The 108,565-nt window shown below is 44.2% G+C and overlaps 1 protein-coding gene and 1 long non-coding RNA gene across 4 annotated transcripts; both read left to right on the top strand.

The window, feature by feature from the left end:
* The first annotated feature begins 42,367 nt into the window (after positions 1-42,367).
* SETD7 (SET domain containing 7, histone lysine methyltransferase) lies at positions 42,368-89,310 on the top strand. 2 transcript variants are annotated; one of them, XM_036078962.2, is made up of 8 exons: positions 42,368-43,325; positions 51,013-51,142; positions 62,744-62,945; positions 67,216-67,405; positions 72,264-72,345; positions 75,111-75,228; positions 78,900-79,057; positions 81,488-83,427. In XM_036078962.2, exons 1-8 carry the CDS (start codon positions 43,286-43,288, stop codon positions 81,588-81,590), a joined length of 1,023 nt encoding a protein of 340 aa, XP_035934855.2. In that variant the 5' UTR covers positions 42,368-43,285; the 3' UTR covers positions 81,591-83,427. The 2 variants fall into 2 exon arrangements, with proteins under 2 accessions (XP_035934855.2, XP_035934854.1); XM_036078961.2 differs by lacking the exon at positions 81,488-83,427 and adding an exon at positions 83,516-89,310 and having other exon boundaries at positions 42,371-43,325.
* A 7,760-nt stretch (positions 89,311-97,070) lies between these two features.
* On the top strand, positions 97,071-106,286 carry LOC144381271 (uncharacterized). Of its 2 annotated transcripts, XR_013446174.1 has the most exons (3): positions 97,071-97,391; positions 98,750-98,930; positions 105,938-106,286. It is a non-coding gene; the product is annotated as an uncharacterized LOC144381271 (long non-coding RNA). The 2 variants fall into 2 exon arrangements; XR_013446175.1 differs by lacking the exon at positions 98,750-98,930.
* Positions 106,287-108,565: the final 2,279 nt, after the last annotated feature.

The raw sequence follows: 108,565 nt of genomic DNA, 5'->3' as shown, positions 1-108,565 counted from the left end.
GACCACAGAGGCAGATGATGCAACCACACACCGAGGAATGCTTGGAGTCACCAGATGAGGGAGAGACGAGGAACAGATTCTTCCGGAGTCCCTTGGCAGGGAGAGTGGCCCGGCCAACACCTTGTTTCAACTTCCGGCTTCCAGAACCGTGAGAGAATAATGTTGTGTTGTTTTAAGCCACCCAGTTGTGATCATTTGTTACAGAAGCCGCAGAAAACCAATACATGACCATGACTTCACGGATGAGGTTAGGCCCCTGCTCTCTGCTCCCATGGCCCCTGGCTGCCCATGTCACACTCTGTTGTGGGGGTTTGTTTGAAGCCAGTCTTCCCCTGTAGACCACAGATTCATGAGGGCAGGGACTTTGCCTTTCTTGTCTGCCTCTGAGTTCCCAGAGCCTGGTGCATAATAAGTGCTCAATAAATATCTATGAGCTGGATGAACAAATGGTACTGAGAATTTCTTGGCCAGGAGAGTGTTAAATAGGAGACTGAGGTAAAAAAAACAAAAAAAAACAAGCTAGAGAAGTTATTCCTTATAGGAGACATTCTCAGTCCTCTGAAATAATTAGGGAAGGCCACGTCTGAAGGCCACAGAATGACCTTGCACGGGCTTTCTCACCCCTAACGCCGGGACCCTGGGGCTTGCAGTCTTCTTAGCAACTTGAGCTTTGGCGCCCTCTGGTGCCAGAAATGAGTTGTTTCTTGTTCTAAATCTGTCCGGATTGACACACATCTAGTCACCTGCTGCTGTATGGGATTTTTCTCATTATGGAGAAATTGAATTTCATCTTTACAGTTAAAAGAAATCTACTGGAATTATGTGTTTGAGCATAAAATTAAAAAAAAGTTACAAAAAGCATATAACCTCCAAAGGCTTTGCAGATGTCCTATTGAGTGTTTTGAATACTAAGATTTTCTTGTGAAATAACAAAATTTCAGGTTATGTTGGCCACAGCATTTTCTCCTCCAATAGCCATGGTTTTTATGGTCACATTTAATTAGCATTTGGAAAGCCAACGTTTTGTAAGCAACTGCTTACAATCACTAAGACATAGTGCTCTCCAAAGCCCTTAAACCTTCCTTGTGAGAGAAAATAAGTTGTTATTCTTTAACAAACCACACACATAAAAAAGACTGGGATGTGTGCTGTCTGTAAATAAGTTATGGTCTGGCCGCCTGTCAACGGAGCTTATGAAAATGCTGACAACGACACTGTCTCCCAGTTTTCATTCCGTGTGAGTTGCAATGCCAGACTGTTCCACACGGCAACGGCGTGTACGAGTCTGCTTAGTTTCATGTCAAAGATGTGTCTTCCAAAGTGTATTTTAAGACGATCTGAGAGGAGAGAGTAAGTAAATTCTCTTTTCTCACCAATTACATAATCATTTTAGCGATAATTCACCATCATTTCTGATTAATCTTCAAAAGATCACATTGACCTAAAAACATCTCAGTTTGAAGCTTTTCTGACCCTAAGCATTTAGTCAAACAAACAAGCCCTCATTTGCACTAGGGAGTTGCTGTTTATGGGCACTCAATACTGGTTTCTTTTCTAAATTAAAGAATCCTTTTGTAATGTAAACAACCACCCTCTGACTTTGTTTTCTATATTCATAGTTTCACTCTCCTATTTGTTCAAAGCACTATACATCGGTATATACCCAGGAGACACTGACATTCTTAATTGCTTCTTACAAAGGGCCAGAATTAAGCCTCATGATGCAACTGCTTTCTGGAAGATGCAACTGTTTGCAAGATGATTCTTCAGCTGGTGAGATTTTACAGTTTGTTTTTTCTAGAGACAAATAAGTTGAGAAACATATACATATGAATGGGGCAGAGAGGTGAGGTGATGGTTTTAAAGACTTGAGAGACAATAGAGTATAATAGTTGAGTATAAATTTCAATATCAGACTCCCTGGGTTTGAAACTAGGTGTTGCCATTTACTAGTTCTACACCCTTGGGAAAGTCACTTTATTGCCTATGCTTCCTATTCCTTATTTGTAAAAAGGTGGTAAAGAACCCCGTGAACTCCATATAGCCCAAACAATCTTGAAAAAGAACAAAGCAAGAAGCATCACATTTCCTGATTTCAAAAGATATCACAAAGCTACAGCACTTAAAACAGTATGGTACTGGCAAAAAGACAAATGTATAGATCAATAGAACACAGTAGATAACATTGAAATAAATCCACACATGTACGGGTCAACTGATCTTGGACAAGGGTGCCAAGAATACACATTGGGGAGAGGGTAGTCCCTTCAGCAAATGGTTTTGGAAAAACTAAATATCCACATGCAAAATAATGAAACTGGACCTGTATCTTAAACCACACGCAAAGATCAACTGAAAATGAAACTTAAACATAAGACCTGAAATTGCAAACTCCTAGAAGAACACATAGGGGAAAAGCTTCATGACATTGGTCTTGGCAATGATTTCATGGATATGACACCAAAAGCACAGGCAACAAAAGCAAAATTAGAAAGTGAGACTATATCAGACTGAAAAGGTTCTGCACAGCCAATGAAACCACAAACAAAATGAAAGGGCAACCTATGGAATAGGAGAAATATTTGCCAACCATATATCTGAGAAGAGGTTAATTTCCAAAATACATAATGAACTCCTACAGCTCAACAGCAAAGCAACTAATAACTTGATTTATTTTTTTAAGATTTTTAAAATTTATTTGAGAGAGAGAGGGAGAGCGGGGGGCGGGGAGATGGAGGGAGGAGCAGACAGAGAGGGAGAGAGAATCCCAAGAAGACTCTGCTGCTGAGCACGGAGTCTGATGCGGGGCTTGATCTCACAACCTGAGATCAGGACCTGAGCTGAAACCAAGAGTCAGACGCTCAACTGACTGAGCCACCCAGGCATCCCTAGTAACTTGATTTAAAGATGAGCTAAAGATTTCAATACACACTTCCCCAAAGAAGACATACAGATGGTCAACAGGTACATAAATGATGTTCAACATCACAAATCATCAAGGAAATACACACCAAAACCAAATGAGATATCACCTCACACCTATTAGGATGGCTATCATCAAAAAACAAAAGACAAGTGTTGGCAAGGATGTAGAGAAGTTGGAACCCTTGTGTACTGTTGGTGAGAATGCCAAATGGGGCAGCTGCTATGGAAAACAGTATGGAGGTGCCTCAACATTTTTTAATAGATTTCATATGATCCAGCAATTCCAATTCTGGCTATTTATCCAAAAGAATGAAAATCAAAATGAAGAAATATTAGCACTTTCATGTTATTGCAGCATTGTTCACAATAGCCAAGATGTGGAAACAACCTAAACGTCCATCCACAGTTGAATGGATAAAGAATATACGGAATATTATTCAGCCTTTATTTTTTTTTAAGATTTTATTTATTTATTTGACAGAGACAGGGATAGCGAGAGAGGGAACACAAGCAGCAGGAGTGGGAGAGGGAGAAGCAGGCTTCCTGCCGAGCAGGGTACCCGATGCAGGGCTCAATCCCAGGACCATGGGATCATGACCTGAGCTGAAGGCAGATGCTTAATGACTGAGCCACCCAGGCGCCCATTACTCAGCCTTTAAAAAGAAGGAAATCCTACAATGTGCAACAACATAAATGAACCTTGGGAGTATATGCTAAGTGAAATAAGTCAATCACAGAAGGACAACTACTGCATAATTCCACTTATATGAGGTATCTAAAAAAGTCAAACTCATAGAGGCAGAGAATAGAATGGTGGTTCCCAGGGCTGGCATAAGGGAAAAATGGGGAGTTACTAATCAATGTACATAAAATTTCAGTTCTGCAAGATGTACGATATTGTTCCTATAGATAACAATACTGCATTGTACACTTAAAATTCTGTTAAAAGGATCACATATAAATGTTCTTACATGCATACATAAAATAAAGTTAAGAGAACTGAATGAGTCAATGTTGAAAAGCACTTATAATAGTCTCTGGCACATAGAAAATATATACATGTATTGTTTTCTAATTATTATTTGATAGCCTCACAGCACTTCACTGCCAGCAATAAGGATTGTTCCTCTTTGCCCAGTTTCACCCCCTCTGCCTAAGCCAGAGGGTCACTTCTTCCAGGGAGAGAAGTTCCCTATGACAGTCCTTTAATTCTGGTTGCACAGACTGCTTGCCATCTGAGTTAATTCTCAGGGTTTATAGAGATTATTTCATGAAATGATGAGTTGACTTGTACCCATTAAAATGGGAGCAAAGCCCCTTAAACAGATCATGTAGGGATGAGTGGGTGAGTTCTAGAAAGGATGCTGTGGCAGGAGAGGGCTTTTTCCAGCCTATAATCCTGCCCAGTTCCCTCTGCCATCCCAGCAGTGGGCCCAGCAAAGCTGGTTGACATCTTGGGAAACAGCTTGTGGGAAACCCTGTGACATGTGGTTTTCAACATCATGGCTTCCCTCTGGAGTCAAGTTCGGTGACTTGTCCTAAGCTGGACAGGCAGTGAATGTGGTGAGAGGGGTTGGATCACTCCTGGGAAGCCCAATTGGAATAGGCGCTACTGGAAAACACAACTTTTCAACTTAAAAAGGAATAAAATTCTGACACATGCCACAATATAGATGAAACTTGAGGAAGTAATGCTAAGTGAAATAAGCCAGCCACAAATAAGCAAATACTATACAATTCCACTCATGTGAGGTCCATAGAGTAATCAAGGTCTTAAAGACAGAAAGTAGGATGGTGGTTGTCAGGAGTTGGGGGGGGAAGAATGGGGAGTTATTGTTTAATGGGTATAGAATTTCAGTTTTGCAAGATGTAAAGAGTTCTGTGGATGGACGGTGGTGATGGTTATACAAAGATATGAATGTACTTAACACCACTGGACTGTATACTTAAATATGGTTAGGATAGGGGCACCTGGGTGGCTCAGTCAGTTAAGTGGCTGCCTTTGGCTCAGGTCATGATCTCAAGGTCCTGAGATCAAGCCCTGCATCTCCCTCTCACTCCCCTTGCTCATGCTTAATCTCTCTCTCTCTCTCTGTCAAATAAATAGATAAAATTTTTTAAAAAAATGGTTAGGATGGGGGCACAGTCGGGTAAGCATCCGACTCTTGGTTTTGGCTCAAGTTGTGATCTCAGGGTCGTGAGATCGAGCCCCACACGGAGCCCCATGTCTGTCTCTGTGCTCAGTGCAGAGTCTGCTTGAGATTCTCTCTCCCTCTGCCCCTTCTGCTCATGCTCTCTCTCTCTCTCTCAAATAAATAAGTAAATCTTTAAAAAAAAAAAAATTGGTTAGGATGGTAATTTGTGTATTTTACTACAATTAAACATTTAAAATAAATAAATATATAAATATGTCTTGTGTGGTATGGAATTCTCTCCCTTTTCTTGGTCTCCAGAAGATGAATGGGAACACAAGATAGCAAGGATGTGCCATTTTGTTGCATTTATTCCTATAGACCACTGCATTGAGGTTTTCTGATTTTCAATTATTCATTAAAAAATATTTACTGACTATGTACTCAGCCTTGTTCTAGAGGATGGAGTTACTGCAGTGAACAAAAAAGTTCCCCCAAATTCCCTCTCCATAGGGATCTCACCTTCCAGCAGGTGAAGAGAAGTGGTAAATAAAATGAACAAGTAAGATATGTGGTATTTAGATGGCAATAAGAGCTACGGAGAAAGAGGACAGAGCATGGATAAGGGTTGTAATTGTAAATAAGGTTGTCAGAGTATGAGAAGATGATATGTAAGACTTGCGTGAGATAACGGAATTAGTTATGTAAGTGTCGGGAGGAAGAACATTTCAGACAAAAGAATAAGTGAGTGCAAAGGTCCTGCGGTAGGAGTATGACTGAGATGGACAGGGAAGAGCAGAGGAGCCATAGTGGCTGGATCAGAGGCAGTAAGGGGGAAGTAGTCTAAGACAAGGTTACAGACATAAGAGGCCAGCCCAGATCATGAAGGCCATGGCAGCCCATTCTTAGGAAGACTTTGGCTCTTACCCTGAGATGGTAGCTGGAGGAATAACATGTTCTGACTTCTGTGTTGAAAGGATCACTGCTGGGGCTCAAAGGCAGAGCCAGGGAGACTAGTGGGATTGCAATACTCTAGGTAAGACATGCTGAGAGCTCAAGCCAGGTAATAGCAATGGAGGTGGTAAGAAGTCGTCAGATTCTGGGTCTATTTTGAAAATAGGATGTTTTGTGTGCCAGTCTCAGTCTACCAATAACCAATGGTGTGGTTGGACCAGCCATTGTGGTTCTTGTTATGATTGTAAGACATCTGTTAGCAATAACCATCAGGAAACTTTGAAAAAAACAAAGGTTTATTACTTACGGGACCTGGAAATTGCCTAGCACACCTGGCGCCACACAGCAAGATCGCTGGCAGAGAGGGGGCACAGGCCTGAGGTTGGGGGGGGTTACCTAGGGTCTCACCAGGCTCATTCTTCATGGTTGAATTAAAAACTCAAGAGCAGGGATTTAAAATGTGAGAAGAGCAAAAAACAAGTGGTCCAAATGGTCAGTTACTGAAATCAACCAAGACCTCTAAAACAAAGGAGCCTCCATGTGGGAAGGTGGCCTGGCTCTTTACCTGGTCCTGTGGCTGGCAGTGTGTTTTTCATGTTTTTCGAGGTGGCCATCTTTGAAGTGATGCCTCTTTGAAGTGGATGCCTCAGTCATCAAAGCTTAAGTCAGCACTTGCATTAAAGAAAGAAAGAAAAGGAAGGAAGGAAGGAAGGAAGGAAGGAAGGAAGGAAGGAAGGAAGGAAGAAAGGAAGAAAGGAAGGAAGGAAGAAAGGAAGGAAGGAAGGAAGGGAGAGAGAGAAAGGAAGGAGGGAAGAGGGGAGGGGAGGGAGGGAAGAAAGGGAGGGAGGGAGGAAGGGAGGGAGGGAAGGAAGAAAGAAAAAAGGGAAGGAGGGAGGGAGGGAAGGAGGGAAAGAAAGAGAGAGAGGGAGGGAGGGAGAAAGAGAGAGGGAAGGGGAGGAAGGGGGAGGGGAAAAGAAAAGAAAAGGAAAGAAAAGAAATAGAAAAAGAAAAAGGAAATCCATTGTCATGGTTCAGAGGATTTGCTGTGAGATGGAACATGAGTCTCAAGAGAAAGAGAGAGAAAGGCTGAAGATGACCGTGTTAGTTTCCTGAGGCCGCTATAACACAGCCCCACAAACTTGGAGGCTTAAAACAACAGAAATTTCTTCTCTCACAGTTCTGGAAGCCAGAAGCCTGAAACAAAGGAGTTGGCAGGGCTGCTTTGTCTCCAGAAGCTCCATGGGATATTCTATTCCTCGCCTCTTCCAGCATCTGGGGGGCCCAGGCACTCCTTGGCTCGTGGCTGCAGGACTCGGGTCTCTTCCTTCGTCCTCACATGGCCTTCACCTCTGCGTCTGTGTCATCTCTTCTTTTGTCTCTTATAAGGACACTTGTCACTGGATTGAGGATTGACTATCACCCAGATATTCAATGTGATCTCATCTGAAGATCCTCAACTTAATTACATCTGCAAAGATCTTTTTCCTAAATAAGGTCACATTCACAGGTACTGGGGGTTAGGATGTGAACTTCTCTTTCTGGGAGCCACCATTCAACTCACTGCAGCGTCTCTAAGTTATTTCAGCCTGAGCAACTGCAAGGACGAACTCGCCACCAACTGAGATGGGGAAGAATGTGGATTGAACAGATTTGGGAAAAGAGTCCAGGACCTCAGGGTCAGATGCGTCAGTCTTGAGATGCCTATTTAACATTCAGGGGAGATGTCAAGCAAGCCCGCAGCTCAGGGCAATGTACGGGTTGAGATATAAAGACAGAGGCACCAGGATGTGGATAGCATTGAAAGCCATGAGACCCCTGATGTCCACCAGGGGAGGGGTGCCGATAGGAGAGGGAAGCATGCCAGCACCCAGAAGGCCCAGCTGAGGGACTGAGAGAAGCAACCAAGGAGGTGGGAGGAGAAGCAGGAAAGGGTGAGGTCCTAGATGCCAAATGAAGAACTTACTCCAAGGAGGAAAGATTGATCAGATCCTTACTCCAACTGTGGCATCACGCTTGCAAATTCTCAGATCTGGCTTTCCAGGCACAAGTTGAAATTTCCTCTGTGGTTTCCTGTAATAAGATTTTCCATTTTCACATAACTCCTCTTGTATGATGTGGGAAAGTCAAGTGCCATCTACGTGAAATCATCTCAAATACCCTAAAGTTATCTTACAATGAAGCGTATTTTCAAAGTGTTCTGTTTTTGTGTTCATCAGCAAACACTTTTTGTTGGGTCAGTGTTTCGAGCCCTTGACTCTGAAAGAAAGGCACGTGTCTTCTCCCCACACAGGGTCAGAAGAGACGCCAAGACTGAGTCCTAAGCTTTTAAGTTTTCTAGGTTCCTGAGGTAAAGGGCTTGTTATCCCTAATAGCACTGGAGGTTGTGTGAGGAAAACCCCTCAAGATAGACTGCTTTACGAGAGAATAGTGCAGCCACTTTAGGAACAATGCAACCATCAGTGAGAAACTCCCTTAATTCCACTGGTTTAACTGAAATCTGTCCCACATGGCCAAACAGCTGGCCAAATCCATCAAGGGAGCTAAACATCTGAAACACGTTGTTTGCCATCCAGTGGGGGAGAAAGCCGCGTGAGGTGATTGACTGGATTTTCCACCAAATGGGCATCTGAAAGATGCATCTTAAATCTTGAGCAGTTTTTGGTTTTTTAGTGAATGATCATGAATGGTTAAATTAGAGAATTGAGTGCTACACCCTAAAGAATACATCTTCTGGAAATTGTTTTTGTGTATCTGTGGCCAAAATGCCTCAAGTTTCACTAGCCAGTGACCACAGATCGGATTTCATATATAGTAACACCTAAATCTCCATGACTCACAGCCTCCACCAGTGTGACATCAAGATTCCCCTCACTGGAGTATATTTGGGGATCTCCGAGGTATGTATTTATAGTGTCCTCAAAGTTGCAAGCTTGGCTGAGAGGGGACCTCAACCCTGATCCCAGAGAAGCTCCTCCAAGCTGGTGGTTACTCTGCTCGCCCAGAGCTGCTGCTCCACCCGGGTGCCTGTGGGGCCGGGGCGGCTCTGAAACTCCAAGTGAGAGAAAAGCCTCATGTCTCTGGTGAAGTAAGAACATTCCCTGGGGCGCCTGGGTGGCTCAGGTGGCTCAGTCAGTTCAGCATCCAACTCTTGATTTCAGCTCAGGTCATGATTTCACGGTTGTGAGATGGAGCCCTGCATCAGGCTCCAAGCTCAGCAGGGAGTCTACTCTCTCTCTCTCTCTCTCTTTCTCTGCCTCCCTCTCAAATAAATAAATAAATCTTTAATAAGAATAATAAAAAGAACATTCCCTGCTTATACTCAGAGGGTTGACAACACAAGGGCTCTTGAGCCTCAGAGTGCCACAAGCCTTAGTCACAAGCCCTTTCAATTCAGGCACAAAGCCCTCTGCTCCCTGGGGCATGAAGTCAGTGTTGCCTGTGTGGGAGGCAGCTCTGAAAACAGCCCTTTGAGTGGAGTTTGCCTCGCTGGCAGCATGTTCCCATTCTCCCCAGGGGGCTCCTCACCCCTGGGGACATCAGCACAGTGGTCTCCCTTATCCGCGGTTTCAGTCACCCAGGGGCAGTCCAGAAGCACATGATCCTCCTTCTGAAGGCTCCTCAGAGGGTCGGGAGTGGCCCAAGGCCGCGTCACAGTGCCTCCGTAGTCCACCTCACTTCACCTCCTCATGCAGGCATCTGTCACCTCATATCACCACAGAAAGAAGGGTGAATGCAGTACAATAAGATATTTGGGGAGAAAAACAACATTCACATAACTTTTATTTCAGCATATTGTTACAACTGTTCCATTTTATTATTGTTGCTGTTAATTTCTTACTGTGCCTAATTTATAAACTAAGCTTTATCATGGGTATGTATGTGTCAGGAGCAAGAAATCTTATCCCCCAGGACGTCTGGGTGGCTCAGTCGGTTAAGCGTCTGCCTTCAGCTCAGGTCATGGTCCCAGGGTGCTGGGATCGAGCCCTGCATCTGGCTCCCTGCTCAGTGGGGATTCTGTTTCTCCCGCTCCCTCTGCCCACCCCCCACCCTCGTGCTCTCTCTCTCTGACTCTCTCTCTCTCTCAAATACATAAATAAAATCTTGAAAGAAGAAAGAAAAAGAAAGAAAGAAAGAGAAAGAAAGAAAGAAAGAAAGAGAAAGAAAGAAATCCTATCCCCTCAAAGGTCCTTCTAGCTTGACTAAGAATCAAATTGCCATGAGACAGATTAACAGGAGAAAATAGTGTATGTACAGGGAATCCACACAGACATGGGAATTCCTAAGACAGTCAGGCAAAATGAGGTATCCATGTCGTTCTGAAGTAAGGAGAAGGGGGTGGGGGTCTGGGACTTCAGAGGAAAGGACTGCACTTCACAGGGTGATAAGAAGACAGATGTTTGGGGCGCCTGGGTGGCTCAGTTGGTTAAGCGACTGCCTTCGGCTCAGGTCATGATCCTGGAGTCCCTGGATCGAGTCCCACATCGGGCTCCCTGCTCGGCAGGGAGTCTGCTTCTCCCTCTGACCCTCCCCCCTCTCATGTGCTCGCTCTCTCTCATTCTCTCTCTCTCAAATAAATAAATAAAATCTTTAAAAAAAAAAAAAAAAAAAGAAGACAGATGTTTGGTAATTAGACGTTTGCTCTGCCATGCAGATGGGTCACTCAGGTAAAATTTGTCTCCAGTAATACCCCTTATTCTGGGAAAGACCCCCAGTTTAGATTTTTCTGTGTCGTTAAGGGAGGGACAAAAGTTTCTCTTGAGCCCACAGGGTCTCAAGTACCTTCAGTTCAAAATAACCCACATGCCAAAGTGGCACATTCTGGGGGGACTTGTCCCGAACCCCCTCATATGCATAGGAAAAACATAGCATATAAAGGGTTCAGTACCAGCCCCAGCATCTACTGGTGACCCTGGAATATTTCCCCTGCAGATAAGGGAGGAGGACTATAACTGTCACCTGATTTTACTTTCCAGAACCATCTGAATCTCCACTCTGTCTCCAACTGAGACATTTCTCTAGAAAGCTTTTTTTTTTTTTACGATTAGAAATGTTCTATCTTCTAAAACGATAGCCCAGTAGACTGTTTCCAATTCCAGCAAAAGACAGAAACCATAGAGAAAATAAGAGCTGTGGTTAGAACCCTTTAGAAGATCCATGCCTCAGCTCCTCCGCAGGCCTCCGTACCCTTCTACCTGACAGAAAACCCTCGGCCTGCCCACCAGTGGAATTATATTAGCCTTGACCCAGCTCCCAGCACCGGAGTAAAGGGAGGGACTCCCGAAGTGGAGACCACAATATATTTTTTCTCCACCCCAGTTCTCTCAGATTCACAGTGTTAGGTTATCTTGTAGAAAGAAAAGGAGTCATCCACCTGGAACTTTTCAACATGGATCAAATTTACAGTAGCGTTAATAAGAAGATTCTTAATTTCAGGGCACCTGGGTGGCTCTGTCGTTAAGTGTCTGCCTTCGGCTCAGGTCATGATCCCAGGGTCCTGGGATCGAGCCCTGCATCGGGCTCCCTGCTCAGCAGGGAGCCTGCTTCTCCCGCTCCCGCTCCCCCTGCTTGTGTTCCCTCTCTCGCTGTCTCTCTGTCTCAAATAAATAAATAAAATCTTTTAAAAAAAGAAGAAGATTCTTAATTTCTTTGAATATTTATTATTGTTAGCCACTGTGCTTATTTATATAAAAATATATATTTACATATTTAAGAATATATTCTTATTTCTTATGTATACATATATGTGTGTATATATATATATATACGTGTATACATATTCTTATTTAACCAATACACCAAGCTTATAACATGGATTTAGTATCCCAATTTTACAGAAAAGCAAATTGAGGTTCAGAAAGTTATTAACAAGGCCACACAGCTAATAAGAGCTGAATCCAGGAGCCCAAGCCACTGTAATCCCAAAGCTTCAGCTTTGAACCACAGTGCCATATTAGCTTTTAACATTCAGATGTAAAAATATCACCCCAAACCCTCTCTGAAAACATAAAAGCCCTTCACAAAACACAGTTTTATTGATGGGTTCCTTTGGACATCATTGCTGTAAATTTGGTCCGTGCCCCAGAAAGACTAGTATACTTGCGAGAAAGAAAACACACGCTGGGTCAGATCCTCCTGAGCGCTGTGCTGCTGAGAAACCTGGCCCCATGAAGCTGCTGGGAGTGGAGCTCTGGGAGAGTTGTATGTAGGAAGGCTCCTGCCAGGAGTCCCGGGGTCCAGTTTCACTTGATTCGGGGACTGTGTGTCCTCAGTAAATTTATGGTACCTCCCAGGACTTCCTCAACCCCACACCTGCAAGGTTCCAACAAAGGTGGCAGGTGTGGTCAGATGCCCTGCCACCAGCCTCCACCAGCGTCCACCAGCCTCCACCAGCCTTGAAGGAATGCTCAGGGAGATTGGGCCAGGCTACTTAGAAGAAGCAGCTCATCACCGGAGGATGCTACCTTTATTTCAGAAACCAAGGAGTTTTGTCTGCCAGGCCATCGCTCTGGTTTCGTTCACCACCAAGTAACTTCTCTAAAGATGAGCTCAGAAATGAAAAATAAAGTGGTCATTAAAAGTTTTATTACAGTACCTGCCCAGTGGCTACTTTCAAATAACATCCCTTTGAAATCTTATTCTTTACATTTTTTTTTTCATCATCCAATGATTGGAACCGCTTTTTGGGGTAAGTGAAATTTCACTTTAGAATTATGTTGCTTTATAAAATGAGGTGTTCATTTTAACTCTTCTCATCCAAAAGAAACATCAAATTCAAGTCTGGAGAAAAGAAATTGTGACAATTTTCTCCTTTTCTTCACCATAATTGTATGAGACTTAAAAAAAAAAAACAGTTAAATTATTAACCTTCAAGAAATGAGACAGATGATGCAAACCGAGATGGCACGTGAACGTCCCAAGCACGCGTACAGCAATCCTTGCAGGAACTGTAAATCGAAGCTTTGCGATGAAATGCACCAACAGAACCAATTCATTTGCATTCCATTTTATAGGACACTAAATAGAAGCATTAGTGTCACCGTTTCATTATCCTTGTCCCTCATGCATATTGCATGATGAATTAATGTAGTGATACAAAACCTGAAGCAACCTTAAAGGGGACAGCAGGAGGCTCAGAGCCACTTCCCCCAAGGTGCGCAGTTCTGTCCACTAAAATCTACCATCATGGTGTTAATCTCACTCTCTTGCTGTAACCTAATGATATCAGAGGCATTGAATCTGGAAAAGGAAGTGACAGGGCAGGCCTCTGTGCTGCAAATAATACTTAGAAGAACTAAGCAACTGGAAAGAGAACCCTCCCCTTGGGGAATGGGCAGCCAATGAGAGATTGCTCTGATGATGTCATGCCTGTCTCCCCGGAGAGTCCTTGGTTAAACAGAAACAAAGATAATGATAATGTGCTCCAGGAGTTTGTGAATTCCTTCTGCCTAAACAACTCCTGGCATTTTGCAGACATCTCATTGATCTCAGGAGGTGGGCATGATCTCTGCTTAGGGAATGGCAAGAATTTCAAACGTGGCACCAGGCTAGAGCCCAAAGCGACAGATGGACCTTAGCTGCCTCAGAGCTGCGACATGACTCTATTGTCCCTAGGGTTTGCGGGTCTCCCTGGGTTGGGTGGCGTGGAATGTTTTCCAACACCATCAAGCAATTCTCCACTTCTGAGGGGACACTGACGGGGTGTCCTACAAATTTCACTCAGTTATGATGCGACCTGTAGCCTCAGATCACACAGGTTAAGGGCTAAAATCCCACGGTCCCCCTTTCAGACACCAACTGAAAGTCCAACTTTTGTTCTGAGCAACTGGCTTTAAGTCGGAAGTCCCCACAACCCCTTCTCAGGTTTGATTAATTTGCTAGAGCAGTTCAGAGAACTCCGAGAAAGATTTGATTACCTTTGCCATGATATTATAAGGGACACAGAGGAGGAGCCCAGTGAAGAGGTGCATAGGGCAAGGTCCAGAAGTGTTTCCTGCACAGGGGCTTTTGCCACCATGCAACTGGGATGTACTACCTTCCCAGCGTGTGGATGCTTTCATCAACCCAGAAGCTCATCAAATCTCCTTGCCCAGAGTTTTGGTAGAACTTAATTGACAGCCCCCCATCCCCCTTTCCCAGAGGTGGGCTTGTGGGGCTGAATGTTCCAACCTTCTAATCACTTGGTCTTTCTGAGGACCAGATGCATCCCGAGGCTATCTAGAGGCCCCACCTTAAGTCACCTCATTAGCATAAACTCAGCGGTGCTCTAAAGGGGCCCCTTATGAATACCAACAGACCCTTCCATCACTCAGGGAATTCCGAGGGTTTAAGGAGCTCTGTGTCAGACCCCAGGGACAAAGACCAAATGTATTTCCTATCATACCCCTGATGGGCATCACCCACGCTTTTCAGTGATGGTGGGCAGAGACCACTCCAGCTAAGAAAGGATGGTAAACCCCCGGGGTGAGGACTCCAGGACGCAGCCCTACATCTAGTCCCACTGCCTCCAACGTCACCTCCCACCGGTCTCCCATCTGATCTATGCCAGACTCATTGCACCCAAGCGTATCTCTGACCACATCTTCTCCTGCTCAAAATAAAGTCCTGGCACCACCACGATCTTGTCTTTCCAGATTTACCTCCAACTGCTCTCTGCCCACACTCCCGGCTGCGGCCCAGCTCTCTCCTCACTCACACCTGTGCGGCCCCACCTCTGAGCTTTTTTCATACTGTCCTCTCTGCCCGCCACGCTCATCAATCTGTGCATGTCCCAGTCCTTCCTCGTTTCCACGTGAAACCGTCCCCAATGCTTGTCCCAATCTGCTACCCCCTCCTCAGGAGAAAACCCTTCTTTAGTTTAAAGATAGAAAGAGGTGCAGGGTCTGGTTGTGGCGGTCCTCAAACATCTTTGCCTGAGGACCTCCATAATTTTTTGTGAGACCCTGTGTCCCCTCACATATTTTTAATGGACATAAAAAGATATTCATTCTAAGTGTAAGTAACTGCAAAGACGGTCATTTCTGATGCAGCGATTCTCAAACGTGGGCGTGCGTCAGAGTCACCTGGAGCACAGGTTAAAACACGGATGGCTGCGCCCGCTCGCAGAGTCTCCGGTTCTGTGGGGCTGGGGTTGGGGCCAGGCCGAGAATCTGTCAAGTTCCCAGGTGATCCGGATGCTGCTGGCTCAGGAACCACACTTTGAGAACCGCTGCCCTGGCGTGTTGTAAATATTGACATTTCAAAATAAACTGTCATATCACTCTTTTAAGTGCATCCAGTGAGATCTAAATATCACAGCAATTTGAGAGCCACCATCATCCACTTTAAAAAAATACAAGAATAAGCTCTTCTTGACAATTGGAAATATTATACTGTTCCTTTTTCTCCTTGAGCTTTCATTCCATTCTATTTCCTCCATTGAATTTTGTGCTAATGCACTATATTTATTCTTAAAAATATTTTATTGATCATTCTTTCATACATCTCTGCCATAAATGTGTGTATGGAAATTGGAATGGAAATTCATTTCAATTTCCTATAATTATTAGGCTCTGAGTGTTTGAAATGTTTAGTTTGGATTGAGTTATAACCACAGTTATTAGGAGTATACAATTGAACAAAACAACATATATGTATTTATTAAAGATGAAATGTAAAATTGTGTTGGAAATGTATCTCTTAATTAGATGGGGCTGCTTTTTTTTATAATTAGTTCTTGTATTTTTTCATTAATATTCCTTATTGGTAGAATGATACAAGCTTCTACATGAATTCTATTTCTATTTCTTTTGGGGGTGGTGGCATGGGGCAAAGGGAGAGGGAGAGAGAGAATCCCAAGTAGGCTCCATGCCCAGCACAGAGCCCAACCAGGGGCTCGATCCCACGACCCTTGAGATCATAACCTGAGCTGAAATCATGAGTCCGATGCTTAGCTGACTGAGCCACCCAGGTGCCCCATTTTTCTTTCTTTCTTTTTTTTTTTTTTTTTTCCTATTTTTTAAGGTTACATGCACCAGGGTATCTGGGTGGCTCAGTTGGTTAAGTGTCCGACTCTTGATTTCAGTTCAGGTCTAGATCTCAGGGTGGTGAGTTTAAGGCCCAGGTTGGGTTCCAAATAAAAATAAAAAAATAAAGACACACACATCAAAGAATACTGTTGACATAAGTAGGTGAAAATGGAATGAATTTCATAACTTCAATTTTACTTCATTCGCTGAATGCCTTCCAGGTTATAAACCAACAATCATATAGTGATCTAACATCTAAATTTATTCCTTATGATCTATCAGCTAAAATTTCAATTAGGCTCAACAATGAATCATGGAACACTATATCTAAAACTAATGATGTAATGTATGGGGATTAACATAACAGTAAAAAATTTTTAAAAAAAAATTTCAATTAGGCTCTTCTTCAGTACAGTTGAAAGCAATAAATTAGAAAACATGTAGTTTGCAAAAGGGTTTGCTAGCCAAATATTTTCAGTATTGACACCATTATTTCAAATTGTACCTTTCTTTACTGCACTGGAGGTTTTCTTTTATTTGTTTGCTGGGTTGGGGGTTTTTGATTTTGGGTAGTTGCTTTTTTAATTACTAGGACAGAGGTTAGCAAACTAAGGTTGGCTGGTGGTGGCCAAATCCTGTCCAGCCTGCTTTTGAACAGCCCTCGAGCCAATAATGGTTTCTACATTTTTAAAAAGATTGTAACAGGGCGCCTGGGTGGCTCAGGTGGTTAAGCGACTGCCTTCGGCTCAGGTCATGGTCCCAGAGTCCTGGGATCGAGTCCCACATCGGGCTCCCGGCTCAGCAGGGAGCCTGCTTCTCCCTCTGACCCTCTCCCCTCTCATGCTCTTTCTCTCTCTCTCTCAAATAAATAAATAAATAAAATCTTCAAAAAATAAAATAAAATAAAATAAAAATAAAAAGATTGTAACATACACACACACACAAGAACATACAAACAGACAGACTGTAGCCCACAAATTCTGAAATATTTACTATCTAGCTCTTATCAGGTAAAGATTTCCAACTCCTGATCTAGGACAAAGCAACCTGGTAAGAATCAGGAAGGTGCATATACAACTTTGTTTACAAACAAGAATGAAAGAATGGCCTTTGGGAAGGATCTGTCTTGATCCTTGGTTCTCAGGATGATCCATTTTAGAAGAGATACATATGAAAGTTTACAATCTGGAAAATGATTCCGTATCTATTGCTGCCTAACAAACCACCCAAAATTTTGTGGGTTAAACAATAACAATAGTGTACTTTGCTCACAAATCTGTAACTTGGGCAGGACTACTCAGAAGGGAGCATCCTGAGAGAACAGGTAAACCTACCTCGGGAGTCTTGCAGCTTCACTTCTGCCAACTCTATTAGTTGAGATATTCACAAAGGCCTATCCCAGTTCAAGGGGAGAAGAGACATAGACTCCTTCTTGCTGGGGTATGCAAGATTCCAGAAAAGCATATGGGTGGGAAATATTGTTTAAGCTATTTTTGGAAAACAAAATTGACCATACCCTTAAAACCATCTTCACCCACATACCCTTAGAAATATCTTGGAATACCTCTGGGTTAGGTTCCATAATTTGAGACTACTGGTAGAGCAAATAAAGCATTGGCTTTTGAGTCAGAAAGACTGGGTTTGAATCCTGGCTCTGTCACTTCCTGCCTATGTGATCTGGGGAGGGCTGTCACTTGCTGTATCTAAACTTCAATAATCCATGTTATAATATCCATCTCAAAGTTGTTTGGAGAAGTGCACAAGAAATTATTTCTGCAAAACTGCCAACCACTGAGCTAAAATCAGTGTAGAGAAATTTCCTTCTCCAATTGCCCTCCTCCTAACATCTTATCTATGCTTCTACTGAGCCACTTATAACTTTGAACTTTGTTCCGTAGTTATTTGCATACAAACTAACCTCCCCTACTACAGCATAACCTCCTATGGGCAACAGGTAGATCTTCCCTCTTCACTCCCCCCACCTGCTGTTCCCTCCCCCAACACACACACACACACACACACACACACACACGAACACCCACACGCACACGCACACAGCTCCTAACCCAGTACCTAAACATGGCAGTCATTTAGCAAATCTTTGAGGAGTGCTAATTTATGGACATTTTCCACCGAGCTTAATTCAGTGTGATCACAAAAATGACTCAATCCATGCTTATTGATTAGCTTGTTGCCACAAGTCCACATGCCAGTTACCACCTTGAGCTGCACCGAGGAGAATGCTAGAGAAGTGTGCTCCCCCTGAGCGCATGGTCATTTGCATGCATGCCACAGACACACTTCTTCGGGGGGTCATGGGACACGGGCCTTTTGGTCCACAGCTGTGCTCATGATTAAAAGAAAACGGAGTGAGTCGGTACCCCTTTGGCCTAGGGAAGAATGTATACATCATGGTAAAGCACTGGCTTTGGAGTCAGATGGTACTCCTCTCATCACCCTCCTTTTCTTTTTTTTAGTTGTGGTAAAATAGATCTAACAAAAAACTTACCATCTTAACCATTTCTAGATGGACAGATTAGTGGCATGAAGTACAACCATCGCTGCCATCCATCTCCAGAACCCTTTCTAGCTTGCAAAACTCCATGCCCCTTAAACAACTCCCCATTCCCACTTCCCCCAGGCAATCACCATTCTACTTTCTGTGTCTATGAATTTGACCACTCTAGGTCTCTCACACAAGTAGAATCATACAGTATTTCTTTTTGTGACTGGCTTATTTCACTTAACATAATATTCCCAAAGTTCATCCATGTTGTAGCATGTGTCAGAATTTCCTTCCTTTTTAAGGCTGAATGATACTGAATTATTCCAATATTCCAATATTTATATTGCAATATTCCATTATATACACACATATTTGTATGTATGTATATTTGGTTACTCCATTTATCCATTAATGGACACTAAGCTTTCATCCACCTTTTAGCTATTGAATAATGCTGCAAGGATATGGGTATACCAATCCTCTTATGCCTACCTCTTCATCTAAATAGTCTTTTCTCCCTAATTCTAGTCTATCTGTAATTCTATTAATTTCCAACATCAAATCCTTCAACTTCTCAAGCATAGCAAGGACACAAAGTTAGCTCCTACTTAAAATGAGATATACAGATAAAATGTACCTACTTTGTTTGTCTATAATTAGTTTGATCTTCCTTAGCCCTGAAACTGTGGATGTGTCAGACAAAAATTAACTTAGGTCCTACCATGTTTAAGTTTGCTTTGATCTGATCATTATGTGTTTTTAGGATTCAATCTTTTCAGATAAAAATACTCCTCAGGACTGAGTGAACGTCTGTGGTGATAAAAGTGTTCTACATCGTCATTGCCGCATTCGTTGGTTTCGTAAATACATTTGTCAAAATTCAAACTATGTACTTAAAACCTGTGGTTTCATTGCATGTAAATAATATCTCAGTAGGGGTGCCTGGGTGGCTCAGTCGGTTAAGCATCTTGCCTTAGGCTCAGGTCATGATTCCAGGGTCCTAGGATCAAGCCCCACATGGGCTCCCTGCTCATCGGGGAGCCTGGTTCTCCCTCTCTCTCTCTCTGCCCCACCCCCTACCCCCCTGCTCGCACTTGCGTGCTCTCTCTCTCTGTCTCTCTCAAATAAATAAATAAAATCTGTTTAAAAATAATATAAGAATATTATGAATAATATATATAATTTATATATATAATATAAAATAGCGTGAAAAAAATAAAGTTAATTATAAAAACTTTTAAAATCTCACTCTTTCAGATAGCCTTTCCCTCCCATTGCTTCTCTCCTATAATGGCCCCAGGGTATATGTGGGAAGAGAACTTTGTGTCCCTGGCTTGTCCTGGAACACAGAGTCTAGCCATTTCTCCAACAGAAGAGGAATATAGGATATGAGAAGACAAGGAAATGGGTGGGACCTGCATTTGCCTCCCCAAGAGGGGAGAGGTAGAGTTTTCTAGCTTGGTATAACCCAAGCAAAATCTGGTACTATCCCCCTAGATTGTCCCAGCGTAGCTATGGTCCAGAGTTCTTTCTTTGCTGCCATTCATTCCCTTACTGACAAACACTTGTACCCGCACCATCGCAGGATAACCAGCCAGCTTAGAGACTTGTTTGGCATCTTTCTGATAGGCTTGATTAGCACACGTGTTTGACTGTCCCCATGGTCCTGGGTGGAGGTTGTGACCCTGGCTTGGTGCGTGTGTCTGCGTACTTGCTGATCACAGTCTGCTGGTCTCTAGACGATCCGCCTCTTTCTCCTGGTGCTATGGGCCTCAAATGCTGAAACATGCTGGTTCAGCAACTCTAGGGCAGGCAATGCAGGAACGTGGCAGGGGTGGGGTAGGGGACTCCTCTCTTATCAACCCAGCCTCATGTCCGTTCTCACTGCAAAATCCTGGGCTTCCCGCCAGCCCATATGGCCAGCTGGTCCACCCCAAACCCTGCTGTGGGGCCACTCATCTAGTGCTTACAAAGGCCCCCACGGTAAGACCACCAACTCTCAGTTCAGCTTCTGCACCGTGTAAGAGCTGAGGACAGCTGAGGAAAGCTAAGCTCAGGGCCTCTCTTTTCCTGATCAGACTGCTTAACTTTTCTACGGCTGTGCCCAAGACTGGATGGCACAGAGATCGTGTACCAAGACTGCGATGCTCATTAATAACTTCCAGGTATGCATACTTGTTAAAGGATCTGAGGGTTTAGGATCAAGTTCCTTGAGACCCAGAGTCCAGTTATGCAGCTTTGAGAATTTACTGATTTACTCATCCCTTAAATATTTATTGAGTGCTTTCTACGACTTGGTACTGTGTTAATGCCAGATGTACAACACTTGGCGAAACTGACCCTGGCCTCATGGACCTCACACAAGAGGAAAAATCTGACAATCAAAGGATCACAAATGAGTGACCACACCCTATGTGACATTCCAGGAAAAGAGTCCACGGTGCTATCTCCCCTAGAATATAAGCTCCACAAGAGTTTTGTGGGTTTGGTTCCCTACCTAGAAGGTGGCCAGACACAGATTTGGTGCAAAATAAGTATTTGTTGAATGAATGAAAGCTATGGGATTACTTCTGAGGAGGTCGGGGGAATTGCTTGGGGAAGTGCTATTTTGGCTGATGTTAAAGATAAGAAACTCAATTTTCTGAGCTCAAATTCTACCGAATGAATTCATATTAACCAAACTCTCAAGAGACTCATTTACACACCAGGATACACTTATCACTTTTGCATTAGGAGATATACCTGACTTAATATTTCCCTAGGAAGCACCCCCAAAAATTTCAAGGGGCACTATCTTCGGGATTGCTAAAATTCTGTTGAGTTGAGCAGTATTTATGCTTTCGGGGAGCCAAATTAATTATCCACAGGCTAATACAGAACAACTTGCAATCAGTAAAATGGAAACTACCTGGATGTAAAGGATATTCACACACGCCATTCATACAACTTACATAAAACTACTTTCCTACCGGGGCGCCTGGGTGGCTCAGTCGGTTGGGCGTCTGCCTTCGGCTCAGGTCATGATCCCGGGGTCCTGGGGTCGAGCCCCGCATCGGGCTCCCTGCTCAGCGGGAAGCCTGCTTCTCCCTCTCCCACTCCCCCTGCTTGTGTTCCCTCTCTCGCTGTCTCTCTCTCTCTCAAATATATCAATAAAAAATCTTTAAAAAAAAAAAAACAAAAAACAAAAAAAAACTACTTTCCTACCAAGGACATTCCTGTGCAGATCAAAGATCCCCCCTGTCTTGGTAGAATGACAGCTAATCATGTTATTGGACTCCAAGCTAGGAACTACACTCACATGAAACTTCAGGGCCCTATTATCTTGCCTTTGGCTATCTGTGAAACTATTCTCACCAAGGCAGTTATCTTCTTGAACTTGTGCCAATTTTACTTTCTTCCTAATTCCCGGGATCCTTTTATTTTATTTTTTTAAGATTTTATTTATTTATTTGAGAGAGAAAGAGAATGAGAGAGAGCACAAGAGTGCGGTGAGGGGCAGAGGGAAAAGCAGACTCCCTGCTGGGCAGGGAGCCCGATGTGGGGCTCGATCCCAACACTCCAGGATCATGACCTGAGCCGAAGGCAGCCGTTTAACTAACTGAGACCCCCAGGCGCCACCCCCCCCCCGGGATTCTTTAAATCAGGAGTCTATGGAGGTATTTTGTATGCCTCTTACAGGAAGACCTCCATGCATCCATGTGCTCTCTCTGGATAATATACTTATTTCTGTATGGATATGTGCATGTTTCTGTGTGGCTCCCCATACGTCTGCGTTTACATGCGTGGATTTAGAGTGTGAAGCAAAGTCTTGTGCTTTACTTGACAAGCCCCATGTGAACCTTCACCTCACTGCTTAGGCACATCAGCCACCCGTGGATACATCCATGTACATACCTAGTGTTGAAAACATATACATATATTTACTACCACGAGTTCTTCGGGGGCACTTTGAGGACTGCTCAGGACTGCTGGCTGCCCAGAAGTGACAATCTGTTTAAACCAGATGAACGTTGAGTCGAGGGGGAATCTAGAAGGCTGGGCCCTTCTTGGACCCCAGAGAATCCGTCATTTGCTCAGCCATGGAGAAAAGCAGGGAATGAGTTAATGTGGATGCTGGCAGATCTCAGAAGAGTATGTTGCTCACAAAAACTGAAAATAGCATGTGGAAGTAGGACATTTGAGCCTTATGGAAAAGCATTAAAGGATACTTTGTAACAAAATGCCATTCAGGAGGTAGGGGATCTCTACAGTCCATGTGGGCCTGAAGCACAGTGAATCCAAAGGGTCATTTTTAAAAGCTCATGAAAGATAATAAAGTTAATTTCTTTACAACGAAGATTTCCCCCATCTGCCTCTATAAAACAGATGTTCCTAGTCAGAGCCTTCCATATCGACAGTAGGTATTTCCTTTGAGCAGCAATGCTGTGGAATAGACACACTAGTCCCCAATAATTGTCCTAGAAGATTCAAGAAATAAGGGCCAACAGAGCACAGTGAGGAAAGAGTGAGAAGCCAAGCTATCTTGAATGCACTGGCCTTAAGACCTCTGAGGTCAATGTATTGGGCTCGCTGAACCCACACCTCTGGCCCTGCCCCACCCCCACCCCGGACACCTAGCTTTGCCTTCTCATGAGTGCTGAATGTATCTTGAATTAAATGTGTCATTTGAAAAAAAAAAAAAACATTTTCATCACCACGTATTAATCGCCTCCTATCATACAGTCATATCATCAGAGCTGCTGCTCATCCATGTGGTGCTTTGGGACAAATTAGAAAAGGTGTCCCTTACACTTTACTTTTCTTCATTAAAAAATTGTAATATACTAATTTTGTTTGACTAAGACCCTTTAGCACCACCTGCAGGAAAGCATCTATGACATGTAGGATGTGAATAGAGCCCTCTTAGAGTTAAAAGCACAGGCCCTAAAACCCAACAATGTGGATTCAAACTGTAGCTCTGCCTCTCCCAGCCATGTGACCTTGGACAAATGGCTTCCCTTTTCTGAGCACTAGATTTTCTCCATTTGTGAAATAGGGATAATATACCTATCAAGCTTGTTGCAGGGATTAAATGAGACTATGTATGTAAAGCACTTAGTAGTATATTCATCAAATAGGATGTGTTGGAATGGGAACACGTGGGGTAAATTAAAAACAGGATTTATTGGGGAAAAGCGTACAGGCATAGAAGCAATGAGTGTGGACAAGACTCTGAGGTCCCATGATTCCCCAGAGAGGTGTGTAGGACTCAGCAGAGGGGGACAGACACACCCTGGAAAGATCCGAGGAGAGGGAATCTGTGCCTTTAGTGCTCCACACAACTTTGGGGAAAGAAGCACAGGAAATCCTAGATAATTCTGTAGCAATGGAGCTTCCTGAGCGGTGAAACAGCCTTGTTAGAAAGGAGAGGCTCCAGGGCTCAGCCTCTGACATCAGCCTCATCCTCCCATAGCTAACTGCCACCACTACAAAAGAGAAGGAAATGAGCCTCCAGGGCCATGTGATTTTCTCTCCTCTGAGAGTGTCACACAAGAAAACATGGCAAGGGCTGGACTCAGCTTTTCCAGTGTCTGCCTCAACTCACAAGTCAGCCCAGAAATCATCAAACCACTTTAATTGAAACTAAGTCCACATATCTTAGAGTCATGCACTGAAAAGGACATTAGAGATCATGTAATTCAATCCTACATTTGTGGACAAAAGTGAGACTCAAAGTGCGTGGTTTATTTGGTTACCAGTAAGAAGTGCCAGAGTCAGGACTCGAATCTTCATATTGCAAATTCCATTTCCTCTTAAATTGCAACGAAGTGCTTTTTAACCTTGTTAAGCATACCAGTCACCAAGATCCTATTAAATACAAGGGACTGAAGAAAAGACAGTAGCTTCCAGAGTGAACCAAAAGAGCAAGGAGACCCAGAGATGATTGATTAATTTTGTTCAAGGCCTTCGACTTCCACAAATAAGAAAAAAATGCTATATAATTTAGCAAATAATGATTGGGGGAATCTACTGAAAATACGACTTAATATCTACGAGATATAGTCAAAGACTTGTTCAGAAGAAAAGTTACAATCTTAAAACCTTTCTGGTTTGTTTTTTTTTTTAAGATTTTATTTATTTGTCAGAGAGAGAGAGAGAGCGAGAGCAGGAACACAAGCAGGGGAGCAGCAGACAGAGGGAGAGGCTGGCTCCCCGCTGAGCAGGGACCCTGACGTGGGACTCGATCCCAGGACCCCGGGATCATGACCCGAGCTGAATGCAGTCATTTAACCAACTGAGCTACCCAGGCACCCCAAAACCTTTCTGGTTTAAGAAGAATGCGTGTGAAGGAAGTGATTATTCAAAAAGATAAAATAAGATAAAGAATAATTTTAAGGGATGTCTGGGTGGCTCAATCGGTTAAGCGTCTACCTTTGCCTCAGTTCATGATTCCAGGTCCTGGGATCGAGTCCCACATCAGGGTCCCTGCTCAGTGGAGAGTCTGCTTCTCCCTCTCCCTTTGCCCTCCCCCCGACTCGTACTCTCTCTCTCAAGTAAATAAATAAAATCTTAAAAGAAAAAAAGGGAAAATACAAATAAACTTAGGAATTCGAAAGTGAATTAGCACATGTACAAAAGAAACCAAAATTCTTTTTTAAAAAAACTTGTATTTATCGGGGCATCTGGGTGGCTCAGTCATTAAGCGTCTGCCTTCGGCTCAGGTCATGATCCCAGGGTCCTGGGATCGAGCCCCACATCGGGCTCCCTGCTCCGCGGGAAGCCTGCTTCTCCCTCTGCCACTCCCCCTGCTTGTGTTTCTGCTCTCGCTGTCTCTCTGTGTCAAATAAATAAATAAAATCTTTAAAAAAAAAACAAAAAAATAAAACTTATATTTATCTATTTGAGATATAATTGACATTATATTGGTCTCAGGTGTACAACATAATGATTCAATATTTGTATAAAGGAAACTATTATTCTTATTAAAGAATCATTTGTACAAATATGTGCTAATATTTTGAAGGTCTGAGTGAAATGGATAATTTTTGAGGAAAACATAAAATATCAAAAATCATTCCAAAAGAAGCAGAAAACCTTAACAGGCCAATCTCATGGAAGAAATCAAAGGCCAAAGCCCAGGTCTTGATCTGCTCAGCAGATGAGCCACCTTCTTCCCGTGCCTGCCTGCTTGCTTTTCCCTGGCTCCTGACCAAGGTTGGATGGCCTCATCGGCCGACAGGGCCCAGGTTTGGCTCTGCTTGAACTTGACAGTGGAGGTCAAATCTGCCAGCCTTAACTCCAAACACTATGATGTGATAATATGACCAAGTAAATTGCACCTTTTCACTAGAAAAAGGAGACGAAAAATAACTTTTATTAAATAGTATGCATACAAATTTCTTATGAACCCTATCCTTTACATTTAATGCAGCTTTCTTTACTTATGAAATAACACTTTTGCTCCAGAAATTGACCTGACAAGGACAGTAAGATCACCAACAAGAGTCTTTTGGTGCCTGTCAGTGCATTGCTTTGGATCAATCTGCAGCCAAGCAGGATGGCCCTTCCCTGGACCCTCGCCCCCATTATAACAGAGAGGTGGCTCCCAAGCAGCTGCATCAGCCTCGCCTGAAAACTTGTCAGCAATGCACCTGCTAAAGCAGAAACTCTGGGGGCCGGGCCCAGCTATCCACGTTCTAACAAGCCCCTCCAGCGGTTCCTGATGCACAACCGAGTTTGAAAAGTATTGCAACTAACTTCATTCATGTCATAGAATTTAGCATCTATCACAGCCCACTTCCTGTTGGTTGCATCAAAACGACTCAGAAGGAAAAAATTCCATTGCTTTGCAGCCCCCCTCTCGCTATAAATAGTGAACACTTGCTCACCAGCAGCTGGAGTTCCGGCCCATCCTTGTTGGAGCTCTCCAGGCTCCTTAAGACACAGCTGCTGCAGAATACCAATAGCCAAAAGAACAAGGGTACGCATACGTGCTGAGGGCGAAATGCGACCATAAAGTCATAAAGCGGTTTTGCAGTAGAAGAAGAGGAAAGCAAGAGCTGCCTTGCTTTTTCTTTTTTTTTTTTTTAATGAGGAAGGTTAAGGTGGAAATAATTCACAGCTACAGCCCCGAATCCTAACTAAATGTGGGATTTAAAGCAACAGCGAGATCTAAGCCTGAGTCAACGAAACTGGGAGGACCAGAAACTGGAATCCTTTCCCTAGCCCTGTTCCTACTTCACCATCTGACCTTGGGGACATTACTTAAGCTTTTAATTGTTTAATATTCCCATGCGTGAAGTAGGAGAGATGATAACCCCTCCTTCCTTCATCACAAAATGGTGAGTGGATTCATTATATGATCCAGAAAAGAAGTTTTTAAGAGAGCCACGGGCAGAGCTGGCCCTAAGGTACCGCAGCCCTGTCTCTTCCCTACTCTCTCAAACTCAGGGAGATACTGGGGAAGGGCTAGTATCCTAAAGGCCCCTCCGGCTCAGCCACATGCATAACCTGAGCTGCCAACCCAGAACCCACCCCACGGTCAAAGCCCATTGGGCCACTTCAGGCCTTGGCTTGTCTCTCTGACTTTGAGCGTGATGAGGAGAAGTGGGCGGTGCTTTTTCATGATTCTTTCTTACCCCATGGCCACCGTGATCAAATGTTTCAAGCCCAACAGAGTGGCGCATGCCCAACAAATAAAAGGTGCCTATGGAGAAAGGAGGCAGGATGTTTAAAATCAAAGGGCATAGGTTGCATTCCCTGTCCCCTCCTGGATAATCTCTCTCACCCCCCCTTCCTTCATAAGCCCTTCCAAGAGGTCTGTAGTCTGCCCACATTTCCTTCCATTGGGAGCTCCTTAAGAACTGTGTCCTAGCTTTGTTATTCCTTTGCACATTCTAGGTATTTGATACATGTTTGTTGAAGGAAAGATAAAAGAAGAGTGAATGGATTCGTTCTTCCCCTTTGCGAGAGCACCTGACACACATTTTACCCTACTTTTACCTACTTCTTGCAGCTAACAATGGGTTGCCTGCATTATCCCCACTGTGGACTGCCCTGGGCCAGTGCTTCTTGAGATGTAGGATTTTATCATGATGGGGGGCCCTAGTTGTGGCTCAGGCAACCTTCTTTTACATAGGCGAGGGAAGCTCAGAGAGAAGAAATGATCTGGGTCTATGCTCTGTCTAGAAACACCATTGTCAATATGTCAAGTGATTGGATGCTAATCAGTGTATCAAAAGACTTAGCAAACTTCAGAAGTGAAGAATGGATGTGGGATATAAATAACATCTGGACATCGTCTTTAAGCAATGAAGGCACACTCACACAATGCAGCACTCACCCCCGTGTTGATACAACCCCAACTAATTCAGCCGCAATCACAGAGAGCAAAAGATAAAGCTTTTGAAAATAGGGATGATGTAGTTTGGCTGCCACGGGCCTGCCTGAGTCCTTTCCAGGGTTACAGACTGCCCCTCTCAAAGCTCCAGAAGAGAGGGAATGTGCCCTCAATGTCTCTTAATGTATACCGAATACAATCAAAACTTTTATAGCCATTCTTGATCTACTGCTTACTTTTTCTCATCAATTTATGAGGGAGGCCTTGGGTTTTGTCCATCTTGGAGATGAAAAAGCTGGGGCTTGGAGAGGAGCATCCTGCCAAGGTGGGCCAGTCACAATCAGGAGGAATTCAAAGTTTACGACTGAGTCCCCCCCCCCCCCCCCGGCAGGGTGGGCCTAGACAGAACTCTAATTCTAATCCCCTTCCTCTGCTCCTAATCGCCCAGCTTGCTTGCAGAGATCTCCTGAGCCTCATGCCTGCCCTAAAACCTGGGTCTGGGGTTACCCTCTCTGGCCTGGCACCAAGGCTTCTTCACAACCAGCTACCTTTTTCTGTCCTAGGCCTCCCACTTGACCTCCCCTCCCAAACACAATTTGCTTTACCTGCATTGATCTCATTTGAGCAAAGAAAAGGGTTTCTATTCCAGACCCACGAATGGCAGACCAGAAAGGGGGACGGATGGCCAGAAGGAGCGCCTCCTTCTCTGCTAGCAAAGTGAGGCCATATTCAATTCGTACCACTTACTCTGCTAAAGTGGGATGCAGATCCATTGTTCTCCCGTGGAAAGATAATGTGCAGAAGGCCTCAAGCAAGTGATAGAAAAAGGTCCCCCACAGGTCCTCAAAACATAATTCTTGCATGATAATAGCCTGACCATTTGTACACGGTCTGCCAGAGATCAGGAATTCCACATCTCACCACAAGCTATGAGGTGTTAGTACCCCCATGTGACAGATGAGAAAGCCAGAGCTTGGAGACATTAGCAACTGGCCCGCTGCTGAGAGAGCTTGAATCTGAACCCAGCTCTGCTTGACTTCAACGCCCACGTTCTTAACTCGCCCATTCTTGCACAGTCACCCTATCTCTGAGAAGGCTGACTCGTCCCAAGCTGCACTGGTACCAGACAGTATCTTACTGTAGGGAGCTGATAATGCCCCACGGTACGGTAGCCTCTCCCTCCTCTTCCTCGTCCCAAACTCTCGCCTCTGCGGGAAGCTGATTTCCTGCCACTTTTCTCTCTGGACTGCCCCTCCTTCCTTTAATCTCTCTACCTTTCATGGGTGGCTTCTGATGGAAGGGTGTTGATGGCTCTTTATAACTAACCTTTCAGTTCTTCGGGGGAAAAAAAACAAGTTTATATTTTAAAATGTGGAAGCATGATTCAGTGAAGTGGAAAATTATGTCAGAACAAAGAACAAAAAAGCCAGAACACTTAGAGGGAGACATACCAAACCTGGACAGCCCATGGCAAAGCTATTTTACAGTTGAAAGGCTCTCCGGAACCACTGCAGGCAGTGAGAGCATCTTTGTGCTCTCCTTGCAAAGACCACCAGTATTAAAGCCCTAGCACCATCCGGGGAAAAAAGTTGGAAGGGCGGAAGCAGCCCTTAACGGGGGCATCAGTCAACTACTTGACACCTGACCAACCCTGGTACTCAGTCAGCCTCTCTGGGCCTCAGCTCCCCATCTGCCAGGGACTTCCAGATGTGGGTGCCAGCTTGACTGTGACCAAATCACCTAGAGAGCCTTTCAAAAGTTCAACTCCACCCTGCAACTCTGATTGAAGATCTCACAGCTGAAGGCTAAGAATCAATATGTTTTAAAAGTTCCCTGGGTAACCCTTACCTGCAGCCAGTTTGGGAAACCATTGAACTAGGTGATATCTAAGATAGCTTCCAGCTAACTCTGGGGGCAGCCTGGTAGTGACAATTTGCAACATGCTCTGGACAGAGTCGTGCTGGAAAGAATGCCTCCCTCTTTAAACAGCAGATGCCTTGCTTTCAAGTGTATTGACAAACAGAACCAACTTAAGAGTTTCTGTTTTTATACCTCAACATTCTTGGGAGTGCCTGGGTGGCTCAGTCGTTAAGCGTCTGCCTTCAGCTCAGGTCATGATCCCAGGGTCCTGGGATGGAGCCCCGCATCGGGCTCCCTGCTCGGCGGGAAGCCTGCTTCTCCCTCTCCCACTCCCCCTGCTTGTGTTCCCTCTCTCCGTCTCTCTGTCAAAATAAATAAATAAATCTTTTAAAAAAAAGAAAACATTCTTGCTGAGCAAAGTCTCTGTGACGATAACATCTTGCAGGGAAGAGATTTTAGAGAGCAAAATGTAAGACACCAGTTATTTTGGAGAATGTTTGAGAGAGAGAACTATCGCTCTTCGGAGTTGCATTGTGTCCCCCACAGAAAAAATAAAAAGGATATGTTGAAGTCCGAGTTTCAGTACCTCAGAACGTGTCCTCATTTGGAAATAGGATCTGTGCAGAGGTAATCAAGTTAAAATGAGGTCACTAGTGTGGGGCCTAATCCAGTATGCCTGGGTTTTATTAAAAAGGGGAAATGTAGACACAGAGACAGACACACTTGAAGATGCCACGTGAAGGGAGTGATGCATCTACCAGCCAAGGAACACCAAAGATGGCGGACAAACCCCAGACACCGGGATGAGGTGAAAGGACTCCCTTGCATGCTGCAGGGGGACTACAGGCCCTGCTCACACGCTGGTTTTGGACTTCCAGCTTCTAGGATTGTGAGACAATACATTTCTGTTGTTTTATGCTACTGAGTTTTGGTGCTCTGGGGCAACGCTAGGACACAGAAACAATTACCAGCCTGGAATTTAAACTAACAAAAACAATGGCCACCATTGGTCCCAGGGTTTTACATGCGTGATCTCATCTAATCCTATCCATAACCCAATGAACTGGGTTTATCATCCTCGCTTTCATTTTACCGTCATCCCCATTTTAGAAAAGAGGCAGACCTGGCTAAGTCAAATTAAGAAATTTCCTAAAGATCAGACAGCTCAAAAGGGGTGGGACTTGGATTTGGTCTAGGGCTATCCGACCCCAAAGCCCTCGGTGTTATGTTGCTGTTGACACTACAGAGGAGGCTCCACCGGAAGAACCACATCTAGAAGAGAGAACTAAGCTATCCCTAGAAAACCGCTGAGGCCAGCACTTACGGCCTCGTCTCATCATTTTGCTTAAAGTAAAAATGCAGATCGGATAGAAAAGGTAAATACCAAAACACAATACTAAGTAAAATGTAAAATGGTTTTAAATTAAGTCATCTGAGATTGTCCAGACCCTGCTTCTAGCTCTTAGTATAAATTAATCAATAATTGAGTCTGCGTATTTTATAAATACGATTAAAAACAGTCATGTAAGAAGTACAACTGTTTCCATTTTACAGTCAATGAAACTGAGCATTTCAGAGCAAGAAGGGACTTGCCCGGAGGACGCGGCTGCACCGAATCCAGAACCAGAGCCTGGGCAGTGGAACCTCCTCACTCAGTCCAGAATGGTCTGCCTCTGTCAGAAGCAAACATGTGTGTGATGTGTTCCACATATATAATGTGATCCTTTTTTTTTCCAGTGAGATTTTTTTTTCCCCTTGAATTTGCCCAGTTGGGTATATAAACTATTTTAGGGCTATAGATGAAAGAGTCAAATGCCTCTAATATTTAAGAAATTAATTTGGGGGGCGCCAGAGTGGCTCAGTCAGTTAAGCGTCTGTGCTTTTGGTTCAGCTCATGATCTTGGGGTCCTGGGATGGAGCCCCATGTGGGGTGGGGAGGCTGCTTCTCCCTCCCCCTCTGCCCCTCTCCCCTGCTCATGCTCTCTCTCTCTCTCAAATGAATAAATAAAATCTTTTTTAAAAAAAGATATTAATTTGGTTGCCCATATATTTAAATTACACATTACATAAGAAATATTACTATTTTCAATCTCATATTTCATGGGACAATTTTATTCGAATCCTTCACAAACATCTTCAACATCAGTGGCTTCATCATCATGAGAGCCCTTTTTGGAATCACCTAACACAGTTTTCCAGAGCACATTCTTCTCCTGCCTAAGCACTTAAAATTCCATGTAGGACATGTAGTTGGAAATGTTACCTTCTTTTGTATTTGCCCTCTGTATTTAGATTCATCAGTGCTACAAGTTTAACTATTTACCACTATTACTTTTTTTTTTTTTTTTTTTAAAGATTTTATTTATTTATTTGAGAGAGAGAGAATGAGAGAGAGCACATGAGAGGGGGGAGGGTGAGAGGGAGAAGCAGACTCCCTGCCGAGCAGGGAGCCCGATGCGGGACTCGATCCAGGGACTCCAGGATCATGGCCTGAGCTGAAGGCAGTTGCTTAACCAACTGAGCCACCCAGGCGCCCTACCACTATTACTTTTTAAATGACCTTTAAGAATTCATTTACAATGATACACAGCACAGCAATCGTGAGGTCCTCTTTCAAGGAATAATAACTGACCAACCATGTGTTAAATTTCTTTGCCTCCTTCTTTATCAATTCTACCAGGAGATCCTCTCTACAAGCCTCCAAAATGAGGGTTGATTGGAGTTGTTTCAGGTTAATGGGTCTTTCCCAACCAGCATACTTTCTTATTCAAAATAACATGAGAAATTTTAGAACACCCTTATAAGGAGAACCTCCCCCTCCCCGCCCCCCGCCGCCCCCTCTTTGGGAGGCCTAAATTTTAGGTGTTAAAAGCTTTGGCCTCAAGGTAGTGGTGGAAAGATCAGCTACAAGGGGGAAAATGCCTGAAGTTCCTGAAGTTACCTAGTGGGAATTTCAATGATTTTCAAAGATGAAACCAAAACTGAACCAATGATTTTTTAAGTTGTATTATCATGTTTATACTTAGATAACTCAAGCCAAAAGTCCCGGAGAAAGCTTCTGAGTCACTGATTATTACATACTCAGATCTCGGTTTTATGGAAGAATTCTCACATGTTGAGTCTAGCCACTCAAATTCCATGGGTGGAAGCGTTGGCGTCGGCCCGCTCGTGCCCTCTGTTGCATGCGGACCTGCAGGAATGTTCCTTAGGACAGGCTCAGACCTGCCTATGCCCGAGCCGTCCTGACAGACGGCGCAGCTCTTGCGCAGTGCACAGCCTCGGCCCCTCAGCCGTGTGGGGCCGGGGCAGCCGGGCGTCTGCTCTGCTCTCCGAAACTTCCACACCCCTGGCCCTCGCCTCATCCTCCTTTGTGGGAAGCTGCTTTTCCTCAAGCACTTCTATTCAAGATAAACATTTAAATTGTACTTCGCATTCATTTTCCTCATTTTGTGTCCTAGAATTTCAACATGCTTTTTTCTACTGAGCATTGTGGGTTAAATAGGCTTTTGTGGGCTAGTCTGGGAACATTGTTTCCAGTGAAAAATGCATTCTGTGTTGGAAACAAACAACATACACAGAGAAATGTTGGGAACACGACCTCTTTGTAGAGTGGGGACTGCCTGTCCAGCCTTATGTATCAGAGTTAAAGCATACAAGCATTCTTTTTTCAAATCTGGGCAGCCTTTTTTTTTTTTTTTTTTAAGTCTCTATCTGGGATAGAAAGCTATGAATCTGGCCCCATGTGGGGGGACCCTGAGAAACAGACCGTTCTGATTCTATCATTCTTTTTTCTAACTGGGAGAGAGGTATGGAAACAAAGTGATTTGATTGCCTTCTTCTTCTTCAGGAAAATGTCAGCCTTTTTTAAGGGGAAGGTGGTGGGAGGTGGTGGTTAAATTGTTCATTCAGTTGACAACGATCATCTACTTAATTAATGAAAGCATCCAACAAGCATCTATGAAGCACCTATGATATGTCAGACATGGCTGCAGCTGTTCCAGTGAAACCTCTAACGAAATGAGCAAGGGTTACGGGGACACTGACTCCAGGTAACAGACTAAAACAAATAAACAAAAACATGTAAAGTAGTGACACATGCTTTGATGAAATTTAAGCGGGGCTGGGGGAAGTATTGAACAGGAGAAGTGTGCTTGGGGAGCTACTTTTGGTTGGAGGATCAGGGAAGGCCTCCCTGGGAAGGGACTTTTACACTGAGACCAAAACCCAGCTATGAACAGATACAGGGAAGAGAATTCCAGGCAAAAGGAACAGGGACTGCAAAGGCCCTGAGGTTGGCCAGAACTTGATTTTATTCCATGAACGAAAGGGTCAGTGTGGCTGGAGTGTAGAAACTGAGAAGGAGGGAGGGTAATGTGAGAACTGGTTGCAGAGGTGGTGAGAAATCAAATCCTGTAGGGCCTTGCAGCCAGGCTGAGCTGGTTAGATCAGGTCCTGAGTACAAGGGCAGCACCAGAAGGATTTAAGCAGGGCAACAGCTTATGTGATCTGACTTGAAAGGCCACGCTCCTACTCCATGAGAAGGTAAGAGTAGAACCAGAAGCTTTCACTAACACGAAGACAGTTGGGATGGTGGTGGCCATCAGCTACTGGGCACTTACCCTATGCCTGGAACTCTTTAAAGTGCTTTTACCTGCAATACATTGAGTAATCCTCACAACTGTTGTCTCCAATGGAAATTATTAGAATTTCCATATTACACACAGGAAAAATAAAACCTAGAAAAGTAAAGAAACTTGCCTCTGGCTAGTAGGATTTAAAAAAAAAAAAAACTCCTTTTCTAATTATATAAGTTAATAATAGTTATTATAAAAAAACTTTCTTAAATGACAAAAAGAAAAAATTAAATCACTTGAGATCACATCACTCTGACTTAACCACTGTTAACATTTTAGTTCATGTATTTAGAGATGCTGTGCTGTGAAATACATTATCTACTATTTTCAAAAGCATATGACTGCTTACTTGTATGTGACATAATTCTTAGATTACAGGGCTTTTACATTTTTATTATTAATTTTAGAAATACTGTCTACAAATCCATCTTGAATGAAAGTATGAAAAAAAAATGTCGAATCGTAATACATAGTAAATGATGGTTTAAAATTATAGAGTAAGACTGGATTTTTTTAATATGATGAAGTTCTCCGAAAAGCCTACTTCTGTCCTTTTCTGTGCCGAGAGTTCAAAAATCATCTGTCAGACACAAATTGCTCCCAAGATGGCCATACCCAGCCACCTGCCCCGGTGGGCTTGTTTGGGTCGGTCAATGGCAGAGGACGCCTCCGGCAATAGGCTTGCGCTCATCTCCCACACGGCCACACATCCAGCACTGGGCCTGGCACTTGAGGCCTGACGCAGCAGCAGCAGACCCAGTTTCTGCCCTCCCCTTCAGCCTCTATAGCCAGAAAAACTGAACTAATTGGGCCCGAGTAGTATGTCATCTTAAAAAAGTGAGAGTCCGGGCGCCTGGGTGGCTCAGTCGGTTAAGCGGCTGCCTTCGGATCAGGTCATGATCTCAGGGTCCTGAGACCAAGCCCCGCATTGGGCTCCCTGCTCACCGGGGAGTCTGCTTTCCCCTCTCCTTATGCCCCTTTCCCCACTCATGCACTCTCTCTCTCTCTCTCAAATAAATAAATAAAATCTTCGAAAAAATAGTGAGAGTCCTCTCAGATAAGAGAGGGTCACTTGAGACTGCTCCGTAAGAGCGTACTTCCAGAGATAAATTCCTCTGCCATCCGAGGTTAGACATGTATATGCCCACCATACATCCAGCTTGCTGATACCATGCAATCTGATGTGAAGCCTCTCCCTGAACTTTTCCTCTACTCCGCCTTCCTCTAGAATTGTTTCTCCCCCACTGTCCAGTTATTTTCCTTTCCCTTCTGTGCATTTTCATGGTGTGGACAGTCATGGTTCCAATCCCACTATCACTAGTTATGTGACCTCAGACACGTTATTTAGACTCTGACCCTCAGGTTTCCTAATCTTTATTCGGAGATAATCCTTGGCAAGATCATTTTCAGGATAAAATGAAATCATCAGGATCAAGCTCCTGGGACACAGGAGACTGTCTCTACATGCTGTTCCTTTCTCAATTCTCACCTGCCCTCTCACCCACCCTTCAAAGGATCTTACTCTGCACTGAGATGTGTGGCATGGTTGAAGGACCCATGGGCCTTGGTTTCAGCCCCAACTGGACATGTTTTTGTTGTGGGATCCTGGGCAAGTCTTTGAACCATCATGGTCTTGGAGATTACTCTTAGATACAAATGAGGTCATAGAAACCGAATTACTTTTTATTCAAGATAAAGCTCTCCAAAAATTAGGAGAGAATGGTAATAAGAGAAATGGCCCTTGGATGAAAATGAACCTATAAATAAGATAAATCCACTGTATAATCCAAAAACTTGCAATAAGCATTTTCAGACCATTTTGAAATAGGGAAGTTAATTGCAAAATACCCAAATCTTATACAGGATTGGCAGAAGGGAAAAGAAAAGAAAATTGACTTGCCCCTCTCTCTTACCTTATATACAACTGAGAATGAACCTAGCCTGCTTCAATTCACCAACTTTGGCCACGTGGAATGGGTAGAGAATCACAGGGGGAAGCCAGTCCAGAGACGGAGAGCCCAAGCTATGTGGAGGAGGTGCCCACCTTCCCAGCTGAACAATAACGAGGCTGCCTGTCCTGATGGAGAGCACCTGCTCAGCGCAGGCTTAAGGCACTGACCAGATGCCAGGTTGGGAAGGGATGCTCAGTGCTTACACAAGATGCGCCCCCACACCCAGGCCGCTCAGCTAGGATTGTTCTCTGTGGAGACAGAGCAAGGCCTGCCACAGGGCCCTTCTCCATCTTCCTCTATCTTGAGCATGGGGACTTTGGAGCTGAGCTCTTTAAATTTGGCTGAAAGACATTCCAAAATGTTGGCCACAGCCTCTTTTCATGGGAACTGAGCTATGGACTCAGCAAGGAGGAGCAATAGGACCTTAAATGACCTGAAAGGACACTCTACATTAAAAAAGACTGGTGCCCAGCAAAGTACATTCAGAAAAGGGATGGTTTAGCATGAATCTCCTCTGGGTATGGGCTGTTTATGGGTCAAAAGTGTCTTTTCGAGGCCAGGGATCCCAAAGATGTCATCAACTTGTCCTGGTTTATGACCTGAGTTAACAGGGCCATGTGAATATTTTCATTTCTAGATAATGAGTTCAAAGCCGGCGTCCTGTTTGGACAATGAGGAGCCCACTTTGCTCTCCATCTACGTTCTAGTGGCTGGCACCTGCACCCTCAAGGTGAAATTTCACAGTCTAAGTCATCATAGCAAAAGGCCAAACCTCTCAACCTCCCCAACAGAGGAGAGGAACTATCCTTTGGCTGGATACCCAAGAAAACATGGATGACTCTATCACAGCCCAGAATATATGATCTTAATAAGCCTGATCTCTTTATCCAAAGTGCACAGTAACCTAAGGAAGGTTAGGCTGCTGTTGGTGACCTATGTAGCAAAAATATGCTCCTTCTCTAAGACCTCAGAAAGTTAGATGGGCAAAATCGGCATACACAAGGGATTTGACTAGAATTCAGAGGGAGTAAACCAAGACAGTGACTAAATTTGTGACTGAGGAATTTGGCGATACCCCAAATCCCCATCAAAGTGACTTGACTGTGATATCGGGAAGGTAGAAATAGAATGTGATTATGACTTTAAAAGTGTAAATCTGCCTAGTTGGCTGTATAGGATGCTGTGTGGAGAAACCGGTTTGAAGAGGCTAAAGCATGCAGAAAAGAAGCCCAAAGTCTCAGAGGCTGGCAGGGCCATCTAAGCAGGGATGAGTGGGGCGGGTGGGCAGCTCATAATTTCAGGAGTATTTCTCTTGGGGACCACACAACTAATCTCATTTATTCTAACTTTAGGCTAACTAAGCAAACATTTGGATGGAATTTGTCTTCTCAAGTATATTTATCTACAAAGGAAGACTGTGCTTGCCATGACAACGTGAATTTTCTGGTCTGTTGGTCATCATTTGGGTATATACATCAGTCTCTGAGGTCTGATTAATGTGAATCCACTTAAGGAAGGGCAAGATCAGGGCCTCGATGAATGTGGTGTCATTTGTGGTAAATAAGTCAGCTGGAAATACCCTTTTATTCACTCAGTATACAGTACTGTCAATAGAGTACACAACATACCCACCCCTGGCCATGGTAGCATTTGCATATGAATGATGGCAGGACCTAAAAGTCTTAATTATAGCCAAGTAAAATAATTTTTAAAGCAATAAAATCAAATAATACCTAGGAAAATACATTTGGTTTTGATGGTAGTTGTGTTTTTCAAATTTCGGCATCCTACTGATTTTTCTGAAGTAATTTCTAAAGCAGGTGCCTCTTTGAAAATTGTTTCCCACTTTTCTTTCTTTCTTTTTTTTTTTTCAAATTACGTCACTCGGCAGCTTCACCAGACCCAAGCCCGACAAGGATTTTCATATCCCACCACGAAAGGACCAAAAGAACCAGGCACACTGGGGAGGAAGAATATTTGCCCAGAGTGCACCCAAATAGGGAGATCTGGGCTGCCTCTTCCCTTCCCCCATGTCTCAAAAGATCTAAATTTAGTTTACTGGATATACTGCAATGACATTAACATGTTGCAAGAACAAGAATCAAGCAAAAGAGAAAAAAAAGAAGCTTAATGTGATGCGAGGTATTTTAATACCATAGCAACTATGATGTCTTCTCTATTATTCAATTCACTTCCTCAGGTCAGGTTATTCTGCCCTCTCCTGCACTTCCTGTTGCCGTAATCAAATCAGGTCACCCGGAATTCGGGAGTCCTCTTCATGACTGCAGTCATGTCTATTTCCAGCAGGATGAATTTTTCGCCATCTCTTCCTTTGCTCCCCGGACCTTTATTTGGTGCCCTTGATGTTCCTGGTTGCTCTCTGCTGTGCACCACATGCTGTAAATGCTTCCCTTTCATGCACATCTCCTCCCCCACACCCTTCTCCTTGCTGCTCCTCTCCCTGCCCCTCCCTCCAGAGCTTCTGCAGTTGTCACTAACACAGCCACTTGATTAGTGACTCAGTAATTCAGGATCCAAGCACCTTGATTCTCCTGAAAGGCCCAGGTCTCTCTTCCTAGACTAAGATAAAGGTCTCTCTCTCACCCCCAGATCTCGGTGCCGTTAAGTTGAGATGACTTGGGTCTTGAATATTCAGTCTGTGAGAGTTGCCCTGGCTGCTTCCCCTCTCCCTTTTCTATGCATGTCCCTGGGTCTCTTCATGCTCTATTTAACTTTTCTCAGGAAAAGAATTTTTAGAGCCCACTTACAGATGGAAAAACTAAGGTCCAGAGAGCGTAACTGCCCAGTTGCATGGCTAGTTCTTGAAGGATATAAAGCAAATGGGGTGAAAATTCAATCAAATTGGCGAACTCGGTGCGAAAAAATCTTGTTAAGGGGTGAGCAGTGCCAAATTAAGACTTGATGGTTATTTAAGAGTTCCTTCACCCATTCTGCTCTTGTCTCCCTGTTGGCCGTATAAGCAAATAAAGCAGAGCCAGGATATCAGCCACAGTTCCTCCAGGACACCTGAGGCGTTCCTGCCTTCCAGGATCATGGAGGCTCAGAAGACCGCCAGGAGCCCCTCCAGACCTACCAGCAGGGCAGGATGAGGGATCAGTCATCCCAGAGTCCCTAGCTCGGGGTCATTAGCCAGCACCAGTGAATCCTGCATGAGCTCCCCAACCACTAGGTTTTTCACAATTCATTTAGTGCATAGAGATGAATTGACAGAATTGTCGCCCCTAAATGTAGGAAGCTGCATAAAATACAAGATGCCTCTAAAAGTATATTGATCGCAAGAGTTCCAGGAGTCTTGTAAGTAAGTATCATCCTTCTCTGGGGGAAAGACAGGGGCAGTAAAATGAAGAAGATAACTCAGTATTGTTACTGCTCACTGCAGTGCTGCACAGAGGGACTTACGTTTCCCAAGCTGAGTGTGAAGAGAAGTGTATATCCTGGGGTGCAAGGAAGCAAGACCGAGCAGCTCAGAAAAGTCACATCTTGGTGTGAGCATGGAGGCCATCGCCCCCCCGCCCTGGCTGTCCGAGGTCCTGTGCAGCCCCCTCCTCCTGGTGGGGCTCGCTGCGGCTGTGCTCTTGGATCTGCTGAGTTAGGAGCCAGGCCATGCTGCCACCGCTGCACATGCTGATTAAGAGCTTGATTGATTTTCTAGCCCGTGACCACATTGGTGGGGACAGAGTACGACAGAGGAGAATGGCGGGGAGCCAAGTGCAAAGAGGGTTTATGACATGAGCTCTCAATGAAGGCAACTGTGGGAAAGAATGCGATGGAAGCAGATTTGGGGCCAGTAGATGTGGGAAAGTAGAACAACTCAAAATCGCTCTTCAGACTTGAGCTAAAACAAAGTACTTTGCCAAAACACAGGAAGAGGATCCAGTCTGGGAGACTCAGCACTGTTTATATAAAACAAAATATTCCTGTCTGCAAAATCAGCACGGACAAGGCTTAACCTTCACTCTGTACCAGGCACCGTGTTGGGTTCTGGAGCTACAAATAAGAATCAGTCTAGAGAAGACGATCGAAAACGTACACGGAATGATTTGTAAAAATGTAAATATATCTTAAGGGAACCATAAAAACAATTTTGCCTAAACTTTGGGCCCAGAGCCAGCAAGGATGAATGGTAGGGGGAGGGGGCCTGCGGCTGTGTCCCCACCACTGCTGCCTGCCTCGTGTGCAAATCTGAGGAAGGTTCTCAGGGAACTTTCACTCCCTACAGCCCGTTCTGACAGGGAGGCCCTGGTGCTCCCCACCCCCCCCACACTTACAGTCCAGAGAAGGCCTGCTTCAGTGACAGGGGCCGTGGGCAGGGTTCCAGGTGCTTTCAAAGTAGCAGGTGCAAAGTGAGCACTTGACAGTGGGGGGGGGGGGGGGGTGGGACCTTACAGCACCAGGGGAGAGTTGGACATCCTCCTCTGAACCTAAAGTTAGGGGCAGCACACTTGGGACATGATTCCTCCCCACGCCCCCACATACTCGCTCACCATAAACTTATTACCCGCGGTTCCACCTGTGTGTTGTGAGAGGCGATTTCTTCCAAGCCACCTGTCCCCTGCTTTAGCTCCCTTTGAGTAAAGGAACAAATTATTTTTGCTTCCTGTAGCTTTCAGCATCTTTTTTTTTTTGCCGCCTGGTAAACTGGAAACTGGAGAAGATGAGTATCTGGTGTGTTTTTGTGCATCCATATAATACGTAAGGGAGGAAATGTTATGGTTTTTTTGCAAAGGGGGAAATAAGAACAAATATCATATAACTCAAAACCAGTGAGTGACCAAGTTCAGTACCTGATAGCTTTTTTAAAAAATCAGAAATAAACTCCTCTTACTACGGTTCATGTTTGAAAATGATGTAACCCGGAGTGGCTCTTTCATCTTCCACTGCAGCAACACCTCTGTGTAGCTTTAAAGCCCAGGTATCTGCACTGGAGGACTTTCAGGAGGTTAAACTTAAGCCAGAAGACTTCAGAGAGGTGTAGTCTAAGCCAGGAGACCTCAGAGTAATCTAGCTTCAGCCGGGGTGGGACCTCAGAGTGGTCAAGCCTAGGATGGCAGACCGCTGGGCGGCCTAGACTAAGCTGGAGGGACCTTATACCAGTATAGCCTCAGCAAGAGGAACTCAAAGTGATCTAGCCTAAGCCAGGAGATCTCTGAGTGGTCTACCCTAAGCCAAGGGACCTCTGAGTGCTTTAGCCTAAGCTGGGGATCTCAGAGTCGTCTAGCCTAAGTCTCTTATCTCCTGCAGGAGGAATTCAGGCTGGCAAGGGGAGGGGGGGCTCCCAGGGCCCCTCTGCAGGTCAGCAGCACCAGAACCCTAGTGTCCTAACTCCTGGTCCAGGGCCCTTCCCTCTGTTTCTAAAATAGTCAAAAGCAATTGAAATTCCTGGCAATGTATGGAACGAGTGTCCCTAACATTGTTCTTTTTTTCACAAAGGGAAAACTGAATTTAAGAAGAAACTCACAATACTCGATAAAAATATTTTGCACTTAAGCACAAAGCCAAAAACAAGGCGTGGTCGCCCGGGTGCTGGAAGTACTCTGAAATCCCCAAAGTCTCACTCGTTCAGAAAACAAAATGGAACAACTTTTCTTCGCTCGCTCCTGTCCCCTCCTCCCGTGCAGTAGCTGTTCTTGGCAGATGCCCAGAGCAGCACCCTGTAATTCCACGGTACATTGTGTACATTTGCATCCATTTAACCAGCTATTTACAGCCGCCCTTTACCGCCACCTGTAAGAGGCAATGCCATAATGACTCTAAGTGGCTGGGCCGGGAACTGGGTGCCCCGTGATTTTCTCCACTTGAAGAGCCCGAATCTATGGAGCGGTTGGCACTTGGAGGCACTGGGGTATCACACGTACAGGGCGGAAGGCGCGAGAAGGAGGCGCGCCAGACGGAGGGTCGTTCCTCGTTAGCTCCGCTCGGTGGCTCCTTTTCCATTACCGCAACCACGAGGAGGAACCTGCCGGGCCTTCCGTGCGGCTTGTTTCCTGCCTGATAACGAGCCCGCTGCCATTTGGATTTGCTGAATTTCTCAATCACCCGAGCCGCCTGACAGTCCGGAGGAGGGTGGGGACTCGGCGCGCTGGGGTGGGGGCCCCAGTCCGGCGGAATCAGGGCTGGATGTTACCCCCTTGAGTCCGGGAAACCTGCTCGCGGATGTGATGCGGCGACGCAGGGACACCTGCGCTCCCCTGCGTGCTGCACTCGTGCAGCTCCGGGTGGCAAACGGGGTGAAGTGGGGGCGAGGGCGAGAGGAAGTTGAGGTGCTGGAGCGTCAGAAACGCTGCCTTGGCTTCCCTTGCTCTTGGGAGGCTGTCCCGAGGCGGGGCTGGAGGGCTCTGCACGGCGGACTTCCAAGTTGCCCCGGCACAGCAGGAGGTCGGGAGTTTTGAGCCCCCTGAGGGCGGTACCCCGGAGGTCCCAAGTCCCCACGAGAAGCCGGGTGTACAGGACGGCGTGGCGCGCTCGGAGCGCACCGAGCCGAGCAGAAGCAAAAGATAAACCCTGATGGGCCCGGGGGCTGGCTGGCTGGGGCGCAGAGTCAGCGCGGACCGGGAGCGCCTTTCGTTTTAAGGAGCCTTACTTCTGGGAAGGGACAGGGAACTGTCAATCAGCGAGGGAGGGAGCGCACCGGCGCTGGGTGATGTCAGCGGATCATCTGCTCGATAACAAAGAGGGGGTATTACAGGAGAAAGTTGCAGCGGCGGCGGCGGCCACGGCGGCACCCCGGAGCCTCGGAGACGAGGGGCCAGCGGGCGAAGGGAGGAGCGGGGGGACGGCTGCTGCCGCAGCAGCTTAAGACCAAGGAATTGAAAGGGCTGTAGGGGGAGGCAGTGCGAACCAGCCCCGACTGCCCCTCCTCTTCCTCCTCCTCCTCCAAACTCGCAGGGTTCAGCCCCAGCGCTCGCTCAGCCACCGGGAGCACCCGGACGGACGGGAGGCAGCCGCGCGGCCCCGAGCTGGGCACGGTCCCCAGCCGCCATGGATAGCGACGACGAGATGGTGGAGGAGGCGGTGGAAGGTACAGCGTTTCTCTGGGGCTGGGGGAGGAGGCGCCGAGGGCTTGGAACGCGGAAGGAGTGGCGGGCTGCGACCCGCGCGGCGCCGGGCCCCGCGGCCGCCACTGTCCCCTACGCGGGTGGCCCGCTGCCCGGCTCGGGCACGGGCCGGGCGGCCACGGCCACGCCGCCGGGAGCGCGCACTGCGCGGCGGGGCGCAGGCCGGGAACGGGATTCTGCCGGGCCGGGGCCCCCGGGAGGGTCCGGCCGCTCCAGCCCGCCGGGCCACAGCCTGCATCCGCCCTCGGAGTTGCGAACCTGCCCCGCACTCTGGCCTCCCCGCTTTCGGGGATGGAAGGTGGGGGTGCGCAGGAGGACAGCCCCCCCGAGACCGGCAGTCTCGGCGGAGCGATCCCCCCGCCCGGTTTTGGCAACCCGAGCCCCTCTCCGGCCGCCAGCCCTTTCCTTCCGCTCGCCGCAGCGACCTGCGGTGACCGCGGCCGCGTCCGGGTCCGTCCCCCGGCGCAGCGCACGGGGCCGACCCAGGCACGTGGCAGCCGCGGCCGGGGCGGCCGCTCTTCCGAAAAGATGAAATCATTGCAGGGCAACGCACCACGCTCCCGACCCGGGGCTTGAACGCACGCCGCCCCGGAGGCGGTGGCCTTCCCCTCTGCTGCCCCCGAGCGAACTCAGGCAAACCGCCCCTCCCCCTTCCTGCTTCCGCGCTCGGGTGCCGCCGCCGCCACGCTGTGCAGGCGCGCCGCAAGCCCTGACCGAAATTGCTGGGTGACACTTAACTTTCTGAATTCCATGCCGTTGGCTGTGGGTGATATCACCGCCTCGGTGTCGTGTTTCTCCGCCCCTTCTCTTCTAGCGCCCCTCCCCCGACTTTTCTCGCCACTTTGTTTTGCTGAGTTTCTCCACCTCTTTTTTTGCTAGTTCTAAAGAGCGAGGTGGGGACGTTATACAATCTAGTTGTTTGTATCAGGGGACGTTATGATTTTGTAACAGTGAATACTGGAAAATACTCTTTAACGTGTTTACTTATTTGATTCCACCCCAGACAGTACGTCGTGATGTTTTGAAATGTTGTGTGGTATTATTCCAGAATATTTTAAACCAAGTGTCCAAGTAAATAATGTTAAGCTTTTGGTTGAAGCTGGTTTCTATCTAGTTTGTATAAACAAGCGGTTATAAAAGGTAAAGCAAAATAAAGTAGCAACACTGTGCAAATGCATAAGGATACATAGTTATTGCTACATTGGCAGAAGAAATCAATTTTTATAAAACATAATTAGTGATCTTGAGGTCTTACGGTGAGATTAAGTATAATAATAATTCTGAATTCTCTGGAAGATATCCATCCTGATGTAACTGTTAAAACTTATTTCTCTATCCAGCTTCAAGGAGTGTCGGTGGTGGTGGTGGTTTTAATTTCACAGTGTTGTGAATTCACAGCACTATTTATCTAATAAGCAAATTTGGGGGCTTCCGGGGACCCCAAAGACAGTGATTGAGAGGGTCCATTGGAAGCCTTCGTTTAATTTAAATTATTGACTTGTGCCTTCGTGTTATGAAAAATAAATGAAAAATGTGCTCTTTTCAAATTGTTAGGGCTTGTTCTCATTCTTCAAAGTTTACTTTTATTTGTAAAAATGTATTTGTAAAAATGTAATGCAAACCGTTGATCACAGGCAGTGCTCCTCAGGTTAAAACCACATTCCTTTTGGAAGCTGTTCAGAAGCCTAAGGCCCCGTTGTCTGTGATCCCTGGGTTCCTTGCAGAATGTGAACAAGCAGCTTTAGAAATATATCTGTTGTTTTTGAGGTTGTCCACTGGATAGTTCCTTATACAAACAAGGAAGAATCTGTTATATAGGGCAAACCATATACATTATCGTCCCAAATCAGAATATGCGTGAGAGTGAGAGGGGTCACTATTAATACTCATGCTGGCACAACTAGTTTAAGCCATCAGTGTCTGGGGGCAATCCAGGACACATGGTCACTCACTTGTACCTGACAGTAAACAAGAGTAGCACAGACTCTTTTAGAGTCTTTAAAAGCATCTAAGGCTCGAACTCCCAGTGTCTAGAGCTTGCGTGTGTACACGAAGTGAACTGTACCAGTGGGCTTTTCTCTAGCCATTGTTGGCCTTTTTAGTGCTGTCTGTAACAGTCTTTGCTTATCATCTAACATGTCCTTGGGAGACTGGTAAAAGGCTAGTTTGAATATCTTGGTGTTGAAGTATCACCTACCTCTCTCCATAAACAGAGCCTCTGGTCTCCGCAGTTTAGTTGTCTTCACTATTATGATCACTGCTATAATTGTTCAGTCCTTACTGTGTTCAGGCTCTGGGCTAAATGTTTCACACACACATTATCCAGTCAGTCTTATGAGGTGGGCCCTAATATTATCCTAATTTTACAGGGGAGGGAACTGAGGCACGGAAGAGTTAAGAACGAATCCAGGGACACTCAGCGAGGTAGGGGACAGGCTTAGACCTCCAGAACCTCATTCCACCATACCAGACTGTCTCCCTACATTTTTCCTATTTTTTTTTTTTAAATTTTTAGTGAGTCCGTCAAATATATGAAATACTTGGTAATTGAGTTTGGAAGCAACAGTTAAGTACTGTGTCAGTACCAGTCTTTATTGCTCTAGAGTTTGATTCTGACAGTTCAGTGACTGTCAGAAAAACGTATTTGGGGAAAGAGAATTTAGCTTACAGCCTCTCCAACAGACATCCTTTTTCCTCTTTTTCTTCCTCCTTAGCAATTTACCCTGGGGAAGAAATTGCTCTTTGCAGGACTAGAGTTGAAATGTTGGTTCTCTGTCAGGGTGGAACCGTAGCCTGGGTGAAGTTCTAGGCTCTGAGTGGATGAATCCCGAGGGGAGGTGGACAGTGGAGGGAGTAACTGTTTCCTCCTGCTGGCTGTGCTCCTTCGGGAAGGCAGCAAGCCCTGGGCCTCAGAGGGCCTGAGAAAGCCGCCTGAGATCCTGCTGTGGCTTTTTAAAAACTCTTCCAGGCTCATTGGTTCAGGAGGAGGTGGTGTTTATTACTAGATTTATTGCTTTGTCTACCCATAGATAACAAAAATGAATACAGTGGGGTCCCTACTATAATTTTAAATAGGTCTGTCATATCCAAACAGATGAATTATGGTGGTTGAGAGGAAGTAAAAATTACTTCCAGCTTGGGGAGGGAGATGGAGAAAGATTTCCCAGAAGAGGTGGTATGGAGTTGATTCTAGTTGAATCACCTCACCTCACCTCAGTGAGTGAACACAGAGGTGGGCACCTTGTCGTTATGGAGGCACGTTCAGAGACTAATCACTTGGCTCTGCCGGAACAGGGGGCCTAGGAGAAAAGTGGAGGGTAAGACAGGGGAAGAGGCCGTGTCACAGGCTGAAAATGTGGACTGTGTACTGAAAGCGATGGGAGGCCACGGGGGCTTTTTAGAGCTGGGAATGACAGGATCAGAGCTCTGTTCTGGGAAGATGAGCCAGCAATGGTGAGCAGGATAAGGGATCACCGAGAAGGTTCTTTGAAATAATCCAGATATGTGGTTAAGCAGGCAAGAAAAAATGGAAAGGCTTGGAAAAATATAGGAGACGCTGAGGAAAGCTACTCAAAAAAAAAAAAAAAAAGAAGGAAGTATCAGAATGTCTGGAAATAAGGAGCCAGAATGAAAACAAACAAATCAGTGTTCCACTACCCCAAGCTCCTCAAAATATTAAAAAATATTTTTAAGTCCCCCAAATATCTTATCCTACCTGTCTCTAACAAGGCTGGCTCGTGCTCTGTACTTAGGAAAAATGCATGCTAAGTGCACGGGCACCACCCCCTCCCTGTGGGCCACGCACTAAAATTATGACCCTCACAACTAATCATTGAGCTCTCACAAAGAATTACTCTCAAAAATGAAAGTATATTTTTAACAACCAGTGTAAATGCATCATCGTGAGGGCATGTTTTTTGCACTAGAGAGAATCAGTTTGCCTTTTATTAATATTACTTTTTTAAGCAGCTGTATTCCATAAAACCAACAATGCATGTAAGGGTCTCTTGTTCTGAAGGAAACACACTACACACACACACACACACACACACACACACAGAGGCCCTACTCTCAGATCTCCTGTGGGTAAGCCTGAGGCAGTCAGCAGCCGGGTGCCTGACCCACAGGGAATTTCCTTGGCAGAGATGGACCAGCACTGCGCAGAATACAGGCCTGGCTCTCATCAGGTTAAGAAAAAAAGCTCAGAGGTAACTTGAGGGGGAAATTTTAACTTGCTATCTGTTCAATAGATAATGATCTCTAGAACAAAGTGAAAAAGTAAAGGTATGAGACTGTTATATTTTTTTCCTTCTCTAACCTCTGTAAATATTTAAAATCACGCTGGGGACTGATCTACAACACATGAGCTGGGACAGCATTATCAACACCGAACAGTCATTCAAGTGAATTTTCCTGTTGTCTGAGTGGTGTTCAACCTCTGTTTAGTGGGAACTGGCCCAGAAGGCTGTTGGCTGACTTGGAGCATTTTACAAATTGACCTCAATCCAGGCAAGGAGGACTAGTGTTTCTCTTGGAGTTAGGTAACACTTGGAAGGGATAGGAATTTGCTATTGGAGATCCTGGTGGTTTTTTGAGAACTACCTTAACTCCAAAGGCTTCTTCCACTTCTCTTCCTGGGTCCCCAGGATACCTCTCTCTTTAGTGATACCTTCTTCCATCAGAAGCAGGGAAGAAAGGGCATGCTGCTAGTTTGCCCTTATCTGGAGAGAAAAAGATTGAAAGAATTGGGGAAGGGGCTTTCAGTATTCATTAGCACGTTCGGAGTGGCTAATGTGTTTCTTGGGTGCAAGGCGAGGGCTTCCTCAGATGAGCAAATAAGCTTGGAATGTGGGGGCTTGTTATGAGGTTTACTTGAGAGAACAGGAAAGGATGTTATCCATTGCCAGATGCCTAATAGGTATGCAGACTTTTGTCTTCTCTGTATCGCAGCAGTATTAAGTGACTAATACTGACCAGACAACTACTCCATGATGCTAGTATCCACGTGGTGTTTGAACAAGAGCTATACCAGAAGATCATCTATAGAAGCACTAATGTTGAAAGGAGGTGTGAGGGCATAACAACCTAATCTCTTCTCTTCCCTACCTTGCTTTCTTTGGGAAGTCTCTTTGTTGTTGTTGCTTTGGTTGTTGTAGATACAAGGTTCTACTGCTAGGAAAACCACTCCAGGCTATTAAATATTCAGGGTAGAATTCTCAAATGATCACAACCCTTAATTTCTTGCTCTTTTTAATTGATCCTGTTAATTGATAACATCGTCCTCCTTTTGGAAAGATGAGAGGAAAACAAAACAAACAAGCCAACAAGAGGGGGCCTGCTGTGGACTGATAGAGGGAGAGGGAAACAACGCACATCCGCATCTTTCCAAACACACAGTGTCACCCAAGAAATGGCTCGCATTCTCTGTGCCTCTCTCACTAGAGACTAAGTAGGTGATGGGACAACTCTTCACTGGCCTGTTGAAAGACCCATTGACACAAGCATCCTTCATGGAATGGGATTGACGTTTTTGCTTTCATCTCAGTTGGGATCAGTGCTGTCCTTCAAGTGCTTTTAGCATGTTCCATGCTAAGTGTCCACATGACACTTTAAATTTTCTCTAATTTTCTGCTGCTGGGGATGTACCTGCAATGTTTTATTCAGAAATAGGACAGGACTGCTGTGAATGAGGGAGGGTGGAATTGAAATTTCTACACTGGATTTTTTCTCCCTTAGTGCTCATGTTTACCATAATAGTTCTTTTGATCTAAAGTACAATAAAAAATTTCATCAAACTTGAACTTTTTCAAGTCTGAAATATGTGAACTGTTTTCTGTGGGGAAAACACTTTCAACTAATTAGTGAGCACTTCAATATAAGGCTAAAATGATTATTCTGATATTTATACCTAAATTCTAAGTAGAATGCTAAATTCATAGAAATGTTAATCCCAACATTTCATAAAAGCAAGCTTTTAGCTATACACGGGGTGGGTCTTTTTATGAAAGGAAAAAAGGTATATTTAATTTATTTCAATGAGAGAAATGTCACCGGTACCTACTTAGAAAATAATTGTCCAAATGATTTCATATGACTCAAGTATCATTGAATATGCCATGAATAGTTAGTTTTTGAGTTAGAAGAAAGCAATTATGGCCTAGTTGCTTTCTAACCATTAATTCCCTGGCCCTTTGTAGAAAAAAATTTGTGTTAAGAGGAAAGGAACCATATTGATTGTGATTTAAGTAGTCATGTTTTATTGTAATATTCTAGGTAATTCATTCTATACAGAGTTGGATGTAGCAATAAAATAGTGTATTTGTTTATTGTTATTTTATGTTTATGTAATCAATAACACAAAGAGCTTTTTTGTGCTTCATAATAACACTTAACCTCTCTTCTAAGGGATTTTTTTTTTTTTTAATCATGTTAGAAGAAACCGTTTTAGGAGACTAAAGCATTCATTGTGGTGATATGGTTTGTGTTTTCTTTTATGTCTGTGAGCCATCTGGAAGCCCCATTTAAGTGTTTAATGTTCCTGCATTGCACACCGTGTTTAATGCTTTCATACCTTTTACATCCATGACCCAGGTCGTTAACCCAGGAAAAAGCCAAGAGATTAACTACTGCCTTCATTTTCACCCACTTCCATAAAATTAGCTCACCAGAATAATTGGGGAGATACCAATGAGGTGACTTCTGGGTTTTGTGAAATATGTAGATAATAATAAAAACCTAAATATTGACTGTAAACATAAATATGGGAATATACCGGTCTGTGACCCAGGAAGAACCAGCAATTTAAAGATCACAGTATAATAAGAGCTGCTGATGTTCAAAATCACTGTTGAAATGGCCACGTGGATACTTGCAGCTGCGTTAAAGCACAAACCCTCTGAACGTAGTGGTAGAGGGTATATGACAAGGTTATTACTAAACATTCAAGGCTGAAAGACATTGTAAAGGAAAGCAGTAAGTTCAAGGTTAAGCTTAAGTTCAGGCTTAGAAGGACTATGAGTTCATGTGTTAGTACAGTGTGAGGTGTATAAATATTAGGGCAGTTTCAGAGACGTGGCTATGTCCCTTGTTGTGTGAGCATACAGAGCAAAGGTTTTCAGAAGTCACCCGGCTCGCAGTCCTCCACATCATACTATATAATGATTTATAAAATCATATTGTATACTGAGTTCTACAACTAGATAACTTACTGCAAAGACAAAGTACCTTACAATAGACTATAAAATGGTGCTATCTCAATCACATTTCAATTAAGCAAGAGAGTTGGGGGCATTGATTCCAAATATGAGCAGTGCCATGTAGGGAAGTACTTGGTAAACGGAAACATGCAGATGTTATTATTGGTAATAACTTGTAGTTCCCAGTAAAATGCAAGCTCGTTTTTGGTCCCTCGTCTGAAATGTGTTTAAGTCCCTCTACTGTGCCTCTTTGTCCGTTCACAAAGTGTACATAACAGACAAGTTGGTACTGCTGATGCGGGCACAGAACGCTTGGCAGGCGCTCTCCCCCGAGAGGGGGCGGGGGGGGGGGCTTTGGCTGCTCAGGGAACTTGCGGGCAGGATCTGAGCACAGACATGTCGGTGGGAACGCGTTGAAGATGTTAAAGTTTGCCTTGTGATTCCCTTTCTCCAGGGCACCTGGATGATGATGGATTACCACACGGCTTCTGCACGGTCACCTACTCCTCCACGGACAGATTTGAGGGGAACTTTGTTCACGGAGAAAAGAACGGACGGGGCAAGTTCTTCTTCTTTGATGGCAGGTAGCACTCACCGTTTTGTTTTTTGTTTTGTCTTGTCGGGGGGTGGGTACCAAATTACTTCACTTGAAGGAATGATACAAATGAAAGAATTCAAGTGGATGTTTTGGTCCCACTTATAGAAGAGGCAAAAGTCACCCCAACATGTATACACTGCTCTGGGGACCAAGGGAGTCACTCAGGCTGCTCTGGGGAGCCAGCCTGCGGCTTAGGTCCGTCATCACTGCCTCCTAGGCTGTGCTTACCACAGCTCTCCTGTCATGCCCGAGTCAGGGAGCTCCCATTATGCACACGACAGTTACGGGGCTCACCCAGTTCTTTGATGGATTTCACCTGCTTGTCCCCGTGTACTCAGTCTCCTTGAAGTCACACAAACGGGGCTTGTTTTTGTCAGGGGCCAGTTTGGGCAGCTCAGATTGTGACTGATTCTCACTGCTTTTCAAGGATAACACCCAGTCACTCCAGTACACGCAGCCCTCTCTCTCCCAGTTGTCACGGTCTGGTTCCTCCATACCCTGAAGGATAGTGCGGCCACCTCGTGGGTTCTGCAGCTTCATTTTCTCAGCATTTTCCCCGTCCTCACGAGATGGGTCAAGAAAATATTTAGCAAGGCTCTTCCAAGCTGCCTCAGCACGGTTCAAGCAGGGAGACCCGGGACAGGTGAACGTAGGAGGGGTTCAGCTCCAGATTCACGGTGCGTGGCAGGCTTACTCTTTGGGATGACTGTCACTATGTGTGGTACCTTCGTGCTGGTATCACAGCTCGTACTGTCGACGTTCTACCTCTAGCTAAAATATGTTCCCCAGCAGGGTTCTTGTTACTTTGCTTTCACCTCCCGTCTGAGAATGCCATGAGGCAGAAGCTCCTTACCCTCTTGAAATAGGCGGAGAAATGACTTTCTCTTTCAGGAAGAGATGGCATTGTACGGGTGCAGCTTTCCAACCGCGACTTTTAAACCATGTCGGTTTCAGAAACAGAGAACGACCGGGTGAATTTCTCAAGCATTTGGAGGAATTCAGAGGCATGGGGAGGCCGGCTCTCTTTCTGCCCACTTGACTGGGGAATAGGGAACTGGAGTTAGCTAAAGCAGGTTATAGGATTCTGTAGGGTAGAGCACTGCTTCTAAGCTCTGGACATTGGTAATAAGCCGAAGCTTCCTAAGCCACGGAATTCCTCTGGGAAAGGGAAATGTCCAAGCTGACAGTTCAATGGTGACAGAGGGACTGGCTTGTGACCCAGAAGGTCTTTTCTATGGAGGGAGTGGGTTGTTTTTAAAGTTTTTCACAGTTCCTCAGGCCCTCCACTATCTGATACAAGGAGAAGTGAGGAAAGTAATAAAAACCCATCATAGAACTTTTGTACAATTTCGTTTTCGTTATTAATCCCAATCTTCTCTTTCCCATGTTCCCTAACCCCACACCACATCTCTTTTTAGCAGAGCTTTGCTTACAAACTATATATGTATTTTTAAAGATTTTAAGTTATCTCTACACCCAGTGTGGGGCTCAAACTCAGAACCCCGAAATCAAGAGTCTCACGCTCCACCGACTGAGCCAGCCAGGCGCCCCACAAACTGTACCTTTTAAATGGCCAGATATTTTACTCCCTTTCCTTGGCCCCGCTGGGGATACCTGGTGGACATCTGAGTCCCACACAGGACTCTTGCAAGATTTGGTATCAGTGCTTTCTTCTCTCATGATTCCTTTAACCTGTCCAGAGGGAAACTTTTCCTGCCTCATTCTCATAGCAGTTTATTTATACCTCTTTTCTGGAAAGTGTTACTTCTTACCTCATGCTGCAGTCATTCTTTTATTCATTCAACAAATGTGTATTTGTGCAAATGTCTTATTTCCCCTATAGGACAGAGGTTTCCTTGAGGACAGAAGCTGATCTGCTATGCTTCATGGCACTTTCCCTTAATTTGATACTAAAAAAAAAAAGAGGTCTTGCTAAATGAGTATGGAAGCAGAAAGAGAAGGTAGAATTCACTCAGAACACCCACTCCACCCCCACCACACACACACACACACACACACACACACACACACACACACACTCATGCTTTAAAGCTGGTAGTTTGATGATCATACCCGGTGATTGACTTGAGGGCAACAGTGCAGCAGGGTTGGCTGGTTGTAATGTTGCTTTCTTGCTTCCCAGACCTGACATGCAGTGTTGAAGGGCTAGACTGCTCTTCCGCACCAGTGTGCTAGGAATGAGCTGTGTTAGCTCCAAGATACTGATCCTGTTGGCCCTGGGGGGAGCTGAGTGGGGCCTGACACTTCCCAAGCACCTCCCTCCCTCGGTCAAGCTAGTCACTTCTAGCTGCAGGTAGCTTTACCCACTTCCTCTTGCAGTCCTGCGCATGCGTGGCACCGCGGGGGGGGCGGGGGCAGGGGGGAAGCTGAAACACTGGTCAGGTTGAAACAGGAGGCCAGTAACTATCAATGGAATAGAAAGAAATTCATTGGCTTTTTTTTTTTTTCTTTTTGAGGCACTAATTCACTAGATTTTATATGTACCAGTCAAACATCTATAGAGACTTCGGTCAGATAGAATCAAAGAATGATGGTATTAGCACAGACCTCAGGAGGTTACCTTTGTACCCTTCTTCAGATAGATTGGGGCTTAGAGGGGAGAAAGTCAGTATCACTGCTTTTATCATATGTGATGTAGCGGTGTGGTGACAGGTTCTCAAAAGGTCACTGTCACCTTCTTTCTTCAGCCCAATACTGAGCATATTACGAGGCATCTGCTGAAAGAATTTGCTATAAACATTAGTGAGATAATCTTATGACTGAAAAAAAAAAAGGCCGTGGAATCTACTAGGTCTTTTTAAGGAGGGTGCAGGATGTGGTCATGGAGAAGTCAGCTGTTTCTCCATGGAACAGTACCTTAATTTACATTTGTCAATTATTAATTTTTCTCCCTACTAACTGCTCCCAATTTTTAGGGTCTGATGTATTGGGTAAAACAAAGTGGGGACCCCATGCTTTCAGTGCCAGTCAGGAGGCTTTAGCCTGAAAAAGAATCCCCCCAAAAAGGCTGAAATCAAGGTTTTAAAACAACAGGTGAGGAAACAAAAAGTTTCTTTGAGAGTTTTTAAAAGCTGTCCAAACCTGTAACACAGGCTTGTGCTCCCATCAGAGGGTTTGTTTGCAATTGCCAGAACCTGTCTGGAAAATTGCAGAGTGTAGTGACAAAAGATTTAGCCTGGTGCATTCTAATCTTATATGACACCTGAACCTGGGTGTGGGATTTCTGTAACCCACTTTACTGCGGTACGGTTCACGTACAGAAAGCTGTCCATATTTAACATATACAACTTGATGAATTTGGAGGTAAGTATATATTCATGAAACCATTACCACAGTCTATGCCATAAGCTATGTACGTGATTTATGAGAGGGTTACAAACAAATATAAATTTATATCAGGGAAACTCTAGAATCATTTTTCTACTTTACGTAGACTATGATAATCCTGAATAAGAATTTTAAATATTCAGATCACCAGGAAAAATGGCCCTGTTAAGTTTTTTAGCCAAGTTCCTAGATAGAAGCAGAATATTTTTAAATTGCACATAGAGCAGATACTTGGTAGAATAACAGACTTCAAGAAATACACCAGTGTGGGGCGCCTGGGTGGCTCAGTCAGTTAAGTGTCTGACTCTTGGTTTTGGCTCAGGTCATGATCTCAGGGTCCTGAGATTGAACCCCAAATGGAGCCCTGCATTGGGCTCTGCACTCAGCAGGGAGTCTGCTTGTCCCTCTCCCTGTTCCACCCCCCATGCACGTGCACTCTCTCATAAATAAATAAATAAATAAATAAATAAATAAATAAATAAAATCTTTAAACAAACAAAAGAAGAAAGAAATACACCAATGTAAAAAGTGAATATGCCTCCCCTTTTTCTATACCCTCACCCCCCACATCACAGAGGTGAGCACTGTTCGCAGAGAATTTAAGCATCTTAATTAAACATATTCACGGTAAAATAAGGAAATAGCTATTTATTTCTAAATCAATTTAAATAACCAAAATGTACATTGTACATTACTATTATCTTAGCCTCAGAATGTTTGCTAGTTTTGAGATCTTCATCAACAGTGGGTCTCTCTCCTTTATTCTATGGCAAAATGTAGAACAGAAAAACTTATTAAAACCAGCTTAAGGGGCGCCTGGGTGGCTCAGTTAAGCATCTGCCTTCGGCTCAGGTCATGATCCCAGGATCCTGGGATCGAGCCCCGCATCAGGCTCCCTGCTCAGCGGGAAGCCTGCTTCTCCCTCTCCCACTCCCCCTGCTTGTATTCCCTCTCTCCCTGTGTCTCTCTCTGTCAAATGAATAAATAGAATCCTTAAAAATAAGTAAATAAATAAATAAAACCAGCTTAAGTCAGAACCTTAAGTCAGATCAGTCATTCTTTACCAGATAATTTATCCCAGGAATTAGGAACGAATGGGAAAATTGACCTTATTTTTTAAATTGTCTTTTCAAGCCGTTACTGTTTTCCATTTTCTCCCCCTTTGTAAAGAATGAAGAAAATGCCCTAAGACTAAGATTAGGTCATTGGGACTTAGTATCTGCTCTGGTCCTGAGATGAAGGCATTGATGCAGTGAGGAGAAAGGGATCTAGAAGCTTCATTGCTGTGGCTCTGGAGTCTGTCTGGCACCACTGGACTGTGGTGGGTGCCTATTACGAAAGTATTTAGTATGCAGAGTACTTTGATGTACACATCTCTCATTTTTATATTAATCCCCAATTCTGGATGCTCATTTTAAGGCATTTTTTCCCTAATTGTTCTCATTTCAACCAAGATTTATAGATGCAAAGGTAATTTTGCAGAACTACTTGAAATTTTAGAATGGTAACAAGAAAGGTATTTCAATGCAGCTTGGCTTTGGGCTGGGTAATATTAGGGAATTGTGTGGTTTTTAGCCTGACTATCAGGTAAAGGTGAGTTAATTCATTTAGTTACATATTTTTTATATTATTGATGCTTCCCCTTGACATGCCAATAAGATTTCAAAGTATTATTTACTAGTCCTAGTGTTGATTGTGACACTGATGTGTCCAGCTAAGAGGTCTTTCTGTAGTTTATCATTGGCCAAATAATCTAAGCAAGGCTGTCCATTCGGTGAGCCACTGAGAAAGGCTGACATTTTCCAGGTGACGGGCCCATGCACCATTCCTTGGGTTTGGTTTTTAGAAAATACTTGGTCACATTTCAGGGAGATTGGAGTCGGAATGGACTTCTGAAGTCATGTATTCCCAGCCTCCCACACAAGGCAGAAGTCCTTTCTGTGTTCCTGATAGTCATCCAGCTTTTGCTGGAACCAGGCTCAACAAATACATTTGTCTGTATTCTAATGAACTGTTCTGATTAAGGCAAAAACTTTTGTGACATACAGAAGGAAAGGAAGTGGGGGGGGGGGGAAATGAATAACTTTGAATACCTATCATTTGTTCAACCCTGGACACGTTTCCTTCAGAACAACCTGTGAAGTAGGCTTTATAATCCTATTTTACATATGAAGAAACGAAGGCACAGAGTGGTTAAATAACTTGCCCAAGGTCACCTAATCAGCAGGGGTTGGAGTTGAGATTCAAGCCAAAGTGAGCTCAATTCCAGAGCCCTTCTCTTCTCACTACACCTAAAACTCTCCTCTAAAAAGAAGCAAGGAAATAGCTCTGACCCCGACTGCTTTCTTGCTTGAAGTTTACTTGAAGTCACTTGTTAGCTATAATTTGTGAAGAGTTCAAAAGAGTGCTGGGTTGAATTTATTTACTGTCTTGTAGGAGCTTGGCAAATTGTTGGAAAGTTTACTTGAAGAATCAGGTCTGAAGAACTCTGATCTGTGAACTTATTTCCTCATTTGTAAAGTGCAGATAATTATACCGACTCCTCCAAGTTATTGTGAAGATTGAATGAGAAAACCTGTAAAGACCTTGCAGAGTGGAGGATTCCTAGGAGGCACATATGGGAAAAAATGGATTTGTTTCCTTTTACTCTGTATCTGTATTTTTCCAGCTTTATTGAGATATTATCAACATATGATATATGTAAGTGTAAGGTATACAACATGATGATCTGATACATTTATATAGTGAAATGATTACACAATAAGGTCAGTTAACACCTCCATCCCCTGATATAATGACCTTTTTTTTAATGGTGATAATATTTGAGATCTACTCTCAAGAACTTTGAAGTACATAATACAGTATTGTTAATTATAGTCATCATGCTGTACATTAGATCCTCAGAATTTATTCATCTTATGGCTTGAAATTTGTCTCCTTTGACGAACAGCTCTCCATTTCTCCCATCCCCCAGCCCCTGGCCACCACCATTCTACTCTGTTCTATGAGTTAGGCTTTTTTAGATTCCACATGTAAGTGAGGACAGACAATATTTGTCTTTGTCTGACGTATTTCTCTTAACATAATGCCCTCAAGATCAAGGAGGATTATTATTATTATTTCTCACTATTGCTGTCGCTATTATTTGTTGATAATGATGGCTAGGATTATTTATTTATTTATTTTTAGACAGGGAGAGAGAGGCAGAGGGAGAGGGAGAGAGAGAATCCCAAGCAGATTCCCCACTAAGCACAGAGCCGAAGAGGGGCTCGATCTCACAACCCTGAGATCATGACCTGAGCTGAAATCAAGAGTCTAACGCTTAACCAGCTGAGCCACCCATAGGATTTATTTTTAGAGAGCAAAACTAAATTTCACTAATTGCTATTCAATACTGTCATCTTGAGCCTTTATAATAATCAGATCCTACAGACTCACAGATCTTCTACTAAAGGATAAAAAAAAACTTTAAAGATAGACAGCACACTCTATTACATGGAAGCATGGTAGTGCTCCATTCAGCTTGCTTATCACCCCTTGTAAGAAGTTGAAGTTTCTCTCAGAGCCCGAGCAGATGGTTTAGGTTTGTGGGAGATGTTCTTCTTTTTCTTTACTTAGTGTTCATCTTTACTTTGTGTTCAGTATTTTAAAGAGATAATGTATAATATATTACTATATGTCAGTTACATCTCAATTTTTAAAAAAAGAGATAATATATATTGTCACATAAAATAACTGTTTAAACGATGTTTCAATACCAAGAGTCACAATTTAATTCGGTTAGAAGTGGGAATTTAAAGTAGAATTATGATTCACTTAAAATTTCCCTCTTGGTTCTTGTATTACAACAGCTGACGAAAGGAAGGGAACACAATGGGGGAGGGAACAGAGTTTGTGCCTCACGAGGTGGAAAGCCTGAAACATTCTGGACCCCAGAATAACAAGGAGAAGCCCAAGCTGTCATATCTCCTAAGAGCACTTTTGTGTATTCAGATATTAAAGAGAATTTTAAAAAGAAAATATAATAATATTTGAGTAAAATGCAGATGTGTCTGTCTAGGTAAATAATTACAAAAATTCCCAGTTTCTTTTTAAGTTAGATTTCCTAATTTAATTTATCACTGGAAATTTAAGTACAAGAGCTTTGATAAAACAGGTAACAATGGTCTGTGTGTATATGTACAGAAAGAAATTTAATTAAAGTTGATGTTTTAATTTTCTCCACATTTTCTGGTTACTTGATTCAGATGCGGGTGCCAGAAAAATCTAAGTCGAAAGACCATTTTTGAAGTTTCTTAACATACTAAAGAATCTGCCAAGATGTTGAAAGAGACTTCAGGAAATACCAGTCAAGAACACTGTATATAGTATGATACCATTTTTATTAAAACAGAAACAACAAAGGTGGGAAAGTGCATGATATATAAATGGGGAAAAAGTCTTAAATGGTATATGCCAAATTGAGCGAGAGGACTGGGAATTTCTACGTTCTACATCTTTGTAGTACTTGGTTTGGTTTTTCTTTGTTTTACAATGAATACGTGTTACTTTTTTCACTTAAAGGAACATTTATTTCATCCTTTTGCCATGCAATGGGTTGCTCATAAATTATTCCAGACAGAGGAACCTTTCTTGCCTGTTTTTTTTTTTTTTTGTAGATTTAAAGCAGTTTTGGTAAATGTCTTTGACTATTCCATTATCTCATAACTATTTCCCTGATGATGTTTTAAGCCCAGTTTCTCAGTAGAAAGCTCACCATCATAACCATGAGTGTGCATGCTTAATCATAATAGCTATTACTTATTTGAGCAATCAGTATGTCCTAGATCATCTTCTAAGCACTTGATATATATGAACCCATTTAATCCTTATTATAACCCTGTTAGTAGCTACAGTTTACAAATGAAGAAATGAAGCAGGGAGAGTTTAAGAGACCTTCCTGACGAGCAGACTCTATGCACATATACTGCATAGAAAGAGTACTCCCTGCACTTGCATAACATTGTTATGTTCCCTCTTAATTATCTCTTCTCAAAGCAGAACTAGCCCAGTTTCCATTTCCATTCTTTCATTTAGGAAGTACCACTTGAAGATAGGCTGTGTTCCTGTGTTAGGGAGGGATACGTGGATGGATAACACCTAACTTGTTCCTACAAAGGGCTTAGAGTCTAGTTAGAGAAATGGGACACATAAGGTGACCATCAGTAAAGACACGAAAGCTCTGCGATGGTTCGTGATGAGGCTCCAGTGAGAAATATGGACTGGTTGCGGAGCTCAGGGTAGACTCTGGGGGAAGTAGGGTGGGTAGGCTCCGGTTAAGCCAGTATGAGCAGACTTCCTCCAAAATGCAACTCTCCATCCAGTTTCAGCAAGAAGGATGAGAAAGCTACTCGTATGTAGCTACCTCTCCAGTATTCTCTGATACTAACAATTTAGTGGCCACAAAACAGTGCCATTTTCTCAGCATATTTCTTTTTTGAATAGAAAAATGCCAGAGGCTTGAGGATAGTCGTTATTATCCCAAGGTTATTTTTGCTTTGAATGAAAAAAAAAAAAAGGAAAGAAAATGTGACCCACAGCTTTTTTCCTGAATGTGTCCTCAGGGATTTAAACCATTTGGTTACATATGTTTTAAAGGCAGAAGCAAGGGTGCCATAGTGTGGGAGCTAAGATACAGAGAGGTGCGTGTGCCTGGGGCCAGTGAATAGACTAATGTGAGCAGGGGACTCTAGAACAGGGGTCAGCGAACTTTTTCTGTATAGGGTGAGATGGTAAATACTGTAGGCTTTTTGGGCCTACAATACAGGGGTCAGTCTTCCCTCTGCAACTCCGCTGTGGTGACATGAAGGCAGCCACAGAGGACGCGGGGAAGGACTGTGCATACAGAAACAAGGAGCAGGCCGTGGTTTGCCACCCTCTTCTGGAAGAAAAGTTAGAAAGAATGGCAGGACCTTGGACCCCAGACTCAGAAGCTTTTATTTTATTTCCTCGGTGCCAGAGGATGTCAAAGCCTTACCATTTTTCTTGCCCTGGAGGCCCCCAGTTCATGCAATAATGTGCCCCTTTGGTCGTCAGATTTCCTCCAAGCTATCATACTGATTTGCTGAGAGCACTAACAGTCTTCCTCAAGCAGGTGCTGAAAAATAATGCAGTCAGTTTTGCTCTTCAGCGCCGTAAGAGTTTGCATTTGTGCACCTTTGTCATTTGGGCAAAGAGGGAAATAGCTATTGGTTCTTAGTGTTATGAGACTAATAGGGATGGGCTCCATTGTAAGGGACAATGGGACAAGCTACTTAGGGGGAAATATGTGCAAGTCCATATTACTGTTAAGCGATTTGCAAGACCCAGGCCTTGTAGATTTTATCATAACCTGAGAAATATTGGCAGACTAGACTAGTGTGTCAGGGGAGAATTCTGCTCAAACACACACAGGAATGTTTTGAATGTTCCTGAGAACTTAGTAAATAGGGTTGCCAGGCTGAGCAAATAAGAATCCAGGGCACTCACTTAAAATGGCATTTCGGATAAGCAACAAAAAATATTTTAGGATAAGTGTGTGTTCTGCTCAATATTAGGGACCTATTTATACTAAAAAATTAACTGTTGTTTATCTGAAATTCAAACCTATCTGAGCCTCCTATATTTTATCTGGCCAGCCTAAATGGGAAGATAGGTGAGTAAGTAGTTTTTTGCACTATTGTATCATTACGTCAGTTGATTAGCTATCCTTCCCCAAGGTTGTTCTTATTTTTATTTTTAATTTTTTTTGGTCATGGGTGGGGGGAGTCTAATGACAGTCGAAACTCACTAATTCCAACCTCATTGATACAGAATTTTGATTATTTATGCAAGGGCTATGCTAAAGTGCACTTTATTCTCTTCATGAATTTATTCAGCCTATTTATCATTGGTAGTACAAACAAAACTGAAAGAACTGTTTCTTACCCATAGTGTAAGTACAGTGTGATCAGCGGCTACAGTTACTTAGATTGTGCTTTTCATTTAACAATCATAGATCATTCTGTCATTCAGTAAGCAAGCCCAGACTTTACCAGGCACAACCAGGTGCAGCCACCTCAGTTCCCACGGCCCCCTTGGCATCCCATCTATCCACATACACAGTGGGTGCCTGCCATGCTCTCCTTGTGTTCCTCGTGCTTTCTAGAACCTCCCACAATGCTCGCTACTTACGAGGCACCCTATAAATGTTTGTTAGGTGAATTAATGGGTGAGTGCTATCTGCAGATGTTAAAACAAACTGTCACCATTGCTAAACATCTTACATTTTAAATTTTAAAAAATTATTTGAGGTACTCTTTTCCCTTATTCCAAGTTGTAGTACATAGAGGGAATTTTTGGTAAAGTTGGTTTCGTTGCACAATGGCCTTTGAGAAGCTAATCCTGAAAACAGATTGAAATTCCAAAAGTGTTCTATGAAGAGGGAGGGGGAGGTTCTTATAAATTCACCATGAGCAGCACCCCTGTGAGTTTCTTCTGTTGTGGAAGGAGGGGTCTCAACACTATCAGGCTGCTAATGATATTAACGAGGTTCAGGCTGCAGTCTTCCTTACTTGTCCCCATTTGCCCTGATCATGTACACACACACACACACACGCTCAAACACACACACACACAGGTGCGCACATGCGTATACTTAAGTAAATCCCCATATATCATCCAAATAAATGGAAGGGGTTCTTTTGACTGGATATCAATTATGGTTGTCACCCATAAATAATACACTAATGCCCTAAATAAATATGTAGATATTTACATTCTAAACCACTATTGTGGTCCTTAAGGACCACTATATACAAGCCATCTGAAAGAGCTTGAGAACCCAGTGAAGTCTGGACCAGTGTTGAGGGAATTAAACATGAGCGGTTTATATGTGAAAAGGGTAACACCACCATTTCTATTGCCTGGTACTGGTCAGCATCTTAGCCTTGAAAACATATTCAGATGAGGCTTGGTCTCAGTTTCCACCTGTGGCTTTATTCTTCTCTATTTCTGCTAGCAGAGAAAAAGGATGAATGGGAACCGGGAAGTTAAGAATGAAATCTCCCTCTGTCCCTAATCCTACCCAAATCGCGGGAGTATTTTTCTTAGCGATGTAGGGAATTCAGGAGGTGCACTGAATACAGGTCAGCAGCGAAAGAGAGCGTTGCCTGTGATCCTTTCTTCTAAGAGAGTGGGGCCATGGTCTGACTATTCCCTTCTGTTCTCCCTTCTCTCGCAGCACCCTGGAAGGGTATTATGTGGACGATGCCCTGCAGGGCCAGGGAGTGTACACTTATGAGGACGGGGGCGTTCTCCAGGGCACATATGTAGACGGAGAGCTGAATGGGCCCGCCCAGGAGTATGACACGGATGGGAGATTGATCTTCAAGGGGCAGTACAAGGATAACATTCGGCATGGAGTCTGCTGGATATACTACCCAGTAAGCCTGGTGACTGTTCATTTTGCTGGAACGTAACATGGGTTAAGCCAATGCTTTGGCTCCTGGCAATAAAGAGTAAAATGTAGCCTCTATGTTAGAAAATGTGAAGCTATGAAACTTGAGAGAGTCACAGGAGCTGAAGCCACCAGCTTCCAAGGGGTGCCCCTCACTGTTACTCACTATCCTCTTAGATTGTTGATCCTCACAGCTACTATTCATTCCTCCTCGGTGTTGTTTTGGAAAGGAATGGATAGTCATGATTCAAACAAATTGGGACAAAATGGCTTTATTGTACCACTAATAAAGACAAAAATGTGTGCTTTTTAAAAATATTCTTTTGGGGGGCACCAGGGTGGCTCAGTCGTTTAAGCGTCTGCCTTCAGCTCAGGTCATGATTCCAGGGTCCTGGGATCGAGTCCTGCATCAGACTCCCTGCTCAGCGGGGGTCTGCTTCTCCCTCTCCCCGCTGCCTGCCGCTTATGCTGCTTCTGCTCTCTCTCTCTTTCTCAAGAAAATAAATAAAATCTTATATATATATATATTTTTTTCTTTTGGTATATAGAAAGAGATGGTGGAATATTCCATTGTGTTGCTATTAATTTTATTCTGGTTCTCATACAGGAGAACTGATCCAACAATCTCCCATCTTTTGGGACTTACTGCACTGTTATTACTTGATTTTACAACCCTATTCCCTACTTTATAAGTGATTTATGGCTTATGTTGCTTAAATTAAGGTAATTAAAATTAACTTGCCTTTGAGTATTTGATAACATTTTCCAATATTTCTGGAGTTTACTAGAGCAAATGATGTGGCAGAACCCATTGGCTTGGGAATTAATGCTCTAATTGTTGTTTGCATTTCAAATATCCCATCTGTTATTAGTGAATTTTCAGAAAATATGTCAGAAAATAGACCTTAGAAAATATTTTATCTACTATTTTATTTTGTCCAGGGCACCTAGCTCATTGTGTCAGTAAAGCATGCAGCTCTTGATCTTGGGGTCATGAGTTTGAGCCCCGTGTTGGATATAGAGCTTACTTTAAAAAAAAAAAAACTAAAAATAACAGTAGTAATATTTTATTTTGTCCAGAGCTTAAGTCAAAATACAAGACAATTTTTCTTACTCTGAACCCTATCTTCTTATGATTAAAAAAACATTAATAAAAACAAATGATCTATTACATGTGTAATAAGAAAAGTAGCCCCAGCTAAATCTACTTACACATTATTGTTCTTTAAAAACAAGTTATACTCTAGGAACAGGGCTTAAGGAAAGAATACTGTAAAACATTTTTAAAATAATTACCAAAGCAATTACATATCTTCTTGGTAGGCTCTGTGATAGATCAGGAGTCCTTTGGGTTACTGCCCATAAGGCAGGCAGGAAGAGGGACGTCGTGGAGGTACTTACCAGCTTAGGAAGACTGAGACTTCTGTTGCCTCATGAGTAGGCCGGTTGAGCATCTTGCTGACTGGGACTGGGGATCTGCTGACATGACAGTGAATCATGAAGTCAGAGAAAGTGGAACCCTCTGCGGGAGGCTGGGTATAGGAAAGAGGCCTCCTCCTACCTGTCATCTTACTTGTGACTATGATCAATTAAAGTCTCTAGAGGAGATCAAAGATGCACCAAGGTGAATGGATCCATTTCACTCAGTGTAGTTGCATCTTGACACCTAAATGGTGCACCTACATTTTATTTTAGTCTTTGGTGTTCATTATTATCTTATTAAATGCCAAGAGAAGACTCTGCCTTAGGAAAGAAGCACTAGGGAGTTATGAGCTTCCAAAATTAACTTGGGATAACACTTGCTTTATATATGGTATCTGTTGGCAGTTGAGGGGGCTGATCACACCCCTCTTCTCTCTGGATTCAGAATCAACTAAGACACCTATGTCTCCAGGTGTCAGAGATCAAGATGGTTATATTATAACAGTAGTGGGGGATTGGAGATGTGATGTGGACCCAAAGTCAAAATGGGCTTCTATTCTTTCCCCGTCTGAACTAAACAGTTGGACCAGCGGCAGATAGAGCTCTAGAAAGTTGCAGGCCGCCCCCCGGGGGAGTAGGGCCTGCCTGGGGAGCTTCCCCAAGGAGAGAACAGGAGAGGGCAACAGGTGCAGCCTGCCGGCTCCGCCAGCTCCCAGGACAGCGTGAGTGAAGATGTCGCAGGACCTCTGGGAGCAGCAGGCTTTATCCTGCTAACCCCCACCCAATAAAGAGATGGGTGTCAGTGGGTGTCAGACTCTGCCTTCTCACTAATCAAATGAATGATTCCTTCTCCCATGAAGAGGAGCCACCGAGCAGAGGAGAGAAGGTAGCAGCTTCCTCCCCGACACTCCCTGACACAGCAGACAAGGACGTTTTTGTGATACAGAGTCAAAGCAGGAACAAGAGGAGGGAAAATAGTGATTCGCCTTATACTATTTATAAGCTTACTCTCAGGACAGCTTATTTCTTTCAGAATGATGTCACTTGGGTGGCTCCGTTAGTTAAGTGTCTGCCGTCCACTCAGGTCATGATCCCGGGGTCCTGGGATCAAGTCCCGCATCCAGCTCCTTGCTCGGCAGGGAGCTTCTCTCTCTCCTCCCCGCTTATGCTCTCTCTCACTATCTCTGTCTCTCTTTCACAAATAAATAATCTTTAAAAAAAATGTATACCTCCTTTTGGAAATAAAAGAAGAAACTCTGCTTTATCATACTAGACAAATAGATTCATTGCCTCCCTGACCAAAAGTTTAAAGTACTTAAGGAAAAAAAAAAAAACGTGAGAGCTTAGAAAGACAGAATTATGCACAAATAAGTCGAGACATTGGCTTACATTAGTTACGGCATGTTAGACGCACAAGTGCTCTAACGCCCTTCAGCTCAGTAATCACCACTGAAAGCCTGAAGGCAGATCTTGCAGAAAGTATCATCCCCATTTATGCTGGCTTATTCAGAATTAACTCTGGGAGGAGAAAGAGCAATCATATAGCTCTAAGGCACTTTCTACGCGTTAAAAATGCTGCCAAGTATTTTTCTGTCTATGAAAGTGCTGTGGTTCGTTTTTAAACTTATAACCTTTTTCCTCCAAAGAGCAATTAGACTATGGTGAGCTGTAGAAATCAGGTACCTGATGTTATTTATTCCTGCTGTCTCTCAGTAAGCAGCATTTGAGATCACTCAGAAGTCATCCTACACCACTGACTTTGAGTAGCTGTTTCTAGAACCTTTGATTTGGCAAAATAACCAAGCTTTTAGAAGATGTCATGGCATTAGTATTGTTATATTGAACCCACGTAGGTCTCAGATTTTCAGTTATACCATAAAGACCTTCTACATGGGGGGTGGGGGAGGAAACGTCGCTTGTACCCTAGATCCAATTATTTTTTGATTATTTATTAGATTATTTTTTGGTATCCCAGTTCAATTCAAAAGTCATTTATGGATCACCTGCCATGTCCCTAGCGCTTACCAGGATACAGAATTCTATCAGAGCCTCTGCCCTAAAGTATTTAATGACCCTTAGGAATGAAAGCAAGTGACAGTTAAGCAGGAAGCATAGCTGGCTTCGCTCCTGGAAGGAGACAGAAGGGAGCAGTCAATACAAGTGGGAAGAAAGAGATGATGGCGAAGGGAATAGAATTTAGTTGATTTTTTTTTCACTTTTCCTTGTAATACCATTAAAGTGACGGTGTAAGATTCTCGGAAAGGCAGTGTCCACAAGTCCTTTTGTTTATCTCCTAGAACATGCAGATGGCTCTCTTTAGTCATGTACACTAAATTAATTCTTGAATACATTTGAACTAAAGATTTCCTTAGTAGACCAGAAATCCAAAATCCCACATGGAGAAGAAGTGAGATGGTATGAAAGTGGGTAAAACCATCTTGCTATAGATCCTCATCACATTGGATATGGGCCCACAGTTTAACACATAGTTACATTTCCTTTAAATATTTGTAACTAATATTACAGATACAATGCATTTGCTTCTTAGATAACGAACCAAAATAGAGTGACTTGTCAGGATTATAAAGTGCGGCTCAGTCTCTGACTCCCTAAATCAGGCTTCTGTGCTTCTGTGTGTGTAACTTCTAGCAGTTTATTTGTATGGGGCTGCATGGGGAGGTATGCATCATGTTTTTCTCACATGAAAGCTTTGAGTTCAACTGTTAATGTTAGCGCTAGCAATGATGGGAGCACGCAAGAAAAAGTCCTTGAAGTCGTGTCATATAGATAAATACTACATATAATATTTTCTGGCTTTTGGTTTCTCCCATCAGGATGGAGGCAGCCTTGTGGGAGAAGTAAATGAAGATGGGGAGATGACTGGAGAGAAGATAGCCTATGTGTACCCTGATGAGAGGACAGCACTTTATGGAAAATTCATTGATGGAGAGATGATAGAGGGAAAACTGGCTACCCTTATGTCCACTGAAGAAGGAAGGCCTCACTTTGAGCTGATGCCGGGAAGTAAGTCGGATCTGCTTCAGATGGGCTGCTCCAGTTCCAAAGCAGGTTGTTAGGGCATATTTGAGAGAAATTAATTTGTCTAGTCCACTTGAATCGTGTATTAATAATCAGCCTTGCTGCATAACAGACATGTCCTCAAATACAGGTCTGCTGATGAGCTGTACTCAGCTGGGTCAGGGTGGGCTGGGCTGGACATGGCTGGACTTGAGGCTTCTTATCTTATTATGCCTTATAGGTCTTAATTCTGGAGCCCAGTCTGAAAGGACTGTGGTGACCTAGGTCAAGATTTTCCCAAGTGGGTCCAAGAAGCCAGAGCATGAGTAGACACCTAAGCTGCTTCTAAAAGCTTAGCTTGAAATGGACATGATGTCACTTTCAGGCACTTTTCATTGGTCAAAGCAGATTGCACAGCCAAGCCAAATATCAGTGAGATGGGGAAATAAATACCATGCATTTCAGTAGCAGATGCTAAAAAGTCACATGATAAAGGCATAGCTATATATTCTAATACAGGGAAGAAGTGAAGAAATGACAGCAGTAATTCAATGCATCTCAAAAGGTTAGATCTCAGAAAAAACTGAAATACAGTTTAATGATATTAAAGAATCAATTAGGTAGATCTCCAGGTTGGTACAAATTGTAAAGCTGATTCAGCCTGAGCTCTGATTTGGAAAGATAAATGCGTGTTGGCATCCCCTGCCTTCTTCAGAGCCCAGGATCTTCACGGGGCACATACTGGATACATGAGTGAGCCCAGTGGAATCCATATTAGAAAAAAATCCTTTTTCCTTTTAGAAGTACAGTATGGCATACTAAGCATTTTTTTTTCTGAGTATAAAATTATTTATTGGGGGCTTCTGGGTGGCTCAGTCGTTAAGCGTCTGCCTTCGGCTCAGGTCATGATCTCAGGGTCCTGGGATCGAGCCCCGCATCAGGCTCCCTGCTCCATGGGAAGCCTGCTTCTCCCTCTCCCACTCCCCCTGCTTGTGTTCCCTCTCTCGCTGTCTCTCTCTCTGTCAAATAAATACATAAAATCTTTTAAATAAATAAATAAATAAATAAATAAATAAATAAATAAATAAATAATTTATTGTAGAAAGTCTGGAAAAAAACAAGGAAAAAAACCAAGATTTTGTATTTTGGGTAGCATAACAAACGAAATCTGTTTAAATTGGTCTCATTCCTTGAAAGCAATGTGTACATATATGTCCCATCTAAGTTAGGTTATACAGAGAAAAAAAGCAGAGAAGATAATAAATCTATGCTAAATAGTCCTAAATAATATTTAGCTATTTGTGATCTGAAGGAGAATCTCCAGAGGAGAATGTCCAAAACTAGGAAATCTAGCATTTACACTTAGGTCTAACTTGGTTATTTTAAATGTCTCAGTTTTTGTTTTTTTAAGTTAAAAATTGAGGCAGCCTAAATGCAATGTGGGATTCTGGATTGGATCCTGGAACGGAAAGAAGGCATTAGTGGAAAAACTGGTGAAATCTGAATAAAGTTTGAAGTTTAGTTAATAGTAACATATTTATGTTGGTTTCTTAATTTTGACAAACATACCATGTAACATAAGAAGTTACCATTACAAGAAACCGTGAGGAGTATTGGGGTGCTCTGTACTACCTTTGCAACTTTTTTTTTTTTTTTAAGATTTTATTTATTTGACAGAGAGAGAGACAGTGAGAGAGGGAACACAAGCAGGGGGAGTGGGACAGGGAGAAGCACGCCTCCCGCCGAGCAGGGAGCAGGGGCGGGGGAAGGGGCAGAGGAAGAGGGGGAAGCAGACTCCCCCACAAAGCAGGGAGCCCAGTGTGGGACTCGATCCCAGGACCCCGGGATCATGACCTGAGCCGAAGGCAGACGCTTAATGACTGAGCCACCCAGGTGCCCCATCTTTGCAACTTTTCTATAAATCTAAAATCATCCCAAAATGAAAAGTTTTAAGTGAAACAGTCATCTTTGCACTTCAAATTCTACTCTCTGTGCTCTTCACATATGTTCTGAACGGAGACAGTGCTACCGTGTTTAGCAGTGAGGGGCCCCAGGCCAGGGGAGGATCCCAATGGGTGATGCCCATTTTAAAACTTAAGCAGTGGCAGCATGTTTTAGTGGCAAGAGCCACGTGAACTTGAGAGTCACCTGATTTGGGTTTCAGCTTTAACATTTACCGTACTATGGTCTTGGGCAAGTTATTTATCCCTTCGGAACCTATTTCTTCATTATAAAACACAGATATTGGTACCTACTATACAACAGCATAAGGGAAGTTACTGTTCTCTTTACGTTCTTCTTGGTGTGAGTAAGCAACAGATTTTGGGAAGCGAGGGTGATAATTCTCAAAGGGTTATTTTTCTTAGAATTCCTGGTTGTGGGACACCTGGGTGGCTCAGTCAGTTAAGCATCTGCCTTCAGCTCATGTCATGATCCCAGGGTCCTGGGATCGAGTCCCACATTGGGCTCCCTGCTCTGTGGGGGGAGTCTGCTTCCCCCTCTTCCTCTGCCCCTTCCCCCGCCCCTCCTCATGCTCTCTCTTACTATCTCTCTCTCTCTCTCCCTCAAATAAATAAATAAAATCTTAAAACAAACAAACAAACAAACCTCCTGGTTGTAAATAACAAACACCCTCTTCACCTTAACTTAAGACCACAAAAAAGGTGGGGAGGAGGCACATGATTCTTGGTAAGATTCTGGTAGGACTGTTAATTTGAGGACATGTTGAGCAGTTTGGGTTTCACAAGCATCAGGAAGCATGGCTGCTTCGGGTGCCTGGGAGGAACATGGGCCTTCGGTTTGGGGCACTTCTCGCCTACCCCCCACCCCCTCTCAGTTACAGTGAGTGAGCCGTGGACCAGGTCTGACGGGGCCCTGCCACCATCTGGTCCGGCGTGGGGAGGAGAAGGAAAACGTAAGGCAAATATCCCAACCTGCCCCTCGCTGACCTCTCCCCACACCCTTTCTCTTCGTGCTTCTGTAACCGCAGACTGCTTCTAGTTACCCACTCCTGCATGCTGATTTCCTCGTCAGGGCTCAGGCTGGACTTTCTTCCTGCCTCATCTCTTCCCCTCTCCGCAGAGGAACTCCTTTCTCTGGTAATTCCTGTGCTGTCTTTAAGGCTTAGAATTCATGTCTGTCAAGGAAATGAATGAATTCTGGTCTGGCGTAGTATAAATTACAGAGGAGAGGAGGATAAGTAAAGAGTGTGCTCCGTGTGCCCGGAGCCTTGGCCCATTGGCCAGTGGGGGAAAAACAGGAAGGGACAGCGTGTGTCGGAAAAGATGGCGTCAGCCCCTTGAAGGCAGCCGGAGATGTCCCTCCTGTTTGCATCTGTACCGTCCCTAATGCGGGGCTCTCCATGTAGCTGGTCCATGGTTACATTGTGATGACAGGTTTAGTCTAAGGAAGGGAGGGGGGAGTTCAGAGGAGATTTTCTGCACAATAGAACAAGTATTTCACAGAAAAGTCTGGTTAAAAAGTGTGGGTTTTTTCTTTTTTCAGCTAACTTGCTTTAACGGATTGTGCGTTGGTCCGTTACCAGTTTGCTCTCAGATGCATTTCTCGTCCTTCTCTTGCCCCGCTTTTATTGCATGGGGGCTTCTGCTCCTCGAAGGCCACATTGCCTAGGCCCTCGTGCGTTGGCTTCTGTCTGGGTTTGGCCACAGGGAGGCACTGGCCAGGGCCACGGAGAGGAAAGGCATCAGGAAGAAGCTCTGTCTCTGTGTCCAGCAGCATCTCCAGCAGGGGCCTGTCTCCTGACTCCATCTCCCACCAGGAAGGTCCCCCCACATCCCAGCTTCCCTGGGCCGGTATACCCCAGCTCTAGAGCCCCGGGCACACCACCTCCACCTTTGTCCCTCTGGCTTAGGGTTACGTGGCTTCAGCTCCTGCCAGTCTCTAGGCTCCTCACTGACCCCTTCAGCTTCTCAGTTCCTCTGTGCTCCCTATAACCAGTTCCCTAAGTGAAATTCTCTCTTTGAAATACGCAAATGGTCTGTTTCCTAGCTAGACACTGACCGATCTGGATTGCTTTTTAACTTTTAGTTTGAGACACTGATTTGGGTTTTGTGATTGTACCAAACAAGCAAAAACCAGAAGGAGGACCTGGTAACCGCTGAGGAATTGCTTAACGGGATGATTTGTGATGCCTTAGTGCCTAAAAGAATTTACTTTACAGGAGTAAGCCCTTCGGTTCTAAAATGTGTTTCTTTGCTTATTAGGCATTAGAGCATTGGTTGTCTTCATTGCGCTTTGGGAGGATTCCCAGAGGCTAATCCTTTGCAGAGAACCAATGTTAATTCTAGAACAGTTGTGTACCTTAGTTTCTGAATAAATTACTGATTGGTGTCTGAACCACCTTGATAAAAATAAGAAGACTTTGTTTTTGCTTTATCAAAAGCAGTTCTGTTCTTAATTCTGGTGAGGCAAAGGTTTATTTTTAGCGAAGGGGACAGTTGCTGGGGTTGGATGGTTGGAATCTACAGCCCCTGTGTCTAGTAGGAAGAAAATCACAAGAAAATTTTAAAACCGTCATCCAACCCGATCTGACCAGAGAGATCTCAAAATTTCATGACAAAGCAGGATCTTGATTAAAAAATTTTAATTACACAAGCATTTTGGTAAACCATTTGAATAAAGAAAATTCAAAGGCAAAAATGGGATTTTAAGAGATACATCTGATGGCTGTTCATTAAGACCTAAAAATAAAACTCCAAAGCAAATCTAAAAACTGTTCATTTATATTGGAGAATTTATTCTAGTCGGTGTAATTTGAATAACATTTTTCATTATTTAACTCCTGCTTTAAAAGCTCTCCCCTAACTCGGTAATCTCTAGATTGAGATGTTCGCTTGCTTTTCAGGTTCGGTGTACCACTTTGATAAATCGACATCATCTTGCATTTCTACCAGTGTTCTTCTTCCAGATCCATATGAATCAGAGAGGTAAATTTTTTCCTTGTGGTTTGAACGGCATTGTTTATGGGAAGTTAAATAACCCTCATGGCGGGAACTAATCCTCCTTTGTAGCCCTCTGAGCAGAAGAAAATATTGATATATTCTGAGGAAGAGTGTTTTTATGCTTCTTTTGCATCTGTCGCTGTGAGAGAGTTTCTCCACCCATAAAGCACAGAACGACCACGTGTCAGTCCCAGAAGGAAACTTCTACATATAGAGAGCCCACTGTGCCCTGCCCCAGCGTCCCCTCTCTTGGGGCCCTGGGCAGCTGGTGCTGCAGCCACGTGCTGGCCTCTAGGGGAGCATCTCGTACTCCTTAAAACTCTAGCCTGGGCAGGAACCAGAATGCCTCCTTTACTCAGCCCCGCCGAGCGGGTCTGGAACACGAGACAATTTCTTGATTCACGAAGGGAGAACAGCAGTGAAAGAAAGACTATAAGAAGCATAAGAAGCTTCCAGTGTACAAATGACAAGCTTCTGATTCTGTAAGCTCGCTCCCCAAGTGTCAAGTCCCGTTCCAGTCCATCTTCTCTAAACTCCAGCTCTCCGTTGTTGGTGTGGCTTTCCCTGGTACTCTGCCCGAGACTTTTCTCCCCTAGCAACTGGCCTGTTGGTGAGGAAGAGAGCCATCTGCGGTTGGTTTTCTCTTTGCCTTGTTCTTTGTAAGCGTGGCTTGCAAAGCATAACTTCCACTCACTTTCTGTTCTGTTCCCATCTGAAAATAGGCCTCTTCCCTGGTTGAAGTGACAGGGCTCCCACCACAATGTCACAGTGAATGAATGGCCTCTTTCTTGATGCAGAGCTCTGGTCCATTTACAAAGGGAAGGTTCAGTGTCTTGGTAGCCCCGAAACACAGTAGCGCGATAATCGTATATATCGGTCTTTTTTGTTACTGCCGTTGTGACGAGGCTGTAGAAGGATGCCCTCAAAACTCGCAGTGGTTTATGAATGCACACATTTTATTTTACACTCGTGGTTCTGTAAGTTAGCTGAGGTTCAGCCACTTTTGACTGGGCTCCACTCGGCTCCCCTTGGCTCAGCTGGACGAGGCTGGACTCCAGATTGCAAGTTGGGCTCTTCTGGGCTCACGTCTGAATTCCAAGACTGAGGCTAAAGGAGGAACAGCCACCTGGGGCATCTTCTTCCTATGGAGATGAATGGAAATTCAGGGAAGCTGGCAGAAACTCGCCATGCCTCTTATCACCTGAGACCTGGCACGCAGTCCTCCTGCCCATGTTCAGGTAGCAAAGTAGATCCTACGGCCAAGCCCACAGGGATTGAGGCAGGGGTACATCTCGTCTCCCCACTCTGAAGGAGGCACCGCAAGGTCACGTGGCTAAGTAGCAGGACGTTTAATTCTACCACAGGGAAGGAGGAAAGAGTTGGAAGCAATAATTCAGTCCCCTAGTCTACAAAATAAGCCTAAGATCCATGTAACAAAAACTAAAGATGACCAGTTCCGCCAGAATCATTGAATCCCAGTGCCCAGAGAACTGAAATAGTTGTTGATGGGGCGTGTCTTCTCTTATTAAATCCAGTTCAGTAGTCATGAGTGCTGTTTTCCTGTAAATCCAGGGATTGGCAAACTCTTTCTGTAAAGAGCCACGTTGTCCATATTTTAGGCTTTGTGGGTCTCTGTTGCAACCCCTCAGCTCTGCTTTTGTCACCCCAAAGCAGCAACCGACAATACTAAATAAATAGGTGTGGCTGTGTTCCACAAAATTTTATTTACAAAAGGGCGCAGCTGCCAGATGTGGGCCTGGGGCCATAGTTACTAGACCCGTTATGAACTCTTTTGTTGGGAAGTGCTTACTGGATATGTTTTGTTAATTGTTTGTCACTCTTTCATGTGAAAGATTCATCTTAGAGCTTAATTAAAACAGTCTTTCCCTCCTATTTGGCATTGACAAACTTGGGTATAGCTTTAATTACTTTGGAAATGTTTTACTTATCCAGGAAGACAGTGAAAATACTCATTAACTAAAAATATAAATTAAAAAAAAATCTTATATCAAACATTGCTTTATGAATACAGTGAAACCTTGAAAAACACACGGGTTGGGGCATCGACCTCTGTCCCTACCCCATGCAGTTGAAAATCCACATGTAACTTTTAATTCCCCAAAAACTTAACTACTAAGAGCCTACTGTTGACTGGAAACCTCACCAATAACAAACAGTTGATTAACACATATTTTGTATGTGATATGTGTTATACACTGTATTCTTACAATAAAGTCAGCTGGACAAAAGAAAATGTTATCAAGAAAATCATAAAGGGGGGTGCCTGTCCGGCTCAGTCAAGTAGAGGGTGCAACTCTTGATCTTGGGGTTGTGAGTTGGAGCCCCATGTTGGGTGGAGAGATTACTTAAGAATAAAACCTTTAAAAAAAAAAAGAAAGAAAAGAAAGTCATAAGGAAGAGAAAGGACATTTTCAGTACTGTAAAAAATCTGCATGTAAGTGGACCTGACAGTTCACACCCATGTTGTTCAAGGATCGACTCTATATAATAATCCCCATATCAGAGAGCAGATTTTAAACACCACTCCTAAAGATACATGAGTACAAGTTCTTCAGTTTTCAGTGCCAAATACTGTGGTTTAACTTCTCATCCTCCCTTCCTTCCTTCCTCACTGGATTACTATGAACTGATGCTTCGGATTCATTAGCTATCCTGATATTTTGGTGGTTGATATAAAGAGTGACATATCCAACTAAAAGAACCATCATTTGGCCCTTTTTTCTATTTAGGGTTTATGTTGCTGAATCTCTCATTTCCAGTGCTGGAGAAGGACTATTTTCAAAGGTAGCAGTGGGACCTAATACTGTTATGTCTTTTTATAATGGAGTCCGGATTACACACCAAGAGGTGAGCGGGGTCTAAGTGGAGGATCAACTTGATTGGTTACAGGGCTTGGTTTCAAACACTCTTAATTTTCCTGTTAGCCCCTTTACTTTAGTATTCACTAGAAATATGAAGGAATAAACAGTCTTTTTTTGTAAAATTGATGGGATATTGTCTTATAGCAGTCTTCAGATTTCTATAGCAAAAATACCATACACGGGGGGCACCTGGGTGGCTCAGTCAGTTGAGTGCCTGCCTTTGGCTCAGGTCATGATCCCAGGGTCCTGGGATTGAGTCCCACATCGGGCTCCCTGCTGTGTGTTGGGGGGGGGTCTACTTCTCCCTCTCCCTCTGCCTGCCGCTCCCCCCGCTTGTGCTTTCTCTCTCTCTCTCTCAGTCTCCCTCTCTCTCAAATAAATAGTCTTTTAAAAAAAAATACCGTATACTGGGTGGCCCATAAACAACAGAAATTTATGTCTCACAGTTCTGGAGGCTGGACGCCCAACTTCAGCGTGTCAGCAGATTTGGTGTCTGGTCAGAAACCACTTCCTGGTTCATAAATGGCTCTTTTCTCTCATTGCAGCCTCACATGGTGGGAGGGACAGGGGAACTCTCTGGGGTCTCTTTTAAGTTTCACAGCTACTTTATAGAAAGTGGGATGGCGCCCGTCCAGGAGACAGCAATTGCTTTGTACCGTACTACACCCAGTTTCTGAAAAATTGAGACCCAACTGGATTCGGTCAATAATTAATTTATGATCTTGCACAGGCTACTTTATGGGAAGGCTCCCTACTTCTGTTTGTGCAAAAGTCATACAGTAGCCTACATCCAGCCAGGAAGGGTTCTATTGCCCAAAAAGCTGAAAATAAAAAGTTAAAGAATAATCACCTTTTGCCTTTAAAATACAATCTTTGATCAGGCGCCTGGGTGGCTCAGTCGTTAAGTGTCTGCCTTTGGTTCAGGTCATGTTCCCAGGGTCCTGGGATTGAGCCCTGCATCGGGCTTCCTGCTCGGCAGGAAGCCTGCTTCTCCCTCTCCCACTCCCCCTGCTTGTGTTCCTGTTCTCCCTATCTCTCTCTCTCTCTGTCAAATAAATAAATAAAATCTTTAAAAAAAAATACAATCTTTGATATATTTTCCAGAATTCGGAGGTGTTTTTGTTTTTGCTTCTTCGCGTCACAATTAACTTCCTTACATGTCCACTTAAGGGCAAAAAGTCTGCTGCTTGAGCCTGGCTTGTAGTCTCCATCTGGTCTCACTTGCATTAAGGGTGTGGGACTTGGGCTTGTTGCTCATATCCCTCATTCATGTACTTCCCTTTTTCACTTATTGCTATGGAATGCTACGGGGGAAATGCCGTGAAGTAATCAAGTGTTTGCCCATTCAAAGCCGTCGTACAGACAAAGACGGCTTGGCGCTCACACTGAGCCATAGTCTGGCACACGGTACCCCTAGTGATGGCCAGACCTCTGTGTCCGCAATCCTGACAGTCCAGGAAATTCAGCATATGAAAGGTGGCTCAGGATATTGATACACTATCTATCTATTCTAACATTTTACAGATAACAAAACTGAAACCCAGAGCGGGTGAGCCATTTGTCCGAGGTCACAAATACAGTTACTAGCAGAGTTCAAGCAGGATTTCAAATAGAATCTGGCTCCCGGCAAAACTCACTATATGCTGTGCTGTGGAAATGAATGGGGCACCCTCCTTGCCTTCATGAAATTTAGATTCTGTTGGGGAGAGGTGCCTGGGTGGCGCAGTCAGTTGGACTCTTGATTTTGGCTCAGGTCCTGATGTCAGGGTCGTGGGATCAAGCCCTGCATCAGGCTCTGTGCTCAGGGGGGAGTCTGCTGGAGATTCTCTCTCTCCCTCTCCCTTTGCCCCTCCTCCTGCTCTCTTTCTAAAGTAATAAATAAATCTTTAGATTCTGTTGGGGAGATAAGAAAAATATACAAGTAATGGCAACGTAAGGTAGATGGTCCCAAGTACCATATATCAGTTCATATAACAGGGCTGGAATACTAAGATCCATGAAGATTTTTTTCACTTTCATCACTGCTGTATGCCCTACACCTAGAACAGTGCCTGGCGTATGATGGGCACTCAGTAAATATTTGTTGAATGAATATCAGAAACAAATAACAGCATAATTATAATTTAGGGGCAGGAGAGGCAGTATACGTCTGAGAGTCAGCAGTTCTGTATAAAAATGTGGTCCTAGGGGCGCCTGGATGGCTCAGTCGGTTAAGCCTCCGACTCTTGGTTTTGGCTTAGGTCAAGATCTCAGGGTTGTGGGATGGAGCCCCACGTGGGGCTCCCTGCTCAGCAGGAAGTCTGCTTGTCCCTCTCCCTCTGCTCCTCCCCTGCTCTCTCTCTCTCTCTAAAATAATAAACAAAATCTTTTTAAAAATTGTTTGTTTTTTTTAATTTATCTATTGGTCAGAGAGAAAGCACAAGCAGAGAGAGCTGCAGGCAGAGGCAGAGGGAGAAGCAGGCTCCCCGCTGAGCAGGGAGCCCGATGTGGGGCTCGATCCCAGGACCCTGGGATCATGACCTGAGCCGAAGGCAGACGCTTAACCGACTGAGCCACCCAGGCACCCCTAAAAAATTGTTTTTAATGTAATCCTGTTTGCTCAAAAAAACTGCTCTGCTGACCTGAGCAGATGCTGGGGTGTGGGTTGGAGTGGGGCGGTGGGCTGGAGAAGTGAAGACTCTTGGTGCCCTGCAGAGAGTGAGTGCTTGTTGTAGGTAAGAGAGCACACTGGGAATGGGTGACACCATCTGCTGGTCACATTGATCCCCCACTTGTAACAAAGGTGAAGGACTCCGCTTGAAGCACGATTTTGCATTCCTCATAGTTCCGGTTCCATTTGACGTTCTTGTGTGTTTCTTTTGCCTCATCTTCTTCACAGCGGGGCTTCCAGGGATCTGGGGGTTGGTCAGAGCGGCAGATCCGACCACCGGAGGCAGTAACCCACAACAGGCTTCCCTGGCACGGGGCAGTGCTTGGACAGGGGGGCAAGAGAGGGGACGTCCTGCCGGCCCGAGACGGTCCAGAGGCTTGTGGCACAGGGGCCACCATCCGGAGCAGGAGGAGGGCAGGGAACTCCCAGGAAAGAGAGGGTCAGAGAGGGGGCTGACGTGTCTAGGTGACGTGTAGTACAGAGAGGAGTCTCGGCCACAGAGCTCCGAAGGACAGAGGCAGTCTGGAGGCTTTGTGGTGCTGGGCTTTCTCTCACGAATCTGCTAGCAGATGTGGGGTCAGGTGTCCCAGGGGAAGCAGGCCTGAAGTGGCTAAAGTTCCGCTTTGTTTGGGCTATTTAAAGAACAACTGGATGTGTAAATTTGAGTTTGGTGCTGGAGGGCTTTGGAGGTAATAGGTCTTAGCCTGCAGTGAAGAAATAAACCACCTAGGGGCATCGGGTTATATTTTTGTGTGTCTTTGTCGGGGACTTTCAGTCCTTTTTCTCATGTAAGATGAGGAGAAGTCAGTACGTAAGAAGTTGAGCTGCCTGATGCTGCCCACAAACGGCTTTCGCACCATCGATGTGCGGAGGGATGCCTTGGGTTCTTTTCATGCATCTAGCACTCACACAGCGAAACGGAAGGAGAAATGAGTTAATGTTGCTGATGTTCTCTGAGATTTGGGGAGAAAGGCCCTATCTAACGTTCGCTTTCTTGTTTTCTGCAGGTTGACAGCAGGGACTGGGCTCTTAATGGGAATACCCTCTCCCTCGATGAAGAAACGGTCATTGATGTGCCTGAGCCCTACAACCACGTGTCCAAGTACTGTGCCTCCTTGGGACACAAGGCAAATCACTCCTTCACTCCAAACTGCATCTACGATATGTGAGTATGACACCCAGCTTCCAGGGTGGATCCGGACCCCGTCTGCCGGGGCCCTGCGACTGACGAGGGCCTGTCAGAGCTGTCATCCTGCCCCAGGTGAAGGACGCCCCCTCTGGGTTCCTGAGGCTCCTCTCCCAGACGTCTCCCGGTTAGGACTTGACACTCGGAGTCTAAACAGCCCCTTCCCTGGCCTTGGTAACTCAGACAGGGCAAAGTGCTTAGAAGGGTAGAAATGCTATGGAAATGAGACACTTCCTGGTTGCTGTTTCGTCGATGCTTTTTTGTCCTTCAGTGGTCTCACTCTGGAAAATTAAGGATAGTGTTATTTGAAATATTAGAAAAATTAAAATTGTTCTGCACAGTGAAAACTCGTGAACTCTTTTATGTTGTGAAAGGAAGGAAGAAAATAAAATGCCAAGCCTAGAGCACAAGGTCTTGGTGCTGGAAAAGACGAATTAAATCAGAGTCCCCATTATTTGACAATAAAAAAGAAAGAAATACTGACACATGCTACAGCGTGGATGAGCCTTGAAAATATTATGCTAAGTGCAAGAAGCCAGTCTCATAAGACCCGATAGTGTATGATTCTATTATTGATAGGACTTGTCCATTACAGCAAAATTCATAGAGACAGAGTACAGATCAGTGGTTGCCCAGGGCCCGGGGAAATGGGGTTGATGGCTAATGAGTATGGGGTTTCTTTTGAGGGTAGCACACTATACTAAAATTAGATAGTGGTGATGGTTGCCTGCCTGAAACCCACTGAATTGTATGCTTCAAATGGGTGAATTTTTAGGGTATACGAATTGCATCTCAACAAAGCTGTCATTTTAAAAAGTCAAATAGTCCTGGGTGCTTGGGTGGCTCAGTCGTTAAGCGTCTGCCTTCGGCTCAGGTCATGATCCCAGGGTCCTGGAATTGAGCCCTGCATTGGGTTCCCTGCTCCGTGGGAAACCTGCTTCTCCCTCTCCCACTCCCCGTGCTTGTGTTGCCTCTCTCGCTGTGTCTCTCTCTGTCAAATAAATAAATAAAATCTTAAAAAAAAAAAACACTCTAAAAAAAAATAAAAAATAAAAAGTCAAATAGTCCTACCTCTCGGAGTTTGAGCCCTCCCCTTCCAACGGCTCACTGAACCTCTTCTTGTAAACCTCCATTGATGGGGAGCTTCCTGTTAACCACGAAGGCAGCTATCTGGACAAACTGACATAGATATTGTTGTGAAATTAACTTTCAGGCTCAGATGATTAAAATGTTCTTTGTATGAAGCCCAAATGGGTTTCCCTGTAACATCCAGCCCTTTGCCCTAATTATTCCCCTATGCACTATGCCAGTCTCTCTTCGACATAGTAGCCCTACAAATATTTTAGAAGCTTTCATATGCCCCCTGAATGTTCTCCTCCCAAAGTCAAGCGTCTCTGACTATTCCTTGAAGAGTACAGTTGGCATTCCTTGGATCATCATCATTGATCTCCTTAGCTCAGCCAGAAAATGCCTGTTCCCCCTGGGAGGCAGGTGGCCACATGCCACCTTTTCTGCTCAGTTATAGCTCTCAGTCCCCCCTGTCTATTGCTTGTTAACAGAAGCAGGATCCAATCATGTGCATTTAATCTGTAGGAAAATTGCCAGGATATGAATGTCCCTCCTCACATCCCTGAGATGGCTTGGAAATTGCTCTGGCAGGGACTCGCTCTCCTTGGCAGCCAGTACCAAGTACTGCAGCTCCGACTTCTGTTTAAAGGGCAGGTAGAAATGGCAAAGGACATGTGTCATGTGAAATGAAACCGACACTGTTATTAACTCCATGGCTTTCGCAGCCAATGTGAATTAGGCCAAAGCATCGTTCCAGGCTGCACACGGCTTCCCGACAATCTTTTAAAGCAGTGGTAACTAACAGTAACAAATGCTACTTCAATTTCTCTTTTAACAACTACTCTTTTAAAACGAACGAGTTCTGTGATTTCACTGCAAGGACATGGTTTTTCTCACCAAAAAGAAGAGCGCACAGGAGACAAGGGAGAGATCCATTTGTGCAAAATCAAGTCCCCAGACTCGTCAGGGTTATTTCCTTCCAGCCCAATGTGAACAATTAGTTATTTGGGGTAAAGGGAAGACTACCTGAAAAATAATAAAATACAAAATTCAGATACCGATCCATGGCATTCATTTGCTTCTAAAATTATTGGTATCATTATGCACACTTTAACATCAGCAAAGCAATATCCCTGTATAAGCTGCCGTCCGGTACAAAATCCAAACGGACAAGCGGACACGAACCACTGCCCTCGTTGTCAATAGAGGTGACATGTCGCCAAGGGCCCAAACCACTGGGTGCAGAGAGCTTTGCTTTGGCCACTAATCGTGCTACTGGCATTGATTGAGCACTTTGGGCCAGTGCCATGCTAACGCCTTCTCATGAATTCTCTCACTCAGGCCTCCCAGGACCTCCATGGGGCAACCTCTGTTACCTACCCCCCCCCCCCCATCACAGACTGGAAACGCGGAGCTCTTAGCCGCAGTGGCTGAGTGTCCTTAAGCGTCGTGCCCCATGCTGCCTGGGAGAATCAGCACCTGAAATGGAGTGCCTTCTTTTCAGTCTGTCCTTTTTCTACTCTTTGAAAATAATAAGCAGGAAAATGAAAATAAAAGAGGATTATACCACAAGTCTTAGGTTTCTCATGGAATTTTGTCAGTGTGCAGTAAGATTAGCTAGAGCTCCGTTTCAGGGGTATTATTTTTTTAATGCAGTATTTTAATTTAGAGACAAAGAGCTGTGATTTTATTTTTTTTTTAAAGATTGATTTATTTATTGAAGAGAGAGAGAGCACAAGCTGGGGAAGAGAGAGAGAGAGACAAGCAGACTCTCCGCTGTGTGGGGAGCCCCACGTGGGGCTCGATCCCAGGACCCTGAGATCATGACCTGAGTCGAAACTGAGAGCCGGATGCCCAACCGACTGAGCCACCAAGGTGCCCCAAGAGTTGTGATTTTAATAAGGACTTCCCGAATCCCTGGTGCAGGCATGTCTGTGATGGAGCACAATATGAGAATTCTGTGCGCACGCACACTCACTCACAGATGTGCGCACGTAGTCACTAGTAGAAGCTGAGTCCTCACTTTGTGCCAGGCCCTGTGTGAGGTGCTTCCTATATGGGACCCTATTTTGTCACAGTGACAACTCTTAAACGATTAGGATTGCTAGTATTACCATGAGGTGAGGGTGAGGAAAGTGAGATTCAGAGATATGGAAGTGAGCTTTCTGAGAAGGGGCAGTAATAATGTGTGGAACCGGGACTCAGGCTAAAGTCTCTGACCCCAAGTCAAGCGTGCTTTCCAGAAAAGATGACACCCAAGTGGGGTGGACATAGAGGCCCCTTGGAGTGAGGGTGCGCTTGTTCCTTTGTCCTTCACATAAAAGATGTCCCTAAACCACAGACACACTCCTTTCCCCACCACCAGTAGAGGGAACCAGCCAGGTCCTTGCTATCATGCCCCCTGTGCCCGTCTAACTTAGGGCCTGGAAGCCTCTCCTGTGGTGTCGCCAAGTCCTTTGCTCACAGTGTGACGATAAATGAATGAGACTGATTTGACCAGATGCATATAGAGATAAAGCGAATTTCTTTCTGGCCATGCCTTACATATTTCCGTTCTGGGTTTCAGAAGCTGTTAGGTGAGCTAAATCTATTCCTTATTTATCTCCTGTTCTCCTGCAGGGGTCATAGGGGTGAACCGGGTTGGGAGCCTTTGGCAGAGGAACACAGTCAGAGCGTTAGCCCTGCCTCGGGTTCCGAAAGGCTCGAGGCTGCTCCCTTCACAAGATGCTTCACAGGGAAATATTTAAAAAGCAGGTTGGCAGAGAGGTCTAGGCTTCGCTCCTGGAAAGAAGTCTTCATCTACTTTTATGCTAGAAAATAATACTTCCTCTGTCTGTAGAGGGTGGAATACAGTTTTTCGCTTTTGAAAATCCATGGGGCTCTTCCTTACACCTCCCAAAGTGTCCTGGTAAAGCCTCGCGCACGAGGTACAGCCAGGTAATCTGATGCCACAGGCCAGGTGGGCTGAAATGCCGACCGGCTGCGCTGGATCCAGTTTCTCATTAAGGATAGATTTTTGTTGTTGCCCATGTTGTTGGTTTATAAATACAGAGTGCCAAATATGCTCAAAGAGGAAGCTACAGCAGTGCTTTTTAAACTTGAACGTGCATATGCATCACCTGGAGGTGTTGTTAAAATGCAGACACCAAGTCAGCAGGTCTGGGTGGGGCTGAGATTCTCGGTGTCTAGCAGCACCCAGGTGAAGCTGATGCCGGCCAATCTGTGGGCTACACGTGAGGGCCTACCAGTGGTGCCCAGGGAAGAGCTCCTGGGTGATTCCTATCCCCCCCACCCCCCACACACCCCCCCCGCCCCAGGCTTTGCTTCCCGATCTGACCCAGGAATGACTGTGCGCATCTTGATGTCTAGGTTTGTCCACCCCCGTTTCGGGCCCATCAAATGCATCCGCACACTCCGAGCGGTGGAGGCTGATGAGGAGCTCACCGTGGCCTACGGCTACGACCACAGCCCCCCAGGGAAGAGCGGGCCTGAAGCCCCGGAGTGGTACCAGGTGGAGCTGAAGGCCTTCCAGGCCACCCAGCAGAAGTGAAAGGCTCAGCCCTGGGCTTCCGAGACCTGGAATAGAAACTTGGATCTATGCACTACGTTTTCCGACAACGGGACAACCAGGGACTGCTCATGCTGTGACATCACATCCTCTCACTCCACGTTAGCAACGACTTTCTCGCATACTAACTAGGTTTGACTGTATTACTCATACCAGATTTAAAATTAGCTAGCCTTGCAGCAACGTCCTACTGAGAGGTATTGTCGAACACTTGACACAGCGTGATGTTCTTGGGTGGTTCAAGTCTAAATCTGTACCACACCAGAGATGCCAAATGATTAGACTGAAAAAGGGAAAGGGGGCTTTTCAGTCATTTTTAGTCTGTGGTTTTTCCATGATGTTTTTTCCTATGGCCAACATAAAATGTGTGTTCACACTTGCATACGTGCCGTACGGAGGATAGAGGATTACTACATTTTTATTCTCTAAATGTAGTATAATTTGCCTTTTAACCTTTGATCTGTATCTTGCAATAGAATGGCTTTGTTTTTTCTTTTCCTAGCAAACAGAACCCCACTTTTTTGAGTCATGTCACCCCTCAGTCCCATTCTCTATCTTAGATATCTTTTACAAGAGAAAACACTTCCAAATGGATTTCGTGTCAGTGCCAGTGCGTAGGTCTCTCTGGCTCTTTCTAGATCATTGTTTCATTATTATGTCCTAATATAAAGAACTGGCTCATAGGGCCGGGGTATTATTATAGAACTATTATTCTCGCATGTAAACAAAGATACCTTTGCTTTAAGATGTGAGAAGAAATGAATTTACTTTGTTTGCATTAAGTTATGGGAGAGTTGTAATATATACTTTAAGAAAGGAGAGAGGGAAATTAGTATTTCTAAGCAGTAACTGTGGCAATTTTGCAATATCTTCAATAGTGCTAGTAATTTCTTCTCGGGTACACATTAAATGTACATAACATAGAGCAGTCTGGCTTGTGGCGCAGTGCACTGAATTCAGAAGTCAAACAACAACGTAGAATTCTGACGCAGAATTCTAAAGTTGGGGTTTGTTTTTTTTTTTAATTGCTCCTGTTAGGAGAGACAGACTGATCACTAGGTGCAGATCAAACCTTAGTGCTAAAACTCTTCATTGTCATATTTCCAGAGCACTTACGTGCTTCAAAGCATTGTGAATTAGGAGTAACACCTGTATAGTTTAAAAGCAACGATATCACTAGCATTTCAGCCATTTCGCAAGCCACGTGTAATCACAACTGCAGAAATAAGGAGAAAACCCCTGTTTTTTTAGTTTAACTGCTAGTCAGGTGTGTAGTGTACCTGGGATGGCTCTGAATGATTTCTGTGAGCTCGGGGCTTTTGTAGGCGCCCTCACCCCATGCCGTAGCTGTGGCTTCCTCAGATGCCTCGACAAGGCTGCCGGAAGCGGTGGAGAGCCCCAGCTGCCAGTGGGGGCACCTGTCGCCTGAGCCAGTTTGGCCTTGAAAGCTAGCGCCTTCCAAGCCACAGCCCATAGGGAGCTCTGGCCGAGCAGAGAAGAGTAAAGAAACGGGCAGAAAGGAAGTTTGCTATTTCTCGTCAGGTACTCGTTGCTCTTAGGAAGAATTTAACAAAAGTGCTTGACCTGGGGCTGCTCACAGCTGTCTGTTCGGGTGGCCCCTGGGCACAGGATTCAGCCCTCAAGACAGTGACAGAAGGGGGCCCTTCCCTCCTTTGCAGGACCAGGCTTCCTGGAGCCCCTCCCTGCCCCCCCGCCCCTCCCCCCACGGTGCCAGCGCACATGGCCAGTGCAAGGCATGCAGCTAGCTGGAGCTGGCAGTGGTCTCGGGGCGGGGAGGGGGGGGGAGGAAGCTGATGGTTCCCACGTGAGAAGTTGTCAGGGCTGCCAGAAGGATCTCCCACAAAGGGAACCGAGTAGGGTTTTTAGATGATAGGATAGCTTCTGTTCTGTAGAAAGAGACGGTTCTGTAAACTGTGACAGATGGGCAGTCTCGGGACTTGTATTCTGATGGGTGCTTTAATTCAAATGCGTCCCAAAGCAAGTGACTGTCTTCAGGAGAAAGATGGCTTTAATTAAAGTAGCCCCAGTCAGTTGGGTCGTGGAGCCAGGTCAGTGAGCGAGGTCAGGATGGAGCAGGTCACACTTCCAACACAGCTACGCTTTGAATGATTTCATTCCTGGTGGTGATGTCATTCTTGTTGAGGCTGCAGTAGGGGTATAATTTCTGTCCTCATGGGTTACTCTGATTACCCCCCACTCAAATGGAATCTTTCTTTCTTCCTTTCTTTCTTTTGATATAAGGGATTGAAGAGTTGTAAGTAGTAATTAACCAACTAATCCATTTTTCAAATTAGATGTTGAATGACAGCACTCGGTTTAAAACCCAGCAGTGTGTCTGTGACCTTCAAACAAATCAAGAGGAAACAGTACACCCAAGCTGAGCCTCTCTGTCTTTCTCCCTCCTCTCTTCTTGCGTCTTCTGGCTCTTCTTTCCCCTGTCCCATCTCTTCCCGCTTTCTCTCTCGTCTGTGAGAATGTCTTGATGTCCCTGTCCAGCTGATCTCTTGCTCTTTTCCGTCCTCTCCCTCCCCATTCTGAGTGTCTCTCGTCTCTTGCTAGGCCCTCTGTGTGCACCTCTGTGCCTTCACTCTGTGTCTCTGCCTGGCTTTGTGGCACCTGCTCCCCCAGCCCCTCCCCCACTCCCAAACGGAAGGCTTTGTCACAGAGTGGACTCCGAGGGGGGCTTGAGATTCACTTTGTTCCGCGGGTAGGTAAAGACGTCGCGGGCGTTGAGGTTCCATAAGGAGTTAACTGGTGAGGAAGGAAGGGTTTCTCCTTGTTCGAGCCGAAGCCCGGGGGGGAAAGCCCCAGGATGTATTTCTCTACTGAGTCTTTATATCCGCTGTGGAAGGAAACGTGTCAGGAAGCAGCCGAATCCGGTAGTTCTAGGAGCATGATGATCGCAGCGGAATTGCGGAAGATTCCACGTGGTGGGGAATAAAGAAAGAACCTCACGCTCTCCCCAAGAGCGCCGGCGCCTGTGCGGGTGCGTGATGCCCTAGTCCCGAGAAGATTCACGCCGAGCTGTCTCAGCCCAACTCCTGCATGACTAGATCTTTCCTTAGCAGCTTTTCTCTGACAAAATATTATCTTGTGTTAGAGCTAGGAATAGGAACTAAGCTGTGGGACTATGTCCCCGCGTGGACGTTTGGATGGACTGACAGAGACAGAAGCGCTGTAAGGACTGACTCTGACACAAGGCAGAGAGGAGATTAAGAGGCAACGGGCGGGGAGGACTTGAGTTTTGTAGTACCTATTCTCATCTTAACCTGCTTCGCCCCTGGTCTACTTGAGACAGGAAGAAGGAAATTCGTTTTTCAAGACCTCTTTGAACCTGTCTGGGGCGTATCGTTCAATTTATTTGCCTTCTGGGGGTTCTTCACGCTTGAAAAAGGATTTCCTTATCACCAACAACCTGGAAAGGCCAACATGGAGGCAAGTGTCACCATTTACAACATGTACTGGTAACTCTGAAAATGGCAGTAACTGTGAACAGTGAATTCAAGGGTTGCCTTCTTAGTGAGACAGTGTGTGGCACTTTAGAAACTTTCCTTTAATATATAAAATTTTAAATCACTCACGGCAAAGTGCATCTAAGATCTTCCAAGAAGGGATAGTTTTCTGTTTTGCCTTGTTTTAAAAACCGTTGCCTCAAGTTTCTGTCTTAAGAGTAGTGATTTAGAATCCAGACATCTTTTCTTTTAGAAAAACAAGCGAAACTATGTTGCAAGACTGATAGTTGTAATGTTTATTTGCCACAGATCAAAGGTTCACAAAATATCTTAAATTTGCATCTACTTGAGGTACCTTGATAGACTGTTTTTTTCTTTGATCTTTCCCTTCAGGAATTTGGAGCCTTGGTGTCACTTTTTTATTTTAAAAAAGTACTAAATTTTAATAGTTTTATTTTGCCAAATGTGTGCATACATATTCAAAGCAATGAAACTATTTCAAGCCATACAACCACAGGGGTGGAAACCCTTTTCACAAATTTTAATGTGTTTGTATGTAAATAGATGTTTGTATGAAATATTTTCATGGTAGAATGAATATATTTAAATGAAGTCGAATTATTCCAGTGCTATTTAAACAAATTACAAAATTTTTGGTGAGAATTATCTGAGTCTATTGAGCTATAATGCAGATCAATTTTGATTTTTAAAAATCAAAAGCCTACAAATAACTCTGACTCATGGCAACTTCCCTGCGTCGTTGCATCGGACACGGAGAGAGCTCGTAGGCTTCCCCAGTGCCTCTGCCGCTTCCTGGTGTAAGTTAGGTGCTCATGGAGGTGTGTCCACCTTTAAGTGACATCACTCCTGGCCTCCAAGGGCCTGCGAGTGAATTAGAGGCATTCGAGACACTGGTGCAGTTATCCAGAGCACAATTCCTTTGCAGGGCAGCAGAATCAGAAGCCACGTGGCCGCGCGACCCTCGGAGCTGGGTTTTCTGGCCACCATCAGCCGCCACCCTTACTGCCTAGTCACACACGTCAGGGAGGCTGCCCTCAGTGGAGTTGGGGTTCAGACCCCAGGGTGGAACTTCACGGTTTTGCCAGCAGTCCCGGCCTCCTGGCCTCCACCTCACAGAGAGGAAGGAGGGAGGGAGTGGCTGGCAAGGGGCCCATTTCTCAGCACAGTACATTTCCTGTCTCAGCTCTGGGAGACTATGCACCTAAGCACCAAGCTTCCAACCAGAGAGAGACGTCCTCGGATAACGCAAATCCTTGCTTCCTCTGTCTGTGACTTTACACACTGTTGTTAGAAGTCGTTGTAATAGCAAGACCAATCGCATCTCTGGGACATACCTCCCAACTCTCCTGACTCTTATGTTACTAGAACACTCCTTTATAATGGTATTCAACTTGAGTGGGTTGTTTTGGTTTGTTGTTTTTGGGTTTTTTTTTTTTTTCCCCTCTGCTTTGGTCCTGGATATAATGAAATGATAAATATGACAAAATTTTCACTGTGTCTACTAGCAATATGTACACACATGCCAATGTATCTTAACATAGCAACTTGGTTATATTTTGGGTTACTATAATTAACCTCGATTCTTGTATTGGGAAACCACAGGGATGTGTAATGCCTGCTTATCATGGAAGAAATTAGGTTCATGGTCTGAGCTCCCTCCTTCAAAAGGTTTCCTCCTGGGTTTTCTATGTTCTCTTTTTATCCTGAAATGCATTTATTAGGTTGTGAGGTATGTTTAAGGATTGGAACCTAGGGGTAGGCTTTCAGCATTTATTGCAACCAAAAGTTAACCCCATCACAGTTAACAAAAGATTGGTCTTTTGTGGAATTTGAACTAAATCTATGAGCCTTATTCAATATCTATAATTCTATGATTTTTTTAAATTATGGGAAATTAATGAAAGATGTTTACATGAATAATGTTTGCCCTTACTGTGTTATGAATGAGTTTTTTTGTAGTGTGTCTGGGTGCATGTGCAAGAGAGTAGGAAAAATGTTTCTGAAACAAAACTTGACAAAATATTTGTAATGAAAAGTAAATTTAAAGATTGCTATAATTGCGCTATAGAAACAATGCAAGTATTAAACAAAATATACAATCATCTCTCATTGTCTTTCTTTGGTCATTTAGGGCAGAAGGGCAGTCACTTTTTTCTTTATAATTTTTAAAAGATTTATTTATTTATTTATTTATTTATTTATTTATTTCAGAGAGAGAGAGAGCAAGGGGGGTGGGGAGGGGCAGAGGAAGAAGCAGACTCCCTGCCGAGTGGGGAGCCTGACTCAGGGCTCCATCCCAGGACCCTGAGATCATGACTTGAGCCGAAGGCAGACACTGAACCACCTAGAGGCCCTATTATGGTATGTCTACCTATGTGTTTAAATTACTAAGCAAACTTTACATTTTGAGTTTTGGGTTTTTGTGTGTGTGTGTTTTTTTTTTAATTAAGAAAGTTGGTCTTGGGTTGGTTTTTACATACCTTTCTGATCTATTTTTTTTTTTAAGATTCTATTTATTTGACAGAGAGAGACACAGCGAGAGAGGGAACATAAGCAGTGGGAGAGGGAGAAGCAGGCCTCCCGAGGAGCAGGGAGCCCGACACGGGGCTTGACCCAGGACCCCGGGATCATGACCCGAGCCGAAGGCAGACACCTAACAACTGAGCCACCCAGGTGCCCCCATTTTGAGTTGTTTTAAAATGTTATTAGCTATTTGCCATTTTCAAAGCATGAGAGGAGGGGTATGGAATGGCTAGGAGCTTTACATTTATTTAGCACGACTCCACATACACCTATGAATCCAGAAGAATCATCAACATCAACCCAAAGGGTCTAGTTGATTACGTAAATGTTAAGGGTATTGAATATAAATGAACTGATCAGGGGAAGTATCTGAAGGACGGGAAGCTTCAGCTCATGGTTTAAAGAAGATAATAGGAATTTTATTAGATGTGGTAGATTTGGGTACTCTTAGGACAGCTTTGAGCTGAGGAAACCAGGAACCCCTTGTTCCTCCCCAAATCACAGCTCACATTCCCAAACTCGCCCCTACAACATTCCCAAAGAAAAAAGCCAATGACACACATGTAAAAATAGTACTCTGCTACCAACTGCAGCTTGTGCCCAGGGACCCAAAGCAGTGGATTCTAGTAAGTGGGGTGTTACTAAGGGAGGCACAGTTAAGCATCAAACTGAAGCAGGTGTGAGACCTCCTGCTTGATCTTCCCTCCCTCAGTTGACCAGTCTTTGATTTTCTCACACTTCCTTCCATCCAAGGAAGGAAAGGGAAGCAAATAAGATGACTAATCCAAACTCTGATGCTGGATTAGCTTCATCACCCGGATGGAGACACATCCATATCTGGATCTTTAAGACAGAGTTTCACCCACTGACACACAATATTAGTATTCTTCCTCCTTGCGGGAGAGACGGGGATGAGATTAAAATTTTAATGCAAATTGGGTAACTCTGAGAAGCTAAAATCTCAAAAGGGAAGGATCAGGCATCTTTTTGGGTATTAAAATTGGTATGGAATCAAGGGTGGTAGAATAAGGTAAGGTGAGGAAGACTGAGACCAAATTATTTTAGTCTCAGTGATCGTCCCACATACACCTCTCACTAAATGTCTGCCTTGAGGTTTTAACGCTCCAAACTGTTCTGTCTGCTGGTTCATATTACACTTGAAAGTATTTCAGTGGCCATATCCAGAATTAGATAAGTCATTCAAAAGGATTTTATGCTATGCTCGACATTTATTTTTTTTAAAGATTTTATTTATTTGAGAGAGAGATAGCAAGAGAGCACAAGCAGGGGGAGCAGCAGAAGGAGAAGGAGAAACAGGCTCCCCACTGAGCAGGGAACCCGATGATGCGATGTGGTGCTCCATCCCAGGACCCTGGGATCACGACCTGAGCCGAAGGCAGACGGTTAACCAACTGAGCCACCCAGGCGCCCCTGTGCTCGACATTTAATTTCAGTTCAGCATCTGACTGATTTGGGGTGGTTCAATAAGAAAGTTCTGCCCCAAAACTATTTTAGAAAACAACTGTTGCCTTTTATATAAAAACATAATGCTAACTCTACAGCAACATATTGGTATATGTTTTTCTTAAAATTTTGTTTCTTTGTGAAAACCAAAAGCCATGGTTTTGGGAAATTAGAGCCTCACTTCTTATACATAGAAAAAGATGAATGGATTTATCTAGCTTGCTACTAAATTTTTACTTCAAGTATCAGAATGCTGCCAGCTTCAAGAAACATAAAAACCCAACTCAATATGGCTTAAGCAGTAAAGAAAATTTATTACCTCACATAATAAGACCCTCACATAATGAGACACTGTTGAGTGACCCTGGAGTTGTTAATTCAGCAGCTCAGCCAGGTCCTTTCCATCTTTCTGCTCTGCAATTCTCAGCTTGTCAGGTTTGCCCTCAGGGACCAGCCCACCTCACATTCACAGTATGGCTGTTGTAGTTCCAGACATCACAGCCAGCATCCAGTGGGTGAAAAGGAAAGTCTCTTCTCTCTACCACTGCGGAAACCTAAATGAATCACTTGCAAGGGCCATGGCGGTGTCGTGATTATCCGAGGGAAGCATAGGGCTTTGTGGAGAAGAGTGGGTGGCCCAAACAAAGCTGGGGTTTTCCCAGCAAGAAAGAAAGAAGAAATGACAGTTGGGCTGACTACCCACAGTATCTGCTTCATCTGCAACACAGGTTTTGTTTTATTTTCTTCAGAGAAGAAAGGTTAGTCTCTTTAAATAAATAAATGGATTTTTAAATTAATTCACATCAATTTAGAGAATTCTCAAGTGGTGGGTATGGGAGAGGTTCTACAAATATACATTTATGTAGAGTTTATAAGGTGGTTTTAAATATTTAGATGATTTCTTAACAGCCATATGATATAGGTACTGCTATTATCCCATTTCACAGAAGGGAAAACTGAGGCATAGAGATGTTAAGTAACTTGCAATTAAGTAATAGTCATGGAAGTGGTAGAGGCAGAGTCTGAAGCCAGATGGCTGGGCTCCAGGCTATTCTCTTAACCACAGTTGTGGGAGCTCCTATCTCCTCCTGACCTTCACATGCTAAGGCCATCGTTAATATCCTTAGTCCTCCTTTCCCTTGTTCATTTGCTTAGCGCCAATCAGCTGATCTCGCAGACTGTGGTCCCTCCTCGAGCCAATCCGTGGGACATCCAGACCAGCTTCCCCTACTTGTATTCTCACCACTTTCTGCCCGGATCCAGAACTCCCAGACCCCTCTGCCTGGATTTCAGTCGTAGCTTCTCCATCGCATCTCATCCTCCATTCCTCACCAGCACCACATGAAGCTCCCTCAGTGACAAGGCTTCCCCGTTCCTGCCGGTCCTTGGTGGCACTGGGAGGGCCATGTGCTGGAAAGGAGCTGGGCTCAACAGGCAGACTGGTTTTTTGCTTTGCATTTTTGTTTTTTTCCTACTTTGCCCATCCCCTGCCCTCTCTCTTTGGGCAACCACCAGTTTTTTCTCTGTGTTCATGAGTTTGTTTCCGTTTTGCTGTCTGTTTTGTGTGTGTGATTTTTTTTTTTTTTTAGATTCTATACATAAGTGAAATGAAATGGTATTTGTCTTTCTGTCTGACTTATTTCACTTCACATAATACCCCCTAGGTCCATCCCTGTTGTCCCAAGCGGCAGGATTCCATTTTTGTTTATGGCTGAGTAGTATTCCACTGTGCACATATACCACCTCTTATTTATCCATTCATCAATCTGTGGAGGTTTATGTTGTTTCCATACCTTGGCTATGGTAAATAATGCAGGAATGAACATAGGGGCACAAATGTCTTTTCAAATTAGTGTTTTGGTTTTCTTCGGATACTCAGAAGGGGAATTGCTAGATCATTTGGTAGTTCTCATGTTAATTGCTTGAGGAATCTCTATACTATATTCCATAATGGCTGCACCAATTTACACTCCCACAGTGCACCAGGGTTTTCTTTTTCTCCCCATCCTTGCCAACAGTTGTTTTCTCTCGTCTTTTTGATATTAGCCATCCTGATAGGTGTGAGGTAATAGCTCATTATAGTTTGATTTGCATTTCCCTGATGCTTAGTGAAGTTGAGCAGTTTATCATGTGTCTGTTGACCATCTGGATGTCTTCTTTGGAAAAATGTCCATTTAGGTCCTCTGCCCATCTTTTAATTGGATTGTTTGCTTTTGAGTCAGCCTGGTTTTAATCGGCTTTGCCACTGTCTTTGTGACATTGGGCTATAGGTTGGACTCTAGCAAATGTGGATAAAACCTGCTGCACAGGGGGTGCTCTGGGATTGAAGAGACTGAGTGATGCGTGCTGTGCCCCCACCCTCCTCCTTCCTCCAGTGCAGTCACCTGCACCTCCCTGTCTTTTGAAATGCTGGGCTCTCACGGCCTCGAGACCTGTGCATGTCTTCCTCCGGGGTAGCTGCCTGGCTCCCTCCCACCTTCAAGTCCTCACTGAAATAGGCCTACCTTGGCCACCCCACCTAAACTGCAACCCCCTTCTCCCCCCAGAATCCCCAAACCAGTTTGCCTTCCTTTCTTTTTCTCCATACCACCCATCACCTTCTAACTTACTATCTAATTTAGGAATCCATCACGCTTGTTTATGGTCTCCTCCCACTAGACTGTCAGCTCCAGGCGGGCATGGATTTCAGTCTGTTTCATTCACTGGTGGGTCTTCAACAGCTGACGCACAGTAAGCATTCAAGAAATTCAATGAAGGAATGGGACAGAGTGGATCATAATGGTTAAGAGAGCTTTGGCAATCGCCTTAGGTTGAAAACCCAGCTCTGTCATGTCCTAACTGTGGACATAACTTCTTTGTGCCTCAGTTTTCTTTATTCGTAAATTTGTAAGTTTTACAATTTTTGTAAAATTGCACGAATAAGGATACCTGGGGAAAAAAAAGAAAAGAAAAAGCTTGTGTTTGAGGCGTGGTGCGGGTTCACTAACCGTGGCCCTACTACTTCAAAGTGCCAAAGCCTGCCTCCTTCTGAGAAGTCCCCAGTGAAGACGCCTTGCCCGGCAAAGCTCCCCTGACTCTCCGGGCCCGCCCTCACTGGTCCCCCCTCTCTGCACCACACGGAGGCCGACAGACCACGCCAAAGTGTGCGCTGCGTAGACTGCTGAATGAGTGAAACATCCAGCTCACTTCTCACTTACATGACAGGCTTTTGGGAACCAGCAAGTGTTTCTTCCTGGATGCATATGAAGCAATCTCCAAATATTTGAGGTAAGAATGACTGGGCTAGAGGATCTTTATTTTAAAACCTCATGTTCTCTGCTCATCCGTTCAACATCGATTTCTTCAGCTTTACCATCTAACGGTCACTATTCTAGGACATGAACAACCCAGCAGTGAACAATAAAGTCTCTGCCTTTGTGGGGACACTGGCCAAGGAAATGCTGCGGGACAGGGGACGGGGAAGGAGTGTGGGAAGAGATGTTCAGGGGCAAGATCGGGGAGCCCTCACTGAAGAAAGGAGAGCACAAATCAGGGGGTCTGGGGAAAGTTTCCAGACGCAGGAGGGGCTGCAAGGAGCCAAGCCCTGAGATGGGAACTTGCGTGGAGTGTCCAAGGACAGCCAGGAGGCCAGGGTGGATGGCGAGGACAGGACTGGGTGATGTGCTCAAAAGAAGAGCAGGAAGCCAGACCGGTGGGGCCCCCAAAGCCATTTTAAGGACTTTGTGGATTAACTCAGAGTGTAATGGGAAATCAAGAGATGATATCAAATACTTTTGTCTGTTTTTCAAAACAAACCAGCTTTGTCTAACTTCATTTACTATAGGTTCCAAAAACACTTGTATAATTTTAATTGCTCTTAGCCCACCCATTGGAGTGCTCTGAACAGAAGAGGCTAAGAGCTGCTTTCCTGCTATCCCAAGATCACTCTATCACTCTCACTGTTAACAGGTGGAGAACAGACTGCAGTGAGTGTGGGGCCAGGTGACAGCAGGAAGGACAAGACGATGGTGGAGGCAAACAGAAGGGACAAGGAGAAGTGGCTGAATCTCAGACATGCCGTAAAGCCAATGACAATAGAATTTGTAGAGACGAGATATGGGGCTCTTTTCAAAGGTGTATATTATTATTATTCAGGTATGGTGAGGCCAGCACACCAGGAGACAAGTGCCATTGAAAGACAGTTGGCTACCTGGCGACTCACCGTTCCCAGAGGAGAGGGCACCACGGTGGAGTTGGTGCTGGTGGGAGGGGGGCGGTGCGGGGAGGTCACATGGGGAAGTATGAATGTCAGTCGCAAGGGAGCAGGGGAAAACGTGGACAAGGACCTTTATTATGATTTTGGGGGAAGGAACAGGTGAGGCAGGGTAAGCAGGTTTAGGATTGACTCCTTTGAATAATTTCAACAGGCTCTCGGGTGTAGGGGGGCCTTTAGCTGCCCGGTACCTGGCCCTGGGGCGATATTGGCCTGGCGAGCAAGAGCCTGTAAGAGCCGTGTACAAAGAAGCTGGTTGTGGTGTGGGCTCCGCAGTGGTTGCTGGGCATATAAATGGCATGAGATATTTGCTCTCTCTAAGAATTGGTAGCCCAGGGTCAGTCAAAGTAACAGAATAAAAGGACAAGCTTAATAGGTTGGGAAGTTAGAAAAGTCAAGGCTAACTCTGAATTTTGGTATAAACAACTGCAAGAATGGGGTAATCACTTGAGGAATAACTTCTGTCTCAACAGCTCTTACTGATGGTCTTACCTCAAATCACATGCACTCGCCCTGTTTTTATTTCTAGTTCCAAAGCAACCCATTAATTCTTCATGGTCCAGCTCCCTCTTGTGGTAAGGATCTGGTACTGTTTCAGACCTGGAGCTCTAAAACAAAAAGAACTTCAGCAAAAGGAAGATTTAATACATTTCAAAGACAAACATAAACGCTGTGCTGAAGTTTACCCCCATCATCAGGAGGAACTTTGATGAACCAACTGAAGACACCACTTTCAGGACCTTTTTACGTTTCAAATAAGCCCAAATTTCAAAAGAGCCAATAACACGTTTGAAGCCTACAGTAAACTAAGTTGAACAGAACTTGTTTATTTTTTAAAACAAACCAAAGCATTTCATGTCATATAGCTCTTTAAAATCTCTATCTGGCTAGAGCACAGTTTTCTGCAAAACATGGGTTATAAATTCATTAGTCCTGAATTAATCTAATCTTGTACTTCCCTAACCTATCACTTCTTTTTCTTTCCTTATGAGTCAACATGAGTTGTGAGAGAGTCGTGGATCACCAGGGGACATTACCTTCTAGTTAACCTTATGCACAAACTATGCAGAACCAAATGCAAGTATTTAAGATACCTTCACCAATGAGCAGCTTCCCGAGTTTCTTCTAATCTCTAGAATCTAGCTCATAGTTGGGGCAGAGGGATATAGTTTCTCCAAAACAAGAGAATCTTAAGTAGCTTAAAATAAAAAATGGAGTCATATTCAAGTTCACCATGTGAGCGGGATATATACTGGGGGGAGCTCTGTTCCATCCATACCTACCAAAATTGTCCCTAAAAGGAAAATAACTTATCCCAGTAGAATGGAGGTATCAGAGAAATTTCTCAAAATTTCTTTACACAGTAGAGCTATCCAAAATTTAGCACTTGGCCTGTGTGTGTGCATGTGTGTGCGTGTGCGTGTGTGTGTGTGTGTGTGTGTGTGTACTGGAACACCACTTATGTAGGGAAGATCTACAGCCCCATGACTATGTGAAACAGCCAGAAATCTGAGTGATTGCTGAGCAGCCAACAGCTATTTCAAAGTTCATGCCCTTTGTTCTGTAGAACCTCCCTGACGCAACCTCCATGGAATGTCAGCCTTCCAGCCTCAGAGCCTCCCACCTGTGAGAGGTGGGGGCCAGCAAGAGAGAGCGGAGGGAGTAGCATTAGAAAATGTGGCTGGTTTTCTCGGCACCATGGCTCAAACACCTATGTACTTGAACAGCCTCTGACAACATGCCCAGCTATTGCTTTTCCAACTGAGCGGGCAGAGTCACCTGAGAATTCGCTAACCGCGCAGACTCTCGGACCCCAGTCGCAGAGATCCGGCACGTGGGTTGAGTCCCTGGGCAGAACATAGAAAGCCTGGCATTTCTGCGTCACAGTGCAGTCTTGTCAGAGATCTGAGAATGATGCTCCTGTGTAATTAAGGAAAGATAAAAGTAAGTGGAATGTACTCTGCCTAATGATAATGCTAATTGTTGTCAGAACATAGGCTTCCTCCAAGAACTCAAAAATGGCTCTTTGGGAGCCATTTTAAGATCAGAGCAGAGACATCTACAGTCACCAGAGAAAGAATAACATGGCTATCAAACCAGCAGGACTTGGTTCCATAAAATATCTTAAGAAACAACCAGGATTTTGGAATTTACTTCAAATTCCAATACAAGAGGTAGAGAAAGGGGATGGGGGTGTAGATAAAACCAGTGTGAATAATGACCTTGTGTGACTAATGATTGAAGTTGGGTGATGGGTACACGGCGGGGGAGGGGGGATGTCATTCTTTTATACTGTGTATTTTTATGTTTCCAAATCTCCACAATAAAAAGATAAAGGAAAAAAGAAATTTTAAAAAGTGAAAGTTAGTGACCATAAACATATCAAAAAACAAGTGTCCCAGAGCTCAACATTACCCATCCTAATTCTGTCCAAGTAATTGCCTTCCTTGAATTTCCTGGTCCCGCTGGCCCAGTAATTGCTGTTGTGAATGGGTCTATCAGCCAGCATTAAACATTACATGGAGACGTGAGAACTCCCCTCGTTCTGATTCCTCATGCACCAAAGCAATCCTCTGATTGTCAGTCCGCCTTCAGGGAGATAGTGCTCTGATTGTGCCAGCACAAATCCCCAATCCACGTGATATTCTTCATATTTTTCATTGGTTGTGACTAGTCTAGGATTCTGGTTATCCGTCAGTTGTCTAATTAGTTATCCATTAGTTATGTCACTGAATTTTCACAACAGAAAACACGGGGTCATGTCGTTACTTGGAAAAGATCACCATCCTAACTGGTTAAAATGGGGAAAAGGACACAAAAGAATGCATGAAAGAGATTATTCCTTAATCTGGAAAAAATGTACCTGTGTTAAATACTCATTGCATATAATCTGTAACTCCACATTCTGGCTGCAAGGTCATGTGAAGGCATATGTATGGTTATTAGCCATTGTTTTTCTGAGTAGAATTTCATTTATACTCCCCATCTCATCACAAAGAATTATAGTTTACCATTTAAGACACTATTCCTGGCAAATCCCCTTAAGCAGGCACTTGTAGGCACATACTGTCACAATCCACTGAAAGGGAACGTGTCAATTCCTGTATTAAATATTAGCAGTGCTAACCCTCCATGTCTGTGTCATCTATGGCCATACAAACACAAGATGTGAGTGTCCTTCCCACACTCCGACGGACTGTCTTCCACACCCCCTGGGATGTCTCGACCTTATCCTTCTGTTCGGTGGAACAGTATTTCCGGGTATCACCCAAGATAGTATTTTTTCTTTTCGTTTTTAAAAGGCTTCTCTCCATTCCAAAGTCTGATCCGATGGCCTGGCCTCCCCTCGGTGCCCATCCAGCCATGATAACTGCTCAGGGACGCTGGACGTTAAACCCCGAGCTGGAAGAATCGTTCACCTGGAGACACGGCAGGAGCTGTGTGACTAGGGTCGGCCTTTTGCAGAGCCCAGAAAAATGAAAGGTAGTGAGAAGAGCACATCGAATTTGAGGTCAGAAGCCTGGCACTCAAGCCCTGTGAGCTCTGTGTGTTTTAACACTGCTTGCCCTTTATAAACGAGCCCAATAAAAATGGCCCCACCCATGTGGCTTGTTTTAAGTATAACGCAGATGACCCCAGTGGCAGATACCGGATTGGCTACCCAAAAGCCATTCGCAAACCATTGTTCCCTTTGCCTTCCTGTGCCTAAAATAGTCACCTTTCAAGTATCTCTTGCAGCTAGGGCTGACCACCTGACCAATGGGATGTCAGGGGAGGGTGGAGGGTCACTGAGTGGAGCCTCCGGGAAAACTGTGTTAAAAAAAAGACACTCCCCAGGCATGCTGCCTTCATCTCTTACTCTCCCACCCGCTTTGCACACAGTGACCTAAGTGATCTTTCAAAATAGTAAAGCAGATCATGCCGTTGCCCTGCTGAAACCCTGCATGGACTTTCCACTGCAGTTAGAATAAAATGCAAACTATTTGCAGTGGTCTGGCTCCCCCGCCCTTCTCCAGTGTCATTTAGTCCGTTCTCCCGTTCACTGTACTCCAGCCAGACCTTCTGTTCCTCAAATTTGCCAAGCATTTTCCCGGCCCCAGGCCTGTGCACCTGCTGATTCTTCTGCCCAGTGCTCCCCTCCCATTCTTTATATGGCACGCTGTCTCTTTCAACTATCAGCCCTGAACTCCGGTGTGTGTGGGAGATGCCGTCCCTGACCATTCCGTCTCAGAAGTCCTGCCCCTTTACCCCCTAGCTCATTACCCAATTTGTTTCATGGTTATCCCTTATTCCAATCCACAGTTATTTTGTGTATTTGTCTATTTGCTCGATGCTTGTCTTCAATCACTCGAATGTAAGCATCAGTGGGGTTTGTCAGTCTTGTTCATTGCTATATCCCTAGCCCCTTGCATGGTGCCTGAGACATAGGAGGCTCTCATTCGATATTTGCTGAACAAATGAATGCATCTTACCTGTGGATTTCCATCTCCTATTTATTACTTCTTCATCAAAGGAAATGAGAGGCTAAACAAGAGTTTGTAGCAGGAATAACAAGTGCTTAACACAGGATGTGTAGGATGGTGAGATGATTTTTAGGAAGTGGTAATCAGGGGAGCCAGCTTGGTAGCAACAAAACAAAACAAAAGAAGGGAGCACTTGTGATTGGCTTGAGCGTGGCATGCAGTGGGAACCACCGTGTGGCCCTCATCAGCCCGTAATTATCTGGATTGCCACGGCTATAGACACCCTAGGGAGTCTTGAGAGAAGACATTTGGATGTGAAGGTGACCCAGGCAGCGAAGGTGGAATGCCTGCTTGCCACAAATTCCGCATCATATGCCAGGGGAGGGGGTGCTCACTGTCCACTTAAGTTCCCATTTCTCTTTACTTCCTCTCCTCACAGTCTCCTCTGTTCAAATCAACTGCTCTGATTCATCCTCACAGAGTTCCCTTTACTGGAATAGATTTCAACCCGAGGAGAAGGCGGCAAAGATTTCTGGAGAAAGCAGAGCTTGCAAAGTTAGACAAACCTTGCTCAATCCCTTTCCAGCAATACTATTTTAGAAAAGTTACTTAGGGGCACCTGGGTGGTTCAGTGGGTCAAGCACCTGCCTTCCGCTCAGGTCATGATCCCGGGGTCCTGGGATGGAGCCCCGCATCAGGCTCCCTGCTCAGTGGGGAATCTGCTTCTCCCTCTCCCTCTGTGATCTCTCTCTCAAATAAATAAATAAATAAAATCTTAAAAAAAAAAAAGAAAATTCCCTTAATTTCTCTAAAAGAAGCAATAATACCTACTTCATAAGGGTTATTGTAAAGATTAAATGAGGTAATGTATAGGGCACCCAGTCCAGTACAGAAGAGAATAATAAAGTTATAACTTTACAACAAGCAGGATGGGCTTGAGGAGGATTTAATGAGGAAAAGGGTGTATGTGTGTGATATTGTGGTTTATAATAAGAAATATGTATTGGTCTTTATCCACAGCTCCTGGCCCAAGCTCCCCAAACCCTTGGAATTTCCTACTAAGAACAAAGGGAGTATCTTTTGTTATAATATTTGATCTCCTGCCCTTAGTTCTTGAAGTAGCTTCAGAGCAATAAAGGTGAAATGGGGGGCCTTGTTATTAATAACAGCCCCTTTCAATCACCCCTCATTGGGTTAATGAGGTTACTCTTGGAAAGCGCCTCGGTAACCTGAGGGTAGAGGCTGGTTGCCCACAGAACCAACCAGGTGATTAGAAGGTTGAAACTTTCAGCCTCACCCCCTGACCCCTAAGGAGGCAGAGGGGCTGGAGATTGAGTTCCATCACCAACAGTCAATGATTTAATCAATTATGTGTTCCTGTAAAAGTCCCTGACCTATGGGGTTTGGGAAATTTCAAGGTTGGTGAATGAGAACATGATGTATGCACGTGCCCAGAGGGTGACCCACCCTAAACTCCAGAGGGACAGAAGCCCCTGTGTTCAGGACCCTTCTGGACCTCACTCTGGGTATCTCTTTGTCCAGCTGTTCACTCATATCCTTTAATATCCTATGATAATAAATTAGTAATGAAGTGAGTAAACTGGTTTTCCTGAGTTCTGTGAGCTTCTCCAGCAAATTAGTTAAACCTGAGGAAGGGGTGGTGGGAACTCCAAATTATAGTCCGTGACAACCTGGACTTGTGATTGGCATCTGAAGCGGGGAAAGTCTTGTGGGATGAGCCCTAAACCTGTGGGATCTGACACTCTCCCCAGGTAGATAGTGTCAGAAGTGAGTTAAGTTTGTGGGACACCGTTGGGGCGCCTGGCTGACTCAGTGGGTGGAGCGCGACTCGATCTCAGGGTTGTGGGTTTGAGCCCCACGTTGGGAGTAGAGATTACTTAAAAAATTAGATCTTAAAAAAAAATCCGGGGGACACCCAGCCAGTATCTGCTGAGAATTGGTGGTGTTCGAAAACACATGTCAGAAAAGGTATCTATGAAAAACCTACAGCAGACCTCATATTTACCATTTCTCTTTAAGATCAGGAACAAGATATGTGTGTCAGCTTCACCGCTCCTATTTAATACTGTGTTGAACATCTTGACCGGTGCAATAAAACCAGATAAAGGAAAAAACTGTATAGGAATTAGAAATAACAAAAAAAAGTGCTCTTGTTTGCAGGCGATTGATTACTTATGTAGAAAAGAATCTACAAATAAATAATTAGAATTAATAAATATTTCACTTGGTTCCTAGGTAAAACCAATATACAAAATCAACATATAGAAATCAAGTATATTTCTATACATTAGCCATAAGAAATTAGAAAATGAAGATTTGTAAAGATATCTTTAAAAGGTAACCAAAAGAAAGTTCTTAGAAATAAGTCCTTTAAGAAGAAAATTATAAAACTTTATTCAAAGACATTGAAGAAAGACTAAATAAATGCAAAGATTTAACATATTCTTGGGCAGGAAGACTCAACATTGTTAATATGTCCATCCCCTACACTGATTGATAACTCCAAAGCATCTCAGTTAAAATCCCCAGCAGGATTTTTCATAGAATTTGACAAGTTAAATCTAAAACTTAGGTAGAAAAACAAAGGTTCAAGAATAAACAAGACTCTGGCTGAAGAGCAAGGTGAGAGAATGTCTCTGTTAAATATCAAGATATAAAGCTCTTGATATAAATATCAAGATATAAATTAAAGAATGTGTAGTATCAATCTGGGAACAAATAAACCAATGGAATAAAATAAAATAAACCAATGGAAACATAAATGCATAAATAGTGCCTTCATTGATAGAGTGGTCACTACAGATCAATAGGAAAAGGGTGGGCTACTTTAATAAATGGTGCCCAAACATTAAGATATTCATATGGAAAAAAATACAAAATTGGATCCTTACCTCATATTATACATAACTCAATTCTAGGTGTATTAAAGACTTCAATATGAAAAACACAACCATAAAACATTTAGAATAATATAAATGGAACATCTCTTTTTACTTCAGGATAAGAAAAAAATTTAAATCAGATGCAAAAACACATTATAAAATGATTGATAAATTCAGCTACATAAAAATGAAGAACAACTGTTCTTAGAAAAACACCATAAGAAGAATAAAAAGACAATCCATAAAAGTGGGAGAAGATATTTGCTTCACACATAATAGGCAAAGGAGCCATATCCAGAATATATTAATAACTCCTACAAATCAATAAGAAAAAGACACCCCAATAGAAAACTAGGGAAAAGGCTTGACAAGAATTTCACAGAAAATGAGGCACACATAGCAAATAAATATATGAAAAGTAAGCAGGGAAATACAAATTAGTATCATTAGAGCACATTTTACTCTCACCAGATTAACAGCAACAACAATTTAGCTGGACAGTATCAAGTTCTAATAAGTCCTGCCTCAGGGCCTTTGCATATGCCTTTCCTTGTGCCTGGAATACTTCTCTTTCAAATCTTTGTATATCTTGTTTCTTCACTTCACTCTTACCTGGTTCAGATGTTACTATTTCAAGAGGTTTTTCCTGACCATGCTATCCATCATTCTTTATCCTCTTACCTGGTTTATTACGGTCTTCAAAGCACTTGTTAACATTTCACCACATTGATTCTCTCTCTCTTTATGTGTGTGTGTGTGTATAATATATATATTATATATGTGTGTGTAGCATGTATATATATATATATTTATACACACGTGTATTATCATTTTGCATAACATTTTGAAAGCAGATGGCTGACATGCTGAGTGATTCTCAAATGGCAAACACCTAGGGGAAGAGGATGATTTTGTAGGAAACAAATGACATTCAAATATAAGAAACTAACCACAAAGATGTGGAAACTATTATCCATAATCAAGGCTACTATGGGGCGCCTGGGTGGCTCAGTCGTTAAGCGTCTGCCTTCGGCTCAGGTCATGATCCCAGGGTCCTGGGATCGAGCCCTGCATCGGGCTTCCTGCTCCGCGTGAAGCCTGCTTCTCCCTCTCCCACTCCCCCTGCTTGTGTTCCTTCTCTGGCTGTGTCTCTCTCTGTCAAATAAATAAAATCTTTTAAAAAAAAAAAAAAAAAAAAAAATCAAGGCTACTATGAGCAGAATAAATGAGACTATTTCCTCCTCCTTTCCACCATAGAGTTGTTATTATTTTGCAGAACATTTTGAAAGCAAGGACACCACCCCTAAATACTTCCGTATGTCTCTCCTAAGATTCTCCCACTTAACCTCAATACCATCCACACAACTAAGAAAATTAACAACCATTGACTAATACCATCTAGCACGTAGTCTGTATTCTAATTTTCAAGCACTCAGTCTTTTGAAGGTCTCACTACACATCATATCAAATATATTAAAATGTACACACAGTACTGGTTTTCTGGAAACTTTTAAAAATGATTTAGCTACAAGTAAACCATTTAATTTGCAGTCAGTTTCTCAGCAAAGGGAACTAACCTGGGACACCTGGGGGGCTCAGTTGGTTAAGCCCCCGACTCAGGTCTTGAGATCACGCTCAGTGGGGAGTCTGCTTGGGATTCTCTTCCTTCTCTCTGCCTCTCTCTCTCTCAAATGAAAATAAATAAATCTTTCAAAAAAACAAATAAAGGGAAATAATCTAACCTACTAATTGTTTTCAAATTTAATTACCACTTATATGAATATTAACATTTATCAATTAATGTCACATTTTTAGTTTGTAGACATTTAATTAAATGTTTCTTAATTTTGTTTTTATATTTCGAGGTCAGTCCTTTCTTTTTGTCAGGTCTCAAAAATGTTCATAGGTTTTCAGGAAGCTCCTTGGTCCTAGGCACGGTGCAGAAGCTGTCCAATGGATAAGAGAGCTGGCTGGGGGCTGGGGCAGGTGAGGGTGACTCAGCGGGCAGCCTCCAAAATAGAAACGGACTTAAGCCCAGAACCTCCTCCTCCCCGAGGCAGCGGCTGTTGCCCAAGTTCCAAAAACTGGGCCAAAGTGAGAAGTCCTGAGTCTGAGACAGGAAGCAAAGGTGAGGAGAAAAGCTGCCTCTAAGAGACATCGGTTTCCTGCCTGTTCAGCCCAGCATTCCTGGGTCACCTCTGAGGGAGTCTTTAAGAAGTAACAAGAGGTAGTCTGAGCAAGCTTCTGCGCTGACCAGGAACTCCAGATCGGGGCCGCCATTTGGGAGAGTTCAGTGGCTTTTTGATCGTTTTTGTTTCTAATTGAAATTGAGGGTATCTAATTTGAGTTCAGGTCATAAGGCCAAAAAAGACTCTGGCTGTAGGAAATTTGAGAATGAAGGGAGACAGAAAACAAAATTGAAGCTTCTATTAGAAGCTGCATTGTCAATTGCAGAATGAAGTCCCACTTACATTTCTAAAAAGATTTCATTAGTATAAATCAGTCCAATAATAACTGTTTTAAGGCATAAAAGGGGCAGGTTTTATTGACCCTGTTTTGCAGATAGGGAAACTGAGGCCAGGCAGTGTAACATGGCTTGTAGGAGTCTTGCCAAGATTCAGCTGGCCGAGTGGGACCTTGCTTGCCCTCAGGATCCAAGAGACAAAAATGAGGACTTCAGTACTTTCAGTTCATGATCATCTTTAAATTAAGAAATGCTGCTTTGTTTTGTTAAGCTTAGCAAAGGAGTTAAAAGCAGAGTGACTTCATTTTTACTCTCATGAAACAAAACTCCCAGAAGGCACATGTTCTCGGCAAATGTAATGCAATGTTACTAGAGCGCGTGCTGGGAATGAATTGCTCATTTTCACGAAGCATGACTCAACCATCACATCAGGAAATTATTTCCTCTTGAAAGCCCTTGGAGCCCAATTGTGATAGAATCAAGAGGAATCACTTCAGCACATGAGTGATTTCCAAATGGCGAACACTTGGGGAAAGAGGGTGGTTGTGGAGGAAACATGACATTCATAGATACTGACTGCGACGTTGTGGGGACAATCATACGCGATCAAGGCGGCTACAGGCAGAATTAATGAAACGTGTTCCTCCTCCTTCCCACCAGAATGTTCTAGGGAGGAAGGGAACGAGAGGACGACGCTCAGCACGAACCCTCAAGCCGTGGCTGCTGACTCCGCCCCTTTCGCACACGGTGGAGGCTGAGGATGCCGTGCCATCTGCTGAGGCCGTCTTCCAGCCCGCCGACGGCGTGTTCCCGTCAGTGGTCTTCCAACTCTTTAGACACGATGTCCTTATCAGGAGAAGAACGTGAGCCGGCACTTGCAATGCATGCTCACTGCTTCACCTGAAATTATCATCACAAACTGTACTGATAATACTCAGGAGATTAAGAAACATATGCAAAAGAGAAATTGAAAGGATGAGGTGACATAAAGAATATTTTTCAACAAGTATTTTATTTCTTTTCACTTAATTCTAAAAAACCTTTTTTTCCTCTGTCACACACACACAAAGGCCTATTTTGCTAAAAATAATAAATGCTTTATTATTCTGAAAATCTTTATTTAACACTTCATGATAAAGCAAGGCGAAGGTCCAGTTTGTTGATACTTGCATTTAATGACTATCAAAGATGGAGAGAAAAAAAAAGACCTCACAAAGAATCTTGGGTCCAAATAAAAGAACATCATTGACCAGGCTTATTAATCCTTGGTACCGAGTTTTCAGTTCCACCTGTCAACTATGCAAAGGTTTTTACTGGAATTCATTTGCTGAATTTCCATCTCCCCACTTTGTTCTTGCAAACTACTTGAATGTTGCATTTATATTTTTAACAAATGGGTCCAAGGTGTAGTGTAAGCCCTAGTTTGGAAGATTTTTTTTTTAAGATTTTATTTATTTATTTGAGTGAGAGAGAGCACGAGAGGGGGGAGGGTCAGAGGGAGAAGCTGACTCCCCACTGAGAAGTGAGCCCGATGCAGGACTCGATTCTGGGACTCCAGGATCATAACTGGAGCCGAAGGCAGTCGCCTAACCAACTGAGCCACCCAGGCGCCCCAGGAAGATTCTTATACAGAAAATTCTAGCTTTTTAAAATGGAAAATTCTAGCTTTTAAAATGATTACTGGGCAGAGAACCAGTTCCAAATTCACGTTTGGTTACTGGCCACTCCAAAGCCAATACTCAAGAGCCTGGTTGGTGGGAAGGTTTGCTTTCTTAGGAAAGACGGTGGGCTAACATCCCATAGACCATCTTCCCAGTCCAGGTGAAGCAGAGGGTGCTTTTTTTTTTTTTTTTGAGAGCGAGATAGAGAGAGCACACGAGTGGGGAGGACAGGGAGAAACAGGCTCCCGAGTGAGCAGGGAGCCCGATGCAGGGCTCGATCTCAGGACCTGAGCCAAAGGCAGACGCCCAACTGACTGAACCACCCAGGCGCCCCAAGCAGAGGGCTTTTAAAGAGGAAGTCGTGGGGAATGGTAAGGGGGCCACGTGCAAGAGAAGCTAGTGCTCAGCAGTTAATCATTTGTCCTGGCAAGCCTTCCAGATGACTCCGCTCCGCCAGGAATCAAAGCTCCCAGGCCTTTCTCAGTAAAGGATACCTCGGCAGCCCAACTAGCGGCCTCCCAGCAAGGGAGTCCAGACCTCCTCCCCTTCCCCCGCACACCAGGAAGCAGGACTCCGGGTGTCTCTTATGGAGGATGCCATGGCCAGTGGCAGCTCTTTTGGCAAGTGCGGTCAGGCCTTATCTTCCCAAGAGTCTGGCTCTTTATTCCTCAAGGCCAGCGGTCTGCCGGCTCTCAAGGGAAATACATCAGTCCCGCTACAAACTGTGGGGTTTAGGTCAGCAAGCAAGAAGGGCATCGGCTTGAAGCCAGTTAACCCTTAAGACCCGCTGGAACAAATCCGATAGCATTTTTACAGGTGACACAGACTTTAGAAACAAGAGCACATCAGTTGGAAACATTTCCAAACACCAATCGGGAAGAGAAATTGAGAGTGTTGGTTTTCCTAAAAATAGCTATCAAGTAAGAAATGTGTTCCTTAGTATGAAATACATTGCAGACGTTTGTGCTATAGAAGCGACCAACAATTTGAACCATGTCTCTCTGTGAAAGAAAAATGTGCAGCACATCTTTCAGTTTGATTAAGTCTTTTAAGTACTGTGCCGTGAAGATAACCACTGGATCATCCTCATGGCACAGAACATTTTTATGGTCGCTCGCTATGATGGTTTTTTTAAAAGCCCACGAGTTTTTCAACAGGCCTCCATGCACGGTTGGAGTTCCCACCTCCTCCCCTGGAACCTAGGCAGGCTTTTGTGATTGCTGCTCAGGTGACTGGAGCAGGACGCCTGAGCTAAGTTACAAACCGCCTGGGGCTTCTATAGTTCTGTCTTGGGCCCCTTGCTCTGGGGTGTGTCCAGCTACCGTATAAGAAGTCTGGCTACCTTGAGGCCACGGTGCAGAGATCCCAGAGAGAAACAGATGCCAGAGGAGCACCAGTTGCCAGCCCCAGAGAGGGCTGAGTGTCCCGTCCCCGTCCTTCCCCCCCCCACCCCCCGCCCAGCCTTTAGAGAGCCCCACTCCAGAACTGCCTGGCTGGGCACTCCCGCATTCCCCACCCGCCACAGCAGTGAGAGATCATCAGTGATTGCTGTTCTATCTACTAAGTCTTGGAGAAGATGGTATGCAGCAACAGACACCACACATTATGAACTCATTTCCTTCTCACA

The sequence above is a fragment of the Halichoerus grypus genome, chromosome 3, assembly GCF_964656455.1.
Source record: "Halichoerus grypus chromosome 3, mHalGry1.hap1.1, whole genome shotgun sequence".
Taxonomy (NCBI): domain Eukaryota; kingdom Metazoa; phylum Chordata; class Mammalia; order Carnivora; family Phocidae; genus Halichoerus; species Halichoerus grypus.
This window is presented reverse-complemented; position numbering and strand designations above follow the sequence as displayed.

Excerpts from the sequence above, each read along its gene's own strand:
- SETD7 (XM_036078961.2), top strand. The coding sequence starts at position 43,286 with ATGGATAGCGACGACGAGATGGTGGAGGAGGCGGTGGAAG. Across the intron at positions 51,143-62,743 it reads TTCTTCTTCTTTGATGGCAG|CACCCTGGAAGGGTATTATG; the intron begins GTAGCACTCACC and ends CTTCTCTCGCAG. Across the intron at positions 75,229-78,899 it reads TCCGGATTACACACCAAGAG|GTTGACAGCAGGGACTGGGC; the intron begins GTGAGCGGGGTC and ends TGTTTTCTGCAG.